Below are 144,179 nucleotides of genomic sequence, written 5' to 3'. Positions count from 1 at the left end.
TTTGTGGACTTAGATCTCCATTGTTGCCGACATACTTAGAGGTCTACAAAGAAAATTTTTTCTCTCAAACCTTTTGGCTTTCCTTAATCTTATATGTTCAAAGTGATTGCATTTTCCAGAATATTTACCTATGAACTGACATTATTGTTGAAAAAAAAAAAAACAGACTCATTTTTGGCCGTGCCGTGCCTCACTAGAAATCCTGATTATGATGTACTATGTTTGTACTATGAGAGAGGAGAAAAATAAAGTTTGAAAAATTCCAGTCTCTGGCCCTTGGCCTTTTGCTGGCTTTCCTGTTTTCTTTCAAGTCCTCAGCATCTATGCCATAGCTCAGCTAAGGGCCGATATAATTTTCCTCATCTTCCAATGCTACACTTTTCAAATATATCTGAAAATACAAATCAGTGACAATTTTTAAATTCTCTGTCCTTAGCAAAGTAGGAGCGTGTGGTTCAAGCCATGTGTGGTAGCCGTGCTATCCTGGGCAGTCCTTTTAAATCTCTGACTCTCTCCACTGTCCACTTTATAGAGATGTTGCTGGAATAAGAGGAGACAATTTCAGGAAGGTTTGGGGCACAGGAGGACATCAATGCGATCCATTGTTTTGCACAGTCTGGCTGAAGTGTGCGGTGCACAGTAAAACTGAGTTCCTCTTTTATTGTGGAGCACAGTTGGGCTGTTTGATCTCTAAGTCCTCGGGTAATTGGAGTCTACACAGCATGTGGAATCGGGGCCTGAGCAGCTCGTCCGCATGCCCGAAGCCCGCCGCAGACCTGCCTGCAGCACCATTTCCCACCCCCCGACCCCACCCCCTGCCCGATCCAGCTTGTATTGGGGGCTTTGCCTGGACACAGGACACAGGGGCAGCTTCTGAGCATTTTCTGAGAAAATGACGATGGGCAGATTCTCAGTGGAAGACATGCTGTTTGCTATCAGGTACCTAGAAGTGAACAGAAACTATCCCTGGTCTAGGCAGCCAACCTGCATTTGCGGGGGGTCGGGGGGGGGCGGTTTCTCTCGTCACAATCCACAGCCCTCCCTCCCAATAATGGTAGTCTTCTGATCCAACTTCACCACCACAGGCTTGTTTTTCACACTGGATTTCCATGCAATCTACCTTCTCCCCCGCCCCCAGCCCACCATGCACTCTCCCTCCTCCAGCTCACAAGGCACCATGGTCGGTTTACACACCACTCACTCCACAAAGAGTCACTGGGCACCGACTGGGCGCCGGGCACTCAGCTACCTGGGAGCTCTGTGGTGAATGACAGTGACATGTGTCTGTCCTCAACAAGGAGGGTGACCAACTGTCCCGGTTTGCCCAGAACTGAGCGGATTTCTGAGACTTAGTGCTTTAGGTTTTAAAACTGGTGCCGTCCCAGGAAGACTGGGACTAGTTGGTCACTCTATCATGAGCCCAGCACATGCTATCTTCTATGGCTCCTTGTCTGCTTAGAAAGACGTTTGTGCCCCTATCCACAAAGGAGGGTCCTTCACACGTGTGTTCATGTCTGAGACCTAGAAGCTTGCATTTTTGCATTACGTGGGACTGCAGCAGTTATCCAAATCAGCTGCTTCTTTTTCTAGATAATTCCAGGTGGATCCAGGTTTTGAAGGGCTCAAAGCGTATGCAAGCTGGGACCCTCTTTAAGAAAAATAAGGGAATTCCCTAGCGGTCCAGTAGTTAGGACTCTGCACTTCCACTGCAGGAAGCATGGGTTCGATCCCTGGTCAGGGAACTAAGATCCCACAAGCCGAGCGGTGCGGCCAAAATTTAAAAAAAAAAAGGACAAAATGAGGATGAGATATAGTGCTTTGGGGGAGGAGGCGCACAAGAATGCAAGACCAGGGACCTGAAGCTTAAGTTTCACTGGCTTCATGGACAACCCACCTTTGTACATAGAAATAGTAATTAGTGATTAACATTTATTAACTCATTGAATCCTCACAGTCAGCCCGTGAGGCAGATGGGTTATTATCCCCATTTTACAGGTAAGAAAGTTGAGGTCCAAAGAGGTTGGGTAACTTGCCTGCGGTCATCCAGCAAGGTCCACTGCTCAGCTTCCTTCTGCCAGAAATGGCAAATGACTCTCCCACTGGACAGAATCACCTGGCTAGCAACTCAACGAACTCAACTGGTTTAAAAATTAAATCCTTAAGGTAAGTAGCCAGTCAAATTTTGTGGACCCCGAGAGGTTCTGCGTGGCAGGAAACCCAAGAGGAGCCTGAGTGCATCTGAGGCTCTCACAAAAGGCTGTACTCTGTCAACATCACACATTTCTCTAGAAGAGGATGAGAATTCTAGCACGTGCCTCCGTACGTGTGACGGTTGTACCTGGAGGGAGGTCTATCTTCTCCAGCTAAGGGAAGGCACTGGATTCTCCTAAGTCCATTGACAAGTCTGAGAAACTATTTTCTTGCCTTGGTTCTCAGCATGACTCTTTTCCACTTCTTTACCTCTCTCCTTCCTTCCCAGCCTCCACCAGACACACTGTGGGTATCCCTTGGTCCCTAGTCCTATAAGGAACCCACTGAGGAGGGGCAGTGGACAGAGGATTAAGAGTGTGTAGTTTATAAGACAACAGTGTAAAGCAATTATACTCCAATAAAGATGTTTTTTTTAAAAAAAAAAAGAGTGTGTAGTTTACCACCAAACTCCCTGGCTTGGAATCCTAGCTGTGTGACCTTGGATGAGTCACTTCACTTCTCTGTGCCTCAGTTTCTCCATCTGTAAAATGGGAATGATAACAGTATCTATCTCACTGGTCTTGTGAAGAGTAAATGAATAAATTCGTATACAATGCTTAAAACAGGGCCGGGTGCATAGTAATACTATAAGCGTTAACTATTATCATCATCATCAAATTATTATTTTTACTGGCAGTTGGGCACTTCGGTGCAGAAATCCCAACAAGGAGGAAGGGCAGCCTGCCAAGTACAAGATTGCAGTTTGAGCATTCGAACGGTCATTTCCACTTAGAGCCACTAGTGAGTAGCTTTGAATGTCTCCATTCCCTTGATGGTCTCTTGTTTTGGGTCTGTCTTTGGGACACATGCTTAGCCTAGAAGTGGCGCATTAAGCAGCACCTCTTAGGCTGCCCATCAATTGCTAATTAAAGTGGCATTAACCCTAATGGATTGGGAAGCAGAACTCGCGTTTACCCGCCGTGGGTTTCCACAGGCTGAGCAGACAGCTCCCCCATCTGGACCGCGCACCCTGGGGGTGACGGGGGCCCTCGGGAGAGGGAAGCTGGGTGCAAGGGCTGAAGTTCTGCAACTTCAGAATCTTCTTATTGTTCCTGACAAATAATAAAATAATAAAGCCCAGACGTGCTTGTACCAATCAGTCGCAGGTGCTGGTAATAGTTCACCTAATTACTTCATTATTTTTTGCCACTCCACAGAGCAGTTTGTATTTATGGTCCTGTATATGGTTCTATTACTACCACTTATTGTGACGATTCCAGCCATTCCGAGGAGTCTCTGAGGGCCTGGACAAGCAGAATCTTGTTTTTCTTGATTTCCCTGTGGGGGAGGAGGTAGGAGGTGTGGTGGAGAGAGGAGGAGTCTGGAGGAAAAGCATCCCACCGGCACCAACCTGCAATTGTTCATCTAAGATGAGTGATAAATGATGGGTGATTTTTGAAACGCTAGAATTTTAAAACAAAACAAACATACCCTATCCTGTGAGGTACAAGGCCAGCCGTGGTGAGAAAGAGAAGAAGACAAGATTGAAGTGCCCTGGGCCCGCACCCCTGGTGGAAAAGGGCTCAGACCCAGCCCTGCATCATTAAGTTGGAAGCGGAGCTGGAGGCGGTTCCTAATGAACACCAGGCCACAAATTAACAGAGTTGGTTTGAAAAAACGTTGTGAATTTTAGTCACTCAGGCATCAGTAAATCTGCTAGAAGTCAGGGCTGGTTGTTTATAGCTTGTTAAGATGTTGACTGTTTACATATTACATTTTCCCTTTGAAAAAGTGGGCACCTCGCAGCGGCTTCTTGTCACTCATCGTGTGCTGGGGTGCTGCCTGCCGGGGAGAAAGGCTGCCTGCTGTTTGCTGGTCTAATTGGGGCAGTTCTCCATTTTGGGGTCCCCTCCTCTCCTCGGCCCCTTCTCTCCCTTTCTCCTGAATTTAAAAATCACTCTTAAACCCAGTGCCCCTGGAAGCAGAGTTTCAGACAAGCCCTGGGTTCTGCACAGCCGTCTATGTGCTCGTTACTTGCAGCTACACAGCGGGGACGGATGCTGAGCGCTGCCTGGTCTCCCCCCTCGGGTCCTCCTTCTTCTCAAAGAGGCTTCAAGGGCCTGATTTACACACCTGGACTCACTGGCAAGGTTAGGAGCCAAAAGCAAGCCAACAAACAAACGAACCAAACCAGATTATACATGCTCCTGCTACGTTCACTGATTGCAAAGAAAAGTGACCAAGTCACGGGAGGTTGGAGGTCGTGCATCCTAACTCTCTGCTTTGACCCAGAGGGGAGGTGGCAGCTGCAAAGCCTCCCCGTGACTGGATCCAGCAAGAAGCAGAGCCCAGGACCACAGACTTCCTGTGGGCAAAGCACCTCACGGAAGCTGCTTTCCTGCGTCTTCACTTCCCTGTTTAAACCCATGCCACAGGTTTCTGCCATGGCGAGCACAGCCTCAGCTTCTTCAACGGCCCCCAGCAGAGCTCGACTGTCTGGAGGTTCTGGGGTTCGTGTCGTGCTCCGTCCTTTGCAGTTGGAGCTTCTTCCTACACATTTTCCCCGTGTAGTCTCTGTGGCCTATTCCCCTTTTCTGGGCCTTCCATGGTCAGAAACCTGCCTGTATGGTCCAAAGCCGGTCAGCTAGACCCTTTGAAGGAGGCGGGGAGGGGGGAGCACACCAATCTCCTTTTGTAAATGAACTTACTGAACAACGCGGGTCCACACTGACCCGTCACTTCACAAGGATGCCAGCGGTGTGGGCCTGCTGCCGCCCGGCTTGAGCACTTCTGCCCACACAAGGGCCTGGGTCCCAGGCGTCACTGCTGGCAAAGGAGCTTGGGTTGGGCTGGATGCTGAGAGCAATAAATAGGCAACAGACCTCTGTTAAAATCACGCCTCAGTCCCAAGATGAGAGCCGATCCCACGCAGAACTTCTGATGAGTGATTTGCAGCCAGCACTGCGCTCAAAGGACCACTCCCCAGTAAAAAGCGAGGCGTGACGGGGGGCATCCCTCCTGACCATAACCCCGGGCTAGCCCTGCTGTGCCCAGCCTGGCCCGGCCTTCCCCAGGGTCCCCCGTGGAAAGGTGTGTGTGGAGTGTGGCAGTGACGGCAGCCGTAGCAACGGGTGAGAAATCCACTCCTCAGGCTGTCCTGCCGCCCCTCGCTGTAGCCTGCGGGGACAGCACAAGCTCGATTGGAGGGCATGAGCCTTCACCGTGTCTAGACATTTAAGTCATGCCGTAGACGCCCAGAGGTAAAAGGATACGGCAAGCTGTATTCGTTTCCTGGGGCTGGTGTAACACATGATCACAAACCAGGTGGCGTAAAACAGGAGAAGCTTATTGTCTCAGAGCTCCGGAAGCTGGAAGTCTGAAATCAAGGTGTCAGCAGAACGTCTGAAGTCTCCAGGGGAGGAGCCTTCCGTGCTTCTTCCAGCAATTCTTCGAATTCCTTGGCTTGTAGACCATGTGGCTCCAATCTCTACCATCCTCATCACTTGGTGTTATGGCGGAATTCTGTCTCCCTCACCCCAATTCATATGCTGAAGCCCTAACCTCAGCACCTCAGAATGTGATTGTATTCGAGATAGAGTCTGTAAGAGGTAATTAAGTTAAAATGGGATCATTGGGGTGGGCCCTAATCCAATACCACTGGTGTCCCTGTAAAAAGAGGACATTAGGACACAGGTAGCAGGTCAATGGATGACCATGTGAGGACACAGCAAGAAGGCAGCCATCCACAAGCCAAGAAGAGAACCTTCATGAGAAACCAGATCTGCCTACACCGTGATCTCGGATACCTAGCTTTCAGAACTGTGAGAAAACCAATTTCTGTTATGACATTTTGTACGGCAGCCCAAGCAAACTAACGCACATGGCGTCATCCCCGTGTGTCTCCCTGCCCCCATCTTCTCATAAGGACACTAGTCACAGTGGATTAAGGGCCCACCCTACTCCAGGATGACCTCATCTTAGCCACCTCTACAATGACTCTATTCTGAATAAGGTCACATTCTGAGGTTCTGGGGAGGACATGAGCTTTGTGGAGGACACACTGGTCCATGCAGTGCAGGTTGCCTAAAAGAGTAATTTACCCTAACCTGCTTTTCATGTTGACTTTTTTTTTTTTTTTTTTTTTTTGCGGTACGCGGGCCTCTCACTGTTGTGGCCTCTCCCGTTGCGGAGCACAGGCTCCGGACGCGCAGGCTCAGCAGCCATGGCTCACGGGCCCAGCCGCTACGTGGCATGTGGGATCCTCCCAGACCACGGGCACGAACCCACGTCCCCTGCGTCGGCAGGCGGACTCTCAACCACTGCGCTGCCAGGGAAGCCCTCATGTTGACTTTTTTATGGGTCTCAGTTTTCTCTCCCTCCTGGAGGGCAGTCACGGACCACGGTGAGTAATGCCTGTGCTTCACTATGGGCTGGGAGCTCCAGTCTGTGAAGCAAAGATGGGCTCCAATTCCTCCAAACAGCCCGCGCCTTCCACCTCGGCATGGCATGGCCCGCTTGGCCTTCTCCAGCTCCGTCCGTCAGCAAGCTGACCAGGCAGATCTAAGGCCCCTGCCATTTGCTGTTACCGACACCCGTGATCTGTCTGATTCCATTTTTTCCTGAGTTATTTGTCCAGAAATCGAGTGCAAGCTGGAGCAAGTTGTTTGATCCCTTTTCCCATCAAGAAAACGCCACTGCTTCTCAAGGATGGGAGATGGCGGCGGGGGTGTGTGTTGGGGGTTAGGGGTCTCTAGTTCCTATTTTTTAGAAAGAATGAGTTTGGTGGTCCTCAGTCTTGGCCACATAATCACCTAGAGAACTTGAAAAAATGCTGATTCCTGAGTTCCACCAAGATTTTGATGGAATTGGTCTGGGATGGGTCTGGGCACTGGGATATTTAAAAGGTCCCTGGTAATTCTAATGTCCCTGGCTGAGAAGCACCTGCCCAAGGTGACTAGAGTCCCGAGTGATCAACTAAATGGAATGGGGGTGAACTTAAATGATGTACGCCAACTCCCTCGCAAAAGAGACAAGGTAACTGGTATCTCGAGCACTCAAGGTTGCCCAAGGTCACCCAAGGAAGGAACCCAGGCAGCCAAGATGAAACCTCAAGCCATCAGCCACTGGCTTCTCCCCAAGTTTTCATTTCCTGGCTGTAAATTAACATATTTAATGATTTTAGTCCATCCCGCTGATCTGCCTTTTAATGAGGTCTGCAGGCTTTTATGGACCTGGTCTCTCCTCACTCAGGTAGCTGATTTCATCTACACTTGGAAATATGCTGCAACCTCCTTATCATTTTGATGCCTAACCTAATCGGCTTCACCTGGAGAATAGCCACGGCCCCCAGCCACACGCACCGAGCCCAGCCAGCCTTCAGCCTGGCTGTCACTCATCACTGGGAGACCCAGGTGAGAACACGGACCAGGCTTTCAGCAAACTCTCCCACTCCACGGACATGGGGGAAAAGCCCACATTCCCCCATGACCTCCAGTGATGGACTACAAGTGAAGGGCTCAGCTGGCTAACAGTTACAGCCACAAGCTGCCTCATTTTTCCCACCCAGACTTTTCAACTGTCTACTTCATCTTTACAGACGGAGGAGTTGCAATTTGCATTCATAAAGCTCATAACCTGTTGCTTTATGTCCTTTTGTGTTGGCTTAATATTGGAGAGCAGGAAAATGGGAGGAATAATTAAATAGGTTGCTGTTCACTTCACTGGGGATGAAAGTCAAGGGTCAGCTTTATTGAAATTTGGAAATAAAAGGGGCCTTTGTGTGCCTTAAAAATATCGGCTCACAGAAGGTCTTCGTAATAAAACAATTTCTGAAATGTATTTTTTCTTATATTTATTATAGCTTCTTTGTTTTTTTGGTTTTTTTTTTTTGACCCTTTCAGACTGTCTTATTATTATTGTTCCTTTTAAACCAGGGTCTTCTGCGCGCACGCTCCCTCCCTCCCTCTCTCTCTCTCTCTCTCTCTCTCTCTCTCTCTCTCCCCCCGCCCCCTTCTCACTCTTCTCTCTCCCCACTCCTCTCCAGAAAGCACACACACACTCCTTGAAGAATCCTGACTCTTACAAGGTATGTTTTCCTGTGAACAATTTTCACACAATTTATTACATGTCCTTAAGGATAAGAAAAAACTATACTTTTGCTTTAGTGCTTAAAGGAGTTTCATAGAAATCCTTGGTTGCAAATCGCCCACGTAAAATAATGAAAGCACAACCCGAGTGTTTACTCGCTGGGGGTGCAACGCTCCTCTGCTTGCTAGAAGGCCTGGGGGTGCCAGGGTGCTGGGACCTGCCTGTTGGGATGGGAGAAATTAATTAAATTACCTTATATTTAGTGTTAATTTTGTCCTGGGCTTGTCAGATAATAGACAACAAGCCTGGACTCGGCTAGGAGCCTCAGCCCGGGCAGGAACAGAATCTCCTGGGTTGTCCCATCGTCAGACTAAAGGAGCTGACGTCTTGGTAGCGATTAGTTACAAAAGTGATTCCAATATTATTTCAACAGGTGTCAATGTGGGGGGCTGTGGTCAGAATCACACAGCCTGCTGCATGAGGATGGCAGCGCTCGGTTCAGCCACTCGGGCAGTGATGTGACCGTCTGTCCAGCTGGGGGAAGGGAAGGAGGCTTGGCGATGTTTCTGAAGAACCATCACTTGCGAGAGAATTTGAGAGTGAAATAGGTTAAGGTGTCAGTCTGGGACTCACTTTCCCTGGGTCCAGCTTGGAACAAGGACATCTTTGGGTGATATAAGAAAGTCCTGAGGATTCTTCCTATGTTTGGAGTGAACGCTTTTGATTACTAATTAAATCTTGCCTCACTAGCACAAACCTGAACCTTTCAGGAAGTGGGTTGTGAGAAGTCCTAATTACCGTGAAATTATATTTCCCCGTAATGTTACGGCCCCGATCCACATGGACCTGTAGGACTGAGGTAAGGAAGTGTGCCCGGGCACTTGTGATTGTGCAGACTTGCACTCAAATATTATATCCGAGTCTCGACTCCCAAGCCCTGAAAAGCACTTTTCACTCAAATGAAAAAGACCTTCCAAGGATTTCCCCTCCTTGTTTCAGAGAACCGAGCACAAAGCACAACCTAATGAAAGTACTTTATCAGATCAGCTGCTGTGGGCCTGGTCTTCTGTCCACATAGCTCTGCCCAGGAGAGGAGACCCCTGGCAAGGACACTGTGCCAGGCCGCACCCTTCGGAGGTCCCCACCGCACCCCATACCCGCTCTGGGAGAAAGTCTAAAGCTATCAGTGGACCCAATAACGCAGGCTTCTGGCCCCGTGAGAAAGGGAAGAGGTAGGCTTTCACCTTTGGAAATGCAGCGTGAACTTACCACTAACACATACTGTTTGGTTAGTTTCCCACATGTTATTTGTCCTGAACAAAGATCCTTTTCCCCCCTAAGCATCCAAAGCTGGTGTCGGGTCTCTGAATAAGGACAAATCAAATCATTTTGTCTATTCCCTAGTAAACCCAGAACAAAATTAACGTAAAATATGGTGAGTTGTTTAGCGTTTCTTACCTTATCTCACAGATCAAACAAGATGGCAATAGGGCCATCACAGAATGCCCTGGTAGAGAAAAATCTTGAATCATCCACCAGAGATCTACAAGACAGCTGCACCCCTAAGAGCCTGTGGGTCACACAAGTGATCTCAGAGCCAAGTTGCATCCTCTGTCCAGCCTCAGAGGAAAAGCCTTGAGCGTATGCGGCCAGCCTGCCAGTAGAAGAGATGCGGAGCTGGCGTTCTGGCTGAGTCCCTGAGTAAGATCCTGGAAGCCCAGTTCACCTGACCTCGGGCCACAGTGAGCCACTGCTAGCTCTCAGTGTCTGCAACAGCCTGATGCAGCTGCCACAAGCCCAGAGCAGCTGGCAGCAGGCTGGGGGTGGGGGGGGAATGGGGGCAGGGAGGTGAGTCCCCTCCTGCTGCGGATGTCTCAGGAATCAAATCTGCTGATGGGCAAGCAATGAAGGTGGAACACCTGGCTTTGCTGTCGCTTTACATACCTGCCATAGTCACTTTGGTTGCACAGAATCACATGTTGGGTGGAAGGTGCGTAACTGGCTGAAAATATATCTATTCATCACAGCAAGACGGGGAGTCAGGACGTGGTCCCTCACATTTGGAAGAGCTAAACTTGGGCCGAGGTCTTCAGAAACAAAATACCATTATATACAAAGACGGAAGGGTGACAGGTGGCCCCATTAGGAAAGAATTCACAAAGCTTCATTTCTGATAATCACTGGGAGACTGAAATATAATGATCCCATTTATTCCATCAGCAAGAGTTGTCACGGTCTTGTTATAAGAAGAATGAGCCTCCGCCCTTTGGAAATTCAACGTGAACTTACCAGTTGCACATAGCGTTCGGTATAGTTTCCACATGTTAATTGTCTAATAAGTAACTTCCTGAACAAAGATCCTTTTCCCTCCCAAGCCTCGAAGCTGGTGTCAGGTCTCTGCCTAAGTGCAAATCAAAGCATGCTGTCTATTACCTGATAAACCTAGGACAAAATTAACTTAAAACATGTTTAACTCTTCCTACCTTATGAATCAAGTATATCTAAGATGGAAATAGGAATCTCACAGAATGCCCTGGAAGAGAAAAATCTTGAAGTAGTAATCTGGTTTCTGGCTAAAGAGTATAGACTTTTGGTGTTAATATCATCTCATGTGTAACATGCAGGTTATTTATATATCTAACCACACATTTATGCTATAAAAGTTACATCCATATATACAGTCTATACATAAAAAATAAAATATTAGAATTCTATTAAATATCCTGAAATCAGATTTTTATAATTAAATTTTTCTCTGGCTTTTTATTATTACAGAATGTCTTTGTTTGGGTAACATTTTAATTCCTGAAATTTAATATTCCATGGTACCTCATTAAAGTAATAAGACAAGTGAGTGAGTAAATGGGTAAGTAAACAATACGTGTCTCCACTGTCGATTTCTCTCTCGGTGAGGACAGTTCCAATTTTGAGGGGCCTCTTATAGAGAGTTGGGTCTGCACCCCACCTCTCTCCACCTTGACTTTCTAGATTGATCTGTAGGCATTCTCCAAGAGCAGACTCTGGCTTAGAGAAAGCACTATTGGAAAAGTATTTAATGATATTCCCTGCAGTTACTTGGCCAAATAAAACTGACTCTTTATAGCGCAGAGAGAAAACAAAATTGTTTACTCATTTAGTATTTATTAGTTTGGAAACGGGGACGTAGTACCTAGCACACAACAAAAGGCTGATGTTTGCTTTATCGAGGTACCTGCCTGGCGTGCCTTCAGAAGACAGGAGGAAGAGGCTTACAGTTCCTGAGCTCATGTTGACTCTCTGTAGCACAATTCCTCATGTTTTAGGGGGCAATTAATTCTCATAATTGATGTTGGTACAGCATGGATCTTAAATGATGTATGAAAGAGTTTACTGCCTCAGTGCAGGCATTTCTAAGAGTATCTTCACCCATTGCTGCCATATCCTGTGGAACACCAGATACAAAGGAGACCAGAAGATGGGCAGCGATGGGAGCAAAAGTGTCACATCTCAGCTTTGAGCCTGGGCAGCTCAGGCTTGGGGACAGCACGTGCTAAGCCCGGGCCACACCAACCTCGTGCATATTCCAGAGCTGTAAGTCAGACCCTGGCCAGGCCTAAGGTGGCATTTGAGGTAGCAGGCTTAGACTGAGACCATGCAGCCTGAAATGAGGCCTCTGGCTGTGAGAATCTGTGGTCACGTGGCTCTGTGGCTGTCCACATCAAAGGCATGTCCATCTGCCCAAATGTCAACCCCACTGGGCATCATTCTCTGCTCCTTAGGATTTTGAATGTCTTAGGAGTTTCCTTTCGGAAGCCAAAGACCCCAGTACAGATAGGCTTTGAGCTTTACACTTTGGTCATGAAGTAAGACCTAACTCAGAGTAAAATGATTCACTGTGAGAATTAATAATGGGACAGGGAAGAAGAGGATGGTGAAGGGGGCAGATGATAGGGAAGAGCAGGGGGACTAGTATTTACTAAACAGCTACTATGTGCCAGGCACTGCGCTAGACCCTCTATATATGTGTTGTTTCTAAATCCCCACAAGGACACTGCAAGTTGGGTGTAATTATCCCTATTTACAGAGGAGAAAACTGAGACTTAAAAAGATGAGTAACGTGACAGGCCGATCGCTGGAAGCAGCCGTGCTGGTGTTTCCCCCCTGGGTTGCCTGACACAGTGTATGCTTCTTCCATGATGCCAGGAAGATGCTCCAAAGACACACCCTACGTCCTCACCTGCGATCCCTCCCCAGTACCCCTAGGAGGGAAAAAGGTTGTTGACTGATTCCAAGGAAGGTGTCTCGTGGTGGCCCCAAGGGAGGGGTTAGGTGCTTCATTTCTTCCCCCAGGTCTCCAGCCACCACTACAAAGCAACTCCATAGAGGTACAATGTAAATAAAAACGGTGTGAGCTTTCTAGGCAAGCACAACCTCAGAGCAAGTCCTCTAGAGTCAACTTCTAACCAGATTGTCAACTCGAAGCCCCTCTCATCCAGAAAATTTAGGGACTCCTTTGATTTAAAAAATTATCTATCCGTATCTCTTAGACTGATTGCTCCCTGAGAGGAGGAATTGTGTCTGTTCATCTTTGCGCTGCGTCTCCTAGGCTATGCCCAGTACCTGACCTAGAATCGTTTCCCAGTAAATACTGGCGAAATGAATGAATGAAGACAAACCTCTGCGTTCTTCAGCTTTAAACCGGAAAAAGCCTGAATCACTCCCTTTGGGGTGCCAGGGCTCCCCCTCTAGACTTCCCATCCCCTAGGGAGAGAAATGTCCTTGCAGCTCTTGGATGGCTTCTAGAACATTCTGTACCCACCTGCACCAAGCAAGGCCTGTGACATTCTTAGGACACCAGTGAGCTGCCAGACTATGTCAAGTTTAATGCTCCCCCAGCCAAAAAGGAGACAAGTACGGGCCCAAAGATACATGTGAAATGTACGTGTGAAAACCGAACTGCTATTTCTTGGGGCGTGATGAGAGGGTGTCTCTGCCTTTCAACAAAGGTCTGGGTAAAGGAACTCAGAGAAGCCCCAAAGGCCTGAGACTGAAAGGGGGCTGTCCATAATTTATCGCTTATCTGCCTAAGAGCTGTCTTGGACAGACTGAAGTCATTAGCCGAGCAGGCTTGGGTGGGAGGAACCGCTAAGGTACCTGGCACGGTGAGTCCGGAAGGGGCAAGCTCCGGCATGGTCAGCTCCTAAATCTCCAAACGCAAATTACCAGGGCAGAAACACTTGGCATGTTCCCCACATCCTCCCCTCCCACCTCCTCGGAGCAGCATGTGCCCTTTAAAAAAAAAATGGCCCAGATAAAAATCACACCCATTTACTGCAGTGTCTTTTCCATCATTGTAAAAGAAAGGCCTTTATCACCTCCCCTGAATTAGATCTGTGATTTTTTTGAATGACATGTATAATAATTAGACTGTGAAGATGTGCCGTTAATCCATTTAAAGGTGTAAAGAAGCCCATTTAATGAACATTATAGTCACATTAGACTAGGAAACATCCAACTCTTTTGTTGAATAAAAAGAAGTTCAATGAGATTAACTTCTCTTAGTTGGTTTTAAAGAATAATCAAACACGTCTCCCTCTGATAGTGTGCTGTGCCTTCTCACGTGGGCTCTGCATACCAATGTCTGGCAGCCCAGAAGGGTAAGAAAAAGGCCGCTGGACCTCACGTTTCAGTTAAACAATTACAAATTAAAGAAGATCACTCCTACTTCCTATACTCCCTATAAAGTGATAAGAGGCCGAACTCCTTGAACTTGTAATTATGTAACAGAAATGTTAATCTGGTTTGCTATTCTCTCCTGCTGCGTTAACTACATTCTTACAATTATCAAGTGTACTCCTTGACATGTAGATATTTCTACTGGGAGACCAGTTACTTGATCCTATCAGATTGTGACCACAAACAGGGTAATGGATTCTGTTTACAAATCTCATTCTGTTTCACATCTCCCGACAAGGCAGCCGCGATACCTGCCTAACACAGGAAGGTGCCCAGCGCAGGCGCTGTCTGCTCCCATTTACGGTGGGTCAGAATCCAGATATCTTAGCTAACTCCTAGGCCTCTTCAAAAGAGTCAGACTAGAAAACAGAAATGGACAAGTTTGGAATAATCCCGGAGTTGATGGGAAAGAAAAAAAAAAAACGATGGTAAATCCCAGTTGCTAGACTATCTTTCTTCTGAGAATTCCCATTACGGGCACACAGTGTATCCAAGTTGAACCCAGAAGATGGTATTGGTCAGATTTAATCTGCTAATTCGCCTCTTCTCCCTCAGGCATCTGACTTTCTACCCTCTTTTTAGCTTAGGAATGTATATTTTGCCTTCTGTGTTCCCTCTCTGTCTTATCTATAGCTTCTAAGAATTTAAAAACAAGCAAACAATTGACGTGTGTGACATACTGCCTAAGATTTCAGAAGGCAGAAGGTATAGATTTCTTTTCACCAAGGAAAAGAAAGTTTCAGTAGTGAGGAAGGACGAGCATCAGTGGGAGATGAGAGCGCTGGCTTGGGAAGAGCGTATGAGCACAGCACCCTGCCTCCTTGCTTCGTGCCTAATGCCTCTTGCTAACCAGTGACAGTGATGGATGACTGTGGAGACTGTCTAAGCCAAACTGCTAACCAGCGCTGTGTTAGATCTTTTTGTAGTTTAGGAAACAAAGCTGATAAGATCAAGAGGCAACATAATCCTGGTTAATGTAGTGTGATCTGTCTTGTATAGCGTAATTGGGCATCACACCTTAAACCAGCCGTGATATTTGTAGGAATGGAAAGGAAAACTTACAGCAGTTTAAAAGACGTTGCTGTTGTTGTTGTTTTTAAATAATGAGTTGTGCCTCCCTCCCATTATTATGAGTCACCATAGTGTGATCTGGAGGGGCAGGGTCTACTCCCAGTGGGCTGAGACTAACTCAGAAATTAAGCCTGGGACCTAGAGATGATCATACTAAGTGAAGGAAGCCAGATAGAGGAAGACAAATAGCATATGATATCGCTTATATGAGGAATCTAAAAACAAACACAAAAATATACAAGTGAACTTATTTACGAAACAGAAATAGACCCACAGACACAGAAAACAAATTTATGGTTACCAAAGGGGAAAGGAGAGATAAATCAGGAGTACGGGATTAGCATATACACACTACTATATATTAAAAAAATAACCAACAAGGACCTACTGTATAGCACAGGGAGCTATACTCAATATTTTGTAATAACCTATAAGGGAAAAGAATCTGAAAAAAATACATGTATATATTTATGTATAATTGAATCACTTTGCTGTATACCTGAAACTAACTATACATCAACTATACTTCAAGTTTTTAAAAAGGGGGAAAAATTAACATATATTTCAATAAATAAGTATAAAATTAAAAAAATAAAACACTAAACTTAAAAAAAAAAAAAAAGAGAGAAGAAAAATTAAGCCCGGAGACCCAGCGCACAGCTACAGTTGTACTTTTCACCTCTGTTTTGCTCTGGCTCATTTATAATCCTCAGAGATGAACGTCCAAGGAGGAAACAGGGAGAACTTGTTCTGAAAGGTCACAATTAGATCATTGCTTTTCATGGGTCTTCAAACAGAACCAAGGGGAAAAACGCCTGGGGCCTTCCAACGCCCTCAGAAAAGAGGTAGAAGAACACTACGTTTTGTTATTTATCACTAACACTTTTCCTTTTCCTGAGGTTATCTTCATTATATGTTTATAGCACAAAAGACATGTACCAGGTAAGACTAAAAGGTGACACATTCAGCCTACAAGTGAGTGAAATGGCAAAAGCAGAGGAAAATTGGATGCATGCAGTTCTGGAACGGAGTGTAAAAGACGATATGTTCTTTTTGGTACCTGGCTGCGGGTTTTGTGTGCAGAAACTGATTTAGAAATCTAGATAGCTCTGGGATAGTCGTCATGGGTGAAGGTTGCTAATATCACCAAAGTTTGAAGCTATTCTGTAACTGCTTTCATCAGCCTGAGATTTAAAATTACACTTCAGTGAAGAATATCTACAAGATCTTTAAAAAAAAAAGGCAGACCCAGTAGTATCCATTCATATGCAGAAGAAGTGTCAAAAAGGTTTTATCTCAGCTCCTAAGCAATGTGTCCCTTCCACCCTTTCATTGAAAGGATCATTTAAATGTGAATGCATTATTTTTGGGTTAGGTTATTAGATTGTGTTCAGATTGCACAAATAATTTAAAACTTGAGTCCGATTAGAAACTGCTCTGAATTTTCCTCTATGGGATAAAAATCTTATGAAAAGCAGATAAATGCAAAGGGGAGTAAAAATCGTTTGTCAATATGCTGTCCCAAACTTGCCTGAAGATAATTATCATTGCTTATAAATACATGTTTGAGGTTTGCTCGAATACGTTTTTGTAGAAAAGAGAAAAGTTATCATCTTGAAAGGAACTAAGTAGTGCCTCAGAATCGCTATCATGGTCTGGAGTGAACTAATCACTTTATCCTCATCCCCGAACACATTTATCCACCTCCTAATTCTTCACCTAATTAGAGGGAAATGCAGAGCTGTCCTGGTCAGGGAGGTGGGGATTAGGGTTAAGAAAACACTTGTATTTGGAACCCCCTACCTCCCCTGGTCAGTGTGAAAGATTCTCAAAGAATCTCCCAGCCTAGCTAATCCATGACCCTCAGCAGGGGAGGAAGTGTTAACAATTTAGTTTAAAACTCACACTCTCAGACAAATGCATCAAAAACGGCTTTTCTCCTTTGATTTGTAGGTATTAGTTGTTTTTCCAGGCCCCATTAAGGACTCTTCATCCTGTACAGCAAGGGGCATTAAGCCCTGGCAAGTTAGAGTTGTTCCCAGCTCTGTGTTATTCAAAGGCAATTTACACTAATTATTCGAGCCCACAGTGTTACCCATATTAGCAGAATGAACCATCTCAGCAGGTAAAAGTACTTTTGAAATGTTAATTTATTACCAAGGTATAAAAATGTCCTGGAATTAAAATAAAGTGGAAAAAATGAAGAGCAGTTTTAAAGGATGGGACTGAAACATTCTGTACCCCTTTTTTATTTGCAGCAACTCCTTCCTAACTGCTTGCCTCTTAAAAACATAGTTTGTCATGGCAAATGGCAATGCATTCTCTGACATTATGGTTAATACAAAGATCTCGCCTACTTCGGTGCATTTTTCTATCCAGTTTACCAAGGGAAGCCAGATGAACCTTCCGACCCCGCTGCATTCAGAGGCAGCAAAGTGATTTTGTGCCTCACAAAATCTGCTCCTGGGTGTTGGTTGCTGTCTCGCAGCCAATGATATTTTCAAAACCCTCTTTAATATTCCATTGTTTGTTCCAGAACGACTTCTCTGGTCTAGAAGAAGCAAGACAGCATCAACAATTTCTCCAGTAGCATTTGTGACTCCATCCAAGGATGGACCCACATGTCAGGGGCTCCCAGACTACAATGTCCAGGGTATCCCAGGTACAAAAAGAACTTTCATCATAAAGTCCAAGGCTCTGCTTTGCCTTCTGGCTTAGTCTCTCTCCCCCTCCTAAGTGATTGTGTGGGAGAAGGGGTAGGGGAAGAACTTAACCTGAAATTAGACTCTGCCATATTGGGAAGGAACTCACTGTTAGCCAAGATCTGACAGCTAGGCTCTCCCCGTTACAAGAAGTGCCAACAGCGACCCCTCCTGGTGACCTGAACAAGCCACAGGGTCCAAACAGCGCAGCTCGTTGTCAGTGAAGACTACTGTCACGTCTTCCATTCATTCATTCTACAAGCATTTATGCGCCAAGGCACAACAAACAATCTCTGCCCTCATGCTGTTCAGAAGACCAACAGGGCAGTAAACTCATAAAGCTGTGACAGAGACATGAGGAGGGGATGGTAGAGCCCTCGAAAAGAAAGACCCACACGGTCCAAAAAATACAGGAAACTGTTTACAAAAGTAAAACGAAGATTCACTAAGCAGAGGGAAAAGAAAACCTAAGGTTAGAAAAATAGCAGGTGCAAAGGCCCTGAGGGACACAACAGCATAGCCCAGATCTGAAAGCTGGGTAGGGTATCCAGACTGTCCAGAGCTACAGGAAATGATCGGGAAGGAGTGGGAGAAAGAAACTGGAAAGGTAGACAAGAGCCCCGATCAGCTGTCCTAGGAAATGCAGTGCATCTTCCCATAGACTAGAGGGCTCCCAACTTTTTTGACCATGTATCCCCATCCCTGAAAAAGGATTTGATCATCCTCAGCATATGTACGATTAAATTATATGCATATACCGATTTCATCCATTATAATAAGTACTAGTCATGCTTATTTTATTTCTTATCTTTTTCATGAAAATATGTTAATAGAAGCTCTAGTATTTTCTTTCCTCGCCCCAGTGTATTGCTGACAGTGACAAATGCCCCAGAGTTGATGGGCCCATGGAAACCCAAGGTCTACCCCAGAGATTCTTCTGGTGCATCTAAGTAAGGCATTTGTGCTTCCAATTCCTAATGCAACCAGAAGCTTGATCACATGCCAAGAGTTCTGACCTAAATCAGTCAGAAACAGGTGAACTACCATTACGGCAGGAGCCAAAGAAGTTCCAACCAGTGGATCAGCAGATGCACCCTTAACACCCCACAAGGGAAATCTGGCCTTGAACCTTCTAACATTTTTCTCTCCTGTCTTGGAGTAAATGTATTCATGATCCATAAATCAGTATACCCAAGAGCATATACTATAACTTCTAGAGTTTAGAATACAGCCAGAAACACAATAAGAGCATCTATAAGACAAGTCTAATATAAAGTAAAAACAAGAATAAGTTGCAGCATAAATTTTAAAATAGATGGGTCACCATGAAGCTGGAATCTAATTTGTACTTTCCAATTGTCTATTAAATGCAATTTTGGGTAGATTCCTTATGAATCCCCCAACACACACACACACACACACACACACACACACACACACCCCTTAACTTTGCTACCCAAGCAATTCTAGAGTGATTAGGAATTCACATTTGGATACCCACGAAATACATCATAGAACAGCTATTGCTAGAAGCCATGAATTATAGTGACACCTCTCTTTACGAAAATTTGCCCGAGGACTAGAATTTGTACTTAGGTCATTGGAAATGGTGGGCTCCTTCAGATTCTAGAAATGGCTAACAGAGTCAGGATGCCTCATGCTACCACAATCCATCCATCCACCCACCCATCCATTCAGCCATCCAACAAATGTTTATTGTTAATGAACATTGAATATTGTTATTATTGGTGTGTCAGGCATTCACAGTCACAATTGGCAGGGAGACATTCTCACCTAGTATTTAAATGTTACTTGCCGGACAATAGTAGGAGACAGAGCATCTAAAATGACTGTACAGAATGACTATTCTTCAGATAGAAACCTAATTCTCGATCAGTGTCCTTTTCACATCAGGTGTTCAAAATGTCTTTTGAAATCAAATTGTGATATTGTACCCATTTCTACTTGGAGAATATGGTAAATATCTTACTTATTTGGAAATGACAGTAACCCATATTCTATCTGAACTAGCTCTCCCTTTTTTTTCTTTTCTAGAAATGCTTTTTATTTTACAGATAGTGTAAGTGAGCAGGTAGGGTACAAGGAGAATTTTGAAAGTGTTTAGAGAACAATTTGCTTCCAATAGTTTAGTAATGCACCTTTGCCTGCAAATAATGGATATGAAATCACAAACCAGCTGAGTTAATCATGTATCCTAAAGACCTTTAGAGTCACAGCCCAGCTCTAATTACAGAACATCCATGGAAGTAAGAATAGTACATTCCCATAAAAAATTTCTATGGTTCAAAGTATTCACTAGTTAATCTGGCTGCCCCTTCACCACCACCACCACTTAGTTTGAATTAATGAGGATGGATTCACTAATGAAAGCCAAGAATTTTCTTCATTCTGATGAGACAATACAGTCATGGGGAGTAGCTCTATCAAATAATTTCCACGGCATATGCTGGGAAGCTGGAAGTACTAAAGGGGATGGTGCGTGGCTCAAGGCTTATGATCAGAAGGGGGTGAAATTAAGTCAGAACTGAGAGTTTTTCTACTTTAAAAAGCATAAAGAAGCAGCACTTTATTTTCATATTGAAAGAAGTATTGAAAAATGTACCATGAAATTAAAGCCCTGAAAATCTTTAAGGAATCTTTCATTATCTTTGGATCAATGCAGAAACAGAAGCTTTGCACGTGCAAAAATCAAAACACTTATACACAAAACATAACCTTTACTGATAAAGACTGTATTTATAGAGTGCATCTTATATTCATAATGCATATGTGTACACCTTTAAAATGGCCTCAGTTAATAACCACATAGAATTTCTAGAAAACTGTTTGAAATGGGTTTACTGGCTTTTGTAAATGTCTTGAAACTTCATTCACCTAGAGAGGCAGCACATTTCAGTCGACAAAGCACTAGGCTTCAAGTCCAGAGGCTCAGACCCCTGCCCAGGCCCAGCTACATCACTAGCCACTAAGGTGACTGCAGGCAAGTCACTCAGCCTGGCTCAAAATTAATGGTTTGATTGGCTTGGCCTCCAAGGGCTCTGTCAGTGCTAAAATTGTCAAACTCCATATAGGAAGTTTTTGTTACAGTCATCGAAGAGGAAAGCTGTGTACGAAAGCAAATGTTTCCTAAGATGGACAAAGGATTTCTTTAAATTTTTGATTAAAGAGGGCAAAGCATAGTTTTGTTTAAATCACACACACACACGCACACACGCACGCACACACACAGACACACACACACGCACACACGCAGACACACACACATGCACACGCACACACACACACAAACACTCACACACACACACAGACACACACGCACGCACACACACACGCACACACGCACGCACGCACACACACGCAGACACTCACACAAGCCTATAAAGTGTACATTTCGTAAAACCCAGCAGTGTTTTCCCCAGCTGAATAAAATGTGGCTTTGCAGGCGTTCAGATCCTATTGCATCTGTGCATTCTGCACAAGGCTGCTGGCTCTAGACAGGCTTTGCTTCTAATTAATACAAGTCTAGCTGAATCAGTGGGTGGAGGAAGAAAGACTAGAAATGAAGAAAGAAAATGAGACATTAACACGAATGCCCATCACACTGTGCGTATCTATTTATCTGCATAATATTAATGATACCAAATATGCAAACAGATGTTTCTCTCATTAAATTGTATATGCAAATACTACTGGTAGGAGTGGGAATGTTGTCTTGGGGTTGAGAGATCGTAGAGGGTAATTAAAGGTTAATCCAGTTTTCAGTTCACAGACTATACGACAAGAGTGGTTGTAAAGAAAAATTGTCACTTAACCTTCAATTCATTACCAATGGCACATGGATTTTCTACTTAAATAACATAAACATATATGCGCTAATCATCACTCCCCCCTCTACCACCTCTGCAGTGGTTGGTTGATCATTAGCTACCGCTGGCAAAGACGTGTGAGTTGAGCGAAGTTGAGTATTTCTGGGCAGAGCATTAATAAGAAAGATATATAGAGCCTCAAAAATACTGATGGGTTCCTTAGAATCATGTAGAGTCATAATCTAATTCTTAACAGAAAATTCTAAAGTACTCACATCGTTACTCCTTGAATATAATTAAAAGCATTGTTTGAAGATACTGAATGTGAGATTTGAGAGGCTACAATGACATGACTAAGTTCGCAATATATTACTGTTTTCCCTACCGGGTGAATTGAAAATGGTAAATGGTTTGGAACATTTTTTGGACAGAAAAGTTTAACTCACCAGCTGAGGTATTTTCACTTCCTGTTTTGAGGAGGCAAAAAAAAAAATTCAGCAAGTAAGGTCAGAAAAGTTCCAAATTGGCAGTCTGTGAGAAGAAATGCAAGGTCAGTATGAACTATGTGTTTCCAGGAAGAGTTGAAGAAAAGCAGAGGGAGAAGAGGTTTTCCTGCATCTGGGGAAAACTAAAGAGGATTTATTTCCTGATCAATAGTTACAAAGAGCTTACCTTTGGTTTAGTGGGAATCGGGGTTCTGAAAGGGTAATCTCTTCTCTCCCCTTTACTTCCTTAGCCCTTGATGCTACGAGAAGTGCACAGCTATTCACTCGGTGTAAAGACACAAAGCTAGCAAGCAGAGTACCTGAAGTCCCCATATTCCTGTAAATTAAACATGTGCCTTCTGCTCTGAGTGTTCAGAGATGCCAATCAAAACAAAATCAAAAGTTTCATGGGCAGCCTGACCCCTAACGTTTAATCCTCATTATGCATTGAGGATTTTTAGCTAAAGCCAAATTTAATTTTAGTTTTCATGGCACCAGAAAAGCCGAAGCTCCTTTCAGGGTTGCAATCTACATTAAATCTAAAGCAATTCTTGAATATAAAACGAAAGGTCTTACTTGTTCCTACTTTCTCATAGGAAACAGTGCTTGTTTAAGACACTAAAAATTGCCTTGGGGAGTAAATATATTTCTCAAGAATATGGGCTATGTTTAACTTGCCCAAAGCAACTGTTTCATAGAATTTTAGCAGTACTCGCTTATTGGCAAACTCAAAACACAGGGTAGCTACTATAATTCCGAAAAGGGGAGGGTGATGTCTTACAATCCAGTTTTTTTGGTTGTTGTTTTTTTTATGTTTTTACTTTTTTTTTTGGTCTACACAACACCAAACAATTTAATTTCTTTTTTCCACACTACTTCATTTACTGATTTTTTTTTCCTTTTCACTTTTTTTTTTTTTTCATCTTTCCTGAATGGCTACTTGGTCTCCAACTTAGAGGTGGGTCTGCTAGGTTTGAGAGCAAGGTAGCCCATTCATCACCTGTGCTAATAACAGTAGGGTTCTGATTGAATCCTCTTCCGTGGACTGGCTCTCTCTTAGCAAGAAAAGAAGGAGCAGGGTGTCTCCCAGGTCAGAGCTTAGAGGGAAAGGGCTTGGAACACTTATGACACTGCCTAAGTTATTAGGACATAATATGTGCACTTTCCCCTGGGTACATATTAAAAGATCTGATCGCCTGCCCTCTCCCAGCTAATTCTGGGTAGCACTTGGAGATCTCCAGCCCTACTCTCAGGAGGCTCTTTTGAAATAACATGGCCCTGTGCTCGTCTATTTGTTAAATAATTGAGAGGTAATGACGATTATTACGTATTAAGAAGCAGCCCAATTCCCCTCGCACCAGGCAGACCCCATAAGTGCTGTATGGCTCAGAATAGCACATAGGCCATGCTGAGGTTGAACCTGGGGAGCTGGACTTTTTGGTTAGAAAAGTTCAGACAGGGCCAGATGATTTATTTTGCTAAGTGCAACGAAACACACCTCCCTCAGAGCAGAGGCCCTTGATTTTGAGTGATTCCTGGCCCATCTTCCCCAGTCTCCTAAAATATGAGGGCTGTGTGTGGTTGATTTAGGCCCTGCCAGTGACCTGAACCTCCTGACTCATTCTCACCGACCTCCTCAGCTTAGCTTTGGCCCTGGCTTGATAGGGTGTGATGAATCTGATACCTCTGGAGCTCAGCTGAGCAGATCATGAGAACAAGCAATGATGCTAGAACCACCCAAGGGAGGAAGCCAGCAAGTGCGGCAGGAGACACATGAGCAGTGGCTACTGTACCTTCAGGAAAGCCACTCACCCGCACCTGCTCTGAGCTTCAATACCTTCTTCTGCAAGGTAGGAAAATATAGTACTGACCCCATGAGACAGTTGAGACGATTCGATATCATACATACAGGGAGCGCTAAGCACCCAATACCAAGGAGGCTGAAATGATGGCGGTAGTTAAGATTAACAACCTCATCCTGAAACTGTGGTATCCTAGGCCCCCTGGGAACAGATGCACTCAGAGGATGTCTCCAGATGTTCCAAACATGGCTGCTGCTTTATCACTGGGGAGTAGGGCTGGGTTTCCATCCACTCAGAGAAATCAGCTGATCACCTCAGCAGAGTTTAGGGGCAGCCCCCCAACATTTCTTTTAACAGCTTCCTAGAGTGCTTACCATGGGTCACTTAGTTGCATGACGAGACTGCCCTCCGCTAATAATTCAGGTCTTCAAGTGGAATCAGGGGACATCACTTCCAAGCCAGTATTGAGGTGGGTTCTGGGCAGTTTATAATAGAAACCTGACAAGCGCCATGCATGTCCAAAACCTGACCAAATGTGTGACACCATCAGCACACAGGTGCTCTCTGGGGTGGGCTCTGGAGGTACCACAACCCACAACTGAATGCCCCTTACGAGCTCTGAACGGACACCACTTCGCTTCTCTAAGCCTCAGTGCCCTCGCTGTAAGACTGATGTATGGACTGAAGAACAGTGTAGAAGAAACACTCTGTCACGTGACAAATAGCATCAGAAATAGAGGGGTTTGTAGTGTTTGAGTCACTGTCTCATCCTGGTGCCCACATCACGGCCATTATTCTTAACCCTAACGGTTTGTTAATTTAACTCATTAGGGGCTCTTAGCACTTGAAAGCATGTTTAAAAACACAAACCAACAATTAGTCTTTGGGGACCAAAGAATAAATGCAAGCATAATGTATCACTTTTCCTGGCTCAACAAACACCGTTTTGATGTGCTAATGGCCCCGAGTGAAGGCGGTAATTTTCAGTTAAATAAGGGAAGCCACCAGTCCAAATGCGAACTCTCCACAAAGATGAAATCTGCCTTCCCTGTGAGTCAGCCGGGAATAAACACTCATACAGTATCATTTATAAATAATTAACATAAAAATAAAGTAGTATGTGTAATATACAATGTATGGTCAAGAAATGTGACACTGACCCAGGAACCGGAAGACAAAAATTTGAGTCTAGCCTCCAACAGCCATTAGCTCTGTGACCTCCAAAAATAATGTCAACGCTATAAAACAGCACCTATAACAACCACAACTGGTCCTACTCTCACTGATCCTCAAGTTTCTCATCTGTAAAATGGGGGCAGTTTTACTTGTTGCCTACCTCACAGTATGGTGGGGAATGTGGTTTCATGTGAGCAAATGATAAAGCTCTATTTAACATGTGAAGGCTTTTGATTTGGACAAATTAATCTTTAGGGTAAATGAGTACAGAGATTGATCCTGCCTCTATGACTATCAAGGTAAACATGTGACCTCAGTTGGATAAAGACGTGTGAAGTGGGTGTTCTTTACATCAGGGATTCCTGACCCCCCAGGCCACGGACCAGTGTGGGTCCGAGACCCGTTAGGAACCGGGCCACACAGCAGGAGGAGAGCAGCGGGTGGGCCAGCAAAGCTTCATGGGCCGCTCCCCGTCTCTCCCTATCGCCCCCCATCACTCACATCACTGCCTGAACCATCCCCCCATCGCTCGCGTTGCCAGCTGAACCATTTCCCTGCTCCCGCCTCTCCACACCCACCCGTCTGTGGAAAAACTGTCTGCCGTGAAACCGGTCCCTGGTGCCAAAAAGTTGGGGACTGCTGCTTTACCCAATTTTTTTAAACTGTGGCAAAATACACGTGAAATTTATCATTTTAAAGTACACAGTTGAGTGTTATTTAGTACAGCCACAATGTTGTGCAGCCATTACCCCATCCAGTTCCAGAACATTTTCATCACCCTAAAAGGAAACCCTGGACCCACTAAGTAGTCACTCCCCGTCACCTCTCCCTGCAGCCCCTGGAAAACTCTCATCTACTTTCTGTCTCTATAGATTTGCCTGTTCTGGACATTTCACATTAATGAAGTCATACAACGTGTGGCCTTCTGTGTCTGGCTTCTTTCACTCAGCATAATGTTTTCAAGGTTCATCCAGTGTCGTAGCATGGCTCAGAGCCCTTTACACAATTTTAAGCCTAGTATTCTTTAAGCTGTATATTCAAAATACACAGCTGATAAAAATAATAAACTACCATTTACTGAGTACTATGTGCCAGGCACTGAGTACTTTATATATACGATTTCACATAATCCTTATCCAGTAAGCAGTATTATTATCTCCATGTTACCGATGAGGAAGCTAAGATTCAGAAAGGTTAACTGACTTGTCCAAGGTTACACAGCAATTTAAGTGGTTAGGAAGCAAACTTGGGTTTGTCAGATTCCAGCGCTCTTGCTTTTAATCGTCACATTTGGTATTTGTACAGTCCAAAAGGCCCAGGCCACAGAGAGCTGGAGTATGGCCAGGCAGCCCATTACGGGGACCCCAGTGAGCACTGAGAAGACCCACGAAGGGGGGCATAAAACAGAAACTTGGATCACCTCACAGTCTTGCAAGCTCCGTCCTGGCCACTAGTGCCAACAGCCAGTGGGAGCCTGACTGGGGCACAAGTGCCCTGAGGCATGGTCTCTGGGACTGCCAGGGCCCTACCCCATCTCCTTGCCTTTGTCTGTCCTCTCTTCGAACTAGGCATGGCAGAGAGCAGTGGTTGGACAATATAAATGCTCTGGTCCACTGCGGTCCAGGCGGCCTCTGAGGTCCAGGCTTGGCTTCCGGAAAAGTGTTCTGTCCTTGGCTAAACATCCTGTCAGCTAAAAACCTGAGGACTAGTGATTTAAGCCTAATTATGTGACTTCAAGAAATACAGAAAGCCCTAACAGTCATGTGGAACTTAGGGGCTGCAAGTGGGGACACAGTCAGTGTTCACCAGGATGCTTGGGGTGAGAAGAACCCTGATGCATTGATCAGTAAGAAATTAACACTAAATGTCTAGCGTTCGATGACGCTCTGAAGACAGCTTCCTTCTCATATGCTTGTACTCATAACAAGCATAAATAGCCCTCATCTTCAGTCAGAATCTTGTTATTCTTTAACCTATCCAACTTTAATTCATGTAAATGATATTGACAGAAATATGGTTTTAAGTGTCAAGAGCTTAGAGTGAGGAATAAAAGGACCCCAGTTTGAATCCAGACTCCACCACTAAGTAAATGTAGGGAGACCTTGGATAAATCATTCACCTTCTCACAGATGTCCCACCTTCAAAATGGGCTTGAGGAAGGGGTTTGTGTCTGTACGCAGTGCCTATCTTCCAGGATTGTGACAGGCGGCTCTGGCGAGGACATTCTGCCTCAAGATGTAAATTTCCTGATGTTAGGGAGATGGTCGGGAGGCTGGCAGGGCACACCAGTTCATTCATTCAGTGTCCTCGGCACATGAGCTTCTCAACTTCCTGGAGACCAGTTTGTGCATCCAGGGAACAGGAATCACAATTCATCCCCCCAAGCGCTGTTGGGGAGACCAAGCGCCGTAACTCAGCTCACAACGTGGGCGTGGGGCAGGAGCCCAGAATATGTCCACTCCCCTCCCTTCCCCTGGAGGGTTTAAAAAGAGAAAGCACAACTTGATGCTATTTTATGCAGCCTGGCCAAATGATGTAAAGTACTGACCCCCAAAAACAACACTAGAAAAGGAAATTGTGTGCACCAATTTCTGAACTGGTAGTGGAGGGAGGGGGGATTGTCACAAAGTGTAGTGGAAGGAAGGGGAAAAGATGTTCTGGCGTCAGTGACATTTCAAGAAGTAAGCCCCTTTCTTCACATGAAGGGGAAAAGTACTTCAAGGGACAGCGTATTTAGCCTGACTGATTACAGCTCACCTCTAGGGTTTATTTGTGACCAGGAGCGTAAATTGAAGGGCACTGATTTATGAGAAACTAATATCTGAATTCTGTGCGCATTAAGCAAAAACTAAATATTTAAGTCATGACCTGTAATTATCTTCCATTTCACATATCGATCTTTGAGTTACAAGAGAGACACAGACTTCTTTTCATCGGGGTTACAATTAAGCTTGAAGTTGCATTACATGTCCAACTTGCATTTTCTTTTCCATGAAACCTGCAGGACGTCAGGAAAACCCAGAGGAAAGAGGTTGGGATTTGGAGTAAAGCCATTTGGGTTTGAATCTTGTCTCCAACACTTACTCTCTGTGTGACCTGAGTAAATCACTTAACTGCTCTGAGCCTTAGTTTCTTCATCCGTAAAATGGGGGCAATAATGACACCTGCCAGGGTCATTTTAGGGCTGAAATGAAGAAGGGGATGTCCAAGTTCTGTGTTTAAAGCAGTGTCCACCCTGAGGAGTTTCCGGGCTCACCCTCTACGTTGAAGCCCAGGGCACTCCGCCAGGTAGGGGAGGTGGCACAGGAATCTTTCAGTTGTCCAAAAACATATTCTCTTCAAAATCGTTTCCTGGAAATAGGGGGTGTGTGTGTGTGTCTTTTCTCTGAAGTGGATGAAATTTGTCAACAAAATCTTTACTAAAAATGGAACTTTTGCACATCTAATTGCAGAATTTTGCAAAACAAAACAGAAGATATCTTGCCTGCCTCCAGGCATATCCGAGGGGATTAATCTGTCCCTCTTCAAAAACCCTCTTTGATTCTCTATTCTCACATTACTTAGTAGTAGAAGGAACACCGCACACACTTGGTATAGGAGAATTTAGGAGAAAGAAATCTGCCCGCCCTCTCCAGAGAGAGAAACAGGGAGGGGAGGCCAGGAGACAGGCTCCACACCCCCTCCAACCCTGCTCCCCAGGGAAGGGGGCGGGGGGAGGGGGGCACCGCCCAAGACTTTGCAGTAGTTACCGCCCTTCACAGACCTCTGCAAGACAATCAGGCGTCATTATTTGGTAGAGAAACTCTGAAGACTGTTTAATACAAATATTGCTTTTAAGCCTAAACCCCAGTGATAACCCCAATTGCTTAAAACAGAGACATAGTTGATAGGCTCTTTTTAGTGATTATGAAGGAAGATGACTATATTGGAACCAGATCCCAAACCAGATATCAGAATTGGAGATTATTTAAGGTCAAACACTGAATGCCATTTGTACTTTTGATAAAGTACATATTGATTGTATTGATGGATTTGTCCCGATCAAAATCTTTGTCTGAAGCTATCTTTGTTTCAGATCCATAAGTGTTTATCATAAGTGATGCCCCTTTAATGATTTTTAGTAAAGTTTAGATTTGCTCCTGTCATTTTGTGTGGCTTGAATACAATGATTTTTCTTTAAAAACATTTAAACATGTTCATCAATTTTCATCTTTCAAAAAAATCAAAGTAATACCCAATTAACAGTATGTGTTTTACTGGCTGGAGAGAGCATTTCTGTCACTAAATTGGGCACAGGCCACCTTTGAAGGTATACATCGTGGGTCCCTCCTAAAGGGGAAAAACTAAAGTCCCCATGTAAGTAGACACGTGGAAGTCTGAGTGTAGACGGACATCCGGTGTCCCCCACTTTTCCCGGGGCTCCTACCAGGCAGCTCCAGAAGCAATTTCCATTGCCTGCTTGTTTAAGGTAATTACACCATGCGTTTCTTCCCTGCTGGCTCTGCTGAAGCAGAAAATACTTCATCATTTACTTCAGTCCTGAGAATAAAGCAAAAAATCTGGAACATAAACACCATTTCTTCTTTGCATTCAAAGGCCGGGCTCAGGGTGAATTTGTGAATAACAAACCAAAGTTGGCAATCACGCTAATAAGTACGAAGCCGCCGGGAGAGGTGTCCTGCAGTGGCCTGAAACTGAAGGGGCGCCCGGGTTTTTGTCCTCTTGTTGGTAAATATCAGCCCTTTATTTACATACAGTTGTTCAGTTTCAAAAGATATTCAAAGCCTGGGTAGTTTCTGCATTTGCTTTATAGGGGAAGGGATACGTATGGGAATTTTTAAAGGGATTTCACCCTAATTAAATCTATACTGCCTGGAGAGAGTTGTAGGTTGCAACAGGGAAAGGAGACGCATGAGACCAGCAGGTCAGGGCTGTAAACAGGCGCTTTCTTTCTGAAATCAGAATTACCTGAGTTCGTATTCATCATCGACAGTCTCAGGCTCAGAGAAATCCCAGGGCCAGGAGCCTTTGGGTTTAAGACGAGAACTTTGAACTCTCCATTTCAAAAACAGAGTTTCTCCTCCTCGTCGTAGTTAGCAAAAGCATCTGATGTGAAGCATTTCCATTCAAACTCTCCAGACTTTAAACATTTTCCATTTTAAGCTCCTAGCAATGAAAACCTCTGGTAATGAGTTCCCTGCCCCCGACAGAAGTCCTGCATCCAATTTGTACTCTTTCCTGGTGAAATGGTTTACAAGTCTGAGAGGAAAAAAATCCAAAGGAATGCTCTAGAGAAGGAATGAAGTGCTATCATTGAAATCTTTATTTATGGGAAGAGAAAGAGCTAAAACATTACCTCAGAATGCAAGATTACAACATCAGTCGGATATAAAGTAAATCTATTCTAGTGGTGAAACATCAGAAACCCATAATCCTTTCTCAAAGCCCTTTTGTTATTTTAATGTCTGACAAATTATGCTTTTTTTAAGAAGAAAAACACTTAGATTTGAGAGGTTTCTTTTGCTCCAGTAAAAGTAATTTCACTGATTTAAAAAGTTTTAATTTTCTGTGACCCAGACTTTACTGTGCTGGCCAAGCATATGCACACGGTTAAGGTAATTTTTAGCTTCAATAGAATTGGTCGCAGTGACCACCAAAATGGGCTTCAAGTTGCTATGACAAAGGTAGCCTAAAAAGTACTTAAGTTAAGCGGGACATTTTTGGTTGCTAATTCGAAACTTTTGCCTTTTATAGTTTTTTTTTTATTATTATTTAAGTGGCTGAGGATAGATGAGTAAATTGCAATAATTTACTGTATTTTCTCTCTCTTTATGTCAGGTATTTCATAAGGATTCTGGTTACTTATCTCCTAAATGACTCTTTAAAGACTGGTAAGAAACAAGGAAATTGTGAAGAAAATTGGGCAAATGGCAAAAAATAAAATAAAATGAAATAAACCTGTTTCTCTGCAGGAGCTCTTTCAGGGAAGTCATCATGGGAAGCCCGTGAGAGGGGGTGGGGCTGGAGAAGGGAGGTGGCTTCTCTGTGTTGACCCTGGCTCCAGGCTAGATATAAAGCTGAGGAAGATGGGGTCCACTCTCCTGGAATGAATACAGTGTGCACATTGACACACTATAGTGTGGCAGATGATGGGAGTGAAAGCAGCTACCAAGAGCTCTCTTTTTAAAATATATTAACAATTTGACCCTTTCTTAATGACTCAGAGTTGGAGGTTAACCAACAGAAATTTATTGAGTGTCTAATACATGCTCTGGTCATGGGCTCTATTGGGGAAAAAAAACAAACACTCTGGCACTCATGGAACTTATATTCCAAAGAGAGTAGTCAAACAAAAGCTATAATACAAGATAGAAAGATGACTGACAGATTGAAAGGCAGGTAGATAGATAGATAATTGACAGAAGATAGATAAAGTGAGGATGGATAGATAAATAGATAGACAGATAGACAGATAGACAGATAGATAATTGGTAGATAGATAATAGATATAAATAGATAGATAGGTAGATAGATAGATAATTGGTAGATAATAAATAGATGATAGATAAACTGGTAGATAGATGATAAGTAGGTAGATAGATAGACGATAGGTAGATAGATAGATAGATAGATGACAAGCAGTATGTCCAAAGCTGATGAGTACTATGGGAAAGTTCTAAGAGCCAGGATGGGAAGTAACCGAGAATAGAGTTGCTGGGGGGGTGTCGCTGAGGTTGGGGACATTGCACAGAGACATGAAGCAGTTGAAGAGTCAGGCCAGCAGAGGCCTGGGGAAGAGCATTCCAGGTAGAGGCAACAGCGAAAACAAAGCCCTCAGTTCAGGAGGAGATTATGAATATTGGGTTATTCATAACTATACAAAACAACAAACCTCAGGGTCAGTGTAAGGTTTTGAGCTCCTCTACTAAGTGACCTCAGGCTTCATTGTATAAATTCCTAACTCTGAGTTTCCTTATCTCTTTCCTCCAGGTCAGCCCCCCTTCTACATCAACTCAATCTTTCCCTGCCCCAGAAATGAGCACCTGCCTCCTTTTCATCTGTTAGATCTGAAGTCATGTGATTTAGGAAAACAGATGAGCAAACCTGTTAGACTTGGGTCTACGGAAGATTGGTGGTGCCCAGGGTGAGGGTCTGTCCGTACCGCGAAGAACCCCATCACTTTAGTGCCTGGGTGTCCCTTTGTCTTTTACACTGTGAACGTCTTCAAGCTGGGGCCACGTGGTACCCTGTCTGTGTTCTTTCATACCCTGCTAGCACTGGCACCTTGTGCTGTAGGATAAGTAGATGCCCCACGAAGGCATGAGTCAACTTTGAGATCTCTTTTTGTCTCTTCAAATGCCTTTTCCCTTCCTTCATGGTTCTTATCACTTGTGGATGCCAGATGAGTGAGTGTTGGGGTGAACACGAGCGTGCTTGTTTAGAGCAGCGTTTTTCACCAGAGCATTTTCCAATCCATGACCTCACTTGGATTCTAACAACAGCCCTATGAAGTACATGGAGAAAACGCTATTAGCAGCAACCTCTAGATGGGTTGGCAGATGGAAAGAAGCTAAGTGATCCACACCACAGTGACAGGCAGACCCCACTAGGTCAAGGGGTCCTGAGTTCGCACGTGGCCTGGGGCTATCTCCAGAATGGACAATAACAGCTGCAACAGCAGAGGCTTGGAATTCCTCCAGAAACGTGTGAACTGGAGGACCAGCTTAGCTCCAGTCAAAATGTAAATTCCCAGAATTCACTCAGGAATGAACCTGGTAGGCGCAGCCTATGGGAAACGTTTCTAGAAATAGGTGTAGGGGCCGAGGTGCTGGGGAATCGGGGGTCGAGAGTGCTGGCCTGGGCTTGGCCACCAATGTGCGAGAAGGCACAGCAGTTCCACTCTCTGAGCCTCTGTTTCCTCAGCTATAAGAAGAGAGGTGTTCTAGACTAGCTTTCTCAGAGTGGAGGGGGGCAGCTAGGCGGTTCCCTGAGAGAACAGAGCATCTGCTGAGGCAAGCTCTGTGAGCATGACCCTCCCCGCTTCCCTTCTCTCTCCATCCCTCAATTCAGGTGGGCAGCAGTACCCAGCTAACATTCAGTAACACTATTTTCACTGAATTTATGTTTACATTTTCTTTCTACTTACAGCAAAGGATGCTGATTTTTCATCTTTAATAGGAATATCAAGATTCCTTTCAAAATAAATGGGTTTAATTAAACATAGTGATTTATTCAGAGAAAAATGTTAGGTAAATAACATTATAGGTGGGACACAGATGTTGCAAGATAATGTGTGTAGTTTAGGAGTGAGCGATGTTTGGGAAACCTGGGTCAGAGAGTCCCGAGGATTCTTGTACTTTGCAAAGCAATACAGAAGGGTGGTCATGAGCTCGGGCTCTGAACTGCCTGGGTCTGCATTCCTGGCTCTGCCATTTACACCTGGATAAACTTGGGCAGATTACTTAATCTCTCTGTGCCTCGCTTCTCTTATCTGGGAAATAGGAGTAAGAGTGCGCCTACAGCAAGAGGTTGCTACATATTAGCATTTAGAAGAGTGCCTGGCTCAGTGTAAGCACTATATGAGTGCTTCCTCTTATTATGGCCTCTAGCGGTCCTTGGTTGGACCACAAGCCAAGGGCTTTTGGAAGAGGGAGGTGGGCCCCAGTGACTGCGTCCATATTCAATGGCTTTCCAGGGCCGCTTGCTCATACCTACTGTTTCCTGTCCCTGAACACATAACCTCAGTGTCCCTCACTCACTCACTCTTCCTGTTGAAAAGCGAGTGAAGCTTTCCATAAATAAAGGAGGTGGAGCAGAGTCCATCTGGCTCTGTCCTCAATCCACACAGAATGAATAGTACAAAGGTGCTCAGGTGTTATTTTTCTTCTCATCGTTTATCTGAGATCCCTGCGAAGAGTCAGCTGTGAGCCACATGTTAAGTCATCTCCCGAGCCAAAGAGAAAGAAAGAAAAGAAGGAGTATGAAGTTAGAGCTGCAAAAAGGGCAGCGCACCCACTCGCTGTCCTCTGCGGGCTTTTCCCTCATACCCGCCACCCTGCTCTGAGTCACACTCTCTGTTTCTTTGTGACAAACCCTGTTGGTTTCCCTCTCCAAGGCTGGCACTGCAGCATCTTCTGAGACACGACTGAGGCCCCAGGATGTGGCCTGACCTTGCAGGTGGCCTTGTGCAGAACCTCAACTGCGTCTCGATATACAACTGGTCTACCCCAGCCCATCTCCACTTTGGGGGCCACAGAGGCAGCCCCAGGATGTTCCTGGGAAATCCAGTTACTTTCTTCTGGTGCAAATTCACCACATTCTCCTGGGGTCAAATGTACAGGGAGGTCTATTCTAAGCAGGTCGAATTTTCATTTATAATTTACTACCCAACACTCCTCAAACAAGTGAGTGAGATGCTCCCCACCTATCTGCATTCTCTGGCAGCAGAGAGCAGATAACTGTTAATAGACTGGCCTGGGAAGTTTATTTAAAAGGAAAGTTAATTGTATTCTTTTCTAGGGAGGTGTGAAGATGCTTGGGTAGCTTGGTTGTGGCATATACACCCCATCAGCAAGCATCCTGACGGTGATCCCAAGCAGTGACAGGAAACAGGGAGCCACCTGCCACCCACACGTTGTGCAGAGAAGGTCACTGTGTAGATCAGGATCTTTCCAGTAGGGTAGAAGCTTCTGGCTTCTGGAATTGCTATTCTGAGCACAGTAGCAAGCAAACTGCCGCCACCTCTCTTAGCTTCCTCCTATTCTTCATATTTCCACTCCCACTCCCACAAAACAATTGCAAAAAGCCGTGGTGGCAGAATTTAGTGTGATCAAGGGGCAGGAAAATACAGTGCTTACAAGTGTGGCTTCTGAAGCCAGGCTGCCTGAGTTTCAATTCTGGCTTTTCTCCATACTAAGTGAATGACATTGGGCAAATTACTTAAACTCTTACTACCTCAGTTTCCTGGTCTATAAAATGAGTGTAATAGCACCTACCTCATAGGGTTGTTGGGAAGTTTAAATACATGTAAAGCACTTTCAGCAGTGTCTATAACATAGCAAGACAGGATAAATGTTAGCAATTACTGTTTACTGAAATTCTTCCACTAGGCAAGTATCTCATACACTGAGTGTAGTAGTCAGCCTCCAAGATGGTCCCCAAAGCCTCTAAGATGGTCTCCTGGCGTTCATGTTTTTGCATTGTTCCTTTCACATTGAATGGGGACGCAACCACTAGAACACTGAGGAAATGATGGAGTGTGACTTCTGAGGGTGGGTTGTAAACATCATTGCACCTTCCACCTTGCACTCTCTTCCAACAGCCATCATACGAAGGCTGGAGGATCCACTTCCAAAGTGGCTCATGCACGTGGCTGACAAACTAATGCTGACTGTTTGCAGGAGGTCTCGGCTCCTCCCCACACGGACCTCCCCATAGGGCTACTTGAGTGTCCTCACAGCATGGCAGCTGGCAAGCGCACCTGAGTAAGTGATCCAAGAGAGTGCATACGGCTAACACTGTTGTCTTATCTTACACTTAATTTCTTATTCTCAAAAGTCCATATTTTCTCCAATTTTATTACAAGTATCAAGCAGAAGCTATCTAAAAGCTTTGTTTCCTTAGCTAAATGTTTTTCAAAAGAATTAGCTTCTGCATCTTCAGGCAATGTTCCCTTCTGTTTTTTTTAAGCTATAGGCTTGTCTTTTTTTTTTTTTTCTCAATCAATTGCCCCCAATTCTCTCTTCCTTTCTTCCTTCTTTCCTTCCCTCCTTCTTCTTTTCTTCCTTCCTCCTCCTCCTGCTCCTCTCCTTCCTCCTTTCTTACCCAGGAATAAAGAAGGGCTCTATCCATCTTAGCTGTTATCCATGTTTGCTTCTAACACAGTAGGTGGACTTGTCCTGACCCTTCATTTAACAGCTCTCTTGCTTTCTGATAGACCCTTTCTTCCAGAGCTTGTGGGAGGTTGGTATCAGTTAGTTCTGCTGTGTAACAAACCACCCAACTTTCAGTGGCTTAAAGTATCAATGATTTATAATTGCTCACATCTGTGGATCCACTTGGATTTGGCTGATCTAGGCTGGGCTCAGCTGAGGCCTCTGCTTCAGACATCTTGGCAGCTCTCATTGCAGGACTGCTGGTTGGTTAGAGCAACCCACTCCATATGTCTCTCAACCTCCTTTGACATCCTGCCTAAGGTAGGCATGTTTTTCTTATAGTGATGGTAGAGGTACCAAACAACACATAGGTACACAAGCTCAGGATCAGAGCTGTCACATGTCACACTGTCCTCTCACCCATATATAACAAAAACAGGTCACATGGCCAAACCAAAATTCAAGGAGCATGAAACTATATTTCCCCACTCTGTTCTTGGAGATGGTGGGAGAACTACAAAGTCACTAGGAAAGGATGAATGCAGGGAAGGGTAAGGAATTGGGGCCAATAATGCAATCACCCACAGTGGTTCAAAGATAAACAAGAGACCTCTTGACTTGGGGTCCGCCTTTAAGGATTCAACAGAAAAGACTGAAAAGGGATGGTATGAGAGGAGGAAGGGTATCAAGGGGAAGACATCAGTGAAGAGCAGCCCAGTTGAGCTCCACCAATCTCTGTCCTTGCTCGGGGCCTCATCCCATCCTCCCAGGATTGCTCAAGCCTGCTATTACCACAGCCTCTCATGGAGCCAACCTGGTTCCAACCTACTGATTCTTTCTCTTGGAGTCTGCAAGGAAAAAGCATGCAGTGTTGATTTCCAAGCCAGTCCAACCAAGCCCATTAGACCCTTCCGTCTGCATGTGGATCAGCTCTTACATGTCTGAGCACATTTCTTGACTATGACTTCCTGGAAGCTTCACTGTTTTTAATTGCAAATATGTGCTCCCCAACTGGTACAATGAACAACTCCCTAATGGGCTTCATTATGGCAATGGGCAGAATTTTTTGTACAGAAGAAAAATAATTTCCCTGGAGGACAGAGCTCAGCCTACATTCTGTATCCCAAGGATTTGGTCTCCACTCCCCATCATCCCAGGGAATGGCATTCACTGTCTGCTTTGGACACGCAGACTTTTGGCCGAGCTCTTCAAAGAAAACCACATCTAATGCGACTTGTGTGTTCTACCTGCTCAGGAAATCACGGAGAAAAATACAATGTTATCTAATCCAGGAGTCAGCCAACTTTTCTATAGGAGGCCAGATAGTACATACTTCATGTTTTATGGGCCATCTGGGCTCTGTTGCAACCTCTCAACTCTGCCCTTGTAGCATGAAAGCAGCTATGGACAATAGGTAAACAAGTGGGCGTGGCTGTGTTCAATAAAACTTTGTTTACACAAACAGCTGGCTGGTCAAATGTGGTCCATGGGCCAGGCTAGAACTGGCTGACCTCTGCTGCGCACACCTATACCATGGCCGTGGGCTTTTGGTGCCATGCTTCTTGGAGGGGCGACACTCAGCTGGGATGCCCCCATATGAGTGTGCTGAGTGTTGGATGCCCATACCTTCCTGGTGGTTAAATAGCTTGAATATCATGCTTGCTTGTGTTTTCTTTGTTTGTTTGTTTATATTCAAGACTTCCTACAAAAGCAACCTGAGACTGGAGACCTTGAGTCACCCATCTTGTAACCTCAGTGACTTCCCAACTCAGCCCTTGTACAACAGAAAAGTAGTTGTAATAAATGAATGAGGCCCAGAGAACAGAAGTGACTTGACCAAGGTCATACAGTCTAATACAGAGGTCCAGTTCTGCTCCCACTATGCTTGCAGTCCAGTGGGGGAGACAGACACAGAGCAAGGAATGACAGCAGAATATGCTAAGGCTCATGGTGGAGGTGGTGCAGAACCACATGGTGCACAGGACAGGGCACCTGGTCAGGACACTGAGTCAGGGAAGGCTTCTCAAGGGAGGGACATCTAATCTGAGCTCTGGAGGATGAGTAGGAGGAAGCTAAGTCCCTGTGATTCCTTGGACCTTGTCATTAAGAAGGAAAGTGGAGAGAAGATGTTCAGGATAATAGGGTCTGAGCTAAGAAGGGTGAGGTAGTGAGTTGGGCATCAGAAGCATGTAACAGGTAAATTAGGGAATTTTCCCTGGGCAAAGAGGCTTCCCCAAGGAGCACTCACACCCTGGCCTTCCCCCATCCCAGATCAGATACCGTTGCATGCCTGGAGGCCAGGGTTGCTATCTCTAAGGCTGGTGGTCAGACTCATGACCTAGAAGCTGCAGCTGCCCCTCCACTGTCTGACCACCCAGTTCCGAGGGGATCTGGATGGAATCTCTCTACCCACACCCACCAGCGTCCAAGAGGTTCACCCCAGAGCCTCATGACTGGGGGACAGAGCCATTCTACATGACCTGCATAGAGTCAGACCATGGCATTGGCTGCTCTGGAGGCCCCATAGCCCCAGGACGGGAAGAACAATTGCTGGGTCCTGCTGCACTTCCCACGGCATCAGTGCCCTGACATGATGCTGTCTTCTGGATCACACACCAGCAAACACTGTGGTGGTGCAGGTACCAAGAGTTCAAGAGGCCTGAGTGAAGGGAAGAACATTCGCTGGCTGTAACAACAGGCACAGAACACAGCCGGTCCTGACCAGATCCTAGAAGCCCTTTCAATCCTGAGATCCTTTTCTTGCTCTTGACCTGAAACATCATGTGAGTAGCTTTTTTCTTGGAGTTAGAGAGGAGCAGTGGAGATGCAGAGCATCTCTGCAGAGATGCAGAGGGTTCTGAACCACTTCTGACTTGGAAGATGGGAGTATTAACCTTCAACACTTGCTAGAACAGGAAGCAAGATGACCATATCCACATGGAAACAATCAAAGGCCAGTGGTATTTTTCCCTGAGGGTGAATCCAGCTTTAAGAGACACAGATCTGAGACAGGGGCAGATGAAAAAACCTTACCTGGCCTGAAAGAGAGAAGAAATGCTCTGCTGGACCATTTCTAGAAAATATACTGGAAATCGAATATATATATATATATATATATATTTTTTTTTTTTTAAATCCGTCTATAACTGAACTAGAACTCTTAATGTAATTTGCTTTTTAACAAAAGGAGTTGGAGTTCTGCTATTTGGCCATACTTTTGGAATTCGCTTTAAAGTTAGACATTAGCCCATGTTGGCAATACGTCGGGGAACCCCAGGGACACTAACACGTTTCGAGTTAGCAGCCTGACTGGGATATCCCTAGCTCCAGGCCAGTCCTTGACGGAGAATCACAACTCTGCTTTCACATATTCCACTTTGGCTTTGCCCCGTGCAGAGCCACAGCTGTGTCCATAGTAATGACCCCTCGGCTGCATCTCCTAAATGAGGAATCTGGCCCTCTCTGACCCCAAGAGGCTGTGCTGCCGTTGCCCACCCAAGAGTTCAGACCCTCCCTTGGGAATCAGGCCACTGCTGTCAAAGTCCATGTAAAGAGAACAAGGTTCACAGACTCTGGACCACAGAGGAAAAGGTTCAACATACGCATTGCAAACATATTGCAGACAGCACCGGGAGAAAAAGCAGTGTGGGGCTGTCTCCCTCTACTACTGCACTCTGTGTCTGAAACTTTTCAAACAAGTGTTATTTTCTAGAGTATCCAAGTATATCCGAAAACCCAGCCAACACGGTCTCAAACATATGAGGATTTCTGTGGCCCATGGAGCAACAGGTAGAAGCAACAGGTGTAGAAGGAAATTCCTGGTGTAACTGCTCAAGGAATTCATCAAGGGCACACAGCCTTCTGTCGTTCTGCTCCTCGGTCCTGTAGACGTCAAACCAGCCATCGCTGTTACAAGATAACCATGGTACTTTCCACATACAGGAGGAGAAAGATGAGAGGCTGAAGACCAAAAGCCTTCTCCGTGGGAAGTTTGTTTCCCAACATTTTATTTTGAAAAAAGAATTCTAACATATGGCAAAGTTGGAAATATTTTACAGGAAGCATTTGTATATCCAGCAGCTAGATTCCACCATTAACGTTTTCCCATATTTGCTTTATCACATTTCTTTCCAGCTCTCCAGCTCTCTATCCATCCATCAATTCACAGGATTGATTTTTGAGGCATTCCAAAGTAAACTACAGACATCGGTACACCTCCCTCTGGCGAGGTTTTTCCCTGTCGATTCGTTGGCCAGAAATGCATCACGTGGCCACCTGGCTGCAATGAAGGCTGGGAGATGATGTATTTAACATCAGGTTATATAAGTAAGAAAGAAATGGCACTAGACATTGGGCAGGCAACTAGCAGTGTCTGCACAGCAGGCACAGCTCTTTATACGGTTTGGCTTCACTAGACTTTTTACCTCTCTTACCTGAAGATGCACCCAGAGCTGAACACTGATGTGGAAGAACCGATGGGGAGCCCTTGGGGCTGAGCCCACACGGTTTGATGGCTTAACCTCTGGCACATTCAGCAGCTGTCCTCTTTAGGGACACAGACGGACTGAGGAACAGCCCCTTTCCCCCTTTGACAGCTGTTGGTCCTGTTCTCAATCTTGTTATCTCAAACAGCTCATTGGAAGGTGGGGAGATCCATACTGGTGAATATTTACATGGTCAAATTACACCTATCCCATGTTTCTGGTGATGCTTCCAGAAACTCAGTCACCCAAAATGTAGGTATAAACCAGGGTAGAATTGTGTAACTCTACTTTCTGTAAATATATTGTGCAGAAAGAGTGAATCCTGGGACAAGAGTTAGGGAGCTTGGGTTCTGGTCTCAGCTCTGTAGCTAACCATCATGTCATCTCCATCAGTTCACTCCTTTCTGGGCCTCCTTTCCTTTGTTGGGGACGTAATCTATGTAAACTAACAAACAGCCCTCACTGCTGAGCCGTTCTCTATTCTACGCCTGGGATGATTTTATCACAACCACATGATCGTCATCTTTAAGGATTGATAAGTCTATGCAGTGGAACAGACCCCATTTCTTTACCCTGCAAGCCATCATGTTGGTAATTACAAGTAACATAAGACAGCAACTAGACAGTGTGTGGCAAGAAATGACAGCCTAATAGAGAAAGGAAATAAAAGTACAAAAGTGCAGCCATATGGGGACATTTAGTGAAGGTGTGAAAGCTCTACACACAGCTGCCCCGTGGACATCTGCACCACCATACGAATCTATAAATGATGATTCTAGTGATTACGCGGAACCATTACAAGGTCTCAATTATGTTCAGTTAAATCTGGTTAAGAAGACAGAGGCGTTTGTAACTCATTTGAGAAATATTTCCATAAAATGTTTATTTTCAACGTTATTACACTTAGGTCACCTGGATAACTCGTATGTTTTGTTTCATCTCCCCGTGATGCAGGATACACCGCATCCTGTCGACTATGTCCTACATACAGAGTTATAAATGCACTCACTTGTTTACTCAATAGCTAGAATGCCACGTCCGTGTGAAGTGCTGTGAGCCCATGAGAGGTATATAAAGGGTCATGGAGAATTAAAGGAGGGATAGACGGCCAACTTGAATTTCATGAAGGCAATGGCCCATCCTCCATACTTGTAATAGCTGCAGAGCAACTCATGTACAGTGATGGGTGAGGCTCTCCTGGAAGAATGGGGGAAGGTCCAGGAGTCCAGGAGTGTGAAGGGGGTTTCCAGGTGAGAGTGGGTTTGCTGTGGCCAAAGGAAAGGTGGATTATGAGTGATGTGAAAACATATGTGAATGTTCTTGGCAATAAAATAATATTGACTTTTACTTATAGACTGTGAGACATCATAAAATTTATGACAGGATCAGAGTTGTGCCTTGAGAAGAACGTTCTGGAAGCAACGTGTAGGCTGTACTGGCACAGAGAAATGTTGGGACAGCAAGACCCAGTATGTGGCTATTGAAATAGTTAAATTAAAAATGAATGAGAGGTTCCATGCAAAGACTTGTGCACAAATTTCATAGCAGTTTTAGTCACAATAGCCCCAAACTAGAAACAAACCCTTCAGCCAAAGAATGGCTAAACAAATTGTTTATCCACACAATGGAACACTACTTAGTAATACAAAGGAACAACGGTATGTGCAAAACATTTATGAATCTCAAAATCATTATGCTGAGTAAAAGAAGCCAGACAAAAAGAGTAAATTTTTTTTAAATACATTTATTTATTTTGGCTGCATTGGGCCTTCATTGCTGCGCACGGGCTTCTCATTGTGGTGGCTTCTCTTGTTGCGGAGCATGGACTCTAAGCGTGCAGCCTTCAGTAGTTGTGGCTCGCTGGCTTCAGTAGCTGTGGCTCACGGGCTCTAGAGCACAGGCTCAGGAGTTATGGCGCACAGGCTTAGTTGCTCTGCGGCATGTGGGATCTTCCTGAACCAGGGATCAAACCCATGTCCCCTGCATCGGCAGGCAGATTCTTAACCATTGCGCCACCAGGGAAGCCCCAAAAGAGTAAATATTGTATGATCCCATTTATATAAAATTCTAGAAAATGAAAACTAATTTCTAGTGCTAAAAAGCAAATGGGTGGTTGTTTGGGACACTAGAAGGAGGCTTGGACTGCAAATGGAGCACAAGGAATATTTGGGGTAATGGAAATGTTTCGTATCTTAATTGTGGTAGAGGTTTTACAGGCATATACTTCTGTTAAAACTAATGGATTGCACATTTTAAACGGGTGCAGTTTATTATACAGATATCACATTTCGTGAAGTTGATTTAAAAAACTAAGAGAGATTTCTGGACAAAAATGGTGGATGGAACTTATCTACTTTCATTCCTTCCACCATAATACTAAAACCATCTTTTAAAGGCACATATCTACAAGGACAGTAAATAGAAAAAGAGTCATTAGCAACCAAGTTAATAGAAGCTGGAAACAATGAAGAAACCTGAGATGATTGGATCCTCAGGGGCTGATGAGAAAAGCCAAGACCCACTCACTGCACAAAGGGTAAGAAATTCTAATGGCTCCAGTTACCTCTAGATGTGGGGGTGAAGGGAGGCTGGAAAAGTAAGGAGGATTGATCGAAAATCTGTTTTTAAGCATTTCGCTTTTTTTGCGGTACGCGGGCCTCTCACTGTTGTGGCCTCTCCTGTTGCGGAGCACAGGCTCCAGACGCGCAGGCTCAGTGGCCATGGCTCACGGGCCCAGCCGCTCCGCGGCATGTGGGATCTTCTCGGACCGGGGCACGAACCCGTGTCCCCTGCATCGGCAGGTGGACTCTCAACCACTGCGCCACCAGGGAAGCCCAAGCATTTGGCTTTTAAGCTGATATCCTTCCCCACCCTCTCCCTGGAGAAGATGAACAGGATGTCTTGGGACTGAGAGATATTAGACATGGTAGAGGGAGGGAAAACATATACCAGGCCAGGGTGATAAGGGAAGGTACACATGCTGGAAGTTGAGATGCCTACCCATTGACTCATTTAGGTCCCACAAAGCTGGTAGCCAAGACTTCAACCTTTAAGGAGAAAGTGGTGGCATCTATGGAGAATTTGACTGGTCTGAAAGGAAAGACCTAAAACACTGTCATTGAAATCACAGCCCAGTTAGACCATCCTACCTAGATAAGGCTGTGGTGTTTGAGCTCCCCACATGCCCTCAGAGCTTTAAATCAGCATGTCATCTCTCCACTCTTAAATATAACCAGACAACCAAGGATTATAATGCAAAAGAAGAAAACCAAACAAATGAACATAAATAAGCAATTTGGTCGAAACAGATAATTTGCAATTAGAAGTAAACCTCTGAGACCTAAGATACTGCAACCATAAAACAAAAACAGATTACTATAAAAAGGGAGATTCTGAGAATTGTAAAAAGAGCTCTAAGAATTTAAAATAGAGCAGAAATGAAACCCTCAATTGAAAACTTGGAAGATGATAATATTATCTTAAAAACAAACCTTAAAAAACAAAGAATGAAAGCAAAAGCAAAACAAGAGATTCTAGAAAGAGAGGTGGATTTTTTCTGTAAGAAAGGGAAAAAAATCAAAATATTTTAAGAAAGTTTCCCATAATTGACAAACATTAGTTGGTAAAATTGAATGGGCCCAGGACAGTGAATGAAAAAGACCTTGCAAAGACATATGAACATGAGCTTCCAGAACACAGGAGACAGAGAGAAGAGATTACAAGCTTCCAGAGAGAATGAAAAAAGAAGAAAAGAAAAAGCAGTTCACCCACAAGGAATCAAGAATCACGATGCCTTCAGATTTCTCAACAGCAATACCAGAAGAGAGAAAGTAATGGAATAAGGCCTTCAAAATTCAGAAGGAAAATTAATACCAACTTATAATTTCAAACTCAGTCTATTATTCAATTACAGGGTAGAATAAGGCAATTTCAATCAGGCAAGTTCTCAGAAAAATTTTTCTTCTCTGCACCCTTTCTTAGAAATGTCTCGAAGATGAGTGCCACCAAAACAGGAGATTAAGAAAGAGGAAGATGTTGGGCTTCCCTGGTGGCGCAGTGGTTGAGAGTCCGCCTGCCGACGCAGGGGACACAGGTTCGTGCCCTGGTCCGGGAAGATCCCACATGCCGCGGAGCAGCTGGGCCTGTGAGCCATGGCTGCTGAGCCTGCGCTTCCAGAGCCTGTGCTCCGCAACGGGAGAGGCCACAACTGTGAGAGGCCCATGTATCCCCGCCCCCCCACAAAAAAAAAAAACAAGAGGAAGATGTGGAGTGCAGGTAATAAGAGCTCAACACGGGAGGGAGATGAGGGAAATTCCTAGGATGATGATGTGGGGAGATTTCAGAATGATACCTCTGGTCTGCAATTAATAGTTGTTTTTCCTATTAGGAGCTTAGAGCCCAAATGGTATCTCTTGTTTATTAAAAGATTTTTTAAAAGCCCAAAACCAAAATCCTAACCTCTGAGGCATTTTTTTGTGCAAAATAAATTACTCAAGAGCTTATTAGAAATGCAGATTCTGTTGCCTCCATTCCAATGGGGCATCAGGAAAATGCAGTTTGACCAGTTAACTTCAGTAAAGTACAGATGGTTCATGACCACATCTGCAGAACATTTGTCTAAACAATAACACTAACAGCTGAGTAAATGTAAACATGGTTATGGCCTGCCAGTATATCTACTCTTTTCTAAATTGAGATATAATTCACATAAATGAATTTCACCATTTTAAAGTTTAGATAGAGTTCCGTGGTTTTTAGTGTATCCACAGAGTTGTACAACCATCACCACTGTCTAAATCCAGAACATTGTCATCACCCCCAAAAGAAACCCTGTATCCCTTAGCAATTACTCCCCATACCCCGCTTCCCTCCTTGGCAATTACTAATCTACTCTCTGTCTCCCTGGATTTTCCTCTTGTGGATATTTCAAATGAATGGAATCATATGTGGCCTTTTGTATCTTGCTCCTTTGACTTAGCATAATGCTTTCAAGGTTCTTCTAGGTTGTTGCATGTATTAGTACTTAGTTGCTTTTTATGGCTGAATAATATTCCATTGTGTGGATCTATGACCTTTTGCTTATCCATTCATCAGTTGAGGGACATGTGGGTTGTTTCCATCTTTTGGCTATTGTGAATAATGCTGCAATGAACATTAAATATTGATCTTTAGTGCCAAATTCTCTGGCTGCAAGATGTATTTATTGCCATCCTATTGTTTGGGTTATTATCCCCCTAAAATTCCCCTGGTCAAAAATGCTTTATCCTTTCCTAACAAAATATTATTTAATGAGATGATTATAACAATGTATCAAAGTTCTAAAAAACCAAAAAATGACAGGGATTTGTGTTTAGATATTTTTCATAGCAATGACTTTTTTTTTTTTTTTTTTTTTGCTGTACGTGGGCCTCTCACTGTTGTGGCCTCTCCCGTTGCGAAGCACAGGCTCCAGACACACAGTCTCAGCGGCCATGGCTCACGGGCCCAACCGCTCCGTGGCATGTGGGATCTTCCCAGACCGGGGCACGAACCCGTGTCCCCTGCATCGGCAGGCGGACTCTCAACCACTGCGCCACGAGGGAAGCCCGACAAGTATAATATTATTCTAAAATAATTTTGCTAATGGATCATCAACTGAACCATGCTTATAAAATACTGGGTTGGCCATAAAGTGCCTTCAGTTTTGTTTTTTTTAATTTACTTATTTATTTATTTTTGGCTGCGTTGGGTCTTCGTTGCTGCATGGGGTCTTCATTGCTTCTCTAGTTGTGGCGAGCAGGGGCTACTCTTCATTGTGGTGCGCGGGCTTCTCATTGCAGTGGCTTCACTTGTTGAAGAGCATGGGCTCTAGGCACGCGGGCTTCAGTAGTTGTGGCTCACGGGCTCTAGAGCACAGAGTCAGTAGTTGTGGCACATGGGCTTAGTTGCTCCACGGCATGTGGGATCTTCCCGCACCAGGGATCAAACCCACATCCCCTGCGCTGGCAGGCGGATTCTGAACCACTGTGCCACCAGGGAAGTCCCAATGCCTTTGGTTTTTTAAATAAAAATAAAAGACACATTCTTCGTTTTCACCAAGAACTTTATTGAATAACGTATTCACCATTTTGTTCCACTACTACCTTCTGCCATTTTTCAGGCAACTTCTTAATTCCATCTTCCCGAAACTTTTTTATCTTTTTGAGCAAAGAACTGTTCCAGGTGCCTTTTACAGTCTTCCAGGGAATTGAATTTTTTTCCATTAAGAAAATCTTGTAAAGACCGAAATAAATGGAAATCTGAAGGTGCAATGTCTGGTGAATACGGCAGATGAATCAGAACTTCCCAGCCAAGCTGTAACAGTTTTTGCCTGGTCATCAAAGAAACATGCGATCTTGCGTTATCCTGATGGAAGATTATGCGTTTTCTGTTGACTAATTCTGGATGCTTTTTGTCGAGTGCTGCCTTCAGTTGGTCTAATTGGGAGCAGTACTTGCTGGAATTAATCGTTTGGTTTTCCGGAAGGAGCTCATAATAGAGGACTCCGTTCCAATCCCACCATATACACAACATCACCTTCTTTCACTGAAGATCGGCCTCTGGTGTAGTTGGTGATGGTTCATTTCGCTTGTCCCACGATCTCTCCCATTCCACATTATTGTACAGTATCCACTTTTCATTGTCTGTCACAATTTGTTTTAAAAACCGAAAGTTTTCATTATGTTTCAGTAGAGAATCGCATGTGGAAATACGGTCAAGAAGGTTTTCTTCGCTTAACTTCTGTGGAACCCAAACATCAAAGTGACTCACATAACCAAGCTGGTGCAGATGATTTTCAGCACTTGATTTGGATATTTTGAGTTTGTCGGCTATCTCTCGCGTGGTATAACGTTGATTGTTCTCAATTATTGTTCCGATTTGATTGCTATCGACTTCAACTGCTCTACCCGACCATGGAGCATCGTCCAGCGAGCAATCTCCAGCACAAAACTTCACAAACCACTTTTGACACATTCGATCAGTCACAGCACCTTCTCCATATGCTGCACAAATCTCTTTTTGCATTTCGGTTGTGTTTTTACCTTTCTGGAAATAATAAAGTATAATATGCTGAAAATGTTGCTTTTTTTCTTCGGTCTTCAATATTAAAATGGCTACACAAAAATTCACCAATTCTAAGTCTTTTTTTAAATGCACGCTGATATGACAGCTGTCACATACAATCTAACAAAACCGTCTTGAATGAAGTTAGAGACAACTAAGTGCTACTAGAGCCATCTTACAGAAGAAACTGAATGAACCTTTTGGCCCACCCAATAATCACTCAGGAGGTACCTAGAGTACATCCTTTTAAATAACTGATGATCATAAAAACATGTACGTGATGACAGTGCGGGTTACGTTGTAGCATGGCGTTTCCCGGCGCTCTGTTGATGTTCTCCTGAAGTGTTGCGTGTCTGCATGGCACCAAAGGACAAGGAATCATCCTCCCAAAGAGCCCAGGAGGAGGGTGGCGAGGCTGTGAGGAGTCCAGTCGTCCTGAGATGGGAAGGGCCAGCTCCTCTGGACAGCCGGGGGTCCAGCTGCTGCATTCCTAAGCATGGTTTTCCCACCCACTACAGCCTCTTCCAGAACATTATCCCTTTGGGACAATGGGGGATCACAGCAGGTGTAAAAGCAACAAGTAAAACTTCTTCAACCATAGAGGGAAAGGCTATGACTAAGTGAAGCTCCTAAGAGTGGAAGATGGATGTGCAGAAAGGCAGAGGGCCACCAGCAATGGTCCCAGAGGCTGACCACGGCGGAGGGGGCTGTCGCAGGGAGCAGGGCCAGGCTGGGTCCAGGGGTGGCCCCTGCAGCTGGCAGACCCTGAGATCCCTGGGCCTCCACAGCAAGTGGGCTCGACCAATGTTAGTGATCACAGGAGTGCTTGGGTCTTCAACATGCTGTGTGGGCTTATTCTACTCCTGACCTGAAGCTTCGCGCCTGACCTCCCCACTCCTGGATTTCGCTTATCCACCCCCAATCCTCTTAAGCCTCTAAGAGTGTCCCCTCCCCCTCACCAGAGGGCCTTGGGCTGTTCCCCGGTGTTCCTGCTCTCGCCTTTTCAGAGCTGAGCTCCACTCTCCTGTCCTCAGGGAAGTCTCCCAGGTCCTCCTGCATCTTGACCCAGTCACGTCCACTTATCGTGGCCTCTCCTGGAATTGAGAACTCCTTTACACCGTTTACCCCAGTTACTTTTATCTATTTGGGTGACTCCGATGACATCTTTCTCCTACATTGGACTTTAAGAGGAAAGTGACTGCAAGAGGGAAACCTACATTCTTTTCTTTTCTTTTTTTAATGTAAAGACAAATTTGTTGTTGTTGTTGTTGATACGCGGGCCTCTCACTGTTGCGGCCTCTCCCGCTGCGGAGCACAGGCTCCGGACGCGCAGACTCAGCGGCCATGGCTCACGGACCCAGCCGCTCCGCGGCATGTGGGATCTTCCCGGACCGGGGCACGAACCTGTGTCCCCTGCATCGGCAGGCGGACTCTCAACCACTGTGCCACCAGGGAAGCCCAAGACAAATTTTTTAGAGCAGTTTTAGGTTTACAACAAAATTGAGAAGACGGTACAGAGCTACCTCATATACCCTGCTCCCACACAGGCATAGTCTCCTCCCTTATCAATATCACTCACCAGAGTGGTACATTTGTTACCAAGGATGAACCCATATTGTCACATCATAATCACACAAAGTCCACCGTTTACCTTAGGGTTCACTCTCGGTGTTGTACATTCAAATGTATAATGGCATATATCCGTCATTGTAACATCACACACAGTATGTTCTCTGCCCCCCAAATCCTCTGTGCTCCACCTTTTTGTCTCGCCTCTTCCCCCACAGCCCCAGCCCTGGTAACACTTGATCTTTTTTACTGTCTCCAAAGTCTGGCCTTTTCCAGAAGGTCATATAGTTGGAATTACATGGTGTATATACTCTTCTAGTCCAGATGGAGTTGCATTTAGAACACTAAAGGCAGCCGGGAGGAATAACAGACATCTGAAAGGGGCAGCGTGAAGCCATGTTTCTCTACTGTAGAGGAACAGTGTTGGTAGTGAGGTGGTGTTAGTAGCAACAATAAAGTAATAATAATAATAATGGTGGCTGCCATTTACCATCCATTATGTTGTTTAATTCTCATAACAGCCCTGACGAAGTAGATATTATTACCCTCACTTACAAAGAACACAGGAAAGTTGCCCAAGGGCACACAACTTGTGAGCAAGAGAACCAGTCTTGGAACCTAGTTATTTGCATATTTGACTCTCCCAGGCCCTACACCCATTCTCATCTCCTTATCTTGGGTGTGTATGGAAGTGAGAAAACTAACTTTATATGTGCGGCTTTAAGTGTTTGAGCCCCAGTCCATGGAATCAGCCCATCTTCTTTCCCTGAATCCCTTCCCAGACAGGTCCCCTGAGCTAGACAGTGAACCCACTCGAATTTATAAAGAAGACCCTATGTGAATAGTGCATGGCAGGCTACCAGTAACTCTCCTAATCCTGACTTTATACCCTTTTGCTGGGTACCACCTCATCCTCTTGGAAAAGTCACAAATGTATCTCTAAAACTTGAAGGCACATGGGTTTCTGAACAAAGACTCATACTGTCTCCTTTCAGGTACTTTTCATTTTTATGTTCCAGAAATTGTTCCTTACATAAACAGGAGGTATTTCCCTGTCTCTGCTCAGATACTGTGAGTAATATGCTTTCAGCTGTCTGCAAAGCTGATCAGAGCCAGAACTCCATTTCACCACCTCTAACAACCATTCTTTTCCGGTAGAGAAACTTGCCACAGGACAAGCTCTAGCTTGAGGTAGGTCATAGCAGAGCACTGAGAGGATTATTCAAACTGGATCAATGTAAAAATGTCTGACCTTAAGTTTTACCACGTTCAGAGATTATTGTTATGTCTCCAGTTATTTTTGGCATCGGGAAACATGAGGTCAAGTGACGAAATATTTGGGGGAAGAGGTTTCAGTCAACGGTCACTATTTTTAACATCCCACCCAAGAGTGATCTAACCTTTGCAAAAACCTTTACCTCAAATGCATTTTTATTGTTAGGTCACACTGATAATTCTCTGTTGCATTACTCTTCCTGTTTAAAAAAATAAATTAAAACAATCTAAGAAGGGAGATAATGTTTAATGGAAAAGGGCAGCGATGAGCTAATGGTTGCCTAGCAACTACTAGACATTGTTTTGCTGCTTCACTCTAGAGAAGCCAAAATAGCGGCTATAATCCTTCTCTAGCCCCCTGGACAGTGTAGGTATGAGTGACAGTTCCCTCTGGGCCCAAATCATTTTCTTCTTTGTCTTGGGCAGCAGATCATTCTTTTTTTTAGCTTCCAAAAGGAGAAAACTCGTTGTCTAATTCTTGAGTACGCTAAAGCCTATACTTTCATCTTTGCAGAAAATCTATGCCTGAACTTCTCAGGTTCTTCCTCTGGGCAGTTTTACTTAAGTATTTTCATCCATTCCCCATTTCTCCCTTTGAGTTTCCCTGTCAATCAATTACCAACCCTGGTGAAGTATTTTTTGAGGTCAAACAAGGCACTTGACATGATTTAGTTTTAGAAAGTCTTCTCCTGTCCAGTCCTCCTTTCTGCTTCCAGGAGGGTGCTGACTGCCCAGTTTTCTAGGGCCCAGAGAAGGCTGGTAAATCTTTGACCATTGGGTATTCTCACAACTAGAGAATGGAGGGAGAGCAGAAACATAGTTATAGAAAGTATGTTAAGACTTTTCAGGATGATAAGCATGATCAGTAAGACTGATGAACCTATTTTTACAATAACATTTCCCTGAGCTTATTCAGAACCCACAAATCTATTTTAAGGAACCCAAAATATCTGAAGTGCTTTAAGGTTTGCTCTTCTAAAACACAAGTAATTGGAAGTAGGTCTTATGTGGCCTTGACTAAAGAGATGAAATAGCCACTGTGTTATAGGTTGTCCATACTAGCTTGCTGATTTGGGACAGATAGAGGGGACAGGATTTCTTGGCCTTCTTATCTTAGTGGGCTGGGTACTCTAGAACAGGAGTTTTAAGTAGGGTCCTCTAGATAGGAAGTGTTTAGGAGATCCAAGAACCACTGGAATCATATCAGAATACAGTGTATATGTTCACATGTGTCTTTTCAGAGAGGGGGTCTGTCTGTGGCCTCCAGAAGTTAAAAGCCAGTGGCAGAGAGGAAGCTGAGGACCTTTGTCAAGAATCTTTTGGTTTCAGAAAAATATACTGAGGACATTTTAATGCAAAAATGTCTCCAAAGGAAGGGAAAATAAGAATTTATTAATTAGCAGGTACTTCAGTTCATTCAGTCAGTCAAAATTTTTTATTGAACACCTACTATGTGCTAGTCATTGTGAAAAGTCCTAGGGATGCAGCCATGAAAAAGGAATGGTCCATTAAACCATGCTGTTGCAGCCAAGGGGGCTGAATAACATTGGCTGAATATATATTATGTGCTAGAGTTTTATGTACAGTAATAAAATCTTTACAAACAACCATATAAACTTCAAATTATTATATTATATATGAACTCAAATTATATATGAACTGAGAGCTTTCTGACTATAGTCAGTCCTTTATCCACCCCACCTATAGGAGCTTAATTTGGAGAATTTTTTGGGCAGAATCCAAGAATACACTGAGTTGGGGTTTGGGTAGTTGAAAAGCAGCTTCTGCCTGGAATACAGTACGGTATTGGGTCTGACTTCCCTAAAGATCCAGGGAGAGGATAGAAAATGCTCTGACCATATTTTACACACAAAATTAATACAGTAATATGAGCCAATGGTAACTGAGTGCTTACTGAATGCCAGGTCTCGGGTTAAACTTTCTACGTGCATTATCTTAATGTCCACAACAAGTTCACAAGGTAAGCATCATTACTAATGCCACTTGACAAATAAGATATTGAGGCTTAGAGAGTTCCCGTAGAGAGTGAGAGTCCAGAGCCTAGACTCAAACCCATTTTACTGTCTTTCTTGTCATCTTTATACAGATATTTAACCTCTTTGGGTCATTAGGAAGCTCTTTGAAGGCTGGAGTCACCAGTTATATTTTTGTTTCTTCCAGAAATTTGGCACATGTGGGGAGTAATAACAGTAATACTAACACACACCCAAACATTCATGCAAGTATCATCAAGAACTATGAAGGGGCTGAGATTTCGCCCTACTTAAAGTCAGCAAGTCAGCCTGCCACTGTTTCATGGATGCTGGTAGAGGATACTGGACTCCTGGATCAGAGACAAAGGACAATTTATTACTCACAAGCAGTAGCCATTGTCTCAGCACTTTTTGCACTGATTCCAATAGTGCGATACTAAGAGGGCCAGATGACACCTGCTCCAGATCTTTATAATGGGAACAGGCATGGCTGCCTTAGCTCCAAAGGAAGACGTTCTTTATCATACTGGACAGTAAGCATGGCCACTCTTTGATCCAGAGGGAGACACTATCTCAATCTTCCAAGGCTGTTTATACACAAACATCCTTGCAAAGATAGCTTGCAACAAAAGGGTAGCTCCGCCTTGCTTGTAAGATGTGGGTAATGCAAGAAACCCCAGAGAACTGTCTCCCCATGAGGATATTACTTGCTATGTATCCGGATCTGAGCACTTTCATATTCATCAATTCCTTTCATCCTCACAGGTCTGTCACATAGGTACTATTAGTAGCTCCATTGTTCAGTAGGAGAACCAAGATACAGAGAGGTTGAGTGACCTGCTTGAAGGTGACACAGTTCACAGTGGTAGTGCTGGCATTTGAATCTGGGCTGCTCCGGAGTCCAGGGTGTAACCGCTTCACCGTTTTAACGTTTGCTGGTATCAGCAACACCTGCTCTGGACACTGTCTTTTTCTCCATAGCTTCTCACCACACGAGAGCACAGTGGTTCTCAAACTGAGTGTACATGAGAGTCACCTGCAGGGTTTGTTATACCAATTTCTGATTCGGGTCTGGCCTGGAACTTGAAAACATGCATTTCTCCATCTCCCAGGTGCTGCTGGGCCAGGATCTCACCTTGGGAACCACTGTGATGTTGTCTAGTTTGTTTATGATCTGTCTTTCCCACTAAAATATGGGCTCCATGAAGCTCAGGATTTTTCTGTTTTGCTCACTGCCGTATCCTCAGTGCTTACAATTGTACCTGGAGCATAACAAGCCCTCAACACATATTTATTGAAAGACTCAGGAAAGCAAATGCAGGGAAGTCCATTTCTTCCGGATTCTGTCATCTGACCGTAACTGTGGAAAACACTCTAGTGCCATCCAGGAGCAGTCAGAGTTTCCCACCACGAGACTCGAGGGAAAGGAGCCAGGACAGGACCTGAAGCGGGCGGCGTGCTCCTGATGCAGCGAGGCCATTTACAAGGCTTCTGACCTCGAGAATTGTTGGAGCCACTTCTAGTAATATGTGAATTTCATAAAAATGTCTTCCAAGCTGCAGAGAAACACCTGAGAACTTTAATTAAGCCTTCCGCCATGGGGAATGGAACTTTTATGCACACGGACTTTAGATTTTCTCCTTTTCTTTTCTTTTTGAGCACTGCTGGTAAGGAAGCGAGTCCCAAGTGAGGATTCCAATTGAGTTCTTTGACACGGAACTTTTCTTTTTCTGTTCCTTTTTTTTTGTTAATGAATATAGTTTATGAGTAGAGCCAGGCTTTTGGGGAATATGAGCATTTATATTAATGGAATTAGACTCAGTAATTTTTTTTTTTTTTTCATTTTTGCAGTATGCGGGCCTCTCACTGTTGTGGCCTCTCCTGTTGCGGAGCACAGGCTCCGGATGCGCAGGCTCAGCGGCCACGGCTCACAGGCCCAGCTGCTCCGCGGCCTGTGGGATCTTCCCAGACGGGGGCACGAACCCGTGTCCCCTGCATTGGCCGGCGGACTCTCAACCACTGTGCCACCAGGGAAGCCCAGACTCAGTATTTATACTGAGGTATCGCTCCCTCCCTATGGTTTATGATAAGACGTGCAAGTTTCACTGGCTTGTTTTTGTCTTTCCCATCCCAGCTTACCTGTGTAGAAAGGAGGTGCTACTCCAAGACAACAATCCTTCAGAATTAATGTGCATTAATCACAGAGGAGCTTATTAAAATGCAGAATCCCAGGCCCCACCCCCAGAGAGGGACCCTGGAGTTCACATTTTTAACAAGTGATTCTTCTGCTTGCTGGTAGTGCATGGATCACACTTTAAGAATCACTGGGGCTTCCCTGGTGGCGCAGTGGTTGAGAGTCCGCCTGCCGATGCAGGGGACACGGGTTCATGCCCCGGTCCGGGAAGATCCCACATACCGCGGAGCAGCTGGGCCCGTGAGCCATGGCCGCTGGGCCTGTGCATCCAGAGCCTGTGCTCCGCAACGGGAGAGGCCACAACAGTGAGAGGCCCGCGTACCACAAAAGAAAAAGAAGAATCACTGGAAGAGGGATAAAGAGCAAAGGCCTGGCCTAAGCCCTAATCCCAGCTCTTGTATGCTAGAGAGAGGAACAGACTGAGAGTCCTCTCTTAGCCTCCCGGCATCGCAGTTTCCTCATCTATAAAAAAGTATAATATGTATTGGCTTCCTTAGAGGGATGCTCCCAAGAGTATGGAGCGTGTAATGAAAACATTTTAGCTTTTCAACCGGCAAGACTTTTATATGTTGTATGTAGAATTAAGGTGTTTCTTTGAGGCAGGAGCATATACAATACTGATTCTCAGCATGTTTAAAAGTTTTTTTCAGTAGAACAATACCATAGTTCCAAGGCTTATATTTTCAATGAGTCATGAATATTTAATACGGACATCAAGACAAGACTTCAAATGGTTCAATTGGAAGGACCAGGTATGTATATATTCACCCATCCACCCATCCATCCATCCACCATCTTTCCATTCACATAAAATGTTGGCCTGTAATCCTGCGCCAGTCTAGCTGCATTAGAATCACTGGAGACCTTGAAAATCAAACAAAACAGTTCCAAACCACATGCTCAGAGATCCAGTAGGTCTGGGTTGAACTCAGAAATCTACATAATATAAGCGTTCAGAGAATGTGATTTCCACACCCTGGGGGGAGATACCAAGGAAAACTTGAGAGAATGAGGATATAAGATGACCCTCAAATAAAGGATGGATTTGGCTAGACAGGGGGAGGGGAGGGGCTCAGCACAAACACAGAGGGGGAAAGCACAGAGGCTCTTCCCAGACAGGGTTCCTGGAAGCAAAAGCAGTGTTAGATAGTCTAAAATGTTACCATTCTAGATGTTGTACAGTTAGGTTTGTGTTTCCCAGAGCGTTAAATACACGGATTCATTCACGAGGACTGTTAATAAGTGGTAGGTGGAAAAGAAGAAAGATCACATTGTTAAACAAATTTGAGAAGCTTGTGATAACAGCAGCGGGAGGTTACTGACTTCTCAGAGGCCCTGATGTGCTGATGATGTGCACCGTCAAGGTCACAGTGGTGCTAACATGCAGTGTTTCCCAAATGTATTTAACCACAGAAACCTGTTCTTCTTAATGGGCCAAGATTCCACGGAACTTACTATGGGAGCTCCTCCTCTCTATATCTATATGTATCAATATATGTACATACATTTATCTATATATTGGTATTTAAGCACATATCTTTTTTTTTTTTGCGGTACGCGGGCCTCTCACTGTTGTGGCCTCTCCCGTTGCGGAGCACAGGCTCTGGACGCCCAGGCTCGGCGGCCGTGGCTCACGGGCCCAGCCGCTCTGCGGCATGTGGGATCTTCCCGGACTGGGGCACGAACCCGTGTCCCCTGCATCGGCAGGCGGACTCTCAACCACTGCGCCACCAGGGAAGCCCTAAGCACATATCTTATAGTAGTAGATGGTTTCAATTTCTACCGTGTACTCACGGTTGCAGGCGCTCACGAGTTTTTTAAATCTTTAAGCAGCTCAGTTTTCATACTATCTCAGGGAGGGTTATTAAGGGGTTTCACTTATTATTGGAATCAATAATCACAACACCTATGTTTTTAAATCCAGCAGGCTTCTACCCAGCACTATCAGGCATCTCTATTTCTCATGTAATCAAGACACCAGGCAAGGTGGGGATTACTTAAACCCTTCTGACCTCAAGTTTACCACCCCACACTGTTTGTCCAAATAATGTCCCCCGGATAGAGCTGGGCCCAACTGCCATGACGATGACTGTCTGTCCTGTCCCGCACACGCATCCACACTCCCCGCATCTCCCTTTACTGGGTGGGCCTATCCATCCTCCAGCTGCTGCTTCAGCTGCTACCAGTGCCCGGCTGTCCCTCTTTGAGAGAACTGCCCTCCACTGAGGGAGGCCGCTTTGCCCAGGGAAGTGAAGCCCCAGGGAAGGCCCACAGCCATTGGCCGACTGGGATAAGGGCAGGAGAGGCTGTCTCCTTTGCCATAAGGCGCCAAGGCTTAACCAGCTCTTTCCCTTCCTCATCGGGTTCACTCTCTCCCTTACAGGTTTTTCCAGACATGCACACCTTTATACATCACTTTCAGAAGACATCTGAGACGTTGCTTCTCAGAAACCTGATCTGAGGTGGCAATCATTGTGATCCAGATTTAAACCTCTGATTTGGCCAAGACCAGGGCCTTCTGAAGCCGCTGTCATCTTACTCGACGGCTCAGCAGTGTTTGTTGCTGTTGACACACCACCTTTCAAATAAGCCTCTTTCCTGTCTTCTGCAACAACCTTCTCTTCTGACCTTCCGGAAGGAAGTTCCACATGAACCTTGCCACAGTGAGTCTAAGTATCACCAGCATTGCTAAAAATGACCTATTACTAAATGTCTGATTTCACACGACGAAATACGACTAAATTACTAAATACGACCTACATTTCCTGCTCTCTGCTACCTGCCTCACTCATCCCACATCACCGTCCATAGGCACCCAACCCTCCCGCACCCCTATGCAAAGAGTCAGCAAGTCTCGTCAAGTCTTCCCCCGAACACGCCTGACATTCATGCTCTCCCCTCAATTCCCACAGCCTTGGTTTAGGTTCTCATCAGTTCTTCCCTGGGCTATTGAAATACCCTAACTGACCTATCTTCAGGTTTGCCTCCCAACTCATTTCTCATCATGCAAACATGCATTTCTTGCTTGCTTAATATGAGTTGATGTGTCCTCACTCCCTAGAGACACAAGTCCAAACTCCCCCACGCGTCTCACTGTCTGTGCGCACGGGGGCTCCAGCCACCCTCTCCAGCACCATGGTTCTCCGGCTCGGCCTCCAAACTCCCACGCTACCCCACTGCTAAACTCCTCGCTGCGCCTCCAACGTGCCATGCTGCTCCTCCTGCCTGGGATGATCTTGCTTCAACTGGTCTCCTGTATGAAGTCCCAGTTTTATCCTTTTCGACCTAAACTAAGCATCGCCTCTGCCATGACCTCGACTGACTTTCCACGGGTGGCAACTACATTCTCATCTGAGTCTTGTTGAAATGTGATTCTACTTCAGCACTCACCATACATTGTGGGAGATGCTCGGGACCTCTACCATGCGCCTTGCCTGGCAATCTGGCGGCTATTTTGATCAGCTCTGTGAACACATCCAAGTAAAATGCTTACATCAAACCACAAATAGCAGTTTGTGGTATTCAACATCATGCCTCAGTAACACCTGGCTACTACAAGTCAAGGTCACATGCAATGGTCACACGTGGCAGACACTGCTAGCTCTTTACTAAATATATTTCCTCCCCTTCCTGGGAAACAGTATACGTTTCCCAGCCTCCCTCGCAGTTAGGTGAAGTAATGAGGTTCTAGCTGGTACAAAGCGAGCAGAAGTAATGTATTCCCCTTCCAGGCCAGGCCCATCACCTCCCCTGAGTGCTATTCTATGGTTACTTCCCTTCCAGTTGACTGGGATGGTGACCCCCCAGGGTTGCTAGGAAGAGAAAGTCAGAGAGCTGCTGTCAGCCTGGACCTCTGAGTGAGTGCACGGAGCAGAGCCCCCCAGTGACAGGAACATCCTCCTTTGTCCCTTGAGCAGGAAATAAAGTGCTATTGTGTTTGAGTCATTGTAGTTTGGGGACATATTTCTTGTAGTAGTTAACATTTCCCTAACATGGGCAGGCACTGTGACACAGCCATTGTAGTATAAAGGACGTGTTGGTACAGCCTAAGAAAAACTTTAAGCTTAAAATTAGGGAGTATTGTGCAAAACAGTTGCATTCACCCCCTAGTCTCACCCCATCGGTGACCCTCACCTCTGCATGAATCTAAGAAATAAGGTGAAAGTCAGGGTGTCAATCCCACTCACTGTGAGGTGAATGCTAAGCTAGTGAGTGACCGTAAGCAGCTGCTCAGCAGACTTCACACCCTGGAGAGAACGTATACCCACAGAGCTAAAAATTTTACGTCTAAGTTATTTAATTTATTACATGTAGATTCTTCCTTTGTGTTAACAGCCTACCTAAAAATCAAGTTGTCCAACACACGCTTTATATATGTTTCCCAATCACACTGTGCTTATTCATTTTTGCATCAGCACGAGTTAGTGTCTAACATTCAGTGAATGTCTCGCAGATATCAAATAGGGAGGAATTCAAAGAAACGCAAGGCTTGTTTCACTACTCCTTGTGACATTCATAATTACTTCTAGTATCACTCACAAATGAAAACACTTTTTATTCTGGGCAGTCATAATTAGATACTATCCATCAAAAAATAAAACGTTTATAGCTGAGGCATATGCAGCCTGAAGATGAAGTGATATATTAACTTCTTGATCAAATGTCAGAACTTACAGATGAATATGAAACAGACATCAATAATTACAGCTTGTACCGCAGATGTTGGTTTCTAAACCTTTCAGTTCAATGAACAAGTAATAACTGGACAGACACACCTTTCAGATATTAGAAGTGGGAAAAGATTACCTCATTCCATACCCGTCACATAGCTGGCCCCCTGCAGCAATTCAGCAAGAGGCAGCCCATGAGCTCTGGAGGAGATGTGGGCTGGGCCTTCTAGAATGACACCAGTAAGGACACAGGAGGAACCCCAGGCAGGAGCACCCAGGAGCCAAGGCTTCTCTTGGACACTACCCTCCGTTCCCATCTCAGTCCCTTTTATTCTGTGTTTCCTTAAGAAACCTGGTCTGGATATAAAAGGCATGTACCAAAATTCAATTTTTTTCTAAATTTCCTCCTACTTGGAAAATTCTTATGTTTTACTTGAATCTACAAAGGGAGTTACTAATATTAATAAAAAGATAATTATCCCTCAGCTAATTCTTGATTTTACAAGCATATCTAAAAACCCAGCGTATCACATGGCACTTAATAGATAGTCCCACCAAAGGCCTGTAGTTGTGTTCCAGGGATCATGGTCACAAGAGCTAGCGTGGCACCACTGCCATATCTGAAGAAATTTTAGCAAAATGAACACATATCTCCAGAATACTCACAGGAGAGTAGGAGGAGATGCTGTTGAAGAAACTGCACACTTCATTTTAACACGAGAGCACAACAGTTTGACTCCTTCCTAAGTTTCTTCATGGCATCTAGATCTTTTACATGCTGCCATGTTCTCGACTGGAGTTGAGAATCCCTTTCCCAGTATGTCTTCGTGCTGATTACAGCTACAACACTGAATGTGTGCGCGCGCGTGTGTCGTGTGTCTTTTAAGGTGAGTAACGTGGAGGGAGGATAGGATAAGATAATAAAAACTAAAGAATGCAGCTCTACTCATTTTAACAAAATATACAGAGCACCCCAACCTCAAAAATGGAAAAATGGATCTCATTGTCTCAGTATGCTACTAAGGTCAAGGATAAATAAATTGATAAAAGAATCTTTTGATAGTTCATTGAAATTTACTCCATGTAGAGTCTACTTTCTAGCAGAAAGTCTCTCACTAATTTAAATCTGAAAACCTAGAAAGATGCTCTGATTATTTCATAATCAAAATTAATTCCTTGGAATGCATGCCCTGGGTTTATAACGACTTAGACTTTTCAAAGCATTTTCAGATCCATTACCATGTTAGAAAGCACTGATACCACAAACACCAATCTACATTTGGTCTTGGAAAAAGATTTTCGTGTACATATTTTGTCCAAATATTACTATTTGTTTCATGAAAGTCAAGGCTAAGACTTTACTAGAGTGTAAATTTTAAGCCAATGAATAAACAGTTGGCTTCAAAAAACATTAAACTGACATGCAAAGCATTTGTTGCTCTGCCAGATTCTAAAAATAAAAGCGACGTCTGCCAACGTGGAAGAACTTGAGTATTTTGGTTGGTTCTGAATTTGACTACCGGGTTTCACTAAGTTCATTTTCCAAAATGGGGCCTGACGTTAATGTTATACTCTTGTTTCCTCACACATTACCTCTTAAAACAAACTACTCACAACTGGCATCTTATTTAAATATTAACCTCATATATTTTTTATAGTGTAGCAGGACATACCTTTCTAAAAATGTGGTATCTTTACCTGACAAACGAAAATTTGAACATTTGAAAATCAACCTTCATATTTTAAAAATTAAGTTCAAACTTGTCTTACCGAAGAATAAGCTAAGTTATTAAAATATTTAGATAACATTTTAGACAACAGGTATCAGGGAAATCAGGAGATTTTAAAGGTGCGGTTTTAAGCTTTTAGTCAAGTTCAGGTAACATTTTATTCCTGTCCTTGGCCTGCTCCTCCCTCAGCTGTCTCTCTAAAAAACAATAAGCACGTTTAAAATATGGAGTTTTGAGATTTATGATCAGTCGCAAAAACCTGCTTAACTACTGATTTGCAGTTTTGGCCAAGGTTTTTAAGTCTGTCATCAGAACTAATTACAGCAAACCTGAGATTATATATTCAAACTCTTCTTTTGGTGAAAGAATAGAATGTTCTGCTGAAAATCAGAAACACCCTGAGGGCTCCCAAAGAAGAATGCACTATCAACTTTAATTCTCAGAACCAGTGCTGCAAAGCTCAAAATTACTGTTCTTTAGTAAGGTGTTTTAGCCTGAAGTACTCAAACAGTAAACTGTAGTTACATTAATGCCATACCCATGGCCTGAAACATATTAATCTCAGTTAACAATACCTGACATTTACATTACTAATCTAATTCAGTCATTCTGGTGGTAGTAAATGTACATGTTAAAGCTTCGGGAACTGAAGTTATTACTGATCCAAAAAGAATCTTTATTTCACTGTGACCAGACGGAAAGGACAAATGACTACACTTTGGGGGCAACCTGGGTTTTCTAAGAATAATGTCCCCATTTTAATGCTTTCATGAGTAAAATGTCTAATTCAAATTAAAACAGATTAAAAGTAAAGTGTTCCCAAATGACATGCCAGCAGGGTTAACCCAAGAAAACCAGTCCCTTCCTCTCCCTCAAACCCTCTTCCCATCCCACCCCCTCCTCGGCTGCACTGTTTTAGAGCCTTTCAAAACCCAGGCCCCGAAGAGTGGGGCCTTAGGCGTCATGGCTCCTCTTATCAAATGAATCCCCTGCTACCTGATTCCACCATAATGCCATCTACTCAGGGAAAAAGCTCCCATCCACGTGGGACCTCTGAGTGCGGGAAGTGGGCAACCTCTGGCCCCAGAGCAGGCGGAAGAAGAAGGGTCAGGGGAACTCTGGGTTCAGGGGCTCCCAAATCAGACCCTAAGGGAGGCCACTCCGGCAAGGCCTCAGCACAAGCAGAGTGGGGATGTGCCTGCAGGGGTCACTCACTGCTCTAAGGAAGTGGATCCAGGGGGAAAGGGGGGCAGAGACTGCAGGGAGATGCCTGTGCTGGGGCCCTATGCCTGAGAATACTCATACTACCTGCCTGCTCAAAGCGAACATTTTTCATGTTTCAGACAAAACCACTGGATTGTGTAGCGGATATTTCCCCCATGAAGGATTTTTTCAGAGGAAAATTTCCTATACTCTAAGTCTGTATTCACCTATAAGGAGTCTGAAATAAGATGCTGTAGCTAACCAGGGTATGATAATATCCACAGAACCCAACAGGGAATATTAAATCATAAAATGTTAGATTTTCCAATATTTAGTCTCTCTCTCCATTATGAGTTCTATAAGAAGGTACACAATCTCTTAAAATCTTGCTTTCTCTATTATACTGGCTTTTGTCACCTAAGTGGAAGCAAGATACTATTTTTGTTCTCGTAAATAGCAATTAGTTGCTCACTTATTCCAGAACACAGAAAAATAAAATATGCCACCCCAAATAAGTAAAATTTGATTAACTGTTTGTAAGTAAATAAAAAAATATGCCACCACAAATAAGTAAAATTTGATTACTGTTTGCCGATTCAGGGGACGCGGGTTCGTGCCCCGGTCCGGGAAGATCCCACATGCCGTGGAGCGGCTGGGCCCGTGAGCCATGGCCGCTGAGCCTGCGCATCCAGAGCCTGTGCTCCGCGACGGGAGAGGCCACAGCAGTGAGAAGCCCGCGTACCACAAAGAAAAATAGAATAAAATAAAACAAAAGTAACAAAATAATACTACTAGTAATATCATCATGACTCATTTTCTATGTTCCTGAATTTATATTATCAACCTAGAGAGTTTGTGTCGGACAGCAGACACCTCTGATGAAGGCTGAAGAAGGGAAGAGACCTGATGAAAGCCACAATAAGCAGTCCTTCACCTCCACTGGGCACCAAGAGGAGGTGCCAAAATACCTAGGCCTACCCCCAAATCACAACATCCAGCTGTGGTCTTGTCCATCAGCTTGTGACAATTTCTCAAAGCCCCTTCTAGTTCAGACTACGAAACACACTTTCAGTGAAAACCACTTCCCAGGGCACCAATCCCCGTTATCCTCATTCACTCACTCAGTCTCTCCAGGAGTGATGGGGAAGAGGAGAAAAAATAATCAAACCATGTTTGTTCTTAGAAGGTTCAGAGTTACACTGTCTTGAGTTATAACTGTCTAATACTATTATACCAATTTCTCTTCTAAGAACTATCTCATAATTTAAAGAACGACATGGCTGAGAGAGAGATTTAGGAAGACACTTCCAGGCAGAGAACTTGAATTTAAATCATCCTCTAAATACTACATTCTGTCCTTTTTAAAAACTGTGGTATTTAATCTGAAGGTACACAAAAATTAATCAATTGCTTTTATTATGTGACTGTGAAATATCAACTCTACTGTCTCCAATAAAGAACCAATAATTACTTTTATAACATTAAGATAAAGTCATTTGTGAAGACAGTATCTTTCTTGCACTTATGACTAATCCATTATAAACAAATGCCAATCTTAAAAACACAGCTCCAGAATAAGTGCAGTTACACTGAGTACAGATAAGAAAGTACAAGGAGCTCATTGGCTATGCTACACCAAGTGGATGAAAAGTAAAACTGATTTTATACTGGAGGTCTATATAAATAAATAAATAAAATCCTATCTTTTTTTTTCCTGTATGTATGCTTAGATTTCTTGTACAAACAACAGAATGCTCCATTTCATTCACTTCAGCAGGATGAACTCTTTAGAAAAAGACTGAAAAAAGATTTGATAATCAACTTCCAAATTTTATGCTTATTTTTTTCTATTTCCATCAATTTTCCAACATAGTTAACATGAACAGGAAAATCTTTCCAGTAAATTAAGCAACTGAAGACTCAAGTGAAGTCTCAAAGGTCTTGAAGACTCTGGCAAGTCACATATATCCCATGTTGCTTTTGGTTTCCCACCTCTTCTTTGCTTCAAACCTAAAATGAAGAATATGAAAATCCCAATTTATTTCTAAATACTTTCCTGAAGTAACATGTTTACTAAGCGCCAAAGTAAAATAAACTTTAAAAGTTTTCACATACTCCATCAATTACAAAATAAACATCGAACAGGAGGAAGAAATGCCTCCATATTTATAATCTGATAAACATTCAGCAAAGATACAAAGAATAAAATGAATAACAATTACACACAAACTGGATTCACCAAATATATCACAGGATTTCTGTAATTCCTATGAATTTAGTAGAATTACTAATTTAAAAAATCTTGAACTCACCCCCAGGCAAGTTTCTTCTTTTTCCGAGCAACCTGTGAATTTTCAGCATCCTTTTTGGCTTTTACAAAGTTGTGGCAGGCAATCGCTTTGGCAATTTTTACACCAAGCTAAGAATTACACAGGAGGAAAAGTGAAAATAAATATTCTAGCTGATACAAGAATTACAGTGATACAAATACTCGAGAATTTGTGGGTATGAAACCCATGTCGGCGTTGCTTTAGACATGCTAAGAATAGAAATTCTTATGCTCGGCCCCCCAAACCACCGAATTACAACAAATACAAAGATGTAGCTAGCCCCTATTCTCCTAACCTCCCACAGACCTTTATCCCAACTGTACCAGCCTCCCAGTCTCCCAGATGGAACTCCTTCCCACACTAAGGCCCGTCGAGGGTCCACGAGGGCTGTGGATGAAGATCTTGAAGCGCTTTCAGCATTTCAGTAGGCCAGACAGGAATTTACCCCGATAAGGCTGCACAGGCTGACAGAGACATCCAGTTTCTTTGCTCTGGGCTAGAATTACAGAAACTCAGTATGGGTGTACCCGTTATCTCACGCTGATCAGAAGCTCAGATTGGCAGTCATAGATGTGATTAATAAAACACAGGAAAGCTAATTACTACTTCATAAACACAGTTTGTGTGATGGGCAATCGCTTGTCACTCACTGATAGAAAAAGGAATACAAGGGGTGCCAAGAGGCAAAGAGGCGGGGCACCAGGACCACAGTACCGAAGTGTTCCCTCTGCCAGTCGCCCGTGCGTGCATGCTCCCCCCTTACACCCATCTGCCCCAGTGCTAGAAGGCTGAAGCAGAACAAAGCCTCCTCTCACCCCACCCCCGGAAGACTTCTCTAACTCAACCCAACAAAGTCTTTATTTCTTTATTTCTCTAGCCCTTCAGCTTCTGTGCCATAACCTATGGTACAGCTCTCTGGCCACAGAGGTGTTCCTCGGTGAGCGTCTCCAGGACAGGCATGGTAATCCCCTAGTTTTGGTGGGCTCTGATTTTAAAAATGTCCACCTATATGGATGGCTCAAAAGTATCTGTTAAGAACCCAGGTTAAACAACAAAGGCTAAAAATCTCTTCCTGGTATTTCTTGCCTTTTCTCTCTCTGTACACAGCCTACTGCATTTCAGTAGCCAGCAGACTTGTGGACAAGAGGCAAGGACCCAGAAGCTATTCTCAAGTCAAAGTATTACAGCCCAAGGTTTAGGGACCTGCTGGCCAACAGTGAGGCACGGCAGGCAGTCAGGGGCTCGTGTGGAAGGAGAGAAGCTGACTTAGGAAAGTGAGGTTTGACATGCCCCACACTCCTTTCAGCTCATCTTGGAGAACAGTTTCCTTTAGAATGAAACAAACAAGCAGTCATCAAGCACTGACCGGGGTTTATAAATGAGAACAAAAACAGATCTGATTTTTCAGTCTAGGAAAGAATACACATAAAGAAGGTAAGTAAACGGAAGCAATATGACAATCAAGCCGGCGTGCTGAGGTAGTCGACACCAAAAGGAAAGCCACTGAAGGAAGGAGGGTCGATTGTGGCTGTGAGCCCACCTGGGAAAGCAGACCAACTCGGAGCCTTCCTGACGCTCAAGCCAACACTAGCAGCAGCATCTTTTTTCACAAGGACGACATTCATTCAACCAATATCACGAGGGCACAAATGCATTATTTTGCCAGGCACTGTTGCAGGTGCTGCAGATACAGCTGTTAAAAAGAGGGCTTCGGGGGCAGGCGGGGGGGGGCAGCTGGGGAGAATGGGTTGCCAGTTACATCTGACTGCTTCAATCCCGGACCTGTTCTCTTGGCTCTCTTTTCATTTCCAGTTCTTTATTACAGAAAAATTCATATAAGTCAACTATAAAAAAGGTTAAGAATCAAAGGGCTGTAGCATCATCGTCTAAGGAGAAAACGAAGCTCTGGAAGAATGCTCTGGAATCATTTATCACGAAGATGGATTTCCTATCAACTGAAACACCATTCACTTGTCATAAATGTAAAAACATCAAGTTACGCCTGTCTGGTTAGGCTAGTCAAAACTGCAGTAACAAACAAACCCCCAGATCTCAGTGGCTGAACTTTTATTTCGTGTTTCACTTAATGTCAGCTGTGACTGGCAGGTCTCTCCATCTTGTGGTGCCAACATCTCAGCACGTGGCTTTCAAGGCGCTGTGGCAGAGGAGGAGATGGCCAGAGGGTCTCACACTGGCTCCTTAATGCTTTAGTCCAGAAGCGACACACAGCGTTTCTGCTCAAAGCCGTCTGGTCAGAACTACTCACAATTCCACCTGGCTGCGAGGCGGCTGGCCACAGGGGTGCTGGGGGACATCAGGGGAACACTAAATGCACCTAATGAACTGTCTACTGTCATAACATGCAGCTTGCCGCCTGGGTTTAAGAGGTACACTGGGTCTCTCCACATTCGTGTAGGATATTTAGTCTCCTCTCTGTCCCCCACCTCCAAAAGATAAAACACAGAACTCAGTATTTGCCTATCTAATTATATTCCTATGTTTTAGACAGCATATGCAAATTTGAAATATGATATAGTTTTGCCAGGATCACCCCCTAACTAAAGTTCCACTCAGCTAGTTTATCTTATATTTAAATTGAGCCTATACTTTTGAGCATGAAACAAAAATGACCTGAACTATATTTGCCATGTACCATTAACCCCGTGACAAAATTATTTCCTAAAACTGTTGTAAATTAAGATGCAGCTTACAGTTTTAGCTTACTGAAATTTCCCAGTATGGATTTTCTGGTTTGGGGATAGACAAACCGAAGAGCATCTCAGTGTGTCTGGACATTGACCGTGGTCATGTGATTTAAATGGGGCCTCTTCAACATGGTCATATACTCTTTACAATGTAAAAGATTTTAGTTTTCTAGCAACACGAAGGACAAACCCAGCACAATCAGCATCACAGTGAAGACTGAGAGCACATATGCCACAGAAGACATAGCACAAACTTGTTAAAAAGAATTCATTACAATGTAAGAAACATGTATTTACATGAGAGGGCTCCATCGCTTTGTAGACTAATTAAATATAGTAAATGATTAGGTACGTAGGCCATACGTTCAAGCAGACCTGTTTGTAGGAAAGGTATATTTTCTAACTGTATTTTGCCTGGGGTTAGGTTCAATGAAATGTTCTTTAACTGATGAACATTAAACAAGCCTGGTCTATGCATTTTACAGAAAGAATCTTTTAGCTTGTAATGATGATGAAAAGTCTTATCAATGTTGTGTCCTTCCCATGCTTAAAATGAATGTTTCACTTATTCCTGTGGAGAAAGTAAAAAGAATGGAAATATTTGGAAATATGGAAGGATCATGAGATCTTCTATAGAAGACACAGTTGAGAAGAAACATGTTTTCTCAGGCAAGATGACCAGCCCAAGTTCCAGAAGATAAAAGAATACCATGCTATGTTTCCGTATTACAAACAAACAATATAGGCCCACAAGAATCCCCCTTCTGCTTCTCTAAAAAGAAAAATGCATCTTCGTGCCCAATGTAAACATCACAAAAGCTTGGTCAATGGTTTTTATATTAAAAAACTGTTTCAGGTCATCAGATAACTATAGCAACACAATGTGGGAAGAAATTTTTTTAACCAAACAAAAATATATACAGAATTTCTTGCATGTGTAGCCAAAGTATCAGCATTTTCCATATAGAACATCCAATATTTTGCTGCATTTTAATTAAGGTGTCTAAACATTATCACAAAGAACTGCAAATTGGTCAGAGCAAACGGTAAGGAAAATTAAGCTCTAAAGGCTTTTTATCACCGTATTTCAGGAACCAAGGGTGTAAAATGTTCTAATTTGGGATATATTAAAAGCCATAAAAGGTCTTTCAAAAAGATTAATGGTACTTTGCTTGGATTTAAGATAAGGGCTTTAGCTGGTTGGAAAAGCAGGGCCCTGGCTGGACCCTTGAGGCATTCATCTTTACAGCCACTTGGAAGATTTGTAAAAGCGTCTGCATAACCTCAAGCAAATGCACCCGGCGACATTTTTTTAATTCCTTTCAATTTTACAGGTTTAGCATGCGTAAATCATATTGGGTTGTAAAATAGATATAATGGCACATCTTGTAACACAGTAGAGATTTTTAAAAGACAAACTCGCAAAATAAAGTTCATTTTTCTTACTAAACCTTGCCCTACTGAAGTTTGCCGGTAATCATTTGAAGCATCTGATTCAAACAGCTTAATCTAGCATCACTGTAAACTTCTTATCCATTTCATAAAATACTTTACTCACCTTTGAATTACTAGCTTGTAACAGATTTATGAAGTTTTCCTCCCTTCTGAACACTTTCAAGGCACTTATTTAAAAATACCAATTATCATACTTTAACTTTTGATGGAATAATAGGTCTCTATGAAAAAATATTTATGCCATTCTCTTTTGTTCTTTAATTAAATGAAAACAGATGTTTTCTGAAGTAAAGCGGAACCATTACTGGAGCACTTAAAGTGTTAAGGTCTTTAATTTCTATATCAGTTTGGTCGACAATTCATGATTGTCTTTACTCGAGCTCAACATTAATGTCAAGCAAGTTACCTAGGAGACGAAAGAGATCAAAGAGACAAAAACCCCTCCAATGTCTGATTAATCAAGCCTGCAAACAGCTTATTTCTTTTCGCCTGCATGCAAGTATGAAAATGAGATTCTGGGAGCCGAACATTGTGCAGATTTGTTCATTCTTATCAGAACAAAGCCAGCGGCAGCTTATTTCATGGATCATTGGCACTGTCATCAGTGCTACACAGAACGGGTGACAGCTCCTCATTTTGAGGCTTGAACAAAATTAGCAAAAAGTCGGCACAAATTAGCCTCTCATCTTTTTGGTAATATGACATTATTCATTTACTTTTTATCCAATTTTTAATTTTTTCCTTGTCAGCTATCCCTTTCTAGTGTCTCCTGCATGGCATCACAAAATGCCTTCTTAGAAACAAGCAGAGAAATAGCCAAAGCTGGAATAACATGCAAAGTTCAAAAAGCAAAGAAGAAAAAGCACTTCCAAGGACTGATGATGCTTTATTTTTTTTTTTTAGTAACTTTCAAAACTTTGCAAAAATATTAACAGCTCAGAACACCATGCAGTTAAGGAGTTTTATGAAATCGCTAGTATATTTCAATAAAGAAGATGATGTGGCTAATGTATTTCACTCAAACCACAATTTAACATGGCAGGTGCTATAGTAAATTCAGGATGTCTCCACTCGGATTGGTACCTTTCTCTCCACGGTCATACCTGAGATGCCAAAGCTCTGAGGACAGCAAATAAGCTCTGCCATATCCAGTCATTTAAACACTGACTGTAAATCAAGTCTTTCTCTCTCTGTTAGAGGAAACAGCCCAATTTCACTGTCATCTTAAAATGTGCACACACAGGTTTGCATGTTTGTGTACTACTTACATCTATGTTGTGTGCACAACTGTACAAACACCTATTATTTATTTTTATACCTACAACTTCATTATCAGTTAAATCCAAATGGTTTTTATTTCAAAGCATAACCCAACAAACCCTGTTTTTAAAATACATTATAAGATATATTTGTATAGACATATTACATATATGTGTATGTGTGTGTGTGTGTGTGTGTGCGTGTGTGTGTGTGTATGATTCACCTTGCAATTTATAAAAAAAATTTGTATTTGGTCCATGAGGTATGAGAAGATAGACTTTGATTCATATCCTCAACTCTGATTTCATAGCGGAATAGTTTATATAACACCTGGTTTAATGATAACTGTTAAGGCTTCAAATCATATGTAGATTACAGTATTCCAAAGCGGGGAGAAAAGATGTTATACTGTTGAAATCACTCCTGGATAGAGACATTTATATTCAAGCAACTTATTCCATTCATAAGGGAAAAAAGCATTAAAAAATTAACCATAAGCTGTTAGATGCTTTACACAGTCCCCATCAGAAAGACAGTTTTTTTGAAGAACTGTAGTACTGTTTTCAGCAATTTCTTTATCTCTGTTCTTCTAAGTAAGAAAGCTTATTAACAAGCTTTGAACTTAAAATCACATTTACAATAATGTGCCATCAACAGTTTTATAAGCTAATTAGAAAAAGATTAATTAATGACTGGCTGCTAATAAAATGGCAATCATGAAGAAAGAAACCATGGGTGCTAAGCTTCAACTACCACCAATTAAGAGCTAATTACAAACAAATTATATATGTGTTTTGCTGTGGGCTTTAATTTACTAAAATGGTTTTAATTAAAAGAGAAAACATGCTGATTAATTGAACTGCAGAAAAAATCTACAGTATAAACTGTGCTTTGTCTGTCTCTTTAATTAGACTTGTAACATCTGAATTTTTTTTTTAAGGTTTGTTAAAAGCACAGATAAACATAATTAAAAGAGAGTATAAGGAACACCATTCTAGGTGATCACCCAATCATTCCCCAGAGGTTAAAAGAAAATGTCCTCAGTGCAATGAGATCTAAAAAGCACACCTAGAAGCCTCAGAGGAAAACCCATCCCTCGGTACCATTTTTATTTTTCTCTTGAAGTTGGAGCATTTCTAAAATGCTCCAACTTCAAGGATGTATACCATTTTTTATAGGAAAGAACGTATCTTTAGGTTCCACGTAAAGGAATTCAACTAGGCCTTCCCTCACCTGGATAGGCATAGCAGATTTCCCATACGATGTGCTAATTGTTCATCTATATGAAATAACTGAGTTACTTTTAAGAACTAAGGAGAACAAGGCTTCAAAGAATTAAAATCACCATTTAAAGGTCCCGCATACTATGCACAGACTACAAAATGACACACAGCGGAACATCTAAATTAAAAAACCACTGAGAAATGACCAAAGTTAATGAAAGTGAGTCAGTTCTAGATGATCCTAAATGGAAGCACACACCCCTCCCACCCCTCCCTCCGCGGCAGGCAGAGCGCAGCCGGCTTCCCCAGGTGGCTGATCACTGCCAACTAACAAGAGCCTGTTCAGTGAGGGCTTTCTCTCCCTCGTGTCCTAGATTCTCTCCCAATGCTAATCAGTGAAATATACCACAAAGAAACTGGTCCTACACTCTGCTAACTGGAAAGAGAAAAAGAAAGAAAGAAAGAAAAAGTAAGGGATGGAAGTCAGCGTAGGAAAATTTCAAATAGGGGCATAAAACAAATTTTGCCAGAGTTTGCAGGCATTAGATGACTTTGTATGAAATAATATATTCTTCATATACACCCCTGGTACTAGCAAAAAAGGAAAGCTCCTTTCTGTAAAAATAAAATGTTGAAATGGAGATATTTAATTTTAAACTCTTAATATGTACAAATGAGTACTATTTAATGCATTTTTACTTTGTTTACCTTACCTTCAGTGGCTAGAAAACACAATAATTAAGAAAATAGAAAGCACCTGCCAGCCTTCATGGGTTCTAATGATAAATTCTTACAATAGCTAACTGGAATACATGTTCAGCTTCATACCTGAACAAATCGTTTTACCTTTGCAATCATGGCTGTTAAGATAGTTCTAAAACTAGTCACAAAAACAGGAAGAAAACAATTTTGCTCTCTGGAATACAGAATAAAGAGTTTAGAACCACAAGACTTGCTTCACTATAATGTCTTTCAATTTAGCCTTTTTTTTGTATGTGATGCAAACACTCTTCCTAAAATACCGAAGCTCTGAAAACAGCACTGATGAGAAGTAACTTCAAACTGATCAAGTTTGGCAGCATCTCTATCTCAAAAATGTAAACAAATGTTTCAATTCTGAACTCTAGATATGAGAATGCTCCAGGTACTTTTTGATGGATAAATCTGTCAAAATTGTACTATTTGGGGCAGGGTTTTTTTCTTTTTTGCGCGCGGGGTGGGGGGGGGGGGGCGGGCAGTGAATTCAAGCTCTTATTCCATCAGACAACATAGCATGTACATCGACATAAAATTAATAACCAAAATAACATTACAACATGAAGTATGTACCGATGTTTTCAAGGAATTAAGTTTAGCTGGTGCTGCCGAAGGCCATCCTATTTGAGTCACTTACAGAAAAGGCAACCTTTAAGGGCATGAGGTATACAAAGCGCAAACCAAATTCACAGGCCACCTCCCTTCCCCGCTCATTTCTGCCCTGACATTGTACAGCTATAATTGAAAGCAACAGACGTAGCTAACGTAGGTGTGACTCATTCGACGGGAGAAACTCACTGTCTGCTGCCAAACCACGCTGGTTTTTATCTACAGCAGGCTACCACGAAGACGCCTAGAGAAAAATTCTCTTTCCAAAATGGGAGATTCAGCTGAAGTGCAGCTTACTTTATTAAATCTAGGCTTTAGCACTTAATTTTGAGATGCTTGTTTCTCCTGGTTTCTACAAATTGGTATGATCTGGACTGTAACGAAGATGGTGTGCCAGAAAAGGCAAGCACCCAAGGACGGCATTTTCGAGGATCACTATCAATGAACGGAATGTCCTTCCAATTCAGGCCTGAGGTTAACAAGCTACGAATGTGCTCAGACACCTGTGTGCATGTGCGTGTGTGAATGTACACGTATGACATATATATATAAATAGTATTGTTTAAAAAAAGAACTTTTGTTTTCAAATTAGAACAGTTTCATCAGTATGACACAAACCCAAGTGTACTTTTCCACTTTAGCTCTCCTCCAAGACTGTTAACAACAAGGAAGGATTTAATCAACAGGACTTTTCCACTTTAGCTCTCCTCCAAGATTGTTAACAACAAAGAAGGATTTAATCAACAGGAGGGACAGTCCCAAAGCAACCACATTACTACACGGCAAAACCAAACTTGATAGCACAATCTAGCTTTCCAACATGTGAACTTGAGCCATCCCCCAAACCAGATTAAATACATCTTTAACGTCATCATTAATTTAAGGGAATATGATTCTGGAAAAATATGTGCTTGCTCTGTCATAATGCTAGTGCACTGACAGCTTTGTTCTGGCATGCCAGTTTGTTCTGTTTTGTTTTGCCCTGTTTTGAGGAACTGTTTTCAAGGCCCATTCTCAGACATGGCTCTTCTTTTGGCTTCATTTTTCTCAACACTGATGCCGCCCTATTGGTTTCACAGGCTTATAAATGTTAAACATCGAAAATTAGTTTCACTTATTATGGTTGGAAAAGGCTTTAAGAACTCTGGGGTCTGTGCCTCTGAGCAAAGGCTTTACCAGCAAGTCCCAGTCACTGCTTCTTAAAAAAAAGAAAACGGTACTGATTAAAAACCCATATACCTGATTTCCAAAAGGACACCTACCATGCACATATACATTTAATTCATAAAGGGTTTCTGCCCCAAACTCACAATTACTTACTTCGCAAAATCCCATCTTTCATATCCACAGTGATTCGCACCAAGGAGATAAACATGAGAAACTAAACCTCAAACTAAACTATTCATTCAAGAATTCCATCTTGATACTTTAGTTATTCTTCGCGGGTGTTTAATTAACACGGCATCAGTATCTCTCCAATGTCTGTGTCTGACAAGCAAAAACTTTCCAGATGTTTTTCCACTTATACAAGTAAAAGAATAGGGCCCAAATTATTGTTTTTCCTTTTAATCAGAATTCTTTAACCCCACACTACATAAATTTCTTTTACTACAACAAAGCATTATACTTGTATGGAAGTAAAAAGAACAGTTGGGGAAAATGTTTACTATCCTTACAAGTGCTAAAAATAGTATAAATTCCTAAAGCAATCTCATTCATATGTCATGAAGTGTGACAGAAAATAACAACTCTTAAAATGGAAAATACCTGGCCAGTATTATGCAATTCCCATTTCTAAAATAGCAGTCTGACAAAACAAAACACAGAAACTTAATATTCTCAAAGGAAACACAGATTTCTGAGGCCTCGGAGGCATTACTTCTGTTCCCTCTGACAAGCAGCTTCCTGCGGCAGGGAAAGGAGAGCTCACGCGTGGCCACTGATGAGGCAGACAAGGAGGGAGTGAACATGCAACCCTGGTGGACACAAGGCCACTGCAACCCCAGCCCTCCCAGCGCATCACTTAGGGAAACTATATCCAATTCCCAATTGACCAGGTTACTGAGAGATTTAGTATAGATACATAAAAGATTCTAGAATCCGGTATCTCACTGAAGGCACATTTTAGATCTGATTTGCCAGGTAAAGATGAAAAGTACAATCAAATAATGTTTTCAAGATCTTACTGTAATAATAATTGTCTTGAGCAGGAAAACAATCAGCAGTGAATACTAAAACTAGCAAGTAAAGAACAGTGAGGAAAAGCATATTTACAGTCTCAAATCATCTCCCATCTCTCCATACGATACTCATAATTATATAGGGAAGAACAGTAACGTTATAGAGGGGAAACCTGGAGACACCACCTTACCCAAATAATCAAAGGAACATAAGCAATAAATTGGACAAACAGATATCACATGCCTCCTGACATCTTGCACTGAGAAGGACACAGTATCATGTCTGTGATCTTCCTGCCAAAAAATGCATAACCTGAATCTAGTCATGAGGCAGCATCAAACAAACAAAAACTGAGGGGCATCCTACAACATAAGTGGCCTCTACTCTCCAAAAATACTAAGGTCCTGAGAAACAAAGACAGACTGAGGAAACATTCCACATTAAAGAAGACTAAAAAGACATGACCAGAAAAAAGAAAATTTTCTTTTGCTATAAAGGAAATCAGTGACATATTTGGTAAATCTAAATAAGGTACATAAATTAGAAAGAATGGTAAAGCAAATGTTAACTGTTAACATTTTGCAAATTTTGCAACTTTCTGAAAGTTTGAAATTATTTCAAGATAAAAGATTTTTTTTAAAAAAATCAAAGTGTTCAACTCTTAAAATTTTAGCATTACTAACTTTACCTAAAAGGAACACAGTGCTGCAGTAAAGTAAATGCTTCTCTCTGAATTCCCCTGGCCTCTGGTATGGGTGCTAAAAAACAGAAAAAAGACAAAAAGAAAAATAGCCAGCCATGGATGGATCACGGGCAGCCCACATTCTAACGTTACAGACCAGGGCTGGCATTACTCTTTCTTCCTTTAGCAAGGCAAAGATCTGAGGAAACTTAGTGACTGAAGAAGCCACTACAATAACTAACAGCTAACACTGAAATCCTACTGAGTTTGTGGTACCATTCAACACACCATCAAATTCACTGCATTCAAATGTAATACCTGAATCTTTCTACTTGGAAAGAGAATAATAAAATGCTATTATACTCAATGAATGCTATAATCAATGAAATCAAAATATGGTTATTTTAAAGATGAAAAGAGCAATTTTCAAACTGAAAGCACAAGAATATCATAGGCTAGGAGGGATGAATGAATCTTACCAAAAAAAAAAAAAACCCTTTTTTAAAATCTCACATTTTTGAAAGGCCACATAACTGCCATTTATGCTGCTTCTTACCTAGGTCCCAAACTCAAGCTCACAGCTTCCTAATTTTCTTTAGATTAGCCATTAATAAATGCACATACATATACATAAACATTATAAATGGAAGTATCAATATCTAATGTGACAACTGATTTTAAGGCTTAGGGGGAAAAAAAAGACAACCTGTGAATCCCTAAGCCTTGCTTCTGAACTGGTTTTCTCCCCTACATGAAAGTATAAATCCCACAAGATACTTGTGGCCAGCAACCAAAAAGAGAAAACAAACAAGCCAACATACAGCCACCAACGGTAGATGTTTTGACATCAGCGGATGTAAGAGTGGAATGGTGTTTCCATAGAAGAATTTACTGAAATAGTAATTTCACCACTAGTCTTAGTTTAGAAAAAATGTTCACAAAAATGTGAATAAGAAAGATCAGCGCACATGCCAAGAGTTTACACAGGTGACCGATGATATTCTCTATGTAATTAAACACCATGGAGTAGTTATAGTTTAAGAATGAGGCAAAGAAGGTAGGGATATATTAAAAAAGAAAGCTTTGATAGAGCTTTCTTCCTAGAAACTAGGACAAAAAAGATTTACAAAACAACGACAAAAAAACATATGCCAATTATGAGCTCTTTATGTGTGACTTTACCTAGCGATACCTGGCAGTCATTCCTAATTGGAGGAATATTCCTCCCAGAGGGTGCAAGTGAGAACCTTCTGATGCCTTGGTACTTGGAAAAAGAATATTCAATATACCTATTAGTTTTATACTATAGACTATAGGTTTTAAAAAAAAGGCTGAAAATTCTTTAGGGTTGAGGCAACTACTTAGAATATGCAGTAAGAAAGCATTCTGGGGAGCAAGGGTTAGGAACATGTTGAGAGGTGTGACATTAGAACACACGGCTGCCCTCAGGGAGAGTTAAACTGAGTTAAAGATGCAAATGGAAAAAGAAAGCTAGCCTTTTAATCATAACTGGCAAAAAGCTCTCTGAACTAGATGAAATCTAGGGGTTGAATATTAATCATGGATTATTTCCAGCACAAGATTTAGATCAGAATAATTTAATAACATTAAAGACAAAAATAAAACCCAGCATTTCGAAATAAAAGGTGGATTTAAGAGGGAAGAAAACGGAGAGAAAGGAAAATCTTAGGTCAAATACTTGAATACTGAACTTACTCATGATCACAGAAAGAACATACGCTCATTTTAGAAGATCTGGAAGCACAGAAGAGTGTCACCAGTTGGGCTGACTCACCTCTCGAGTAGCTAGCTGATTGCTGAGCTCCTCAGCCTTCTCAATGTTCCACTCTTCCACAGCCTGGTCTATGCTCTTTTCAAGGCCCGACTAGAAAGAAAAGAAACCTAAAAGTTAGAGGCAAGAAAGAAAGGCAAACATTTGCTAGTAAAGACTACGTCACAGGACCACACCAAACACATTACATATTTAGACTACTTAATTTTCACAATGATCGTATACGGTAGTTGGTACCACTCCCATTTACTGATGAGAAGGTGGTTCAGAGGTATTAAATAACTTAGCCAAGGTCAGGTCATTTCTTGAACTAAGAAAAAGGAGATGCAAATCCAAACTTATGTGACCCTTAGGACTACGCTTTCCCTTAATAACAATATAATGCTAATGATAATAAGTTAGAAATTATGGCATGCTTATTATGTGGTACACCCTGTGCTTAGTACTATAAGAAAGCTCATTTAATCCACATAACAACTCAATGAAATTATACCGTTATCCTGTTTTGAACATGAGGAAACAGAAGCTTAGACTCACTAATTTGGCCAAGGTCACAGCGTCTGTAAATGTTAAAGCCACCATCACATGAATCTAGGTTTGCCCAGAGCCTGTATTCTAAACCACCATTTTCCTCTGCCTCTTTTCACTATGGCCTATTCCTGTAACTTGAGACTTTCATTCAACAGCCCCTCCTAGTCTCTGACGATGGGATGGGTACTAAGTTGGATATTAAACATGGGAAGAAAGTTATATATGAGAATGATTGTACTTTCCTATGGAAATGTTATTTACTAGTTGAAGATACTTCAGGAAATCACAATGAAAATTTTCATGGGATCACCAAACAGGCTGTGTAGGATACATCATACTTTATGGAAAGATGCTTCTTAGAGTTAAATAACTGAGTTTTAGCTTATGGAAATAGTTACTAAAGAAAATATAACTTTTTAAAAATAGGCTAATATATGCTTCTTAGAAGAAAATTTTATCCCAACGATGGCTTATCTAGTGTATCTTCCACATTTTCAGTTAATGGACTTCTCCCTCCTTGACCTAATAAAAGAAGTCCAGGGAATGTCTCTTCCAGCAGTATACTGCTTGATTATACCAGTCAACTAAGAGAAACTTTGCTCCCATGTAGCCTTTATTGAAACAAGATTTTAAAATTGCCCACACAAAATCTGCCTAAAACGATTTTTGGAAACAAAGACCAGCAAGGTTGTCACTGATGTCTGCGTTAAAGTGAAGACTGTTCCTTCTCACAATCCCTCATTCGACAACCCAAGGGCCTGGAGGATGATTAGGCTTCTTTTAGTTGCTCCCGACTGGAGCCTGAGACTGGCGTTCAATAGCCTCTCAGAGCCTCAGAGCCCAGGCCGTGCTGCTCTACTGTTCTTTTCCCATTCTGGTCCTGTGATCATCCACCAGTCTCCAGAAATTTCTCTTTTTTGTATTTCTGCAGAATTCTTCTCCTGATAGTCCAAACAACGTCCTGGACTCACTCTTCCAACATCCTTCATTTTCAGCGCCTGCTAAATAACACCCCACCCCAGAATCTATACTCAAGGCCAGGGATTCTCCAAGTGTGGTCTGTGTACCAGGTCAGGTCTGCGAGTGATGCCAGTCTAGGAACTGAGCTTGTGCCAGTGTGCAAATCAATTACATGACTACGCACAGGTTTGTCTAGCTGACTTTGTTTAGGGGAGGAAGGGTATGGGATGGGGACAACAAGACTTTCTCAAAGAAGGAAGTAGTACACTGAGTTACACTCAGGCACAAGTTCTTTATTTCCTGGAAGCCCAATACTTTGAATACGCTTGCTCTAGGCCATGTAAGAGCTTTACAATCTAGGATTCTCTCTAAACACAAGATTCTGTCCTTCCACTTACCCCAAGTCCTTGGAGCCAGTGAACCGGCCTTGTCTTCATTTGGAACCCCATACTCTGTCACCATCGTATTTATTCTCACAGTCCTTCAGCCCCTTCCTGGAGTCTCCTATCCTGCCTCTCTGGCCTGCAACCCATGATTAACCTTTTCAAACTAGACTCTAGGCCAAAAGTTCTCAAAGTCTGAGTCTGGACCAGCAGCATTAGCACTACTTGAGAACTTGTTAAAAATGCAAATTTGAATCAGAAACTCTGGGGTTGGGGCCCAGAAATTCATTGATTCTAACCAGGCTAGAGTTTGAGAACCACTGACCTAAGCAATACCTCAGGCAACTAAGCAACTTTCTCCAACATCACATCTTGTTTTGGTTGTTCCCAACCACTTGTTTCCACTACTTTAACATCTAGGTGTCCCAGCAAAGTCAGAGAAAATCAAATGACTCAATTCACTGGCTTTACTAAATGCTCCTTTTCAAACTCAGCTGGGTGGGCTCTCAGTTCTGCCCTTGAAAGTTCCCACACTCCTTTAAGAAGTTGTTGCACGTCTTTTTCATTTTTTCAAATACCCTCAACCCTACCTCCTTTTCAGCAGATTATAACTCTACCCCTACTTCAGGAGAGGCTGAGGTGGTGGGAGAGAGGGAAGAGGATAACCAAGGGTACGTATGTACTTTCTATAATCTTCCTCTCACCCGCTTCTCACTTACTCTGTTCTTCCATCCTTATTGCCTCCAAGAAAGAATCATCTCTCTTCCCAAGACTTAGCCCACCTCCTGTGCTCATCATAATTCCACCTGCTTACACGTTATCCAGAACCCTTCTCTTTAAATTTTCTCCTCTCTCTTTTCTCCATTTTTCTCTCATCCTATAAATAAGCTTGTCCTCCCCAATCTGGACCAGGGGCTGGATGAGATGACACAGCTCACCTCCCTCAAACTGATTTCTTCTTATGTCGGTACTTCATCTCTCTCAAAAGCAGTATATCAGTTGTCCCGTGTCATCTCCCATTCTTCTCTATTCCTTCTGTCCTCATCATTCCTCTGAAACTGCTCCCTCTACAGCCATAAATGATACCATTTGTCCTCCCATCATCTCTTATGTCAACTACATCCTCATTCTTAAAACTATCTCCCCAAATGTCTATCTTAACTCTCCTCTGATGCCCCTTATCTCCTCCTGTTGTCCCCTAATTATAGCAGTCCTCAAGGTTCTGTGATTGGCCCCCTTTTCTTCTTACTCTTCCCTCTCCTCAGTATTATACTCGATCCTAGGCCTTCAATTATTTCTTATAAGCTGCTTTGTATCTCTAAATAATTCAAAACACTTGACCTCTCCCCTATACTAAGACCTGTGTCTCCAGCTGCTTGCTAGTCATCTTCATGTTGAAGGCCTTGCAGAGGCAGGGTCTTCCATGTTTATCATGTGGAAAAGCAAGCTCATCAATTCCTGCCCCGACTCTCCTTCAGGGGTGACCCCTAGTCACCCCGGGGAGAATCCTCCGTTATATTCAACGCCTCCAATCCCTGGCTCTTATTTTCACTCTGCTTTTGTAGTGTTTCTCATGTCTCCCTTCTGTGCTTCCTCAGGGCCTCATCACCTCTTGTTTGTAAGGTTTCAACCCTCGTCAAACTAGTCTTGTGTTTTCCTAAAGCAGATCCCATGTCATTACCCAGCTCCAAACACTATCACTTCTTTCCTCGTTTTGAATAGCACCCAAATCCCTTCACAACAGGGTCCCCAAATGCTTTCTCAGCCCCATCTTGGGCAAGGCTGTACTTCCTATGCTCTGGCCACATTTATCAGTCTCTTCATACTCCCTGTGCCTCTGGATGTGTTTCTCTTTGAAAAATCTTAACCACCCTTGTAAGTCTCGTGTCGAATGTTACCTTCTCTATCTCTGCAGGTTCCCTCATGCCTATACACCCGCTGACCCCACGGCACCCTCCCCGATGCCCAGTACCTAACCGCTCCCTGCTTGCTGCCGTGCCTGCACGCCACGTCTCTCTCCAGCACTTTCAACTCAGCAACCTAACAGCATCCATTCTCCAGCCTGTCCTGCTTATTCCACATAATAGGTCTGCTTGTTTCCCTCTAATTATTTAGGCTTCCTGAGATTATTTAGGACCTGAGTGCTGTACACTTTTACTCCAGGCCCTAGGATAATGCAGATCTCTTTTTACCACCAATGCCCAGGAACTAAACCAGTAGTCTGCTTATTTAGCGAGGCATTTCGCTGCAGCAACTGGCTAACTTAACTCCCTTTGGTTGCCACAGAGCCACAGCTTACCGTTAATGTCACAAAGTGGAAAACAAGAACATTCCCCTTTTCTGGAAACTTATATGAACTGCTGGGCCGATAGGTATAATTTTCACTTAAAAATAAATTAGCTAAAATTACAAATCTCTCTCTCCACCATCAACTAACTCCCATTCCCCCAGTCATTCTAAGCAGCATCTAATATAGTGGAAAGAGTGCTGGACCAGGACTCAGAGGACACAGTCACAGCGCCAGGTAAAGGAGATACTTAACTCATAAGCTCCGTTTCTTTAAAGAAAATGAGAGAATCAGCTTGGATGACCAAAATTCTCTCCTAGAAATAAAATCCAAGAATTCCACTTACATGGTCAACTTTGATTTTAGCTCTTTTAAAAGTTTTTTTTTTTTATTTCAACAAAGTTTCGCTACACATGACTGTTTCTTTTTTTCCTCCCTTTTCTTTTTTCTTTCTTTCTTTTTTTTTTAGCAATTTATTTAAGTAAAATATAATAGTTCTTTTTGGCTCTGAAAAATTTCTGGTTCCATAGGCACACCCAAACTCTCTGCTTCTATAAGAAGATACTAACATTCCAAATATTTTCAAAATGCTCATGTTAAAACAAACAAAAAAAAAACCCTGAGGTAAAACATTTCCATCACCTTAAGACTAAAAGTTAGTAATAGTTTACAAAGAACATGGTTGCTGAGGTCAGACCTGGGTCCAAATTATAGCTCCTCTACTTACTGGCCAAGAAACCCTGGGTTTTGTCCCTAAACCTCTATAAGGTTGCAGTTTTCTCACCTGTAAAATGAGAATAATGCCACATTCTTTGCAAAGTTATGGTAAAGGTTAAAAAAAAAAAAGTAAAATACCTAGCAAAGTTTTTAGATCATAGAAGTCATTCAATAAATAAGCTATTTATATTATATCTATCAGGATACCATTAAAACAAAAAGAAGGTTCAGCTCTATATTACTACAGACCTCATTATAGTTCGTCAAGGGCTCAGACCCAAGTATAAGACCCAAGATTTCAACTTTGAGTCAGTAAGTAGTCTCATGAAATAAGATTTGAGTATTAAAGCTTTCTAAAAGTCTTAAGTTGGACCCCAGAGTAACCTTTATTGGAATTATCTAGGGCATCTTTCATACCACAGGAGTGGCAGGGGGCACAGAAGCACTGCTGATACTCTGCAGGTCCTCAGCATGCTCCTAAGAGGCCTTCTGGCAGGAATCGAAATTTAGCTTCAGATGTATCTCAGTACAGACAAACTCAGGGATGGCAACTTGGTCCCAGGTGGAAAATCATCTAAGCCCAGTATCTGACAGGTTCCCGTGAGGTAATAAGTAAGCTCTTATTAACAGTTTTGTTGCAGACGTCAAGGCGGTACTATAAATATCTAAGAAATTTATGGGTATTAGGTTTAACATCAAGGAGTAACCATCCGTATGTGTGCAGCAAAATCTCTTTTAACATACCGATTAAAGCTCTTCAAGTCAAACTGTAACAATATATTTCTAGAGAAATTTTGCTATTAAATATTTATTCAGATAACATATTCAATTTTCAAACCTTAATACAAATGAAGTGTCCACTCAAGTTTGTTGTTCTATGATTAGACCTAAATACCTAGGGGAAAAAATTAAGTAATCTCTCCATAAAGGAGGAAGAAAAAAAAGAACTAAGAATTAAGTGCTACTACTTTTACATAAAAATCACGCCTACCTAAATTATTTGAATCAGGTAAGTAAAAAACTAAGTTGGACTGTTACTTCAGAAAAATCTAGATTTGGGACTATTTTACTTTTCAACCTGCTCTGTTTTCTTAGACAAATCATGCTAGGCTTCAGTTTCTTCATCTGTATTGTGAGAATAATACTGGCCATACTACCCACCCAACGGGGATCACATAAGGATGACGAGAGAATGGTTTGTACCTGATCCCAAGGGAACAACATGGTACCTCTACACCCCACCATCCACCCTACCCACCCAACACCCACCTACTCAAGGCAACCAGCCTGTGATCTTTGTACTGGCGCTCCGTGTAAGATTCTAGTAAGAAAGAGTATTCTGCTAAAAAAATAAGTTTGAAAAAAGCCACACTATACAATGGCAGCTTCCTCTCATAAACAACTAAAAATTATCAAAGACATTGTGCAGTTACTCTCAAAATTTTTAAAAGTACCTCTGGTTTTTCTTGCCAAAAAGTATCCATTAAGTATACATAAAACTACTTTCAAAAATGACTGCTGACTAATCAAACTGATTCAACTAAAGAATACTTGAGACATTTATAATGAAATTAATGAGTAAAATTTATTCTAAAGAAATTCCCACATAGACACAAAATAATTGTTATGATTACAGAATTATTGATAAGTGCCAGAACTGCTGCCATTAACACAATTATAGCTGTATTTAATACAAAGAACACTTTAAAACAGCTTTGGATATTAGGAAGATTACATTTTAAAAATATAAGTCTCTCTGCACTGTCAGGGAAGCAGGTGACAGCAGTGTTGTAAATACACATCCAGTTTTGGCTTGGCAGTGGAGAAAGAAAGAAAGAGAGAGAGAGAGAGACAGAGGAGAGAGAGAGAGAGAGAAGGAAGGAAGGAAAGGAGGGAGGGAGGAAGGAAGGAGAGAGAGAGGGAGGGAAGGAAGGAAGGAAGGAAGGAAGGAAGGAAGGAAGGAAGGAAGGAAGAAAAAGAGAGAGAGAGAAAGAAAGAAAAAGAAAAGAAGGAAAAGAATAAAAAAGAAAAAGGACTACACGATAGATGTAAGAAGTTTGTTTTGTTTTACCATTCTTGAGAGTTGAGTGATTGAGCGAAAAGAGACTAAAAAGGGTCTCTGAGATATGGTAACAGATCAGCCTCTGCTCCAGAGAAGTAAAATAATGGACTATAAATCCATGCTAGTTTTGTCCATCCTGCATCACGGATTTTCATGATCCTCTCTAGATTTCTTGGGCAGTGCTATTATCTGCTGAACTTACATTTATTCTTAGCATTTATATTGGTGCCCCCCGTGTGGACATTCTTTAATGTCTATTTACTCTGTTGGATTCACAGTAGAGACTTTAGCATGACAGCAAAAGGGGCGCATGTGAAACAGTGATCCCAAACCAAAGAATGAGTGTGAACCTGCTGGCATGCAGTTAAGCTGAACTACCAAGAGAATATGAGATAATCTGGCTTCACCAAATCCTTCTTTTCCTCTTATGCTTGCACTTATTTATAGAATATTAAGTGCTGGCAACATCCTGGGCAGATACAAGCCTGGCCAGCATCAGTTTCCTTGTTTAGGTGATGCCATGACTTTCTTGGGCAGATGCCATTCATACAGAGGAATGTCTACCATTAGGAAAAGCCAAACTTATAAAACAGATCAACAGGTGATTATAAAAGTGTTTAGAGCGGTCTTCCTTTAAACAGAAATTCCTTTTTAAAATGGTGTTTGACTTATAATTCTTTCTAGAATTCGTCTAATGTACAATGCGAAACAGAACACTAGTTCCTAAAACTGAGTTGTTTAAAAGATTTTGCACATGAAATCCTAGTATCCTTGATTAAAGCTACTCTTCACAAATTCCAAATTTTAGACAAAGAATAAGTTGGCCTTATCTTCCAAGTATCAAGAAGGTACAATTTCATATATGTAGGGAAATAAAAATATTCTAATACAGATAGATTGTAAAAAAATGCCTTCAAAATTTCTACTTTTTAGAAAGGCTAAAATCTGAATTTCATAGCTTTAACTTCACTAAGAAACAATTCAGACATTCTAAAGACAATACAGTTATGAGAAAACACAACAAATACTGTAAACAGTTGAAGATCAAAGACCACCTAAGTCACAAATAAAACTTTAAAAAATATTTCCTATGAGAACCAACATTTAACCATTTCTTCCTTCAAAAGAACAATCCAGTCAGAGGTTGGGACTCTAAAGCAGGCGGGCCAGAGATGGCCCGTGGACCGCTGCCATCAGCATAAGCCTCCTCCCTCAGGCTTTGGAACGGGTTTGGTACAGTCAAGAGCATCCTCCTCGCAAGAGCCCTCCTCCCGGCCCACCAGAATCACAGGAGTCAAGAGCACAGCAATCACACTTTAAAATGCTCACCAGCCCCTTGGGCAGTGAAGCTGGAGAACTGAGAATGGCGCAATAAAGCCTGGGTTTCAGTTTCACCTCTACCAGTGCTCTTTCTTTGTAAGAAATTTAGCATTTCCGCACCTGCCTGAACATTTGGAAAAAGGAGATTGCTCAACAGCTCTAATTATTTGCAGCAGCAGGTGATCCTGGTTCCAATTCCGCAGTGTTCTAGGGATTAGGTGACAGGAATTCTTGGCAAACTTGGAATCAAAAGGTTCGCAGGTAAAACTCTGTTGTGTCAGTTTCTTAATGCATGTGCCTTCAAGGAGGCAATTCCACCCAATGACGGGTTTAAAAATCAGAGGTTTTTCATAAGAAATACTGATTAACCAGAAAATGGTAATCACCTCTATACACAGTAGTTTACAGCAATGATCCTGTCTATACATGCAGGATACAATATCCTTGGGCTTCAACCAGCAGGCCTCTGTGCCTCTGTCCCTATGGCCCAGAGCTCAATTTTCATGCTCCTGGAGTCTGTCAACATTCCCCTAAGTGAATGTATAAGTTATTCATTCATTCAAGCCTCTACTAAATATTAACGCCATCTCTAGCCTGACAACTCCCAAGCATGCATCTCAAGCTCAGACTCTCCTGAAGCTCCCGCCTCGTTTTACCAAGTGTATTCTATTCCTGCTTGCTATTACCCATGCCCCAGAATTAACTCTGGATTAGGCCCCACTCTAAACCTCCCCTCCAAAGCTTTCCCATTTTTGTAATTCACATGACTATTCACACCACTGCTTAAGTAAAACCCCGAATGGTTCTCTCCCTGCCCTCATAATCCTAAATCTCCCCACCACCTCATAAGCAATCAGGAGGCAAATACTGTTGATCCTACTTCTACAGTGTACCTCAACTCTACCCACTTTTCTATCTTCAGCAGCACCATTCTTGTTCAAGCCGCCATCATCTCATGCCTGGAAGAGTCTCTTAACTGTCCTCTTCTCATCTGCTTTTGTTGCCCCAAGGTCCATCTTCCACGTAAGATGCAATCTTTTCAAACGTAACTTAGATCACATCACTCCCTTAACTTAAAACCCTTGAATGTCTCTCAATTGCACTGTGACTAAAACCCAATTCCTTACCTTGTCCTCTAAGGTCCTACAGAGTTTGGTCCCTGCCTGCCTGCCTCTCCAATCTTACCTTGGGCCACCCACCCTCCTCCTCACTGACCCCGTCCAGCCAGGCTGACCTTCTTACGTCTACTCAAATGTTCTATGATGACTCTTCCACCCCTAGGATCTTTACCCAGGTTATCACCTCTACACTAGCATTCCTTATACAGATGGTTCCTTCCCATCCTACGGTCTTAGTGAGACGGCATCCTCTAAGAAAGGACTTCCATGACCACTCAGCTAAAGTGGGGCTTCCATTTTAATTTCTTCACTATATCCTGTTCATTTCTTTCTTAACAGCTTTTTTAACGATTTGTAACTATATATTTACTTGTTTATCTAGCATCTTGCACACATTAACTTCTTCATTGAATGAATTAATGAGGAGAAACACCTTAGGCAAGGTTAATTACAAACATTTCCCACTGGCTAATGTAAGATGCAATAAAAAAGATCTTACCTTTTCAATTTTTTTCCTTTTAACAGGGGGGTCAAACCTATCGTTGACTCCAAAATACTGAGTAAGCTCCTTCAACTGGGTTTCACTTGAGGACTGTTCACTGTAAGAAGAGAGACAATAACTCATGTTTTACAAAATGTACTCACTTTTACATTTACTGTTTTTAATTGGTTACTACAATTATATTACATCTACTAGTTCTTACGTTTCAGAGGTTAAGTAGTTCAACTATTTGTACAAGTTCTACAGTACTATCTAGGAGAGACAGATATTTTAAATTCCACCTACCTTTGAGATTCTTCTTCATTCTTCAATTTACCTGAAAAAGAATTCACAGTGTCAATACCAAGTATTCGGTTATTTCAAAATTATGGTTATTAAAAATTGTTGAGGGCTTCCCTGGTGGCACAGTGGTTGAGAGTCCACCTGCCAATGCAGGGGACACAGGTTCATGCCCTGGTCCGGGAGGATCCCACATGCCGCGGAGCGGCTGCGCCCGTGAGCCATGGCCGCTGAGGCTGCGCGTCCGGAGCCTATTGCTCCGCGACAGGAGAGGCCACAACAGTGAGAGGTCCGCGTACCGCAAAAACAAGAAACAAAAAACAAAAAAAAAATTGTTGAGCTCAATTGGTCACAATTTAATATTAGCACTATTGACAATTAACCTAAATTAAAACACCTTTTCTGGAGCGTTTTCTTTTTTTCTTTCTGGATCTTGAAGTTGAGATTTTCTGTTCAGAATGTTTTGTATGCAGTTCTTGAAATTTCTACATAAAAGTAAAAAAAAGGAAAGAAGCAAATATGCTTTGAAGCAAAGCATACATCTGAAAAATAACATGTTAAGTAATAAAAAACTATAACATTTATAAAAATACAAATTTAATGAAACTAGTTCAGTTCTTCTTGAGATACTCTATTGTCTGAGACTTTCACAACCTGAGTTTTTATCTTCATTTATTTCCAAATAAGTCAATCTGATAATCTGTGGGTAAAAGTCAATGGCTCATAGACAACAAAGAGATTAAGACTGTATTATGTTAGGCCAAGTAGCTAATCCTACTAACTGTTTTTTTTCCTTCCTCTTTTTATGAAAAACAAAACAAAAATGAACATAAGTATCTGAGTGGCCAGTGAATTGCCCACAGACCCACAGAGTAATAAAATTACTCTGAGTCAATCTTCCGTACCTATTTACCTCCCAAGAACATATACATTCTGACCACAGCAGAGACACACACAGGAACATGCACAAACACACAGGTACAGGCTTTAATAAGAACACGTCAGAGAAAACCTACATTCCACATATTTAAGGGAATTCCAGAGGGACACTCTTCATATGCATTTACATTTGCCTCTGCTTCAGTTTTTGGTCCATCTGTAGGGATATCTGAGACCTCTGTGTTTGTAATGGTCCCATCTTCTTTACCTTCTTCTAAGTTAAGTTCAGAGCTCTCTACTGTGGCTTCATCATCAGAATTCAACTCAACATCACTTTCATTTAGGCCAGGAGGTAGCAGCCCACTCCACATCTTTTCTGCTAAAGGGAAAAAAATGAGTTAAGACGTATAAAGTAGACATGGAAAGAATTTTAAAACCATTAAAAGATACCCCAGCAACCTAATAATTATACCAATGGTTTGGGAACAGTCTATCTAAACTTTTTTTTTTAATTGGTATAAAGTGGGATGTATCCTCCATATTAAGATAATGTAAATATTTTGCTTGTATAAATTTTTTGTTTTTTTGGCGGTATGCAGGCCTCTCACTGTTGTGGCCTCTCCCGTTGCGGAGCACAGGCTCCGGACGCGCAGGCTCAGCGGCCATGGCTCACGGGCCCAGCCACCCCGCGGCATGTGGGATCTTCCCGGACCGGGGCACGAACCCGTGTCCCATGCATCGGCAGGCGGACTCTCAACCACTGTGCCACCAGGGAAGCCCTGCGTGTATGAAAATTTTTTTATTTTATTTTTTTTTTGCAGTACGCGGGCCTCTCACTATTGTGGCCTCTCCCGTTGCGGAGCACAGGCTCCGGACGCGCAGGCTCAGCGGCCATGGCTCACGGGCCCAGGCGCTCCGCGGCATGTGGGATCTTCCCGGACCGGGGCACGAACCCGTGTCCCCTGCATCGGCAGGCGGACTCTCAACCACTATGCCACCAGGGAAGCCCTGTGTGTATAAATTTTTAAAAAGTGTATTTTCAGCAAGTTTGTTACAAGACACACCTACAGATGAATGACTTAATGACAACAGAACCTCAATTCTCTAATATATGGATAATCTTGTCCAAAGAAAAGAGGAAATTCAGTAAAAGCATTCACGGCTCAAGAATGTTAAGAGCCTAACAATATACACTGCAGGCAACTTAAGAATTATAATACTATATTTCAAGCTGTAACAGTTAGAGGAGAAAATAAAATTGGATGTTTCGCCTGTATTTGAACGCACGAAACTTCAGGGGACTACAGAGTAGGAAAAGTATTACTCAAAGGAAAAATTTTAAGCTATGCAGGTAGTTTGAGAAAAGTATGGTGGTAAAAAGGATGTCCTAGTTTTACATTTTATACTGCTTGCTAAAGTAATACTAAATGGAGTACAATCCTAACAATTTAACAAAAACATACAGCTTTTTAAAATAACACTGTATTTGGGAAACAAGTTAAAGTTCAGGGTAATTCTTATCATTAGTTATACAGCCCACTGGTAGAGAGAACCATTAACTACCGTTAAGTCTAATAAAAATGATTTTTAAAAACTGAGGTTGTAATCATTTGCTAAAATTATAATTGAGTACATTTTCACTATTAATCTCCACGACACAGTCTATTTTAGCATACGTAAGGAGCCAAAACCAGTTCATTCAAAAGAGGCCTAGAATACAGACGTTGGCTGTACTGCTCAAGATTTACGATCAACTTAAAGGAATAAAATAGAAAGATGGAAATCTTTTTTGCTAACCTTTCTGCCTCCTATTGCGTTAACCTAGTAAGAAAACCACCAGCATTGTCTCTGAGACAAAGTATCACGGGATTTTGCATTACTCTGAATAATGGATGCCTGATAACTTTTAAGGACCTCCTCCCAAGTCCAAAGAATCAGCTCTCACTTTTCAGTCTGGGTCCAGCCTCATAGTTGCTGGCTCTCTGAAACATCCTCACCAAAACATTCTCTTGGCTTTTTAAGAGGAAGGGTTCTAACATCTAACTACTCCAACTGTAATCCTGACTCCACCATATATTAGTGGTATGAGGAAATCATTTTTAACACCTCTGACCCTCAGTTTTTTCATCTGTTTTACAGGAATAACTATATTGCACACAGGGTTATTCTGAGGATGAAACAACATAAGCTATTGAAACACTCAACACAGTGTTTAGGAGGTTCTGGGGACTTCATCAATGCTAAGTTCTTTTTGCCATCATTATTATTACTTCTGTGGCCAGGTACTGCATTTTTATCATTTCTATCATGGGTGGCAGCATCCATAAGGTAGCTTTGAAGTTTCTAATGTTTAAGGTGCATTCACTTAGCAATTGATGCAAGTCAGTTACTTCCTTGATTTCCACAGTCTGACTGAAGTTTCAATTAAAAATGTTGATGTCTTTTTCCGAATGGAGCAATAAAACCAGAAGCAAATTACCAGGAAGATAAATGGAACCTAAGCTTCAAGGCTCTTCTTTTTCACAGGTCCTTCCAAAGCACTATACCTGATTTTCTATATTTTAAATCTGTATTCCTTTTTTTAAAGAGGAGACCTCAAATTACATAAGCTCCAAGCCCTATAAAACCTGGATCCATCCCTAAATCTGGCCTGAGGATTTTAAAAGTTGGAATGGAGGTTATGTTGAGATATTCTGTTAGCACAAAGGACATAGTGTAAAACATGCCAGTATTGAAGAACAGGTGTTGTGCTATTAATAAAAATATTTCTACTGTTTTGAGAAGCAGGGGGAGGGGAGTGATAATAAGCTCCGTCATGACTTCGCCACTGACATAATACACCTTCAGACTCACTATCCCGTTTCAGGACTCAAGGACAGTAACAAGTTTCAGAGTTAGCTTTCTTAGCACCAACTGGGGTTCTACGTTTGAAGCCACTGTTTCTCCTCTCTGTCCATAGCATCTTTTACATGCCCACTGTGTGCCAGGCACTCTTCAAGACATAGGAACAGCAGTATACAAAACAGGCAAAAATGCCTAACCTCACAGAACCAACATTCTATACAAATGACAAGCTTCTGTCCATCAGCCAAGTACCACTCAGCCCAGACTTCAGCTGTGGCCGCTCAGATGGGCACAGTTCCTCCACTGGGCCACTGCTTCAGTATCTCCAAAGGGTGACTCTGTGCTCTGGGCACCCAAATGGGTTTCACCTTGGGAAGCAGTGCCAGTTGCCATGGACAGGGCATGCCTTTCCTCATCAGCCCTCAATCATTTTTGATCACTTTTGGACTTTCTCAAAATCATCTATTTTTAGTAAGTTCTTGCTGATGTGGCATTAAGAACTGTCCTCAGGATGCCACTGACTGGTACGATAGTTTCTTGTGTGTGCCCACAGGGGAAAAAAATTAAAATAACTTTTAAAAAGTGGACTCTATATCCAAATCCATAAAACAAGGCAAAGTTCAAATAAGGTGTGTTTCTGAACTTAATTCCTAAATATCTGTAAAGTGATGTGCCCTTCTCTGACCATAAAACACATACACACACACAAATACCAGGGCAACTTGGTGGCCACGGACAAACACAGATTATTCACTGAGGAGCGTGCAAAGTGCCCCCCTGAACAGCAGCTTGGCTGCAAGTCAGCCAATATGGAGTGGCTGCTTCGTGACTTGTTTTAGGCTTACGTTCCAAAACACTGTCTTTAGCACGTACATGTTATTCATACATTTGTATTGTACTATGGTACCAACTGGTCCTATCAGGCCCCCTGTTACTTCTGTTGTGTTCGTCTGGATTGTGATTCTCCAGCTCTTTGAAGTGCTGCTCACCTCATACCTTCCAGAGTGCATTCCTTCATTTTAAAGCAGATCACTCCAAATTACCCTTCACATGTGAAAATTACTCAGCCGTTCTCAAGAGACGTGGCATACCAGAGAACAAGAAACAAGTTTTTTAGTGTAGATGATCGCCAGGTCTATAGAACACTCCGTGTATCAATACATAAATTTTCACGTTTTTAGCCTGCACGTCAAATATTTTAGTTTTATCACTTAGCCCCAAAGAAGATGTAAATCATTCAGAATCCCTTTTTTCTCTATGGTTTTGAGTATCAGCCTCTCCATTTCATATTGGAGAGATTTTTCCAATTCCACAATTATTCTACAAAAAAATTCTGTGTATGCTATGCAGAACACATCTTTAGTCCAGGGCTGACATGATTTATGAGGAACAAAAAATATTTATGTATCATCCTCGTCTCAATGGCTGGGCTTTCTTTTGCCCGTGGAAACCAAACACAGTCACTACACTTAGCACACCTGGGCAGACGGCAATGCACCTAGAAGAACACGACACAGCTCAGCAGTTCCTCAGCTTAGGTTTTCCCAAAGTTTTATGAAGACAGTAATGGAGGTCTCTAAGCTAATTTCAATATTCAAAAAGCCCAATATATTTTATTATCCCTCAAACAATATCATCCACCTTTAGGTCAGGAGACTTAAATTCAATGAAACATTCTTCACCACACATTCATTCAGCAGAGACTCTGACTGGTAGCTACAGACCTGATTTTTATTAAAAAAAGAAAAACATGAACAAAAATTAATGAATATAGTTTAGTGGACACAATCTTTCAAAATATAGCATCCATGGAGATATCAAATTATAATAAAAGGGGTTCTAGGTTGTGAAAGGATTGAGAACCAGTGGTAGAGCAGCAGAAAAAACACTGTTTTGAAAGTCAGAAGATGGGTTCCTGATCCTGAACAACAAAATTGTGGGGAAGACACTGCATCTGTCTGGGTCTTTATTCTTAAGCTATAACACGAAGGGTGTGATCAGATCTCTGGGATGTCCTGCTGCTCTAAAATGTTTCTTTATGGATCTCAGTATTATACGTGCCCAAATGCCCAGAATCACCTCATTCTTTGCTGTAACATTCCATCCTCTCGCAGTCAGAACAATACTAATTAAACCTCAACACCCCAGAAGATAAGGGTTCTCTCCTAACCCAGCCACCACAGGCAAGCTTGCTAGTTTTCAGTAAGACTCTGCACTTCAGAGAGAACACCTAAAAGATGCTCTGCAGAAAGGGAAAGAAACCCCAATTGTGACAGAAGAAACAGAAACAAAACGAAAAACAAAGCAGGTCACCGCTATACATGGCATACAAACAATGTGACAGGCACCGTTTTACCCTTAATCCTCACCAATGACCCTTCCACTAGGAATTATTATCTAAACCCCTTTTACAGATGAGGTAACGGACTCACCTAATGCACTGTAATCCACTTATCTTAGAAAAATAGAACTCTATAGCTTGAAAACTCTATAGAGAACAGACTTTAAATAGTAATATATTCTTGGTGACACAGATTAGAGAATGGGTCTGAAGAATGTCTCCAGCCTGTAATTCTGTTAACATTTGTTAACAGTGAGAATTTTCTTCTCACTTTCTAAGGGCAGAAAGCTATGTAAAATGCTAGGCTAAATCGCCTGAAGTCACATTCAGAGGTCTGGGTAATAATGGCACATTTTCTGGAAGTCCAGGCAACTGTGTATAACCAAAACTCAATCTGAGCAGTTTACTGGGTAAATGTCTCCTGCCTGTAATACTCCAGAATTTCAATTCCATTTTTACCAAATGAAGCTGTCTTATTTCCCAGATTTTATATTCAATTAGAAATAAAGAAATCTGAATCTTGTCTGATCTGAATTTAATCTTACTTGTATGACAGTCACAAGCCACCACCCACCAATCTCAAGATTGTGTTAAATAATTTACACAATAATCAGTTTCTGTGACTGGGAATTAGTTACTTAACTGAAATACTTTTAAGCATGCTGTCATCAACATTAATGTAAATGTCCTGTTCATGTTTATGAAATAAATACGCTCCCTTTTCTCAAAAAGGTAGAGAAAGTACAACTGAATCACAGGCCTGACTTCGGATTTAAGTTACCAATCTGATTACCCTGATAAACTATTTAGCAGGATTTTGCATGTATGCATATGTTTTCATCAAAGTGAGTGTTTTGTTTAGCCAACACTTCCCCAGACTCAAAACCCTACACGGAAGGATTTACAAGTAACCAATAACACTTGGAGGCTCATTTCAAATTGGATGCAGCTGTGAGAATACTTACAGGGTGCAAGACAGCAATAGGGTGGCTCTAGAAAGGTACATCTTTTCCTGTTTGGCTGCACAACCCGTAACTCTGCAGGCTCTCCGGCAGCAGGGTCACACTCCGATCCCCGAGCGGGAAGAATCCCCTCCCAGCACAGAACTAAGCGTTGCAGATTCTGATGTAGGACGTCTAGCTTGCTGACACTCCCATTGACTGCAGCTGTCTTCCAGGTACAGCAATTGTAAACCAGAGACTGTTTCCCGGACCGAAAGTCTGTCTCCTCGTCCCCTCTCACTCTGGCTGAGATGGGACGAAGAACCCCTATCCCACCAACAGGACGGGGAAGGCGCTGCGACGCCGGGTCCAAGCAAAGCGGAGGCCAGCTCCGCCGACTCTCCCGCGGGCCCGGCCAAAGGGTTTGAAGGCTCCGCGGAGAGGCTGTGAGGCCACCCACGCTGGCTCCCTCGCTCCCCGCACCCGGCCTTCCCAGGTCCGTCACACCGGAGTCCGGGCCGCCCAGAAGCCAGCCCAACCACCAGCTCTACTCACCGGTCCGTAGCCGGCCGTCCAGCAGCCATCTTATGACCCGTCAACATCGCGCCTTCTCATTGGCTCCGGAATCTCAGCCAATAGGCTAAGGCCTTTCTGGCCTGGGGTCGCCATGGAAACCGGCCGCGTTCAGCTATGCTTTTAAATAGGCAGGAAGGGGTTGATTCCTTTCTTTCTACTTCTTTTCTCCCAGCTTTTCTCTCGTCGTTTTCTTCTTTCTTCTGGACGTTTTTAAAGACTGTTCTTTCTCCATTCCTTCCCGTACTCCGTGGTGAGGAAAGTGCTGGCTTAGACCTTGAACTGAGTTCATTCCCCAAGGACGGAAAGTCACTGCAGAAGCTCTCTAGACCCTTCTGGGAACGTTTCCATTCATACATCCTTTTCCCCTCGCTCCCTTCCTTACTTTTTTTTCTTTCTGTACATATTTATTGAGCAGGCACCCTGCCAGCCTATGTTTAGAGCAAAATGATCCCTACTTCTGCTCTAGTGGCGCTTACCGTTTGGTGATCGTGGCAGCTGCTTCACTGACCAGCTATGTGGCCTTGGCCAAAAGCTCATTGAGCTCCTTTTCCGTGGCAGCCACTGTCTTAGGCTCTGAGAAGGGGCTTAGGGAAGCATAGAAAATAAACAAGGGAAAAAAAAACAGGGGGGGAAAAAAAGCTCTATGAGGAAAATAAAACAGCATAATATGGCCGTGATGGGAGTGGGGCTATTTTAGAAATGCTTCCATTTTCTGAAATTACGTTCTGTAATAATAATAAGAATACATTCCTATTTTCTAGTGTTGTAACGATTATGTAACAAAATACACATAAACCGCTTAAGGCATTACCTTGCCAACAGTAATTTTCAGTTGGTATTGGCATTAGCCTTATCAGTAATACCTTTCTTTGAAGCATTCTAAAAATGTGAAAGAATTTTGTATTGCACTCAATATCACAATTTAGTATAAACCGATGTTTAAGTGTAATACTTAACTATCAACTACCTCACCCCCATTGTTTTCCAGAACACATGCCAGGTGTATGGAGTAGTTTTCTATGACCCCAGAATCACAGCAAAACCTGAAATGACAAGTTTGGGTTACTAAAGTCCTTCTCACACTCACATTCTCTGATGCTCGATTAGAAGCTGGGCTGAGTGGTGTGAGGATCTGTATGAAACTCTCCTGGCCAAATGTGTCCAGCCCCTCAATAGTGTTTTTCCCTGAATCCAATCCATAAAAAGTAGTTAAAGAGAGGATGTGTAGGAAAATGCTGTTGTGACTGCTACATTGTTGCCTCTTAATTGCTATCTTAGTCTGCTGGGGCTGCCATAACAAAATGCCACAGACTAAGTAGCTTACGCAACAAAAATTTATTTCTCACAGTTCCGGAGGTTGGGATGCCTAAGATCAAGGTGTCAGCAAAGTAGATTTTATTCTGAGGCCTCTTCTCTTGGTTTGTAGGCAGCATCCATCTTGCTGTGCGCTCATAAAATCTTTTTTGTGCAGTTGTGTAAGGAGAGGGAGAAGGAGAGAGAGAGAATGGGGTGGGTGGGGGCAGGAAGGGCTCTCTGGTGTTTGTTTCTTCTTAAGAGGACACTAATCCTATTGGATCAGGGCCCTACCCTTATGGCCTCTTTTAACCTTAATTCCTTAAAGGCCCCATTTCCAAATACAGCCACCCTGGGGTTAGGATTTCAACGTATGAATTTTAGGGGTACACGAACATTCAGTCCATAACAAATGTTGATGGTGGAGGTGTAACCAAAATAGGGAAAGAGAGCACAGAAGGGGAAGAACTGAGACATGAGGTAGGAAGGAAATATTGTTGGCCTGTTTCAGAACTATCTGGATTGTTTCTACATATGTTCCATCAAAGAATACTCATTGTTTAGTGCATAGAAATGTGCAACGGATAGAGGGGGAATATAATTATAAGTACTCCAAAGACTTACAGCCACCAGATTTCACATCAAAGGTTTCTGGAAAGTCCTACTCCAAAAATATGTAGTTTAAAATGTTCTCAATGTTAACTTGAGAATTCTCAAATATCTGATTGTTTACTCTTATGACATTATTGGATTCCTATAATAAACGTAAATAGCTCAGACCTTTCTTCCAGTTTTGCTTGTAAGACTTTCAGTCTCTGAATATTATTATTTTGCCAGTTTTCTGGAGGAAATGTCAGTCATTTGATTTATTTTAATCAATAAATTTACCTTCCCTCCAGCAAATTCCTGTCCTGGAACCCTGCCAAACCATGCATTTTGTGAATGAAATACTTGTATTTGTGAGATTTCTATGAAACATAGAATTATTGAATATCTTTTACTAAATCATAGTGAATGTGATGCAGCTAGTGAATTGTGTTGCATCTGGCACTAATTTCAAACATGTAAGTTTCATTTAAATTTTCAAACATCTTAAAAAGCATAAAGCAGTTTTTCTTTGCCAAGAAATATTATAGTTTATTAATCATTTTTCCTTATATTTAGTAATTTTTATCCTTAGTGTAGAGATTACAAGTCACACTCATAAAAGATTAATTGTGGAGGTCTTTTTTGACAGCTGCTAAATCTCTGATTGTTGAAAATTTCCCCAAATATAATGAAATCCCTTAAATATTTCTCAGTTGTAAAAAGTGAATATGATTTTGTTGAACAAATGATAAATGTGCTTCTTGCTGAAACAGAAAGAGAATAGTTATTTCCATCTGTACAAAATGCCTCATTGAAGAAAAAGTAGTCTAGTGACTTATGTGAAAGAATAGAAACAAGAGAGTTCTGAACTTTAGGAATTGTGTAACAATTTCTCTATCTGAATTTTGTTTTTAATTTGGAAATTGAAGCATCGATAACAATGTTAATCTTCCAAGAATATGTTGAACAACTAACACTATGACATCAGCAACTGTTGATATTGGAGGAAACAAAATTTCTGTAATATAGGATGTTGCCAAAGAAAAGTACTTTTTCTTTATTCATCATGTCTGGTACTTTCAAATTCTTCAGGTCCAATAGGTTGTACATAGGAAGATAGGAGAGGAAGCATTTCTGGGTGCTAGGTATTTTGCAACTAATGTCATATAAACCTATGGTGTACTTATTATTGTTTCCATTTGACAGACAAGGAAATTAAGGCTTCAAGAGTTTTAAGAAACTTGCCTAATGTCACACAGCTAGTAACATGCAAAACTAAGGTGGGGATGTTGCACTGCAGTCTGAGGCTCCTGCTCTTTCTGCTGTCACACGCTACCCCTTTTACAGTGAAGTTCCTGATAAATCCCAGCATAGTGCAGTCAATAAAGTGCAGACATCATTAATACCCAGTGGGATGTGTACCGGGTGGGAGCTCGTGAAAAGAGAGGCTTCAGGAGCAAAATGTGTCTTCTCTCTCCATCTCTCTTAGTACCTAGTGAGTGATCAAATCCCATCAGAGGCAGCCTCTTCAATCATTGCTGGATTGCTGCATTGAAATCTATGTTACTTTCCCTTTTCCTAACACCTTCATCCTCCAAAACAGCCCATTGCCTGATTAATCTCTCTAAATGAAGGAACACGTGTAAAGCTTTTGACACTCATCCTAGCATGTAGTCAATAGTCAATAAACATTAGTTCCCTTCCCTTACACATAAAAACTGTGTGTGTGTGTGTGTGTGTGTGTGTGTGTGTGTGTGTTTTGGGGCAAAGGGGAATTGAACAGGCAGAACACAGAGGATTTTTAGGGCAGTGAAAATACTCTGTCTGATACCATGATGATAGATACATTTGTCCAAACTCATAGAGTGTACAACACCAAGAGCAAACTGTAATGCAGACTGTGGGTGATTTACGATGTGTCAGTATAGGTTCATCATTTGTAACAAATGTACCGTTCTGGTGGGGGATATCAGTCATGGGGGAGGGGCAATTCATATAGGAAAGAATCTCTATACCTTGCCTTCAGTTTTGCTGTGAACTTAAAACTGCTCTAAAGATAATGTTTTAAAAAGTCATAAGACGAATAACACTTCATTACTTGTGAAAATTACATAAAATCCAAATTTTAATGTCCATAAAGTTCTATGGGAACACATACACACAAAAAAACTGAGTACATAAATGTTGACAGATTATCAGATTACTCTGTCAACATCTTCGTGGTCTTTACTATGTGCCCAATGCTTAGCACTTTGCTAAGGTTTGAGGAAAATACAAATGAAGTATATGAACTGACGTGTCAAGAAGTTTGTAGTCCAAGACATATAATGAGGTTATAAATGATACGTTTTACACTATAAGTACCAAAACTATGAGGTCCATGATGTAAGTAGAAACTACAGAAGTCCCAGAATGGAATTCAGAATGTGCTGTTTCCTTTGCCTGGAATACCTTTCTCTTTTCTAGCTGTTGAACTTCTTTTCATTCTTCAAAACCTAGATCAAATATTACCTTCTAAGTTAAACCTTTCCTGACTCATACTGTTCATGCCTTTCTTCTCTGTGTGTTCATAACAGTTGATACACAGCAGAACTAGGGCTTCAGCACACTGAAATACAATTATTTTTCATAGGTGAGTCTTCACTGATGGATTGTGAACTCCTTTGAAGGCACAGTACTTGTCCTGCAGTAGGTGCTCAGTAAATGTTTGTGGAGAGGATGGATGGATGATGGAAGTGGAGATGTCAAGGCATGAGATGAAGAGAAGTGGGGACGGAAGAAGAACTACAATCCTGCAGCCTTTGGAACAAAAACCACATTCACAGAAAGATAGACAAAATGAAAAGGCAGAGGGCTATGTACCAGATGAAGGAACAAGATAAAACCCCAGAAAAACAACTAAATGAAATGGAGACAGGCAACCTTCCAGAAAAAGAATTCAGAATAATGATAGTGAAGATGATCCAGGACCTCAGAAAAGAATGGAGGCAAAGATCGAGAAGATGCAAGAAATATTTAACAAAGACCTAGAAGAATTAAAAAACAAACAAACAGAGATGAACAATACAATAACTGAAATGAAAAATACACTAGAAGGAATCAATAGCAGAATAACAGAGGCAGAAAAATGGATAAGTGACCTGGAAGACAGAATGGTGGAATTCACTGCTGTGGAACAGAATAAACAAAAAAGAATGAAAAGAAATGAAGACAGCCTAAGAGACCTCTGGGACAACATTAAATCCACAAACATTCGCATTATAGAGGTCCCAGAAGGAGAAGAGAGAGAGAAAGGACCCAAGAAAATATTTGAAGAGATTATAGTTGAAAACTTCCCTAACATGGGAAAGGAAATAGCCACCCAACTCCAGGAAGCACAGAGAGTCCCATACAGGATAAACCCAAGGAGAACCACACCCAGACACAGAGTAATCAAACTGGCAAAAATTAAAGACAAAGAAACATTGTTGAAAGCAGCAAGGGAAAAATGACAAATAACATAGAAGGGAACTCCCATAAGGTTAACAGCTGATTTCTCAGCAGAAACTCTACAAACCAGAAAGGAGTGGCATGATATACTTAAAGTAATGAAAGGGAAGAACCTACAACCAGATTATTCTACCCAGCAGGGATCTCATTCAGATTCGATGGAGAAATCAAAAGCTTTACGGACAAGCAAAAGCTAAGAGAATTCAGCACCACCAAACCAGCTCTACAACAAATGGTAAAGGAATTTCTCTAAGTAGGAAACACAAGAAAAGAAGAGGACCTACAAAAACAAACCCAGGGAACTGGAGCAGCTGAAACAGAGTTACAGCATCTGAACCTTGTTTGCCATATGGATGAAAGGCTCTTGGTGCTGCAGCCAGGAGTCAGTGCTATGCCTCTAAGATGGGAGAGCCAACTTCAGGACACTGGTCCACAAGGGACCTCCCAGCTCCACGTAATATCAAACGGCGAAAATCTCCCAGAGATCTCCATCTCAGCACCAACACCCAGCTTCACTCAACGACCAGCAAGCTACAGTGCTGGACACCCTATGCCAAACAACTAGCAGGACAGGAACACAACCCCACCCATTAGCAGAGAGGCTGCCTAAAATCATAATAAGGCCACAGACACCCCAAAACACACCACCAGACGTGGACCTGCCCACCAGAAACACAAGATCCAGCCTCATCCACCAGAACACAGGTGTTAGTCCCCTTCACCAGGAAGCCCACACAACCCACTGAAACAACTTTAGCCACTGGGGACAGACACCAAAAACAATGGGAACTACGAACCTGCAGCCTGCAAAAAGGAGACCCCAAACACAGTAAGATAAGCAAAATGAGAAGACATAAAAACACAAAGCAGATGAAGGAGCAACATAAAGACCCACCAGACCTAATAAATGAAGAGGAAATAGGCAGTCTTCCTGAAAAAGAATTCAGAATAATGATAGTAAAGATGATCCAAAATCTTGGAAATAGAATAGAGAAAATGCAAGAAACATTTAACAAGGACCTAGAAGAACTAAAGATGAAACAAGCAATGATGAACAACACAACAAATTAAATTAAAAATACTCTAGAAGGGATCAATAGCAGAAAAACTGAGGCAGAAGAATGGATAAGTGACCTGGAAGGTAAAGTAGTGGAAATAACTATTGCAGAGCAGAATAAAGAAAAAAGAATGAAAAGAACTGAGGACAGTCTCAGAGACCTCTGGGACAACATTAAATGCACCAACATTCGAATTATAGGGATTCCAGAAGAAGAAGAGAAAAAGAAAGGGACTGAGAAAATATTTGAAGAGATTATAGTTGAAAACTTCCCTAATATGGGAAAGGAAATAGTTAATCAAGTCCAGGAAGCACAGAGTCTCATACAGGATAAATCCAAGGAGAAACATGCCAAGACACATATAAATCAAACTGTCAAAAATTAAATACAGGGCTTCCCTGGTGGTGCAGTGGTTGAGAATCTGCCTGCTAATGCAGGGGACACGGGTTTGAGCCCTGGTCTGGGAAGATCCCACATGCCGTGGAGCAGCTGGGCCCGTGCGCCACAACTACTGAGCCTGCGTATCTGGAGCCTGTGCTCCGCAACAAGAGAGGCCGCAATAATGAGAGGCCCACGCACCGCGATGAAGAGTGGGCCCTGCTCCCTGCAACTAGAGAAAGCCCTTGCACAGAAACGAAGACCCAGCACAGCCAAAAATAAATTAATTAATTAATTTTAAAAAAATTAAATATAAAGAAAACATATTAAAAGCAGCAAGGGAAAAACAACAAATAACACACAAGGGAATTTCCATAAGGTTAACAGCTGATCTTTCAGCAGAAACTCTGCAAGCCAGAAGGGACTGAGAGGACATATTTAAAGTGATGAAGAAGAAAAACCTACAACCAAGATTACTCTACCCAGCAAGGATCTCATTCAGATTTGATGGAGAAATTAAAACCTTTACAGACAAGCAAAAGCTGAGAGAGTTCAGCACCACCAAACCAGCTTTACAACAAATGCTAAAGGATCTTCTCTAGGCAGCAACACAAGAGAAGGAAAAGACCTATAATAACAAACCCAAAACAATTAAGAAAATGGTCATAGGAACATACATATCGATAATTACCTTAAACGTGAATGGATTAAATGCTCCCACCAAAAGACACAGACTGGCTGAATGGATACAAAAACAAGACCCATATATATGCTGTCTACAAGAGACCCACTTCAGACCTAGGGACACATACAGACTGAAAGTGAGGGGATGGAAAAAGATATTCCATGCAAATGGAAATCAAAAGAAAGCTGGAGTAGCAATTCTCATATCAGAAAAAATAGACTTTAAAATAAAGAATGTTACAAGAGACAAGGAAGGACACTACATAATGATCAAGGGATCAATCCAAGAAGAAGATATAACAATTATAAATATATATGCACCCAACATAGGAGCACCTCGATACACAAGGCAACTGCTAACAGCTATAAAGGAGGAAATTGACAGTAACACAATAATAGTATGGGACTTTAACACCTCACTGACACCAATGGACAGATCATCCAAAATAAAAATAAATAAGGAAACAGAAGCTTTAAATGACACAATAGACCAGATAGATTTAACTGATATTTATAGGACATTCCATCCAAAAACAGCAGATTACACTTTCTTCTCAAGTGCACACGGGACATTCTCCAGGATAGATCATGTCTTGGGTCACAAATCAAGCCTCAGTAAATTTAAGAAAATTGAAATCATATCAAGCATCTTTTCTGACCACAACACTATGAGACTAGAAATGAATTACAGGGAAAAAAACATAAAAAACACAAACACATGGAGGTTAAACAATACGCTACTAAATAACCAAGAGATCACTGAAGAAATCAAAAAGGAAATCAAAAAATACCTAGAGACAAATGACAATGAAAACACGATGATCCAAAACCTATGGAATGCAGCAAAAGCAGTTCTGAGAGGGAAGTTTATAGCTATACAAGCCTACCTCAAGAAACAAGAAAAATCTCAAATAAACAATCTAACCTTACACATAAAGGAACTAAAGAAAGAAGAAAAAAACAAAACCCAAAGTCAGAAGAAGGAAAGAAATCATAAAGATCAGAGCAGAAATAAATGAAATAGAAACAAAGAAAACAATAGCAAAGATCAATAAAACTAAAAGCTGGTTCTTTGAGAAAATAAACAAAATTGATAAACCATTAGCCAGACTCATCAAGAAAAAGAGGGAGAGGACTCAAATCAATAAAATTAGAAATGAAAAAGGAGAAGTTACAACAGACACCGCAGAAATACAAAGCATCCTAAGAGACTACTACAAGCAACTCTATGCCAATAAAATGGACAACTTGGAAGAAATGGACAAATTCTGAGAAAAGTGTAACCTTCCAAGACTGAACCAGGAAGAAATAAAAAATATGAACAGACCAATCACAAGTCATGAAATTGAAACTGTGATTAAAAATCTTCCAACGGAAAAAAAAAAAAAAAACTTCCAACAGGGCTTTCCTTGTGGCACAGTGGTTGAGAGTCCGCCTGCCAATGCAGGGGACACGGGTTCGTGCCCCGGTCCAGGAGGATCCCACATGCCACAGAGCGGCTGGGCCCGTGAGCCATGGCCGCTGAGCCTGCGCGTCCGGAGCCTGTGCTCTGCAACGGGAGAGGCCACAACAGTGAGAGGCCCGCGTACCACAAAAAAAAAAAAAAAAAAATATCTTCCAACAAACAAAAGTCCAGGACCAGATGGCTTCACAGGTGATTTCTATCAAACATTTAGTGAAGAGCTAACACCTATCCTTCTCAAACTCTTCCAAAAAATTGCAGAGGAAGGAACACTTCCAAACTCATTCTATGAGGCCACCATCACCCTGATACCAAAACCAGAAAAATATACTACAAAAAAAGGAAATTACAGACCAATATCATTGATTAATATAGATGCAAAAATCCTCAACAAAATACTAGCAAACAGAATCCAGCAACACATTAAAAAGATCACACACCATGATCAAGTGGGATTTATCCCAGGGATGCAAGGATTCTTCAATATACGCAAATCAATCAATGTGATACACCATATTAACAAATTGAAGAATAAAAACCATATGATCATCTCAATAGAGGCAGAAAAAGCTTTTGACAAAATTCAACACCCATTTATGATAAAATACTCTCCAGAAAGTGGGTATAGAGGGAACCTACCTCAACATAATAAAGGCCATATATGACAAAACCACAGCAAACATCATTCTCAATGGTGAAACACTGAAAGCATTTCTTCTAAGTTCAGGAACAAGACAAGGATGTCCACTCTCGCCACTATTATTCAAACATAGTTTTGGAAGTCCTAGCCATGGCAATCAGAGAAGAAAAAGAAATAAAAGGAATACAAATTGGAAAAGAAGAAGTAAAACTGTCACTCTTTGCAGATGACATGATACTATACATAGAGAATCCTAAAGATGCCACCAGAAAACTCCTACAGCTAATCAGTGAATTTGGTAAAGTTGCAGGATACGAAATTAATGCACAGAAATCTCTTGCATTCCTATACACTAAAGATGAAAAATCTGAAAGAGAAATTAAGGAAACACTTCCATTTACCACTGCAACCAAAAGAATAAAATACCTAGGAATAAACCTACCTAGGGAGAAAAAAGACCTGTATGCAGAAAACTATAAGACACTGATGAAAGAAATTAAAGATGATACCAACAGATGGAGAGATATTCAATGTTCTTGGATTGGAAGAATCAATATTGTGAAAATGACTATACTACCCAAAGCAATCTACAGATTCAATGCAATCCCTATCAAATTACCAATGACATTTTTTTCAGAACTAGAACAAAAAATCTTAAAATTTGTATGGAGACACAAAAGACCCCAAATAGCCAAAGCAGTCTTGAGGGAAAAAAAATGGAGCTGGAGGAATCAGACTCCCTGATTTCAGACTATACTACAAAACTACAGCAATCAAGACAGTATGGTACTGGCACAGAAACAGAAACATAGATCAATGGAACAAGATAGAAAGCCCAGAGATAAACCCACACACCTATGGTCAACTAATATATGACAAAGGAGGCAAGGATATACAATGGAGAAAAGACAGCCTCTTCAATAAGTGGTGCTGGGAAAACTGGACAGCTACATGTTAAAGAATGAAATTAGAACACTCTGTAACACCATAAACAAAAATAAACTCAAAATGGATTAGAGACCTAAATGTAAGACCGGACACTATAAAACTCTTAGAGGAAAACATAGGAAGAACACTCTTTGACATAAATCACAGCAAGATCTTTTTTGATCCACCTCCTAGAATAATGGCGATAAAAACAAAAATAAACAAATGGGACCTAATGAAACTTCAAAGCTTTTGCACAGCAAAGGAAACAATAAACAAGATGAAAAGACAACCCTCAGAATTGGAGAAAACGAATCAATGGACAAAGGATTAATCTCCAAAATATATAAACAGCTCATGCAAGAGGGAAGAGATATGGGAATATATGTATATTTATAACTGATTCACTTTGTTATAAAGCAGAAACTAACACACCATTTGTAAGGCAATTATACTCCAATAAAGATGTTTATATATATATATATATATATATATATAAACAGCTCATGCAGCTCAATATTAAAAAAAATGAACAACCTAATCCAAAAATGGGCAGAAGACCATAGACATTTCTCCAAAGAAGACATACAGATGGCCAAGAGGCACGTGAAAAGCTCCTCAACATCATTAATTATTAGCGAAATGCAAATCAAAACTACAATGAGGTATCACCTCACAACAGTTAGAATGGGCATCATCAGAAAATCTACAAACAACAAATGCTGGAGAGGGTGTGGAGAAAAGGCAACCTTCTTGCACTGTTGGTGGGAATGTTAATTGACACAGCCACTATGGAGAACAGTATGGAGGTTCCTTAAAAAACTAAAAATAGAATTACCATATGATCCAGCAATCCCACTACTGGGCATATACCCAGAGAAAACCATAATTCAAAAAGACACATTCACTCCAATGTTCATTGCAGCACTATTTACGATAGCCAGGTCAAGGAAGCAACCTAAATGCCCATCAACAGACGAATGGATGAAGAAGATGTGGCACATGTATACAATGGAGTATTACTCAGCCATAAAAAGAAACGAAATTGGGTCATTTGTTGAGACGTGGATGGATCTAGAGACTGTCATACAGAGTGAAGTAAGTCAGAAAGAGAAAAACCAATATCGTATATTAACGCATATATGTGGAACCTAGAAAAATGATACAGATGAACCGGTTTGCAGGCCAGAAATTGGGACACAGATGTAGAGAACAAACGTATGGACACCAAGGGGGGAAAGCCGCAGCGGGGTGGGGCTGGTGGTGTGATGAATTGGGTGATTGGGATTGACATGTATACACTGATGTGTATAAACTTGATGACTAATAAGAACCTGCTGTATAAAAAAATAAATAAAATAAAATTTAAAAATTAAAAAAGAAAGTATTTACAAAATGTCAAGATTGTCTTGGTACTATAAGTAAATTCAGTATATAACACTATTGTTATATATGAGAAATTAGATATAAAACATTGTATAATGTGGCAATCATAATTAATATCAATTTTATTAAGAACATAGAAAATATTAAAAACATGCCCATAACTGTCTATTATCTATGTCAAGAAGTCCAAGCTGGACAAATTCTGTTTGCTTGGAATTGATGTTTTGTAATGATTTTATGGCCCTGGCAACAGTGGTTATTCATCCATTCAATAAAAAGTTGTTGAAAACCTACTGCCAAATGCAGATCTGAATGCCACCCTCATGGTATGAGAAAACACATAGTTGGGCAACTTCAGTCCAGTGTGATGAGGACTGTATTAGAGGTAAGCAGGAGTGCTGTGTGAGTATGAGGAAGGAGGACCTCATGTGTGGAGAAGACAAGGCTTTGCTGAAGAGAGAGCGCCATCTCCAGTCCTGACATTTGTGTCCATGTGCTTTTGTGAATTCAGGTGGTCATTATGACTGGATTCCTTCTCTGTAATGCAGGCATAGTTTCTTTATGTGGTAGATTTGTGGAACTACAAGTTATTTGCAATTATGTTTTATTAGGAGATAATTATCTGTAGAAAACATTTAAAATATGATTAAAACATTTTTTTAAAAAAAGAGAGAAATGGGGACGGTGGTTTAGGAGTACCACGTCAACAAATGCAGAATGGCAGGAATGCTGGGCTTTAGGTAAGACATAAGAAACCAGCTTGGGTCAGACTCTTCGGGACTTCCCTAAGCCAAACACACAATTTCTACCTTGATACAGTGGAGGGAATGAGAGGATTCTAATCAAGGGAGTAACTTGAAAAAGCAGGTACTCCAGGGAGAGTAATGTTATAGTCTTGTGAATATGAAAGATGTATTTGGAAGTAGTTGAGCCAACATGAAAGACACCTAGTTAGAAGACCATTATGGAATAAATGATTAGCATCTGGATAAAAGCAGTGGTAATGGAGGATAAGAGACAAATCTGATCGTCAAGTCTAATATTTTCTCCATTCATTCATTCATTCATTCCCTTTCATTCTTGCTTTCATGCCTTTGCTCTTTTATTGCTCCCTGCTTTCTACCCATTCATGTTCTGCATTCAGTTGTATGAATTCAACCCAGCCTTTGAGGATACCCTTCACTAGGAACTCCCCCCCCCACAAACAACCTGTTGTATGCCACCTCTCACCTCCCTTCTACCTTCAGCACAACATCCTCACTTTATTCTAAAAAACAGCAATGCTGTTCCAGATGAGCAGTGGTCATGTAGGTGGCCTCCTGGTGGTCTGCTTGGAGGCTGACTTGACACATTTTCCTCTGGTGCAGAGAACGGAAAAAGTGTGCTCTGCCTCCCCTTTGTTTCTTGCAGTTCACAGGATAGAAATTCCACATCAGCTAATCTCTTCCTCGTAGATACAGGTACCCCATTTGGAAAGCTCTTTTCCAGTTTTAGCTCAATAAATTTGATGTCTTATTCTTCATCGTCTTTGTGTGTGTGTGTGTAACACATGAAACACCGCTACCCACCACGCTCATCCTGATTGCCAAGTACAAGGTGATGATGTGCTGGCAAAGAAAAAGAAAGCTGGAAGTTTAAAGTGAAGTAACTAATTAAAGAACTAGCATCTCACCTTGAATGTGTCCAGAAGAGCCCTTCAGAATGTTTTCCAAAGTTTCCACCATTCAAAGTAAGGGAGAATCATTTCTTATTCAGTATTATTATTATTTTGTTTGATTTTTTTATTACCATGTGACATTATCTTCTATGACCTGGGAATCTAATTGGCATTTAGGATATTGTCTGTCTCTAATGAAATGACTATTCTGAATTTCCTGTAACTATTTGGAAATAAACACTTGAAACCATGTACTTGCTAAATTGAGGTTATCCTGAATGATCTGCCTCATACCATCGTACCCTTGCTAGGTTCTGTCCTGGGATTTTTTTCGAATTGCTTTCTATATAAACTTTGGGTAAATTTACTTATTTAATTCCAGTTATGAAAAGCACATTTTCAACAAGGACCTACTATACAGCACAGGGAACTTACTCAATATTTTGCCATAACCTATAAGGGAAAATAATCTGAGAAAGAATATACGTATATGTGTGTGTGTGTGTATATATATAAATGTACAACTGAGTCACTGTGCTGTACACCTGAAGCTAACACGACATTATAAATCAACTATACTTCAATAAAAAAAAAAGAAAGAAAAGTACATTTTACTCTGTGGTTATGTTCTCAGTCCAGCCAAACAAATCAGAAACTCAGCCACACAGACGCTGCCATCTCGCCCTCCCAGCTCCGAGCCTTGCCCATCCCTAGAGCAACGTCTTCCCTCTCCCCAAGCACACTTCCTAGGTCCTTTCTGGGATTTCATTTTAATTTATATACTGGCTTTTTCTTTTTACCTCTTTGTCTTATATTTTAGTGGTCACTCTAGGGATTACAATGTTCATCCTTAATTTTTCACAGACTTAAAGTTAGTATTTTAACAGTTCATGAAAAATGTAGAAACCTTGCAACTATACAGGTCCATTTACTGTTCTGGACACACCCTTGATATTGTCACATACACTACAGCCACATACATTGTGAATGCCACAATCCAGTATTTGTTTGCTTTAAACCATATATGTATATTAAAGGAATAAAGAGGTGGAATTAGTTTTTGACATCTACTTACCTATTCAGTATTTCCGATGCTCTTCATTCCATCCTGTGGATCTGAGTTTATATCTGCTTTCATTTACCTGCGTTCTAAAGAATTCCCTTTAGCATGTCTTGTTAGAGAAGTTTTGCTGGCAATGGATTTTCTTAGTTTTCTTTTATCTGAAAACATCTTTATTTCACCTTCATTCCTTTTTTTCAGTCAAGTTTATTGATGTAGAATTTAAGTACAATAAAATTTACCCTTATAGTGTAAGTTCTATGAGATTTGACAAATGAATGTAGTCATGTAACCACTACCACAATCAGTACACTGAATTTTGCCATCAGCTCAAGTTCCCTCATGCCTCTTTGAAGTAAACCACTTCTCACCCTCAGCTCCTGGGAACTACCGAGGTGTTTTCTGTCCTCATGGTTTTGCCTTGTCCAGAATGAAGTCATATAAGTGAAATCCAGTTGTGTGTAGTCTTTTGAGTCTGGCCTATTTCACGTAACGTAATGCATTTGAGGATCATTCATGTTGAGTGTACCAGCAGTTTCTTCCTTTTTATTGTTGGGTAGTATTTAATTATGTAGTTATAACAGTTTGTTTATCCATTCACCAGTTGAAGGATATTTGAAATGTTTTTTATCTTTACCAATTATGAATTATGAAAAAAGCATGCTAAAAACACTCTTATGTAGGTTTTTATGTGAATAAAATTTTCATTTCTCTTGAGTCAATACCTAGGAGTAGGATTGCTGGGTTGTATGGTAAGTTTGTGTTTAACTATATAAGTAACTACCAGTTGTTTTCCAAAGTGGCTGTACCACTTTCCTATCAGCCATGTGCGAAAGTTCCAGTTGCTCCAAACTCTTGGCAAAGACGTTAAAAAGAAATTTACCCACTCAAATAAGTGCTTAGTGGTATCTCATTGTGGTATTAATTTTAATTTCCCTAATGACTAATGAGGTCTGTGACTTGTCTTTTGATTTGCTTAAGTGTCTTTCAAAGCACAGAAATTTTCCGTTTTAATAAAGTTCAATTTATTGACATTTTCTTTTATGGTTTGTGCTTTTTGTGTTATGTCTAAGAAATCTTTGTCTCGCCCAAGGTCGCAAAGATAGTTTTCCTCTGATTTATTGTAGACATTTTCACAGTTTTAGATTTTAGAGCTATGATCCACTTTGAGTTAATTTTGTATATGGTACAAAGTGTAAGTCAAGGTTTATTTTTTGGCAATTTATTGAAATGCCATCATCCATTGAATTGCCTTTTCACCTTTGTTTAAAATCAAATTGACCATATGTATGTAGATCTATGTTGTGGACCCTCAACTCTGTTCCACTGGTCTATGTGTATATGTATATATCCTTTCTTAACTACAGTGGTTGTTTTTATTTGTTTGTTTGTTTTTGGGTTTTTTTTGTGGTACACGGGCCTCTCACTGTTGTGGCCTCTCCCGTTGCGGAGCACAGGCTCTGGACGCGCAGGCCATGGCTCACGGGCCCAGCCACTCCGCGGCACGTGGGATCTTCCCGGACCGGGGCATGAACCTGTGTCCCCTGCATCGGCAGGCGGACTCTCAACCACTGCGCCACCAGGGAAGCCCACTACAGTGGTTTTATAGTGCGTTTTGAAATCAGATAGTCTGAGTCGTCCAAGACACATTCCTTTTTTTCTCCAAAATTGTTTTGACTATTATTATAAATTGTATTGCCTGCTCTTATACAAATTTTAGAATTCGTTTGTCAGTTTCTACCAAAAATACAATATTTTGATGTGCATTGAATCTATAGATCAATTTGGAGAGAACTGACATCTTAACATTATTGAGCCTTCTAATTAATGAACAGTTTATCTCCTGATTTATCTGGGTTTTCTTTAATTTCCCTCAGGGATATTTTGTGGGTTTAAACATATAGGTCATGCACATATTACAGATTTTTGCCTAAGTATTTCATGGTTTTGTGATATATTGTACATAGTACTGTTTTTAATTTCAATTTCCAACGGTTCATTGTTATTAAATAGAAATACAATTTTAAAATTTTGATCGTGCACCTGAAAAGAATGTGGATTTTCCTGTTGTTAGGATTGTTCCGTGAACATCAATTAGATCAAACTGTCGGATAGTGTTATTCAGGTTTTCTATTTCCTTACTGATATTCTATTTGTTCAATCCTTCTTGTGGGTATGTCTATTTCTCCTTTTATTTGTAGCAATTTGTTTCTGGTATTTGAAACTAGTTTGAGGTGCATGTATATTTGAACTTCTATGATCTCTTTGTGAATTGACTTCTTTGTCATTACATAATAGCTGTCTTTATCCTTGGTAATATTCTTTGCTATGAAGTCTACTTAGTTTGGTATGAATATAGCCACCTAGGTTTGGGATTTTTTTTCATATTTGCATGGCATCTTTTTTCATTATTTTATTCTTAAAATATTGAGCCCTTACACTTAAAATGTGTTTCTTATAGACAATACATTCTTGGGTCTTGCATTTTTATCTTGCCAACTTCTGTCTCTCAATTGTTGTACCTGGAATATTTATGTTTAATGTAATTATTCATATGGGTAGATTTAAATCTACTATCTTTCTAGTTATTTTCGATTTGTTCAGTCTCTTCTTTGTTCCTTCTTTCGGTGCTTATCTCAGGTAAGCAAGTGCTCCCATCTCACCTCTCCCTTTTGGCCGTCTGTCGTTCCTTGGATTTCTAGCTACTTGTTTGCCCTATAAACTTAGTGCTCTGATGGGCTTGAGGAAGGTTATAATTTTGTCATTTATACAGCATTTTCTTAATTTTAGAGTATGAATGATGCTCTTTCCAGCTTTCACATTCTAGGTGGAAATGAAACTCATTTTTATTTTTTTAAGGATATCTTTGCTGGATATAGAATTCTAGGTTGATGTGGGTTTTTTCCTTTTATTATTTTAAAGCTGTTGTTTCACTGTCTTTTAGTCTCTGTTGTTTCTGAAGAGATGTTAGAAATCCATCAAACTATCATTCTCCAGTATTAAATGTGCCATTTTTCTCACATGCTTTTAAGAGTGTCTCTTTACCTTTGGTTTTCAGCAGTTGGACTATAACATTTCTAGATGCACAGTTTAGATTTTATATGTTTTGCTTGGAGCTCACTGAACTTGTGAACTAGAAAATTTATGTCTTCAAACAAATTTGGATAATATTCAGCCATTATTTCTTCAAATACTTTTTCTATTCGATTCTGTCATTCCATTTCTCAAATATTTACCATTTTGATATTGGTCTACAAGACCCTGAGGCTCTGATCATTTATTACAAATGTTTTTTTCTGTTCTTTAGATTATATGATTTATAATAATGTATCTTCAAGTTCTCTGAATCTCTTTTTTTGTCATATCCATGCTGCTGTTAAGCCTTGAAGTAAATTTTTCACTTTATGTATTTTATTTTTCTGTTCTATAATTTCTATTTAGTTCTTTTTTATAGTTTATATCTCTTGACTGAGATTTCCTATGCTCTCATTCATTATAGTATAATATTCTCCTTTCAGTCCTCAGCATAACTATTTTTAAAATTCTTATTTTTTGATTCCAACATTGGGGTCATCTCAGAGTTAGTCTCCATTGACTTTCTTTTCTCTTGAAAATGTTTCATATTTTCCTGTTTCTTTATATAATGAAAAATTTGGATTTCATCTTAGAAATTGTGAATGACATGTTGTAAAACTCTAGATTCTGTTATGTTCCTCCAAAGAACATTTTTTTGTTTGTTTGTTTGTTTGTTTTTTAAAGCAGGCAGTTAATTGGCTAAGCCCAAGGTACAAGCTCTGTCTCCCTGTTATAGGTGGCAGTTCAAATCTAAGTTCGGTTATTTTAGTGTTAGCTGTGCTCCTGGGAGTCTGTCCTTCACTTGCATAGTTCAAGGGTCATCCAAAGATTAAGGCATAGTTTATAAGTAGAATTTAGGCTCACCCTCTCTACCTCTCTTCTTTTCAAGATGCCTCTTCACTTTTTAGCAGTTGTGATTGACCCAAACTCTTTCCCCAGTTAGACTGTATTTCCATTCAATTTCTAGCCTTCCTACATAATGCTACTTGTGAACTTCCCTGAGGCTGAGAGCTGAAAAGCAATGATAAAGTCATCCCTTGCAGTTAGCTTCTTCGAAGTATCTGAACCCTCCAGTATCTGACTGCTTTTGTTCACTCTCCAGTGCCTTCAAGAAGTTATTTTGCTTCTTCCAGAGTCTATAGAGTTGTCATCAGTAGAAAGGTTGGTCAGACAGGAGCTTACTTGGCCATGACTGGAAATGCAAGCATTTCTAATTCAGATAGGTGCGTATCTTCTTAAACATCCTTGTGTTTTTCATGGAATCTTATTGTTGTTTATTGTTGTTGAGTTTATTCATATTTAGGTTATAGTTTTTAAGATCAAGACTGATCACTTTTATATTCGGCACCACCCAACATCTGCATACACTATTGTCCTATATGTTAGGCACTCAGTCAATTATTACATGATGAATAATGAGTTAATGTAGCATAAACTTTTCCTTACCTATACAGAATACATTCTTGTGGAAAAAATTATTCTATACAAGAACACTTAGTTAATGACAGCTATTTTTCATAAAAATTGCTATTAGAACAAAATAAAGCCCTTAAATTTATTTCAGAAACACAGGAACCTACTTTCTTACATTTTAAAATGAAGCTTTTATGCAATTTATTCAATATTGATTTGATATCTACTAGATACAATGCACCGTGGGAAACACTGACTATTTTAGAATGAAAGGGAAGGATGAGACAGATAAGACAAGGTCCCTGCCACCCAAGAATCCAAAATCTTGTTGGGGAGACAGACAGATATAAATAATCCTAATATAAAGCAGACAATGCTAAATGTTATTTCAAGAAGAGAACAAAGTGTTATGACTGCAGTAAGTAGGAAGCAATGAAATCAGGTTGGAATTCCAGGAGAGTTTCTTGGTAAAGGTAGCCTATATACTGGCATTGGGAGGATGCGAAGAACTTAATAGGTGTATCTGACAGGGAAATTCATTTTAGGAAAATTTGACACATTATAGGTCATGTTTAGGGAAGAGTAGCATGGCTTAGTGATAAGACCTTGAACTTTGAAGTCACAGGATACGTATGACTTTGTTCAACTCCTTAAACTTCCCTGAACCTGTTTCATCATCAGAAAAAAAAAAAAAAGGGAAACTAAAGTGGAAATCAAATTGTGGAGAGGCTAAAGGACAGGTTGATAGAGGCGTGTAGACCGTAGTTGGGGAAGCCTGTTAGGAAGCTATAGCAACAATGTAGGCGAAAAGTACTTGCAAGTAGATTGCACCTGAAAACAAAAGACTGTGTTTTCTGTTTCAACCATAGACTTTGGAAGAAGTCTGTGGTTGAAACAGAAAATGAAAATGAGGGTACAAATATAAACAATCCGGCAACAGATTCTATGGCGGAAAAAAAGAAGTGAAAACTCAGGGAATTTAATGGAAACTGGTAGAACCAGATTGTAGATTACAGTTAGTATGGTATATACCTAGGGTTCCTTTTTGCTGATATAAAGGCAATTATCTGATGCATATATTAATATAATCATAAACTACCTTTAAATGGTAATGGAACTTTAAAGATATTGTGAGAAAGAATAATTTTCAGTTTTCTAATTTTTTAATTAAAAAGAAACTCAAGGAACTTTCTCCACAGTTTTGCTTAATAATAGAATTTCTATATTTTCTTTTCTCTACTTTTTTGTTCATTGAAGTCTTATTAACATAACTACTTAACATAATTAACATTCATACTTTCACAGATACAATTTTTTTCTTTCTAGTAACAACCCGCTTGCTAGCACCTCCTTAGCACTTCATTAGAATGTTCTCCAAATAATACTATTGTGGTTTTTTTGTTATTGTTTATTTGTTTTGAATCGTGGAAAAATATTTACATAAAGGAAATCATATTTATGATTCATAAACCTGGAAACTCCCACTGTTTAAATGAAAACAAGCTGACATTCATATTTAGTTAAGTGACTATGAGGCAATTTAATATTTAGAAAACTGTGCTGTTGACCTCAGATACATGTATGTCTTTTGCCTTTATTAGCATCAGAAATAATTCCTTAATGTGCACCTGCCAGGTGCAAAACACCTTGCTAAGCATAGCATATGCATTATCTCACTTAATTTTCATGACAACAAGATAAAGTACTTTTATTATGCTTATTTTATAGCAAAGGAAATTACAGCTTAGAAAGTCTATGTACCCACAGTCACATAGCTAGCAAGTGGCAGAATCTAGATCTGAGCCCAGGATCATCTGCTTCCCAGTCCCATGCGCTTTCTTGCCTACAAGAAGAGAAGGAGGAAGGGGAAGAGGAAGAATATCTACAAAATGCACTGAGTACTTTCTAAATGCCAGCACAATTCCAATTGCTTTTACACATATTAACTAATTAAATCATTACAGCAATCATATGAGAGAGATTTCTTTTTTATCCTCATTTTGTATATGAGTAAACCGTTCCAAAAAAGAGAGAATAAGTTGTCACAGACCAGGAAAGGAACCCGGATCTTCCACATGGATTCAACAACTCTACACCTAAAATATCCCCAAGAACCTGGTTCGAAGTCACATCATTTGATGGTCACTGGGAACATTTACCTGGTGCCTAAATATTTTTTCTCCAGGGTTCGTCCCAATCAAAATGAAGATGATCCTTGGGAGTGAAAACATAGCCAACTGCACAGCATTGTGACTAAATGACCAGCTGATTTCAGGACAGGAGGATTTAACAAGAGGAAAGAGGACTGGGGACCACAGGGCACACAGGGAGAAGGGCGTGGCCAGGCTAGACAGAGGAAGGCAGGAGACACTTCTGGGGATGGCTGAGGCATGGAATCCCATCCTTGCACACTTCACACTTTTCTGGGCTTGGTCACCGTAGAACCAAACCCACATTTGAGGTTCATAAATGGAGACGAGACAATGAGGTGAATGTATTGTGTTCTAGAGAAGATGCTGAACTAAAGTACATTTGGTTTTTATTAAGTAAAGAACACTTTCTGTGAGATTAGATGTTAAGAGCTGTACATCCGGCTCTGCCAAGTATTAACTCAGGTTAATTGCAGGCTGCCCAATCTATCATCCACATGACAGTCTCAAACTTTAAAATGATTAAATTGTTCCTCCAGGTTGACGTTCCTCCCATCGTGTATGTCATGTGTGACGTGCCATCCTAACGACTCGGGTGTTTACCACTGTGAGTGACCCTGTGGCCGAAAGAAAAGCACAGTGGGGAAGGGCTCAACTGAGTCTCAATCATACCACTTCCAGGCGTGATATTGAATTAAGTTAATCTGTGAGTATTTTCTTAACTGTGGACTGAAAAATCTCATTCCCAAGAAGTTGTTTTGACTTTCAAGCAGAGCATACTGTAAAAGATAGACGATTATAAACTTTGCTGAAGCAAAATATTGGCTTTACGTAAATAGCCTTCTTAAGGTAATAAATAATTAAGGAAATTCAAATTAAAATAATGTGAAGATCTGAATTTCTAACCAAAAAGGTTTCCAAAGATTTACCTTTGGAAATGATCTGTCCTTAAGGAGAAATACTGAAAACACACCGAATGCCCTGAGTTCCAAAGTCATACGAGACAATCAGGGACAGGAATTAAATGGAGAGCACTTGGTTCTAGACGCGTCACAAAGACCTGGGGACTAACTCTTTTCTCCCAGACAGGCGGCTTAAACTCCGGGACCTTAGATGTTTTCATCTGTGAAACAGGAACAATAGCACCTGCTTTGCATGTTTTCACGGTGGTTGTGAGGATCAAGGGCAGAGGCAGCAATGAATATGAAGCAGTACCTAAACAAACAGGATACCACGTGTGTAAGGTCCGATGAAGTCTAGTACAGGGACCCAGCCTTCAGACCGTGCCTGACACTCTTGTGCCTTGCTGTGCTGTGTGTGAACGTTTATTTGGGAAGGTGGTAATTACTGATAGTACGTTAGAGCTGAAGCAGGATGAGAACTTGCTTCAATGTTCTGTTGAGGAAAGAGGGATGGAAGGAGTGAAGGGCTCATCCCTTGAAACTCTGGGACTCACTCAACTTTAGAGGAAGACAGCAAATATCTTAAAATGGGTTAAGTTGGAGACTTAGGGGCAAATGGAACAGGCACTGCTCTGTCCTAGAACATCTGGTCAGAATGGGTTGAAGAGGGACATGATAAGACTAGTGATTTTGCTGCCATCTTAAAAGTGTATGTAAGTAGAAAACTAGCCTGTAAAAAAAGATATCAGACACTAGCAGTGGCTATCACTGGATGATCGAACTCTTTGTGAGAATATGTGTGATTTTTATTCTTTTTGTTTATCTATATTTTCTAGTTCTTCCATAATGACAATGTGTTCTTTCTACAATAAAAAATGTTGTTTATATAAAAAGCAAATATACATTTGAATTTCATATTACACACAAAAACTGTAATTTTTTTTAGCAATTAGGCATATTACCTTATAGGTAACCTCTTTTAAAATGGAAAATGTGCGGCTTCCCTGGTGGCGCAGTGGTTGGGAGTCCGCCTGCCGTTGCAGACGACACGGGTTCGTGCCCCGGTCTGGGAAGATCCCACATGCCGCTGGGCGGCTGGGCTCGTGAGCCATGGTCACTGGGCCTGCGCGTCCGGAGCCTGTGCTCCACAACGGGAGAGGCCACGCAGTGAGAGGCCTGCGTACCGCAAAAAAAAAAAAAAAAAAGGAAAATGTGCTTCCTGATCATCGGCTATTGTTTAGGGTAACCAGTCCTTCACTCCTCATCTAGGAGTTACACTGCCCTCCTACTGCACTTGGGACCCGTTTTCTGCCAAGAAGAGATCGGTGGCATGAAGGGGTGTGGCACAAATAACCCTTAGGAATACAGGCCACAGAGCTAATGAAGTGCTCCAAGGAAAGAAAGTCTTACCTATCAGCTATGAATTCTCTCCCCACCCACACCAGAGACCTGAGGGCACGTGACCTAGGAATGTGCATCCCAAGATAATACTACCTTCAGAGAACTCTACTTATAGGTAAGTAACTCTCCTTTATAGGAGGTATCTTTGTGTGGCAGACTGTTTATGGGAGCAATTTGACTTGAACTTTAAATGAAAAAGGCATATCTCTGTAAGTGGTAATAATTTTAGTCATCTCGCTGTGGCTAGGGGTTGTGGAATTCATTAGCACAGATTAACATATAAAGTGGGTTAGATATCTAATAGCAAACGGAGAGGTTTAGGGGCCTTAATTCATCACTGAATGAACAGCGTGTACAGTATTAGGGACTATGAAATTTTTAATTTACACAAAGTGTCCAAGAATATAGGGAATAAATTTAAACCCAAAACAGATAATGGAGCTATGCCCTGCCTGGCTGGCAAGTTGAATTGTTTTTACACTGAGTGAAGAAAGCTAATTATCCCAAGCACAAGAAGACTGCTAAAAATAATAAGATTATAAGGAATAATTTGCTGATATAATTACAACAAAATTGGGTACACACAATCGTCAGATACATGTATTGCTTGACCTGGGTGAGAAAGTGAAATAAATCCTTCCTCTATAGCCTTCGTAAATCTGTTTTTATCTTCTCCAAGTGGTGTTTGCACACGCAGCACAATTTGCATGTGTAATGTGGCTGTACAAATTGACAACAAGTAAATTATTCAAGGAAATAGGCTGGTCGCGGGTCTGAACTATCTCTCCAAGCCTATTCATTTTGAAGAATCACTGAGACGTGAAGCTCATACATCAACCGTTTTCTGACAATCCTCAGACTTATTGTCTCCTAAAATGTCATTATGGCTATTATTTATGAAGCTAATTCATTTATTAATATATATTTAACTCTGACTTGTCATGCACCTTAGCAGACATTCTGTGCACTGCATATTTTTGAATAGATGAAAGACTTCTGCATGCTTTAATGATTACTGTAAGCTGCTATAGATTTATAGAATGCAGCCTTATTATCTACTTGCATTAATACCTCTTATAACTCTTTTTTTGCTTAAGGCCATCAAATATAAATGGCAAATGACATATTCAAAAGATTGTATGGAATAAGATTTTCCAAGAGTTTGTTGAATTTTAGAACAAAATGGGCTAGCTGTCAGTTAAGACCTAATTCACCTAAAAAGATGGGTCTATACCAATTATGTTGAATTTTCCTGCAAAATATAGGCTGCAATTTTTCAAGAAAAAGGAATAGACGCATGATTCATTGAGCTCTTTCCTTCTGAGAAGACAGCCCAACCTTCTATGTGCAGAGGACGGGTAACAGTTCCCAAGGGAGCTGGCTTGCAGGAGTTCATTATTACCTGGGGCCTCGCACTGTGCCCTTCACATTGTCTTTAGCCAAAAAAATAGATGTTGCATGAGTGAGGGAAGAAATGAATGACCACCAGCTTTCCTGATAATGCCACGAGCAAAATCAGTAGAATTACACATCGACCTAGAATACTATTTTATACATTTCTGCTTTAGCATTTCTGACCCCTAGAGAATGTTCCATGACTCCCACTATGATTTAGAAATAAATCATATGTATATGCAATCACAATACACAACACATGTTATTTTTATGGGGTGCATAAGAATGTATCAATACTGAACATGTATTGCTACTTCTGGCTGTCACTGCATAAAGTCTGCTCTCTAGCATCTTCCACAGTATGTGACCATGACTATTCTGGGCGTGTGTGTGTGTGTGTGTGTGAGTGTATGTGTGTATGTGTATGTGCACATATGTGTATGTATGTGTTGGTAAGATAGAAGGAACTGGAGAATGAAATGGAGGAACAATGGAGTTGCTTGAAATGTTCTACTGAGTATGCTTCATGCTAACCATTAACGTATTCACCATTTTTCTAACATAACATTTCTGCATTGACTTAGGTATAGATATAAAACTTTCTAGTACCAACCAAATAGAAGGGCAGTGCAGGAAAATACAATACTGCTGTAATTTACCAGTGCATTTGAAATTATTGCAAACCGGATGCTTCATTTTGAAGATAAAAATGGTGAGAAGATAAAGAAAAATGCCCTTACCGGAGTACTGTATTGACTGTATTGGCTTTTTTTTTTTTTTTTTTTTTTTTTGCGGTACGCGGGCCTCTCACTGCTGTGGTCTCTCCCGTTGCGGAGCACAGGCTCCGGACGCGCAGGCTCAGCCGCCATGGCTCACGGGACCAGCCGCTCCGCGGCATGTGGGATCTTCCCGGACCGGGGCACGAACCCGTGTCCCCTGCGTCGGCAGGCGGACTCCCAACCACTGCGCCACCAGGGAAGCCCTGTATTGGCTTTCATAATATTATAAAATCACCAAACTTTTTGGATAATTAAAACTTGTTTTTTTAAAAAACGCTACTTAATCTATGGAGACGAATCAGATGAGTGGCTGCCTAGGGCTGGTGAGGCGCAGAGGATGGTAAGTGACTGCTAATGGGCACAGGGTTTCTTTTGGGGGTGACAAAAATGTTTTAAAATTAGATTGTGGTGATGGGTGCACAATTCTGTGAATAAACTAAAAACCATTGAATGGTGCACTTTAAATGGGTAAATTGTGTGGTATGTGAATTATATCTCAATAAAGTTGTTAACGTACTGCTTGATATATGCCAAAATTACATATTTGACATATGTAACCAACATCATGTGCTATAAATAGTAGCATAAGGAAATAACTACTTAGGAAACTAGCTCGTAAATGAAACTCAATTGAAATATAAAGGAGGTAAGTAATCTATCCATAAAAGTATGGGAAGTAGGCTAACCGTTCAGAAATCCAGCCTTCAGCAAGAATGATATTCATGTTAGGTGATCTGATAAGAGAAAAAAAAAATTCCCTGCATCTCAAACACTGCTATGAGCCATCAAGTGTAGTGAAGACAAATCTTTAGTAAGTGCATAGGAAGGTACTATTTTTCATTTAGAATTATTGTATTTGATCAACAAAGCATCAAGAATCTATTTTTTAAAGTAAATTTCTTATATAAGGCAGTCTCTTGAAATGTCTTACTAGATATGGAAAGCAAACCATACACATACATACAAAATATCTTTCTCACTGCATAACCCTGGTGGGGAAGACTGATGACATTTTTATTAGTAGTATTCATCACTTGCTTAAAGGGAAAAATGTCTCACTTTTCCAGGAACCATAATATTTACCTATTTACACCTTTTAAAATTTCAATAACTCCAACTCAGAACCCTTAACCCCCATAACCTTCAAAAAAAAAGTAAAATGAAAATTAATAAACGGTCCCTAGTGTGCTACGAACCATTAATTGTACAGGCTGAAAAGCTTTAGTCTAATAAGAAACATGCCTCCAGCAGAAATGAGAAAGTCATCTGTGATGCTCATGATTTAATGATAAAAAGGTGCAGTCAATTTCCAATGAAGTGAAGACCTACAACCCAGGAATATTTTAACTCTCAAATTCTTGCAGATACCTGAGGAACTTTGAAAGGTGAACAACCTCAAGTACTGAAATGTTCTCAGCATGAATTAAATAATTCAGCTCCAAAGTGGTCTGAAGATAGAGGCAATAGGATTTCTAGCAATAACAGATGATTGGGGATGGATTTGGCCTGCACTCCAAGAAAGCACAGACATTTCCTTAATATAGCAACAAAATGATTTTATTAGTAATTTTTTAGAGCAGTATTATAATACTAGGAATAAAGACAATGTTAATAACATCACTGACCAAAAATCCCACATAAAATTTAAAAAATAAGCTCTAAACAGTATGGAGGTTCCTTAAAAACTAAAAATAGAGCCACCATATGATCCAGCAATCCCACTCCTGGGCACATATCTGGAGAAAACCATAATTCAAAAAGATACACGCACCCCAATGTTCATTGCAGCACTATTTATAATAGCCAGGACATGGAAGCAACCTAAATGTCCATCAACAGAGGAATGTATAAAGATGTGGTACATATATACAGTGGAATATTACTCAGCCATAAAAAAGAATGAAATAATGCTATTTGTAACAACATGGATGGACCTAGAGATTGTCATACTATGTGAAGTAAGTAAGACAGACAAATATCAGATGATATTGCTTATATGTGGAATCTAAAGAAATGGTACAAATGAACTTATTTACAAAACAGAAATAGATTCACAGATGTAGAAAACAAACTTATGGTTACCAAGGGGGAAAGAGCAGGGAGATAAATTGGGAGATTAGGATTGACATATACACACTACTATATATAAAATAGATAACTAATAAGAACCTACTGCATAGCACAGGGAACTCTACTCGGTACTCTGTAATGATCTACAATATATGGGAAAAGAATCTAAAAAAGAGTGGATATATGTATATGTATAACTGATTCACTTTGCTGTATACCTGAAACTAGCACAACACTGTAAACCAACTATACTCCAATAAAATTAATTTGAAAAATAAAAGAATTTTAAATCAGCTCTAGGTTTAGCTACAAAAGTTCTAAGCATAATTCCTTCATTCAAATAAAGACCCACTTGGGGCTTCCCTGGTGGCGCAGTGGTTGAGAGTCCGCCTGCCGATGCAGGGGACACGGGTTTGTGCCCCGTCCGGGAAGATCCCACGTGCCGCGGAGCAGCTGGGCCCGTGAGCCATGGCCGCTGAGCCTGCGCGTCCGGAGCCTGTGCTCCGCAACGGGAGAGGCCACAGCAGTGAGAGGCCCGCGTACCGCTAAAAAAAAATAAAATAAAAAATAAAGACCCACTTAGTTCTCACTATGAACCAAGCCTGGGGTAGACATACTGGAACTAAAATGGACAGATTCTGGTGGGATATAAAGATGAATGCAATATAGTCCTTGTCACTAAGGAACCTAAGATCATGAGAGAAGTGTGACATATTTGCCAAAATGTTGCCATTATTGTTTGACTTATTTGCAATGATCAATGTTTTATTTATTTTTGTTATCAGAACCAAGAATATGAAGACGGATTTTTTTTGAGGCACTTAAATGTTAAGGAATGAGGTGTGAAGTTTTCTAATATTCACAAGAGAGATGCCTGCCAAGGAAAATTTTCAAGGAAGGGTTAGCATGTGAGCTGGGCCTAGAAGGAGAGTCAGCATTATGATGGAGTGGCTTGGAGAAGGCAATCCAGGGGAAGAGATTGTGTCGGCTAAAGCTGGAAGTAAAATTAATGGAAAGTAATGTAATGTGGTTGCTGATTAGGGTGCATGTAGAGGAGAAAAAAGTAGAACGTTATGTTGGGGCTGAATCACGGGAAACCTACACTGTCACACTCGGGAATTCAGATTCAGTTTGTGAAGTCATGCATGTAAGGCACTTAGCACACAGAACCGGCTGCACTGTAAGTGCTCAGTGTGTATGAGGCATTAGTATTAGTGTCCAAGGTCTCAGAAGGAGATGAGGCAGAGCAAGGGCGACCTGTCTCCTGGGAAGCCAGGTTGGTGTCCTTCTTCCTATCCCCTATGTGGGCTCTCGAGGAGTGCTCCCCAAAAGGTAGGTCCGTATTGGGGTGCAGCTCACTTTCAGATGGTCCCTGGTCCATCTCCACCCAGCACTCCTCACATCCCTCACAGACCCACAGTGACCAGTCTGAAAGTTCCTTCATGCAAACTCCACGTAATCTTGCCTCTCTTCGTTCCCAAGTCTTTAGGACATGTTGGGTGTTCCAGAAATGCTTATCGAGCCAACCCCTGTGCTCCATAATTGTGAACACTCCTGGATAAATGAATACACTGATACTCTGGCCTATGCATCAGAGCATTATGGCCTGTTAATTTAGTAGATGTGTTTGTCATCAGTGGACGTACGAATGATATTTCTGGACCTGCCAGGTTCCCAAATGAGGTATTGTCCTGAGAGGCTTTTTCCTGACATGCTCTGAATATTGATATTTTATCAGTTCTCCTCCTCCACTCCCAAAATGTCACACCTACCCACATAGGGATATTGTAATGAAACAAGGCTTTGTGGCATTGTGTCTGATGTATACTAATATTCACTGAACGTGCTCTTTCCCCTAAACATCGGAGTTTCTAACTTATCCTCCCATTGGCTCTGATATGGTACACCATTACCTGTGTTGTTTTGGAGGTAAAAGAAAAGTTTCTTCCACAACTTTCACCTGAATGTCTCCTTTAGACAGATTCAGGCACTCATATGAACATTGACACACTCTTTCCTTTTCTATGAGTGTCGGCACCTTCTCCTTGTGGCTAAGCTCAGTTCTTGAAAATCCAGACTTCTAGATTTCAGAACTGCAATGTAACCAAGATATTCTGTTTCCACCAGAAACTAAGCAATTGAAGCCCAGAGTAGTCAAGTGACGTGTCTTTGATGAGCACTGTTGTGGCGTGGGAGAGAGGAGGAGTTTTCAGCTTTAGTCTGAATCTTTGGCGACAGGAAGGCAGTGGAGCCTAGTGGTTACAAGCAGGGGTTAGTAAACTCTGGCGCAGGGGCCCAATCCTGCCAACCACCTATTTTTATAAACTTTTGTTGGAAGAGAGCCATACCTGTTCATTTATATATTGTCTCCGGCTGCTTTCATACCCAGCAGAGGTGAGTAGTTTCAACATCATCATCCGGCCCTCAAAGCCTAAAATATTTAATATCTGGCCCTTTATAGAAAAAGTGTGCTGACCCTAGTTAAATATAATGGCTTCATCAGTCAAAACTGAGTTTAAATTCGAATTCCAACCTGGGCAATGTAACCTCTTTACTCCTGAGTTTCCTCATCTATAAAACGGGAGTAATGAGAGTGTCTACTTCGTGGGGTTACTGTGAGCATTAAAAACTTCCAAGTACTTAGCACAGTACCCGTACCGTGATAAGCTTGTTAAATGAGAGCAATGATGATGATGACGAGCATATATGTAAAATTACCATATAGGGAGCAGGAATACTGTACCTCAGAAAGGTTTTAAAGTGGCCTGTTGAAGGTCTACAATATAATGTAATATATACCTATATGTAAAATGTACACACACTCATATATACATGTAATGAATATGAAAAGGATATAGGTATAGAACACACACATACACACACACACATACATGCACACACACATAATGTATATAATATATCTTGAAAAGTGAAAAATAAGTATTAATGAAAATAGAATACACATAGATAAACACACACACGCACACGCAAAATCCTGTACTGGAAAAAAATACTTTCTCAGTTTCAGGCACAAAACAACTACTCTGTGATGAAATCACTCTACCTGACTGTGTGGTCTTTGCACTAAAGGTAGAAGAGAGGTCACACATGGAGAGTTGAGATTAGGTGGAGTTTAGCAATAATTGAATAATGGCTTTTCCTTTGCCATCTATCCCTTTGCAATTACTCTTCAGCTCCTTCCGTTTTTTCCCACCCAGTGGCGAAATTGAGTCACTGCAGCAGCTGAATCCAAGTGCTTTTCCTTCAAGGCTCACTGCCTGTTTCTTAGTTCTGGGAGAACAACTCAAGAGTTGGTAAAGTTAAGGGAAACGAAGATGTTGGAATGATTGTGATTCCAAAGAGCCAAGACTGCTTTGGGGATGAGAATGAAGGTGACCAAATACCATCTTCTAACATACTATAATGCTTATTTACTACGTCTACTGTTTATTGTCTGAGTCCCTCTTCATAACGTTACTTCCCCAAGGGCAGGGCATATTTGACTGTTTTGTTTATCAATGCATCCAAAAGCCCTTTAACAGAGCCTCATACCTTGTAGACACTCGGTAAACATTTTCTGAGTTGAATAAATGGCTGCAGGTCTAGAGACTATGCCACTTTGAAGAAAATGCTCAAGTGTGGTTATAAGACAAGGTCGTTGATAGCTTATTCTCATCCCTGTCTGTCCCCTTGGACTTGATTTGAGCATCTGTGATTAGAAGGATGAGGCTTGTTGGAACTGCTGTCAGAAGAAGCTGAGAGTCTCTGGGCACCAGAAGAACTGCCTGGGGGCCCAGGGAGGAAAAAAGTGATAAATAATAAAGAAGAAAAGAAAAAACCATGAGATACAAACAAACTCAAAAAAGAAACGGAATGGGCTTCTGACTGCTGGTAATCCCTGTGCATATAACAGCTATGAATTCTGGACAAAATATAAAAAGCAGCTGTCCAAAGGCAACAGAGAGTAACCAGGCAGGCAAATGCTGGAGGGGAGTCTGCATTTGGAAGAAGGGAATGACAACGGGCAAGTTTCCCATGATTACTGTATTTTTGCCAGGAAGCAGGACCCAATCCTTGCCAAATAGGAGTGACTAAAAACTTAGAAAACCTGAAGTCTTACTGGCATGAAGAGCCAGAAGTCAGAGTTCAAGGTGATTGAACTGGAAAGTGAGGGGGGAGTCTTAGAAAGAATACAGCCAAAGCCGGGGGTGGGGGAAAACAGGTTCTGTGTGCAAACTCTGCACAAATCATTGCTGATGCCCGACCTTCTGTGCAAGCAGCCCAGCTAAGGCTAAAGGAACTGGACAGAGATTTCTGTGGCCGCTCACTGCAAGGGAGATAGTTTGGAGTTTGAGGTTAGTTAACCTCAAACTTTTTAAAAAATCAGGATTCTTCAGAGGAACACAAACAAATCCAGGGGCTCTACAATATATATCATTCATAACTTCTTGGATGCCATCCAAAATACTAAGCACATGAAGAAACAATATATGTGAGCCAAAAGGCAGTCAATGGAGACTGACCCTGAGAGAACTCAGTGGCTGGAATTAGCAGACAGTAATTTTTTTTTTAACTTTTATTGGAGCATAGTTGCTTTACAATGTTGTGTTAGTTTCTACTGTACAGCAAAGTGAATCAGCTATGTGTATACATATATCTCCTCTTTGGATTTTGGATTTCCTTCCCATTTAGGTCACCACAGGGCGCTGAGTAGAGTTCCCTGTGCTATACAGTAGGTTCTCATTAGTTATCTATTTTATACATAGTATCAATAGTGTATATATGTCAATCCCAATCTCTCAATTCATCCCACCACCACCCCTTTGGTATCCATATGTTTGCTCTCTACGTCTGTGTCTCTGTTTCTGCTTTGTAAATAAGATCATCTATACCAATTTCTTCAGATTCCACATATATGCATTAATATACGATATTTGTTTTTCTCTGTCTGACTTACTTCACTCTGTATGACAGTCTCTAGGTCCATCTATGTCTCTAGAAATGAACCAATTTCATTCCTTTTTATGCCTGAGTAATATTCCACTGTGTATATGTACCACATCTTCTTTATCCATTCCTCTGTTGATGGACACTTAGGTTGTTTCCATGTCCTGGCTATTGTAAATAGTGCTGCAATGAACATTGGGGTGCCTGTGTCTTTTTGAATTATGGTTTTCTCAGGGTATATGCCCAGTAGTGGGATTGCTGGGTCATATGGTAGTTCTATTTTCAGTTTCTTAAGGAACCTCCATACTGTTCTCCATAGTGGCTGTACCAATTTATGTTCCCACCAACAGTGCAGGAGGGTTCCCTTTTCTCCACACCCTCTTCAGCATTTACTAGTTGTAGATTTTGTGATGATGGCCATTCTGACTGGTGTGAGGTGATATCTCATTGTAGTTTTGATTTGCATTTCTCTAATAATTAGTGATGTTGAGCATCTTTTCATGTGTTTGCTGGCCATCTATATGTATCCATTGGAGAAATGTCTATTTAGATCTTCTGCCCATTTTTTGATTGGGTTGTTTGTTTTTTTGATATTGAGCTGCATGAGCTGTTTGTATATTTTGGAGAGTAATCCTTTGTCAGTTGCTTTGTTTGCAAATATTTTCTCCCATTCTGAGGGTTGTCTTTTTGTCTTGTTTATGGTTTCCTTTGCTGTGCAATAGCTTTTAAGTTTAATTAGGTCCTATTTGTTTATTTTTGTCTTTATTTTCATTATTCTAGGAGGTGGGTCAAAAAAGATCTTGCTGCGATTTATGTCAGAGTGTTCTGCCTATGTTTTCCTCTAAGAGTTTGATAGTGTTTGGCCTTACATTTAGGTCTTTAATCCATTTTGAGTTTATTTTTGTGTATAGTGTTAGGAAGTGTTCTGATTTCATTTTTTTACATGTAGCTGTCCAGTTTTCCCAGCACCACTTATTGAAGAGGCTGTCTTTGCTCCATTGTATATTCTGGCCTCCTTTGTCATAGATTAGGTGACTATAGGTGTGTGGGTTTATCTCTGGGCTTTCTATCCTGTTCCATTGATCTATATTTCTGTTTTTGTGCCAGTACCATACTGCCTTGATTACTGTAGCTTTGTAGCATAGTCTGAAGTCAGGGAGACTGATTCCTCCAGCTCCATTTTTCTTCTCAAGATTGCTTTTGCTATTCAAGGTCTTTTGTGTTTCCATATAAATTAGCAGACACGAATTTTAAATCAGCCATTATAACCATGTTTATGAATGTAAAGGAAAATATGTTTGTAAAGAATTAACAAATCTGAGATCTCAATGGCGAGCTAGAAACTATAAAAAAAAGAACCAAATGGACATGATAAAGCCAAAAAATACAATATTAGAAATAAATTTCATTGTATGGGCCCGACAGAAATGGAGATGACTGAATAGACAGATCAATAGAAATAATTCTATGTGAAGAACATACAAGGAAAAAATGGGGGGAAAATGAATGGAGCCTTGAGAACCTGTGGAACCTGTGGATATCAAAATATCTAATGTATATATAATTGGAGTCTTAGAAAGAGAGGGGAGAGAGAATGGGATAGAAAAATCTTTGAGGAAACTTAGAATATGTAGATGTAATGTATATATAACAAATGTCATGGGGGTAACAGCTATGTTTTAAAATGTGATTTTATATATATTACATATGAATATATATTCAAATATAGATTACATATACATATTACATCAGGAAGATGAGTATTATAAATACCTGTGTCTGATAAGAGAGTTTCAGAATACATTTTTTTAAATTGACAATTAAAAGGGGAAAGTAGACAAATCCACAGATATAGTTGGAGATTTAAACCCTCTTTTCTCAACAATTGATTTTTAAAAACTAGACTTAGAAAATCAATAAAGATATAGATGATTTAAATAACACTATCAACCATCTTGACATAGTGGATGGTTAAAGAATGCTATACCCAATATCAGGAGAGTGCACTTTTTCAAATGCACATAGAACATTCCGCAAGGCAGCATATTTAGGTCATTCAACAAGCCTAAATAAATATAAAATGATTGTATGTGCTCTCCATAGTGGAACTAAATTAGAAAGTAATAGCAAAAATACATCTAGATCCTCTCCATGCATCCCCATATTTTTAAATTAAATGATATACTCTATGTAACTCATAGATTTTGAACTGAAAATATTCTAAACTGAATGATAGTGAAATCATAACTATCAAAATTTGTGAGATGCAGCTAAAGCAGTGCTTACAAGAAGATTTGTAGCTCAAAATGCTTTTATTAGAAAAAAAGAATGAAATAAAATTAATGACCTATGGTTTGGACTATAAAAATAAGAGAAAGTAAACCCAAATGAATTAGAAGAAAGGAAAAACTAAAAAGCAGAAAATAGCAAAGTAAAAAAGCATACCAAAAATATAGGAAGTTAGCAAAGTCAAAAGTTGGTTCCTTGAAAGGATCAGCAGTCTTGGACACTTCCCCAATACCTTGCCTTTGCTATGCTGCCTGTTTCGTTGTTGTTGTTGTTGTTTTTAACCCTACAGCACGTTTTCCTCCTATCCCCACCCATCCAAAGTCTCAGGGCAAAAGTCAATTTCTCCAACAGGTTTTCCAAAATTCTGCCAACTGAAAATAACCTCTTCCTTTCAAACACATATTTCAGTATTCACTTTCATGTCTTTTTTGTATGACAAGAATGGAAAACATTTGGTATCTTATCATGAACCTGAAACCCCAAGCTGATAGAATGAGCAGTACTATGGTCAGAAATTTTAAAATTTAGCCTTTAATTTTTTTGCTCAGCTGAACAAAAATATCTGGATATTAATCAAAGTCTAAACTAAGAAACTGATCTGTGATACCTCATTAGGATAACTCTAAAACAAGGTTCTTATCAGTAAGGAAAATTTAAGGGAGTATAAATTAACAGAAACATGATGTCAAGCAAATTTTTCTCCAACATAAAAAGATGAGTAGTTCTTAGAATTAAACATTCTCCAGTAGTAGACCACCTTATGAAATCTTATAAAACTATGAATTTCATCCCCAAATTAAAAAAATCACAAACATAAATTTTGCATATGGTTTCAGATATTAACCTAGTGTTCCCCATAGATTTTCTTCCTGGAAAAACTAAATTTAAATGGCTGGAATCTAGTTGTCAATGAGTTGAAAATTCTTACGAGATGGATGATGCCAGAAAGTACAAGAAAATTGAAGATAAACTTAAGAAATATATCTGGAATGTGATAGAAATGAAAAATTCAAGAAAAGATAACTGATACAGAGAGACCAAATTGTGTGAAAAAACAGACATTCTGGAGATCAAACAACAGTAAAGGCACAAAAGATAAAGCCACACATGAGTAAAACTATTCACAACGGAAAAACAATTAATTTCATAAAGGAAGAAATATCTTTTTACTCACCTAAAATTAGGACATGAGAGTTTTCAACTTGCAAAGAGAAAGGTAAAGTTTAGGTTCCTTTTAAAACATAATTGTTATTTTTAATTTATTTTGAAATACTGCACATACCAAGAAAAATTTAAATCTAATAAGACAAATATTTGTGTACTCTCCATCTAGCTTAAGAAATAAGCCTTACCAAGTACTGTTAAAGTCCACCATTTGCCCTTCTTTGAACGTATTTCTCTAAACACACTCCCCATAGTAACCACTACGTTGAGTTTAATAATAAACTTTTTTTATTATTATTTATTTTATTATTTAATAAAATAAATAATAAACAACTTTAATAATATTTTACTTAGAATTTTCTTTTTTTTTTTTTGCGGTACGCGGGCCTCTCACTGCTGTGGCCTCTCCCGTTGCGGAGCACAGGCTCCGGACGCGCAGGCTCAGCGGCCATGGCTCACGGGCCCAGCCGCTCCGCGGCACGTGGGATCTTTGCGAACCGGGGCACGAAGCCGTGTCCCCTGCATCGGCAGGCGGACTCTCAACCACTGCGCCACCAGGGAAGCCCACTTAGAATTTTTTTTAACCAGAGAACTAAAAACGTGGTTAGAAGTAGAATGATGGTTGTTTCATATACATAAAGTCTGCTAAAGAAAACACTCTTATTTGGGAAAATGTTTCTGAAGATTTTGCTTTGTATGACGGGATACAGAAAGAGATGTTTAAATCCACTACAAAAACGTTTCTAAATCTCATTTATTTTATTTTTCTATCGAATACTTATATAGTGCTTATCATGGGCCAGCTATTATTCTAAGTGCTTTACAAAGCGGAACTCATTCTATTAGGATGCTGGCAGGAAACAGATGGCACACTCAAATTGGATAAAGCGAAGTGAAGTAAACAAAAGGAGTATTTACATCAAAGTGAAGTAAACAAAAGGAGTATTTACAAAGGTGTGAGTGGGATTTAGAAAATGCAATAAGAGATTGTACAACCCAGTGGCTGACAGCAGCAGGGAGCCTTTACCACCCTAGGCCTGCCTGAAGGGGCGAGGATAGAGAATGGTTAAATGTACCCAGAGAGGGTAGGTTGCAGACAACCAAGGCAACCTGGCAGGGAGGAACAAGAAGAATAAACACCCTGACCTCACTCTTCCTCCGGCCTCTGGCTCTCTTGACTGTGCCTCCCATCAGCCAACAGGACAGAAAGCCAGAGGGTGAAGAGCTCATTGTTGCCACTTTTATGGGCCAGCCTCCAGGGTACAGAAGCAGGATGGAGAAAGATTGGAGGAGAATCTGGAGAGGCAAAGATACTCAGAACATTTATAATAACCCTATTTCGTAGATGATATTGGCGCATGCATTTTAATAGCAACTGATACACAGAGTGATTAAATAACTTGCCTAAGATTGCAAGTAAGTGATGGGTCCAGGATTTTAACCCAGGCAGTCTGGCTCCACTGTACTAGACCTATCTCTCATATCATATTATTATCCTATAAGCTTATATATCTTATTATACCCATGCTCTCGGTTTTTTTCCTTCTAATGTTGTCTGATATGCTGGGATTTAAATGGAGTAAAAAAGACCATTGTAAGAGTCATTTCTGACTTCTTTCTACCACCTGTTAAAGGGCTGGGAGGCATTTTTATGTTATTGTAGACACTTAACTACCAAGAGTTCCATTATGATTCATAGATCATTTTGAAAATTGAGCAATTTTCATGATAGGCATACTTCCCAGCAGCTTCTTAGTATAGTTGGGAAGATTATAGCCAGAGGAAATGCAGGAGGTGAAAATTTGGTCTCATTTCTAAGTGTTCAGTTGTAAATGTGGATTGTGGTCTCATTAAATTCATATACTTGATGTCTTTTAATTTTCCAATAGAATTGTAGTAATCTGGCAATTCTTAATATTCAAGGCGTAGATCCTTTCTAATTTTTTTGGTGAATGTCTTAAAATATGAAAATAACAACCGTGAGTTCAACATAAAATAAGTGTGTTTTATTAAGTAAATTTAAGCATATTGTTAGAAAAAAAATCTTTTCTTGTTGATTTCTGTCATTAGCTTGGTTCTCTCTTGAATAAACTACCTACTAGAAGATTCAGAATTGGGAATAAGTTGGAGATTGCCAAATCCAATACTGTTTTCCTGGAGGTTTTTGCATTGTGAGGGCTTTTTCATTCTTTCCTCGGAAAGTTCCCCAGAACTTTCAACATCTCCCCTCTTGCCATCTTGTATAGCTGCCCTTTCCATATTATTCTCTGCGTGTCAACCACATACTCCATGCCTCAGGCACACTGCCCCTCTCCCTCTTCCTTGGAGCACGCCTTTTCGTATCTTCATGACTTTTCATCTGCTCTTCTCTGCCTTGAATGCCCTCCTTTTATACTTGGTAACTCCTGCTTTTCATTTGGGAGCCCAGATGCCACTTCCTGTGAGACAGCTTTCCCATCTCCCCTAGAAAGAGATTTTCACTCCCTTCTATGAACTCCTAGGATTTTTTGAATGTACCTCTTCTGCAGCCCTTACTATAATGTGTTAACATAGTTTGTTTGTATATCTCTTTTTCCCATTGAACTGAGACTTCTTGAAGGCCAGGACCTTAGACTGCTAAGAAGAACTAGTTCTATGATTCTTGGCCTTCATACAAGGACCAGAAACCCCTTCAAAGTCTGTTTATACCTTTCTGTGTCTGCCATTTGCAGGAAGAGGTTCAAAGGATAACTTAGTAGCATGAAAACTCATATCCGTCCTGCTTTGCATTTTTTTTTTTTTTTTTTTTTGCGGTACGCGAGCCTCTCACTGTTGTGGCCCCTCCCGTTGTGGAGCACAGGCTCCGGACGCGCAGGCTCAGCGGCCATGGCTCACGGGCCCAGCCGCTCCACGGCACATGGGATCCTCCCAGACCAGGGCACGAACCCATGTCCCCTGCATAGGCAGGTGGGCTCCCAACCACTGCGCCACCAGGGAAGCCCCCTGCTTTGCATTTTAATATTAGGGTCAATGAGTTAAATGTAGTCTGATATAGTTCTTTAGTAGGCAGATTTAACATTTCTTATGTGAACCAGAATTTTCAAATTATTAATAACTTCCTTAGTGTTTTGCTTCTTATAATGATGCCTTCAGAAAATTCATTCAATTTAGGTATACTAAAAATTATATTCATGCTCAAAACACTAATACTGTCCAGGTATTACTTCCAATTACCTTCCTCTGAATGAGCATTAAAATCAGAATATGAGCTAGGTCCACATTATAACAAATGGGAGTGGATTTTGGTTTAAAAAATGCTCTTCAGTACCCTGAGTGTTATAACAAGCACCTTTTTGTTTTTCCGTGTGAGAGCTGGTCTTTTGTAAGGAGTGAGTGAACTCCTACCTCATCTCCTGAGTCTCAGATGCCTTCATCCGTAAGTGTTATTTCAAAGTGCCGGGATCTGAGCTTTTCACCTTCTACGCATGTGGTCTAGCTGCCTGCTCACCCAGTTTCCCCAAGAGATTACTACCCACACCGCCTACTTTAAATTCAATTTGTGTCGAACCAATCATTTTCTTTTATGCCCTCTACCACTGACTCCTGACTGTCCCTCCCTCCACTTTGTTAGAGACTGGGAGAGGGTGAGGCCGAGTTCATGCAGCATTTAGCTTCTACATGTGACTCTGGAGCTGGAAAAGTTAAAAGCAAAATCGCAGCCTTCACTATTCCCGTCTCTCCCCAAGTGCACCATGGAGAACAGTAAACTTTCAGTGATGAAGTACAACCTTATTCCACTGGAGATTTAGTTGGTGAAGATCTTTCACTGAAATAGCCTTTTCGTGTTCTCTTTCTCCATGGCCATACGGGTCATCAGCATTTCTTACCAACTGAGATCCGACATACGGAAGTGTATTATAAACCATGAAACAGTACACAGGAGTAAAACATTATCCTTACCTAAATTGTGAGAGAGCAGGGATGTCTGTAAACTTTTCTGAAACTAGAATTAGTTCATGGTAAAGAGAAGTTTTTCATCAAGAGCCCTCAAATATGCAGTTTGAGGACTTAGAACTCAGTGATGTTTTTCTTGGTTTCCAGAACTACACTCCTATTTGCTGAGAATTTGTGGCTTCAAAAGTGTTATCTAAATCCTCACTTAAGTTGGTTAATGAGTTGGAATCTTTTTCTAAGTTATTAGTTTGACTTTCTAGTATTTTCTTTCCCCTGGTCTGCCATATGGTATACATTTATTTTTAATACTAATGTGAATTAAAATTAATTTTGTTTAGGCAATTTGGAAGAATTTCATAACATCTCTTGAGGTAGTTGGAAAAGCCCGGAGTGAAACAAACTAGGGTTGGGACGCACTAATCTAGATTAATGTTAATAGATAGCAGGTCAGGATTAATCATGTGATTTTGTGTTTTCTGTCATATAATAGAGTGCTGCCACTGGTTGGGTTGCAAATAATAGTTAATCCCAATGTACTGAAAATAATATTTAGTTTTTAATATTTCTCTGAAGTTAATTCTTATGACGCAACCATGACTCATTTTCTTCTTATGGTTTATAGCTCGTATCTGGATGTTAATAGTAAATGAATTATAGCTCGTTTGGGAGCTTTTTAAATTACAGCAGAAATCTACCTCATGCTTTACTCAAATGAACAGTGATGAGATTTTAAACAAGTAATTTACAACTAATAATTTATAACAAGATAGGTTTTGCTGTTAAAGAAAAGCACAATGCATTCAAAAGCATAAGATGAATGATAAGTGCTTAGAGCGTCCCTTTGTTCTTAGCATGTTGGCAATTCCTGTCATTAATAACAATACTTGGCTTTCATGTGGCAAATTTCATTTCAGACGTTTAAAGAACTTTAGAAGCATTTGTTTGTTATTCTTCACCGCCTTCCAGGGCCAGGGGTGCTCTACCTCAGAAGAAGAAAATTTGTTTCATTAGGAGTTAAGAGTAGATTTAGGACCTAACATAAGTCAGCAAGCCTTTTGGAGGGGAAATGAGGATTAGATCAAATTCCAATGGATTCTTCTCCACCAGCTCTCAGAGAAATACCTCTCCTTGAGCCTAGAGGTGGAAGAAGCAAAGATGACCCTTTTCTTACTGCTTAGGAATGAGGTGAATTATTCCACAATATGCAAACTAAAAATCCTTCTGTCCACGAGTCTAGGCTAGGTCAGCACGTGAACTGTGAGCTGGAAATTGTTGCTCAATGAGTCGTATTCTCAGAGTGGGCTTTTTCCCTCCCTGCTGTATAAACTGTGTTATTTAAGCTGTAATTTTCTGCTGAGAAAACTGTGGGACGTTATCTCTGCTTTGGTGAGTGCTTCTTGAAGACTGAGGTTTTACTTTTTCGTCTGTCTTTGAATAAAAATATTCAAGATCTAGAACCGGGCACAGCAGACAAGAACAGAAGCTGGCATGCACACACACACACACACACACACACACACACACACACACACACACACCAGTGACCAACTGATTGACCAACTGAATGAATGTCAATAAATCATGGAGAAATATAACCCCTTAAGCCCTATAAATAACAAATAGCAAAGTACAGCAATACCTAAAATCAGGGGTAATGGTTAAAAAATGGTATTGCTCATCATCTCAAATAGCCTAGCTCTTACTATTTGGAACCCACCCCGATTTTCTCCTACATCTGTTTGAACCTAAGCAAGAAAGTGGTCCCTGTAATTCAAGCCACAGTCCCAATGAGCATGTCCTGTAGAGTCTTTATGTTGAGTTCAGCAAACAAAGGTTACTGATACTTTCTTAGTCCTGTTAAATAGGCAATAGGTCTAGAAATTCTGTGGCTTTCCAACAGCCTTGGCAGACAATGACAAAATGCTGTGGAAAGACCTAGCCTTCTTTTTCCCTTTGTGGCTAGAGATTATCTTTTCATAGTTAGTAACAGCTTTTGAAAACATCAGGAATGTTGAAGACAAAGCATACATGTGGGAGTGAAGTGGAGGGTAGGTTGGATTCCACGGTTTTGCAAGTGGATTAGATCCTGAAGCCAGATGTTCCCAGATTATATTGTACTTTGTAGGCATTGAGCTAGCCAAACAAAATAAAAAGAACCCTGCCTCTGCTCTTGCCTATGTAATTTATTCCTGTTTAGTTAACAGAAACATTGCTCTTCCAAATTTCCAGGTTAATCTTCAGTTTTGTAATTATATTAGTAATTAGTGTAAATTAGCACAATCAGTTGACAATTAATTAACACACATAGCTGGGAATTATTTATTCAAGAATTAAAAATTTTATAGTGTACTACATAAATTAGCTAAAGATGTTGATTGAACCTGAAGTATCACAAATTTTAGAAACCATTCACCTTAGACATACTAAAACTTTTTTTTATTCCTTTTAGAAGAGACAAAAGAGAGATTATTTCCAAACATTCTGTCATTCTAAATCTGTTCTTTCTTTCCTAGATTACGGGACAATGATTAATGATTAGACTCATAGCTAAAAACATTCCCACTAAAAATACATAGAAATAGTAAATATTCTCTTAATTACCTCAAGGAAATGAGATTAAAGATGGCTCTTCCTTACTAGGGTATACCTCTGGGTCATAATTCCATTTCTGGGGCATAACACATATGTTTAGATTCAAGGTGGAAATAAGGACGCAGGGTGTGGCTCACATTAATGACAACACATTAATGATCTCATTTATTCAGGCTCTCAACATTCCCAATATCAAATGTAACTTTACTTCATCTTTCTAAATAGACTTTCTTCAATTTGGCTATGAGATGATTCCTACCTAAAGAGATGCCCTCATATGTAATGTATCAGCACACCCTAGAACTGCATTTAGCCACCATGAAACCTATGCTAAAGATGCATTCCCTTTCTTGGTCCACTTGTGAAAGTGGAAGGGATAAATAGTAGAGGTGCTGAATGCTGAGACTGACTTTTCTCTGGCTAGGAAAATAAGGAGATCCCTCCCTGATTCATCCAGGAAAAAATATATTAGCATACTGGAGAATGATGTTGGAAACAGAAACCATGCAGGGAGAATTATAGAGGAAAAACCCAGAGCAGTGAGAGTCTTGTCATTCATCACAAAAGACCAGTCAGCTTAGCCAGGAGAACAAGGACGTGGGAGAAGTGCTAGTTGGGTCCTCTTCCTCCCTCCACTTATCCTTTAAATAAGCAAATAAATTAGGAAGCATTAAGCCTAGGTAAGTTGAAGGAAACAATGTTGGGATACTCAGGCCAGGTTCCAAGATGTTCCACGTCCACACAGAAGCCAGCCAAGTCCCAAGTCCCAAGAACCAGAAGTTTTAGATCTTGTTTTCCAGGATGTCCGCCAGAATGGAGGGTGAAAGGGAAAAGTCAAACAAGAAGATGACGATGGTTCAGGGTTGTTACAGTTTTTCTGATGAGGCTACTAACTTGGGTTTGGAGCCTGGGTTTAGATCCTAGCTTTACCACATACTATCTATGAGATTTAACCTCTTTGAGTTTTACCATCTATAAAATGAGGATAATGATAGTATCTAAATCACAGAGTTGCTCTCAAAATAAAAATAACAATAGCTAAGATTTACTAAGCATTTACTATGTGTCTGGCATTGTGCTAATCTCCTGACATTTGCTATCTGTCTTAATCCTATTACTACTCTCTTTTTATAGACCAGGAAACTAAAACTTGGAAAGTTTAGTTACCTTGCCCAGAGACATTCATCTAGGAGGCAGCAAGTCCTTGATGAAGTGAAGTGTGTGATACAGTGCAAGCGTCACTAAACACTCAAGAAATGGCAACCATGAGTATTCCCATATATCCCTCTAAAAGTGTTGTGACACCAAATAAGATGGCAAGAGTAGAGGGAAGCACGAACCTGCCGTTTTGACTCTCAGAGTTGGACAGCTGGCAAACCCAGCTATACAGAAGGCGACACTAGCATTTTGTACCATGCCGTAGAGAATTGTCCATTTGCCCTCTTTAACATGTAGCTCAGGTTTCCTTCTTCTGTTCTGAGAAATAAAGCACGGGACTGAGATTGAGGAAAATTGGGTTCTAGCTCCATGGTTGAGTACACCTTGATTGTACGTATACTGAGACATACATCAGCCATGTGACATCCTGGGAAATCGACAGTCAGGGCAGGTTGGTACCTGATTAATTTTCTCTCATGTGTAGGCATTGCTAGAGATTACACAATCTGTGCTCGGGACACCCAAGTAGGTATAGGACGTGACAGAGGTGTTCTGTCTCTCCCCTCAGTCAAGAAATGATTGGACCTGGTGTAGACACAAAACTAAGAATATCAATCTTATATTTAAGTTCTCTTCATTTGTTTTTTCTTTTAAAAAAATTTTTATTGAAGTATAGTTAATTTACAATGTTGTATTAATTTCTGCTGTACAGCAAAGTGATTTGTTTATACATATATATATTCTTTTCACATTCTTTTCCATATGGTTTATCACAAGATATTGAATATAGTTCCTTGTGCTATACAGTAGGACCTTCTTGTTTATCCATCCTATATATAGTTTGCATCTGCTAATCCCAATCTGCTAACTTCCAATCTCTCTTCATTTCTTAATTAGGTTGAGATCTTGAATAACCAATTCAGCAGAAACAGCTGGTGGGAAAAAAGATAGCTTTTATAGATTGAAATTATTTCCAACCAATAAATTGTAGAATGCTACATTTTTCAGCATATTATTTTGCCGTCATCTTTTCTTCAGTGGCTGCCCCCAGAAATTAGAATAGAAAAAGTATTCTCCTGAAGGTGGCTTGTCTCATGTTTTAAACAAAATTACTGTAACCATTCTCTGAATTATTCCAGAGGTGAACCTTCCATAAATGACAAAGGAAATTCAGGACACCAAGAAGATGATGTTTTCTTATAGAATCTAGCAAGATGATGTGTAAGGATTTCAGATGTGTAGCTCCTATTAAAGTTGACAAGAGTTGTGCTATTAAAATCCCCTCGTGACACTTTGCATTACATCCTGGGAAGTCTGAAGAAGGTGCCGAAGGGTCATCAAAACACCAGCATCGCTTTGATAATCTTGTCACCAGGTAAAATAAAATGCATGTGTGTTTGCTTCTTTTCCTCTGAAGTATAAAGTAATTATGACTATATAAAAACCTTTTACCATAACTAATTAACTAGAAGCTCCTCATAAACTATGTGTCCACAGCACCGTATGTCTAATTATCTTCTTTCGCTTCAGAACTGTGATGTTGAATAATGAAGAAAACATTACCTGATGAAGTCTTTTATTTTATGATGATATCTCTGGAGACAGAGGAGACACAAAAGCTTAAATGCCATCTTCAATTACATCTTGGCCTTGGCAAGCTTTCAGCTGGTTTTGATTTGCATGGAAACCACATTATTTTTAAAACCTTATAGAAAGAAAAAATGAAGGAAGGAAGGAAGGTAGGAAGGTAGGAAAGAAGGGAGGGAGGGAGGGAGGGAGGAGCTGTAATAATTATAAAATGGTCTCTACAGCTGTTTAAGCACTCCATTAATCCTAAGCATGAGAAACCCTTTTCATACGTAGAAAGTCAGGGCATAGCTGTTTACTTCCAGCCTATTCTGTTGGGCATTGTGCCTTGGGTTTTGCCAATTCCATTAAAATGTCTCTTCTTTCCCCACTCCCTAATGCACCACTCTAACTAATTCAAACCAGACAAGCATGAACTTATATGACAGAAACAGGAAGGTAGGTTTTGGGGGTGTTTCTTTTTTTTGGCATGTGTATAATTATTTTTTAACTTTTGAAAGCAATGGCTCAAATCAATACCTGCAGGCATTTACGTGTAAGACCAGACATGCTAGTGAGGGCATTTTCAGTCCTTGCCTATTCCCAAGCCTGTGCCCACCGTCCAAGTATTTCTACATTTCTGTCAGGGCTCAGGAGTACATTTCAGCAGGATTGGCTATTAAGCAGCACGTTCCTTGCACATGAGGCCAACCCTGTCTTTGGATACTGCATGCAAGGTCTCTTAAAGTCTAGGAGATCTGCCAGGAGGAGGGATCTGGGCAGTACTCAGCTAGGAGTGGGGCGCCCCACAGGCCTGGGTTTCTTTTCCCAGGTGTATCTATCTGATGTTTTCATTCTTGCAGTTTAGTTGGTGTCTTCTAACACTATGCTTCCTAGAATGAAAGTATGAATCACCTGGGGTCTTGTGAAAATGCAGATTTTTATTCAGTATCTCAGAGATGGGGCCTGAGGTTCTGCATTTTTATCAAGCTTCCAAACGATGCTCATGTGGCTGATGCATGGACCCTACTTTGAATAGCGAGGCATCCACTCCTCCGAGCCAACTCCAGGACTTTCTCCTCCAAAATAAATCCTTTCTCTTCCTCCTTGGTCTTTCTCCGAAATCTGGGAGCACAAAGCAACAGTATTGGTATTGATCTAGGTATTTACATAACCTCAGGCTCATCGGATGGATAAATGTTTCCCCTGAGTAAGGTTTATCTTCACAAGTAGATTCTACGCTCTGCTTCCTCTTTCCTTGGTCCCTCACAGCAGCAATAGTGATGACACCGGAAGCACAGAGGCCATGGTAACCACTCGTTGAATAGAACTGAGTTGGATTGGATAGAATTGGCTATGAGTTCTTTTTTCAAAATATTTTAATTCTATTGGAGTATAGTTGGCTTACAATGTTGTGTTGGTTTCAGGTGTACAGCAAAGTGATTCAGTTATACATATACATATATTCATTCTTTTTTAGATTCTTTTCTCGTATAGGTTATCACAGGATATTGGGTAAAGTTCCCTGTGCTACACAGTAGGTCCTTGTTGGTTACCTATCTTATATTTAGTAGTGTGCGCGTGTTCATCCCAAGCTCCCGATTCATCCCTCCCCACCGTGTTTCCCCTTTGGTAACCATAAGTTTGTTTTTCCTATCTAAAAGTCTGCTTCTGTTTTGTAAAAAAGTTCACTTGAATGTTTTTTGAAAATTAGATTCCACGTATGAGTGATATCATATGATATTTGTCTTTCTCTGTCTGACTTACTTCACTTAGTACGATAATCTCCAGGTCCATCCATGTTGCTGCAAATTGGCATTATTTCATTCTTTTATATGGCTGAGTAATATTCCATTGTATGTATGTACATCTTCTTTTTCCATTCCTCTGTCAGTGGACATTTAGTTTGCTTTCACGTCTTGGCTATTGTAAATAGTGCTGCAATGAACGCTGGGGTGCATGTATCCTTTCAGATTATGGTTTTCTCCAGATATATGCCCAGGAGTGGGATTGCTGGATCATACGGTAGTTCTGTTTTAAGTTTTTTAAGGGACTTCCACACTGTTGCCCATAGTGGCTGTGGAGCCAATTTATATTCCCACCAGTAGTGTAGGAGGGTTCCCTTTTCTCCACACCCTCTCCAGCATGGTTATGATTTCTTATGCTATATTGAGAATATATTTCTTTCCAAACAGGATTCATAGACTTTGTGAGAGCTTTGGGGAGATTTCGTATTTTAAGATGTTTGGAGCAGTGATTCTCTAATAAGTAATCAAGTTCTAACACTGAATCTCAGAACCTGCCCTCCCCCACCCCAACCCTACTACCCAGTCCTCGAAGAAACAAGCCAAAACAGAAAGTAAAATACCACCGACAACGGAATCTTTATCTTCCCTTCCCTGAAGAACTCTGCTGACCTCCCCACTGCTGTCTACCCATCTCTCTGACCCCAGCTGAGTGTCTTGAGACTCTAAGAGGAATGAAAAAAAAAAAAAATCTTTTCTCCTCATTGAAAGAAAAAGGAGAACCTCTTATTTTGATAAATGTGTCATAAAGCACCATTATAATATAGTTTTTCTGAATCATCTTCCAGCCAAATGGCTCAAATTTAAAAGCCCTTCCTTCCACTTAAAAGAAAAAGAACATTGGGTTTTTTCCTGCTACCATTCCATCTTTGTGTTATACCCTACGGCCTCCCCACCTCTTCTTTGTCTACCCCATTCCTACACACATACGTGGGTCCACTGCAAATACAAGGTCTCAGTCAGATTTCCCTCCTCACTGCCCCAGCCTGAGGAATGTCTCTCTGCTCAGAAATTATAGAGCTGCAATTATATGCGGAATATATTTTGTTCTTAATTATGTTGTATCCTGTGCCATATTTTTCTTTGTTGTCCCAGCCCAATATTTAAATATTTTATTGTTAGTTAACTTTAGACGTATCTATACTTATCAAAAGATGCTAGATTGAAATTTGCTAAAGAAAGCCATGACCTATACCTCGGTCCCCACTGTGTGTCTAGCATACATTCATCCATTCAACAATTAATTTTTGAGCACCAGCAAAAATGGAGTGATTGATTAATAACCAAAATAAGGTGAAATATATGTATATTATAAGGTCTTATAATCGAATATAAGACCTGATATTTCCCAAAATAAGGTCTTATAATTGAATATAAGACCTGATATTTCACAATCCAAGTACTTTCACATCTCATTGCCCTTGTGACATCCTTCTGAAGCAGATGGGAAAAGGTAATATGTCATGCAAAGCATTTAATTAGTAAATTCACTTTGACAGTGTTTCAAGTCAGGATGTGAAAAAAAAAAGATATTAAGTGGAATAATATAAAATTTAACTGTGACATGTCAAACAAACTCTTGGAGCAGATACATAAAAATACCAAAGAAGAACAGTGATTTAAAAACTAAACAACAGTAGATCGATTTATGGCTTATTTAGCCAAATCAGCAATCTAGGAAAGTACCTCTTAAGTTTGGACTGGAAGCTTGACAGAGAGTAAGACAGCCTGACCTCCGTGGTTAATAAATTCCATAAGTAGAGAGCAAACATTAAAAATGCCCCATAGCTCAATGTCTTCAGCCAAAAAGAACTAATCCAACTGACTGAGACCAAAGAAAACGACTGAGGATGTATGGTTCCAGAATGTCTCTGAGGTATTCAAAACCAAGTCAATTTAAGGACTTGTAAGTTAATAACTAGGACTTTACATATAATCCTGTACTTTACAGGTAGCCAGTGAAGGTTTTTTACAACCAGGGTAATGTGATTTTCATGCTTGGTGTCAGTCAGAATATCAGTTACTGAGTTCCAGACCAAGAGAAGTTCCTTGAT

At 41.1% G+C, this 144,179-nt stretch overlaps 1 protein-coding gene across 3 annotated transcripts; it reads right to left on the bottom strand.

Moving 5' to 3' along the window:
- Window positions 1-63,940: 63,940 nt before the first annotated feature.
- Window positions 63,941-94,989, bottom strand: FAM204A (family with sequence similarity 204 member A). 3 transcript variants are annotated; one of them, XM_067709268.1, is made up of 8 exons: window positions 94,844-94,989; window positions 88,300-88,541; window positions 87,681-87,768; window positions 87,290-87,320; window positions 87,002-87,101; window positions 77,128-77,217; window positions 64,444-64,550; window positions 63,941-64,141 (listed from the first exon to the last, which is right to left on the bottom strand). In XM_067709268.1, exons 2-8 carry the CDS (start codon window positions 88,531-88,533, stop codon window positions 64,090-64,092), a joined length of 702 nt encoding a protein of 233 aa, XP_067565369.1. In that variant the 5' UTR covers window positions 88,534-88,541; window positions 94,844-94,989; the 3' UTR covers window positions 63,941-64,089. The 3 variants fall into 3 exon arrangements, with proteins under 3 accessions (XP_067565369.1, XP_067565370.1, XP_067565371.1); XM_067709269.1 differs by having other exon boundaries at window positions 88,300-88,538; window positions 94,844-94,955; XM_067709270.1 differs by lacking the exon at window positions 94,844-94,989 and adding an exon at window positions 94,313-94,546.
- Window positions 94,990-144,179: the final 49,190 nt, after the last annotated feature.

This window comes from Pseudorca crassidens, chromosome 16 (assembly GCF_039906515.1).
Source record: "Pseudorca crassidens isolate mPseCra1 chromosome 16, mPseCra1.hap1, whole genome shotgun sequence".
NCBI lineage: Eukaryota > Metazoa > Chordata > Mammalia > Artiodactyla > Delphinidae > Pseudorca > Pseudorca crassidens.
This window is presented reverse-complemented; position numbering and strand designations above follow the sequence as displayed.

What these genes read in the sequence shown, in the direction of transcription:
- FAM204A (XM_067709268.1), bottom strand. Translation starts at nt 88,533, where the DNA reads ATGTGGAGTGGGCTGCTACCTCCTGGCCTAAATGAAAGTGATGTTGAG. An exon ending in TTCCCTTAAATATGTGGAAT is followed by an intron (nt 87,769 to 88,299) that starts GTAGGTTTTCTC and finishes ACTTTTATGTAG; the next exon opens with AAATTTCAAGAACTGCATAC. An exon ending in AATGAAGAAGAATCTCAAAG is followed by an intron (nt 87,102 to 87,289) that starts GTAGGTGGAATT and finishes CTCTTCTTACAG; the next exon opens with TGAACAGTCCTCAAGTGAAA.